The sequence below is a fragment of the Zootoca vivipara genome, chromosome 9 (genome assembly GCF_963506605.1).
Source record: "Zootoca vivipara chromosome 9, rZooViv1.1, whole genome shotgun sequence".
Lineage (NCBI taxonomy): Eukaryota > Metazoa > Chordata > Lepidosauria > Squamata > Lacertidae > Zootoca > Zootoca vivipara.
In genome coordinates this window covers 62,390,177-62,525,607 of record NC_083284.1, presented here as the reverse complement: position 1 = coordinate 62,525,607, position 135,431 = coordinate 62,390,177, and the positions used below count along the sequence as shown (strand labels likewise).

The 135,431-nt window shown below is 42.0% G+C and overlaps 2 protein-coding genes and 1 long non-coding RNA gene across 7 annotated transcripts; all 3 read left to right on the top strand.

Moving 5' to 3' along the window:
• The first annotated feature begins 3,207 nt into the window (after positions 1-3,207).
• Positions 3,208-33,278, top strand: FAM114A1 (family with sequence similarity 114 member A1). 4 transcript variants are annotated; one of them, XM_035112510.2, is made up of 14 exons: positions 3,208-3,312; positions 5,529-5,849; positions 8,505-8,592; positions 14,973-15,080; positions 15,225-15,334; positions 17,973-18,107; positions 19,936-20,088; positions 21,396-21,519; positions 22,415-22,497; positions 23,234-23,410; positions 24,065-24,204; positions 25,823-25,895; positions 29,307-29,360; positions 31,610-33,278. In XM_035112510.2, exons 2-14 carry the CDS (start codon positions 5,544-5,546, stop codon positions 31,709-31,711), a joined length of 1,653 nt encoding a protein of 550 aa, XP_034968401.2. In that variant the 5' UTR covers positions 3,208-3,312; positions 5,529-5,543; the 3' UTR covers positions 31,712-33,278. The 4 variants fall into 4 exon arrangements, with proteins under 4 accessions (XP_034968401.2, XP_034968400.2, XP_060134899.1 ...); XM_035112509.2 differs by having other exon boundaries at positions 22,412-22,497; XM_060278916.1 differs by lacking the exons at positions 3,208-3,312; positions 5,529-5,849 and having other exon boundaries at positions 8,534-8,588; positions 22,412-22,497.
• A 7,486-nt stretch (positions 33,279-40,764) lies between these two features.
• On the top strand, positions 40,765-76,320 carry LOC118083915 (uncharacterized). Its single transcript, XR_009558178.1, has 5 exons — positions 40,765-42,800; positions 44,499-44,569; positions 46,913-47,046; positions 53,816-53,926; positions 75,853-76,320. It is a non-coding gene; the product is annotated as an uncharacterized LOC118083915 (long non-coding RNA).
• Positions 76,321-77,061: 741 nt separating this feature from the next.
• Positions 77,062-127,257, top strand: KLHL5 (kelch like family member 5). 2 transcript variants are annotated; one of them, XM_035111896.2, is made up of 12 exons: positions 77,062-77,218; positions 82,590-82,661; positions 104,348-104,530; positions 106,982-107,118; positions 107,998-108,194; positions 115,052-115,264; positions 117,748-117,934; positions 119,267-119,491; positions 120,450-120,612; positions 121,702-121,914; positions 123,139-123,310; positions 125,917-127,257. In XM_035111896.2, the coding sequence occupies exons 3-12, from the start codon at positions 104,388-104,390 to the stop codon at positions 125,971-125,973; spliced, it is 1,707 nt and encodes a 568-aa protein (XP_034967787.1). In that variant the 5' UTR covers positions 77,062-77,218; positions 82,590-82,661; positions 104,348-104,387; the 3' UTR covers positions 125,974-127,257. The 2 variants fall into 2 exon arrangements, with proteins under 2 accessions (XP_034967787.1, XP_034967786.1); XM_035111895.2 differs by lacking the exons at positions 77,062-77,218; positions 82,590-82,661 and adding an exon at positions 99,530-99,966.
• Positions 127,258-135,431: the final 8,174 nt, after the last annotated feature.

The following is a 135,431-nucleotide window of genomic DNA, read 5'->3' as shown; positions in this document are numbered from 1 at the left end:
TTCCTCCTTCAACGCAATGTACTTTTCAAGGGAGTAAATGTGCATCTCCCACCTCTAAAACCCTGTTTCTAAACATTTAAGTGTACCAAGAAATCAAAGTCATCAGTTATACAGAACCAGGCAGGGCAGGGATGGAGAGTCACTGTGCAATCCTTATACTCAGCTAGGGCCGGTCCACCCATGAGGCAAGGAGAGGCCACCACCTCAGGCAACAGGATCCACAGAGACAGCAGATCCCGATGCAGATCTATCTTTATTCCCCCCTCATTCCTGATGTAGATCTTCCCTCACCCCTTCTTCCCTGGAGAAGAGGGGGATGCCATTTGGGGGTCTGCTACAGGTGCCGAAATATCTCTGGCCAGCACTCCACTCCGTGCCAAGTCCCATGAGGTATGCAGATACAGGTGAAACTTGGAAAATTAGAATATCGTTGAAAAGTGCATTTATTTCAGTAACACAACGTAAAAGGTGAAACCAATATGAGATGGATGCATGACATGCCAAGCAAGATATGTCAAGCCTTTATTTGTTGTAACTGAAATTATTTGTTGTTAGGCGGGTCAATTATAAATGGAATGTAATTAATGAAATGTAACAGTGATGTTTATTTTTGTATTATTTTTATTACTGTGGAATTTCCAAAAGAAAGCATCTGTAAAAATTAAAAGAAAAATAAAAAATAATAAGTTGCATTACTGAAATAAATTCACTTTTCGACGATACTCTAATTTTCTGAGTTTCACCTGTATCGGACTGAAGCCCAAGCCCCTCAAAACTTACGAGGAATTCACTTATTGAAGAAACATTCTTAGGGCAGCGCCATATGAGATGCTGAAAATATACCCCCTCACACCGCCATCCCTGCGCTGTCGCCAAAAGACCATCCAAGGGTCCCTATTTTCCAGGGACAGCCCCGGATTTACAAAAGCCGTCCCAGCAGTCCGTCTTTTTTTCAGGGGGTAGTCAAGGTTATGCAGTACCAGCACCTCTTTTTGTTGTTGTTAAAAAGTGTGGCACTTACTGTAACAACTGATGGGTGCTGGCACCTATTTGTCTAGAAAAAAAGCTCTGTGTCCCAGTTTCTGTTTTGATCCTGGAATGTCCCGCTTTTCCTTAATAAGACATCCCTATTTTCATTGGAAATTTTAAAAGATGATGCTGTTAAGGTGCTACACCCAATATGCCAGCAAGTTTGGAAAACTCAGCAATGGCCAGAGGATTGGAGAAGATCAGTCTACATCCCAATTCCAAAGAAGGGCAGCGCCAAAGAATGCTCCAACTACCGCACAATTGCGCTCATTTCACACGCTAGCAAGGTTATGCTTAAAATTCTACAAGGCAGGCTTAGGCAGTATGTGGATCGAGAACTCCCAGAAGTGCAAGCTGGATTTCGAAAGGGCAGAGGAACCAGAGACCAAATAGCAAACATGTGCTGGATTATGGAGAAAGCTAGAGAGTTCCAGAAAAACGTCTACTTCTGCTTCATTGACTATGCAAAAGCCTTTGAATGTGTCGACCACAGCAAACTATGGCAAGTTCTTAAAGAAATGGGAGTGCCTGATCACCTCATCTGTCTCCTGAGAAATCTCTATGTGGGACAAGAAGCTACAGTTAGAACTGGATATGGAACACTGATTGGTTCAAAATTGGGAAAGGAGTACGACAAGGTTGTATATTGTCTCCCTGCTTATTTAACTTATATGCAGAATTCATCATGCGAAAGGCTGGACTAGATGAATCCCAAGCCGGAATTAAGATTGCCGGAAGAAATATCAACAACCTCAGATATGCAGATGACACAACCTTGATGGCAGAAAGCGAGGAGGAATTAAAGAACCTTTTAATGAGGGTGAAAGAGGAGAGCGCAAAATATGGTCTGAAGCTCAACATCAAAAAAACCAAGATCATGGCCACTGGTCCCATCACCTCCTGGCAAATAGAAGGGGAAGAAATGGAGGCAGTGAGAGATTTTACTTTCTTGGGCTCCTTGATCACTGCAGATGGTGACAGCAGTCACGAAATTAAAAGACGCCTGCTTCTTGGGAGAAAAGCAATGACAAACCTAGACAGCATCTTAAAAAGCAGAGACATCACCTTGCCGACAAAGGTCCGTATAGTTAAAGCTATGGTTTTCCCAGTAGTGATGTATGGAAGTGAGAGCTGGACCATAAAGAAGGCTGATCGCCGAAGAATTGATGCTTTTGAATTATGGTGCTGGAGGAGACTCTTGAGAGTCCCATGGACTGCTAGAAGATCAAACCTATCCATTCTTAAGGAAATCAGCCCTGAGTGCTCCCTGGAAGGACAGATCGTGAAGCTGAGGCTCCAATACTTTGGCCACCTCATGAGAAGAGAAGAATCCTTGGAAAAGACCTTGATGTTGGGAAAGATTGAGGGCACTAGGAGAAGGGGACGACAGAGGACAAGATGGTTGGACAGTGTTCTCGAAGCTACGAACATGAGTTTGACCAAACTGCGGGAGGCAGTGCAAGACAGGAGTGCCTGGCGTGCTATGGTCCATGGGGTCACGAAGAGTCGGACACGACTAAACGACTAAACAACAACAACAATTTTCATTGGAAAAATGTTGGAGGGTATCATAGGATGTCCCTATTTTCATCAGAGAAATGTTTGAAGAGTATGGAATTAAGTGCCCGCGGAGCCAATGAGATAAATAAACTATACAAACTTTAGAGGGCATCTGAAGGCAGCCTTGTATAGGGAAGTTTTTAATAAATAAATAAAAATAAATAAATAATGTTTTGTTATGTTTTTATATCTGTTGGAAGTCGCCCAGACTGGCTGGGGCAACCTGGTCAGATGGGCGGGGTATAAATAATAACGATGATGATGGAATAGGAAGTCCCTGTTTTCATTTGAGAAATGCTGGGCGGACATATGCCAAGAGTTGCCCAGAGCTTCACAGCGAGCCTTGTTGCCGTTTGGACAAGGCAGAGTAGGGAAAGAAGCGAAAAGTTTGGAAACTGCACTGCCCCCAAACTGAGACGCCAGCGGGCAGCTTTCCCTAGCTGCTCCGTTCCTCGCGCCAGAGGGCATAGTCCGTGCTTCCCTTCCCTCTTCGCAGCAGGGCAAATTCCGTAACCCCCTCCGTGTCGCGCCGCCCTGCTCCTCCGGACGAGCCCCAAGCCTGGCGGTGGGAGGACCAGGCCGGCTGGCGCGGAGAAAGCTCTGCCCCCGGCCCGGCCCTCCGCTCCCGCCCCTCGGCTCCTCTCCCTTTCCCGGCCTGTGCCGACGTGGCCGGGCGGAGAGCGGAAGGCGCTCGGGGCGCGCCAAGCAAACAGCGGCTCAGCGGTAAGGGGCGACGCGGCTTCTCCTTGTCTTTTGCTCCCCTCGGCGACTTGGGGACTTTTGAAGCGCTCCTCGCGGCGAAAAGTTTGTTTCCTTTCCCTTGGCGATGGTTTTCAGTAATGATGGGCGAGGAAGAGCCCGGCGTAATCTTCTGCCTCCGAGAAGTTTGCAAGCGGGAGCAGTGACACTCGCCGCAACCATAACTCAGGGGGAGGGTGGGTACGGGTGGGGGGCTCTCTGTCGTCTCTGACCATGGGTTTATGTGGGCCCACTTACGGGAGAGTTCTCCAAAGGGCAGCAACAGTTGGATGGATGGAGGCATGAGAGGCTTCCCTTAAAGCGATTCGAGAACTGCTTGCAAATCGGTTTATTTTAAGGAAGGCAGACCCTGTGCCATACCGAGGACCCCTTTCGGTGGCGCCTCCCTAGGAAAATAGGTGTTGTGCGCACACAAAATGGTAACGGGCAAGAGGGGGGGCAGTCGCCCTCCCATCAAGTAAATAAATAAAAATACTTAACTAAAAGTATAAATTGTAGGAAGATTTTTTTTCCTGAGCATTTGGGGTCCAAATAAAGCAATTTAAAACAACTGTTCCGCAGGCAGTTCCTTCCAAATCTGCTATGCAGGTGACAGGTGGGTTTCCTGCTCCCACAGCATCCTGGCTGCCTACCCCTCCACTAAAATAAATCCTGGCTGCACCCATGAGAGGCAGAAAAGTGTGCTTCCTGCATTGCAAGGGGTTGTACTAGATGGCCCCCGGGGTCCCTTCTAACTCTACAATTTGATGAGTCTGTGTCCACCGACGTAAAAGGTGTGCATGTGGGTGTTTGTATGCACAACGAGGCACTGGTGATTGGCCTGTGCTCTCTGCCACATGTGCATGTCTGTAAAATGCACGCTTATTTCTTGTAACGTGTGAATCATCGGCCATTCCTTTTGAAGCGTGGATTAAGTATTGAAGAGCACTGCGTTAAGGCGTTAGCTCGCAGCAGATGTCAATCTAATCCAAGGCATAGGCTTGTTTAATTTATACCTGTTCATAGCATAAAGGTAAACTGGGCGGCAAACTAGACATAACATGAACAGCCATGTTTGTTTATTCGTGTGTCTATCCCATTCATGTATAACAGGGAAGGGATTTTCCATTTTTACAGCAGAAGCTGAATGGCTTCTGACACTTTCCCCCCAAAGACAGCTCACTTCTAGAATAGGTACAAGTAATTTGTAGTGTGGGAAGCTAAGTTGGACAGGAAGGAGGGTTCAGTTTGCATTACCTGCATACACTTTGTCATGTGAACCAACAAATGTAACTACCCATCACACATCTGGTTGGAACTAATTACCTGTAAAGATATTTTGTTTGTTATTTTGCTGTTTGCGTTATGGCATAAGATATTTCAGAGGGTTGCAAAAACTAAACAAAATAAAAAGTATTGTAGCACCTTAAAGACTTAAGAGATTTATTATGGCATAAACTTTCATGGACTCAAGTCTACGTGGGCAGGTGCATGATAAGATATGTAGCTTATTGATGTAACTTTAATTTATTATGTTGTGAGTGGCTCTTAGGGGCTGTCAGACCATACTGATGATAAAAGAAATCTTTTTAAAAAGTCTAATAAATCAAAAGTCAGACATTGCAATGTCAAAGAGTTCAACATTTTAGGTCAGTTTACTTGAATGAGCCAAATTCTGCCAAGTGGCTTTGTATTTTCCTTATTATGATAATACAGTAGCCTTACAGGGACAGTATATGGAATAAAAGATGGCTGGCCCTATAGGTAAATTAGGACAGCCATATTTTTTCTATACTATTATCCAGGAAGGAGTCACATATTATAATTATTAAAATTTGTACACTGCCCTATACCTGCACCTCTCAGGGCGGTTCACAGGATAAAATCACAGTATAAAATAAAAAATACATAATCAAAATAAAAACAAAAACAAGAACAACCCAATAACCCAATATGTACTGCTGCTTTCAAGGTCTCCCGCACCCATTCAAAATGTTTCAATGAGTGTAGCAAGCACCATGCTTCTAGCTGCTCCAAGCAGCTGCAAAGAGCTGTGGAAGCCTTTGCACCACCATGTAAGTGCTATATATTAAAAAAATACCGTACTTTTATGTTCAAATAGGAGAATATGTTTTCAAATAATAAAGATTTCAAATAATCACAACATTGTATTACAAACATGTTGATTTCTTTTCCTGCAGAATTTTCTTTTTAAAATGTCAGATGACGGAAGTGAAGTGTTAACTCAAGAGAAAATATTGGAACCTGGCAGCCATGTTTCAGCTTCTGAGAGAGCAATGCAGAATGAAAAGACAGAACAAATACTATTGCAAGATGATGAGAGGCAACGTTCTGAAAGCTCTAGCAACGAACAGGAAGGGGACCAAATGTCCTTAGGGCATCCTTCAAATGTGGAACATTCCAGTGGAGGCATAACTACGGATGTTCCTACCGACTGCAGTGAGTCTGTGAGCCTTGAACCAGAACCTGGATCTGAAGAACTGAACGAAAATAATGGCCCGGTAAGATTTTTTAAAATCTCTTATTTATTTTGTTCATGCAATATACAAAGATGTGTCATAATTAGAACAGTGATGCACAGTCCCTAGATGACACAGTTGCTGGTTACAGAGAGAGGTGGGAGACACTTGACTCAGGGCTGCCATTTTCAGCAACAGGGCAACACAAGTGGGGTTGCCTTGTAATCCTAGTAGTGCCAGTCCTTCATAATGTGCCTTGCCAGCCCTTCTTCCGGCTTTTTGTTAGTTGTGCACTCCCATATAGCACACTAAAGGAATGTGCATTGCCATCAATTACTGTGGTTGGCATTATATAAAAATCAGTTCAAACAGAAACAACAGACTATGCTTTTGTCCCTGTGATGTGTGTTTGCATAATATTCTTGCATTCTTCTAAGTGTGGGTTACTGTATGCCTTTGGTTTTTGTGAAGATACGTTTGGGAATGCACAATAGTTTCTGTCTTTGGTTATCAGCGTTCCAAGTCAGCAGCAGTTGGTGGGGCAGCAAAGGCAGAGTGCTGTTGTGCTCCTGGACCAAAACCATGTTGGCTTCCTTCCTGCCATGTTTCAGCATGTTTAGGGGCTATCTTGCCTGCAGTAAGAGATTCCAGAGAGGTAGTAATTAGGAATTTTTTCGGGAAGATAAAACATCCTAAGATTGCCCCTTCACAGCTAGCTTGCCTCTGGCAAACCAAGAATAAGCAATGCACACTACACTGAGAGCCCAGAATGGTCAAAAGCTGAAAGGTAAAAGCTAAACTTCATGTATGATTGAACTTTCCTTGGTCCTAAAGTTTCATGAAAGTTAAGAGTATGTCTGTAGATGGAAGCATAGAACTGGCAGCAACATCATTATTGCTTGTGTGCCTATAATAAATAATAAAACTATAGCAGCAATAGCTGCTTTTTCTCCAGTCAGCAGAATTTAATCAATTTTCAATCAGATTGCATTCAGCTAATTCTTCATATAAGCTGAAAAGATGCTTGATTGATTTCAGGTGAAAGGGATATAAACCAAAGCCTGCAAGAGGAGATTATTCATTCACTCCATCTGACAGTGAGAATCATACATATAAATAACTTCCCTTCCCACCTGCCACCCAGTATTCCAGTTTTGTTTCAGCCAAAGCACTTGGTCCCTGTTAAGGCTCGCATACTTAAAATGTGGGGAAAGATCTAAAAGCGTTCTAGGATTTTTAGCTTCCTTAATAAAAAGGTAAAGGTAAAGGGACCCCTGGGGTTGCGCGCTCATCTCGCATTATTGGCCAAGGGAGCCGGCGTATAGCTTCCAGGTCATGTGGCCAGCATGACAAAGCCACTTCTGGCGAACCAGAGCAGCACACGGAAACGCCGTTTACCTTCCCGCTGTAGCGGTTCCTATTTATCTACTTGCATTTTGACGTACTTTCGAACTGCTAGGTTGGCAGGAGCTGGGACCGAGCAACGGGAGCTCACCCCGTCGCGGGGATTCGAACCGCCGACCTTCTGATCAGCAAGCCCTAGGCTCAGTGGTTTAACCCACAGCGCCACCTGGGTCCCTAGCTTCCTTAATACTCTGTTGCAGTTACGCTTCCTAACGTCACGGTACCCTTTCTCTTTTGAACTGCTTAGAACCCCTGTGCGCTGCAGGGGATACTAAGGAATGTGTTGGGCATCACTTGTAGTTGCTGAAGAGGCCTGTTCAGCCACCATTCTATGTCAACAGAATTTATGCCTTACTCATAACTCACATTGGGACGTGGATGGCGCTGTGGGTTAAACCACAGAGCCTAGGGCTTGCCGATCAGAAGGTCGGCGGTTCAAATCCCCGCGATGGGGTGAGCTCCCATTGCTCAGTCCCAGCTCCTGCCAACCTAGCAGTTTGAAAGCACATCAAAGTGCAAGTAGATAAATAGGTACCGCTACAGCGGGAAGGTAAACAGCGTTTCCGTGTGCTGCTCTGGTTCGCCAGAAGCGGATTAGTCATGCTGGCCACATGACCTGGAAGCTGTACGCTGGCTCCCTCGGCCAATAGAGCGAGATGAGCGCCGCAACGCCAGAGTTGGTCACGACTGGACCTAATGGTCAGGGGTCCCTTTTTTACCTTTACATACCTCACACTCTTCTGCAGCTGTGCATTTTGGAGGCAAATGTTAATGGCACTGTCTGTCACTACTTATCCTGCCATTAGGAAACCCTCAAACTTCCAAGGAACCCCAACATTTTCTGGAACCCAATTTGAAAACCACTGTTCTAATGCAACCTTGGTTATTGAAGCAGTTAAAAGTCATTGTAGGCCAACATCCTAAAGCTGTTTTCCCCCCCAGAAGGACATGCTGCATTAAGCATGTGATAGTTCCATTAAAAAATGAAGAATAACTGTTTGTGGTTTGGGAGGAACAGACTAGGAGAGCTGGCTTGCACATAACACTAAGCCCTGCCTCTTGGTTTGTTTTCCCGGCACAGAGCAGAAGCAATTGAACAGTGTGCACCTGCATGCTGTTTGTTCATGGTAAGCCCTGGTTTATTTCTGTCTCTGGCCTAGCAACATGTGTGAACCAGCCTAATTAAGGTGAGTGGGGCACATATCACCCCCATTGTTCTTTTTCTAAAAATGGAAGTATCTATATTGGAAAAATACAAATTGCTGACAGTATCCTTAACATATCTTTCTGCAGGACATGGATTCATCTCCTAAAGGGAGTGGATGGACAACTTGGGGATCATGGGGCAAATCTCTGCTTTCAACAGCTTCTGCTACAGTTGTTAAGTATCCAAACCATGAATATATAAAATATTTTAAAGTAATTGATTTGATATCTAAAAGGTGTAAATAAGCCCTTGACATCAGCAGGTACTGTAACACACTTCTCCCCCTTCCTTTTTGGGACAAAGTACAAATGATAAACCACAGAGCCTAGGGCTTGCCGATCAGAAGGTCGGCGGCGTATCCCCGCAATGGGCTGAGCTCCCATTGCTCAGTCCCAGCTCCTGCCAATCTAGCAGTTCGAAAGCACGTCAAAGTGCAAGTAGATAAATAGGTACCACTACAGCGGGAAGGTAAACAGCGTTTCCGTATGCTGCTCTGGTTCGCCAGAAGCGGATTAGTCATGACCTGGAAGCTGTACGCTGGCTCCCTTGGCCAATAACGCGAGATGAGCGCTGCAACCCCAGAGTCAGTCACAACTGGACCTAATGGTCAGGGGTCCCTTTACCTTTACCTAAAAATGATAACTGAGATGAATATAACATCAGTCTGGCAACTGCTTAAGACTTCTTGCTAGCATGTTTCCCCTGAAACCTCTGCTCTCCCAGCCACTTTTCTTTCTGCAGGGATTCAGACCCCTGTTTGCAAATAAACACAGGGCTACCGGTAGAAAAAAATCATGGGAAAAGCTTTCAAATGAAATGTGTTGCCGGGAAATGAGCTAAGTACTCCCTTCCAAGCCATCCCTCTATTGCAAGTCACCCTTTTCCCCAAAGATCCTTGACGAGGAAAAATATGTCACTGGGCCAAAACTAGGGTTGGTTGTAATGCTTGGTTTGGCCCTAAAAGGATGGCAAGAGGAATATTTCCATCAAATATAGGCTGGTTCTCATAGGCCAATAAGACATATTATATGGTGGTTGGTTGCTTGGTGCTTCTCATCTGAAATGTGTGAACTGTCTGTATTAAAAAAGCATTATGTTTGTAAGGTAAAGGTAAAGGACCCCTGGATGGTTAAGTCCAGTCAAAGGCAACTATGGGGTTGCAGCGTTCATCTCGCTTTCAGGCCAAGGGAGCCGGTGTTTGTCCGCGGACAGCTTTCCGGGTCATGTGGCCAGCATGACTAAACTGCTTCTGGCGCAATGGAACACCATGACGGAAACCAGAGTGCATGGAAACACAGTGTTTGTACATGCTATACGGGATATGAAAAGTCTATCTGCAGTTCTTGATCTGTGATGGCTTATCAAGTCATCTCTTTAGGCCTCAGTTCCCCCCTGAGAGAGAGAAAGTGGATCAGGCTTCCCCATCCCAGGGAATCAAATATCACTGTTACCTTACAATTATTCTGTTGCAGCATTAATCTTGTGTGGCCTGCAAAATGTGGTTTCCTCTGCCACATTAGAGAAGTGGCGCCATAGCCATATGCTAGAATTAAACTCACCCCCTCACAGCTTGATCCATAAACCAGTTAAAGTATAAAGTATGTGGATTTAAATCCAAATGGTTTTGTGACTGATTCTCCCCATGATTCAGCAGTAATAGTCAAAGCACATCCACTAGAACAGGCAATAGAGTTTCAGTTCTGTTCCTTGTCCTATTACTTAGCAATCATTTTACCACCAGATTGCTGCTTGCCCACTCAAGCATGACAAATATTTGCTGCATCTTGCTTTATTTGTTAAAACTCCATGTCCTAGAAGAACTGCATTTGCAGCTATGCGCGATCAATCAGATTTAAAGTAATTCTTAAAAGGATTAAATTTCTTCAAGGTAAAACTGAAATGCTTGTTCAAAATTGATATTGCAATGCCCCATTTCTCTTTCAATCAGGTTATTTTTTATTCTAAGAATTTCTTTTCTTTTTCAACTGAGAAGCAATTTCATCTTCAATATTTTCAAGCAAGAATTTGTATTCATCTAATTATTATCCTCTGGTTAACAATCTTTATTATAAACCCAACAAATTAATCTTTCTCAGCAGAAGAGCAGGCAAAAATCCTAATATATTGTTTCATGCTTTTAAAAATGCTGAGGTGTCAGAAAGAATAAATGATTAGTAAAGTTATTGGCACATAGACTTTCTTGAAAATGAGAGCATGCATGGATTTTTTAAAAGAAAATAGCTAAGAAACAAGAGAACTTCAGTAACAGAAAGTAAGGGGTAGAGTGGGCTGTGTGGGAGAGACATTGTTCTCTCTGGAAAATCTTGTGGAAGAAGAATGGCCATGAAAAAAAGAAGCTGTGTTTTAAAACATATTTTATGGTTTTCTCTTGTTGCCATGAAACGCTATAACGCATTTCAGGCTATGGTATATTATATAGGAAATCCAGGATTTATATCAGTAATATGGGAGTTCATATATACACATACATTTGCGCACTCTCGCTTGCTTGCTCACTCGCTCTCTCTTGCTCTCTCTCTCTCTCGCTCACACACACACACACAAAACCAGTGTTGCAATTAGTTAAGAATTTGTGCTTCTATTAGATATCGATTTACTTGTAATATGTTGTCAGAATCTGAAAAGGTGCATCCCTGAGGAAATGAGTAATTGAAATTGCTATTAGATTATCTCTTCAAAGCATACTTAAGAATATTGGAATGTGAGGAATATGAAATTAGTTGGTGAGTTCAGAATTAAATGAAGCTCAGAAAGCGGGTCAGTACAAGCAATACAAATGTTTATGAATTTGCCGAAGTTAATTTGAAGTAATTAAATCCCCAGGAAGCCAGCCCAAAGACCTAGAGGAAGTGAATATTGAAGTGGTGATGTTTGTTGATGATTCAAAGCAATTTCTAGATGATTAAAATAGATTCTGAGGGAATCCAAACCGTTTTCATAACACCTGAGACAAGGCAGTTAAATTAAAAATAGAATTTAATGTCAATGACATGATACACATTAGAAAAGAAATCCAATCTGCTTTATCTTTTGGGGTGGGTTCTTAATTAGGTTCATGTACACACCAAAGAGGGACGTGGGTTAAACCACAGAGCCTAGGGCTTGCCGATCAGAAAGTCGGCGGTTTGAATCCTCGCGATTGGGTGAGCTCCCGTTGCTCGGTCCCAGCTCCTGCCAACCTAGAAGTTCGAAAGCACCTCAAAGTACATAAATAGGTACCGCTCCGGCGGGAAGGTAAACGGCGTTTCCGTGCACTGCTCTGGTTTGCCAGAAGCAGCTTAGTCATGCTGGCCACATGACGCGGAAGCTGTACGCTGGCTCCCTCGGCCAATAAAGCGAGATGAACACCGCAACCCCAGAGTCGGTCACGACTGGACCTAATGGTCAGGGGTCCCTTTACCTTTACCTTTTTTACACAGCAAAGATAACTTGGATTAGTAAGACTACTCCTCAGAAATAGCAGTATATTGCAGTATATTGCTTGGTTATTGAGTGGAAGAACTAAAGCTGAACAGGATTCACCTTCCAGAAAAGTCTCTAGAGGGTCAGTGGCCCCTTCTGAAGAACATGTGATGAGGAAGGATTGGCTGCGGTGGGAAGCGGGAATTGCGCAAAATCAGCTGTAGGCCAAGTTTGCATGTGATGCCGCACATCTGCGTTGCGGTGGTGGGCACCCACAATGCTTCTAGGAAGCTATAGTTTTCCAAACATGCCAGGATATTAAGCCAGCTTTAAGTCAAGGCTTCATATCCTAATTTGTTCAGAAACCATTATCCATCCAGTACAGACTCAAAAGGAAACTAGTTTACAGTGGTACCTCGGGTTAAGTACTCAATCCATTCCAGGGTGCCATTCACACCCCGAAAAGTACTTAACCTGAGCGGCTGTTTTAGCACATGCGCGCAAAACATGCAGAATGCTTCTGCGCATGCGCACATGGCGGAACCCGGAAGTAAACAGTTCTACGTCCGCCACGTTCTTATCCTGAAAGTACGCTACCCGCAGCATACTTAACTCGAGGTATGACTGTACTGAGACTTCCTGACTTATGTAAAGGGAGGACTGCAGCAGTTGCATGTGAGTTTATATCTTGGCTTATTAACGTGAAACATGATTATCCGAATGCATCCAGTGGCTTGCCTAAGGCCACCTTGTGAGTTCTTTTTAGAGAGCAGTTTTGAACTGTGGGCCTCTGCCTCCACAGTTTAATTACTTAGGCACTCCATCAGCCCTCAAGAGCTGTCCCACTAGTCGTCATGAAGCATGACATTATACTAGCACATAGGAAAACTGCAGATCTCATAAATTCTGCAACACAGACATTTAGGATTGCTGTGTGAGGCAAGCATCGTCTTTTAAACATAGAAACCTGAAGCACTGGGTTGCTCTGCTGGTGATCTAATGTACTTGTCATCTAAATATTTGGTCTTCAACTGGTGAATCATGACCCATTAGAGGGTTGCAACCTAGTCTTAAGGTGGATTGCATAGTCTGCTAACCAGCAGCATAGCAATTGCCATCAAGGTGTGCTGTAGCTTAAGATGGACCATGGAGGTGCTATGGTAAGATTAAAAAAAAGTTTTACTCTCCTTTATAAATTAGTAACATAGCTACCAAAATAAATACTTACAAAAATCTTAAAATTGCTTTGTTTGACTGGGAGAAGCAAGACAGAAGAGGCACTTTCAGTCACATTCTTGTGAGCAGACCAAAAATGCTTGCCTGCCGGGTATCATGGTTTCAGTGCATAACACCCAGCCCCATTGTAGATTATAAAGTGCTAAGCAACTTTCTGGTGCCAGTGTAACACAATGGCAATGATGGCGATACTCCCATAGTACCCATGCAAATAAGACATTGTCAGTTCCTAGCTACAAGGATGCTATTATTATGATGGAACTAATCCATACTTCCTCCAGCACATGAAGCATCCCTTGGTCCAGTTTAGGAGAACAGCAAGTGACCCATGATAGCCACAATTTTCAGAGCGTCCCTCTGACAATGGTTCAGATGTCTTCACATTTAAAACACAACCAGCTGCAGTTTGCAAACCTTTATTAAGCATCCTTGCTGAGGCTTCTATATTCCTCCAAATGCTCTGATTGGCTGCTCTGCATTAATGCCAGTGGGAGTTTTTAAAAGTATTTTGCTGGCAGAATGTGGCACTATGATTCGATGTGGGACCAAGTGAGCATAGTATCTGAGCTAAAGCCCTGCCCAGCATAGTGTAAAGCAAATTGGTAAACATGTTTATTTCAAGCAGTCAGCAAGATAAAATTCTGCTTCTAAACTGACTTCTCAGTTGGGCTCCTTTGAGTCATCATCCCCCCGCACCACCCCAATATATGTTTTTGCCCTTAGGTGCGATTTCTCAGCAGTTCTGTTTTGTAATGTTGCAATATCTTATGTCTTGGAATGATGTTTGGTGGATAGTTATTATTGAATTCATTGGTACATCTCATGAGTATTTTCGCTAGTGATCGCAAAATCTTGAAGCATTACCGGAACCTTTCTTCTCATCCATATTCCTAGCCCTTTATTGCATCTTGTTCTAATTGGATTTCGCTGAAGCGTAAAAATATAAATAGTTTGTTCCAAGCCAATAACAATCTATTTTGCCACCATGGCAGTTCCTCATAAAATGCTTGCTTATATTTTGATTTATAAACTCCACTCAATTAACCACATCTTGTTGATAGCAATAAAGGGAGTGAACTAGCGAAGTCAAACTTAACTCTCTCCAGTTAAAGACAATGAAGTGGGCAACACAATCCCATGTGTATTTACTCAGTTTACTTGCAAGTAAGTATTCTTAAATTTCCTAGAAAAGTGCTGAAATTTGGATGGATTGTGCCCCCAAGAAATCGTAGCATTGATTTATGTTCTTCTAGCTATATGTATGACTGGCCAAACAGGAATAATTCTATAACAGCATAACAACAACAAAAACAACAACAACAACAACAAAAACAACAACAACAAGTACTTTTATTATTTACATGCTGCCCATCTGACTGGGTTGCCCCAACCACTCTGGACAGTTACCAACAAAACATTAAAACCACAATAAAGCACCAACCGTTAAAAACTTCTCTGAACAGGGCTGCCTTCGCTGGTCTTCTAAAAGTCAACTAGTTGTTTCTCTGTTTGATATCTGATAGGAGAGTATTCCACAGGGCGGGTGCCACCACTGAGATGCCCCTCTGCTTGGTTCCCTGTAGTTTCACAGCTTGCAGTGAGGGAACCGTCAGAAGACCATCGGGGCTGGACCTCAGTGTCCAGGCTGAATGATGGAGGTGGAGATGCTTCCAAGGCCATTAGGGCTACAGAGGTCAACAGCAACACTTTGAATTTTGCTTAGAAATGTACTGGAAGCCACTGTAGATCCTTTAGGGCTGGTTTTATATGGTCCCAGCATCAATCTATCCTAAAAGGTTAGCCTTTTATTTACTTTAGTTAAAATTCTCCTTTTAACTGGGTTATTTAGCTCATTTCGCAGAACTGTTGTATATGAAATAATTGTGTCATTGCAGGCCACGGGCTAACAGCAGTTAAGGAAAAAGCAGCCACTCTCAGAATTCATGTCCCGGGAACGTCCGAAGATGTACATCCTACAGACCTAGCAGAAAGCTCCATCCCAGGTGATAAACATATCTTGCCTTGCCTTGGCAAAATATTCTTAATATGAACCCGATACTATTGTTTTAACCCAGTACAAATATGAAGTTTGGGGTCACATACCGGCATTATTTTCATTTGGCCTTTCTTCTTCTTCTTTCTTGAAGACATGGACGAGACCACACAGAACAGCTCTTCAGAGAACACACCTTTGCCTTCATCTCCTTCTGCATCACGTGGAATGTTTTCAACCATCAGTAGTGCCGTACAGAACACCGTAAGCAATTCTAGTTACAAAAAGAGGGGAAAGGGGTGTACTCGTTAAAGAAAGGGGTGTATGTGGAAACTACAATTAAGGAAGACCAAGAAAACACACCACTGAAAAAGTATGATCTATACAATAAATTTTTCAAAGTGATCCAGTATTTTAAAATTCTGCCCAAAAGAGTTACCTGCAAAACTCACAATTTAATGTTTTTCAGTATATGTTTTGGAGATAATACTTTTGGATTGGATTGCCTCTTTGGCAAATACAGTGGTACCTTGGGTTACAAACACCTTGGGTTACAAACACTTCGGGTTACAGAGTCCGCTAACCTGGTTACCTGGAAGTAGTACCTCGGGTTAAGAACTTTACCTCAGGATGAGAACAGAAATCGCGTGCCGGCGGCAGCAGCGGGAGGCCCCATTAGCTGAAGTAGTACCTCAGGTTAAGAACAGTTTCAGGTTAAGAACGGACCTCTGGAACAAATTAAGTTCGTAACCAGAGGTACCACTGTATAGGATTGTAGCTGAATCTAGGCCTACTCAGAGGAGATCTGTTGAAATGAACAGCCATAGCTAGATTAGGTCCATTAATTACTCTGAGTAGATCTTAGCTGGATCCAACTATAATTTATTTATTTGTTATAAGCTGCTCCATAATTACACCTCACATGTGTACTCCTATGGTATAACACTAGCAAAACATTAAGCTACTGTAATTTGCATTGTATTTGGTTTCAATACTGAGATATTTCCTGCTCTGCATCCAGAGTTCAGGTATTTGGAGGGAAATATTTTGATTCTACCATAGACAGTTACCCTGCTGTGGAATGATGATGCTGAACAATGTTCTATGTGTCAAGAGTTCAGAATATGATCTGCTTATTATTCCTTGGTCATCTTCCAATTATGCCACCCATTCTCTCTCTTTAAAAAATATACTGTGATGGAGAAGGAAAGATCTGAAGTAGAACTTGTTTATATCCTAAAAGAGCTGATACCATTTCAATGTAAGACAGCTTTTCTCATAAGGGTCTGTAGCATGATTTTATAAGTGAGAACCTGGTAGAAAATTTTAAGTTTCTGGAAACCTGACATACTATAATGGCATGAATGATTGTTGTACCCTAATGAAAATCCAATCTATTCCAAGTATCTCTTAATATCTTCAGGGATGGAATGGTCAGTCCAATACAGTACTTCATTCCTCACTACCCAAAAGTGTTGTGTACAGCCTTGAGAATCTGCGTGCCTAGAAATAGACTCTTCCTGCTTTTTTATTTTTAAAAATGTAACACCATGGGTTTTATTGGATATGCCAACTTCAAAGCAAAAAAAAAAATCCTGCTGGCAGTTCTCTCTCCCCCCCCCCCTTTGTGGGACACATCAAGCTCCCTAATCTACCCTGCGGACAACTTTGGAGTTTCATATCCAAAGCCAAAAGCAGCTGGACTCAGCCCGATCTGAGTCTCTTATCCAATGTAGCAGATGCTAGAGCTTTGTTCTGAGTGACTGTGTGTTATAAATGCTTCAGAGATTCATAAACTCCCAAACCATATTGATAGCAATAGAAGCTGTCAAATCTGTGAATAATGCAGATGTTTCTATAACACCTTGTCAGGCTATATGTATGCAAGGCATGGGATTGATCATCTCAGCTTCAAACAAAGACAGCCTTAGGGCAGTGCAAGCAATTTATTATACAAAGTCTGCTTGCTTGCAGAATTGGCCAAACAAAGGCTGGTTCTGTGTGAACAGACCAAACGCTTAGTGCTGCCAATCCGTCAAAATCAAAGATGGCATCCGTTGCCTCGTCCCTCTCAAGTGCTATGGATTTATTTATTTGCTTTGGAGATACCTTGCAGAATCTTGTGTGATCCACTGAATATTATTTAAAGATGGAAATTTGAATGCCTATATTTACTCCCCACTGCTTTCCCTAACACATTTTTCCTTCAGGGAATTTCTTTCCACATCATGTTTTCTGCCATGGAGCCTCACCACATCATGGCAGAGGATTCTCAGGAAGGGGGAAAGGTTCTAGGGCGTACCCTCTGTTCAAGTGAAACATTAGTCAGGTCTGATGGGTCTCACTATTGTCTCACGTGAGCTGAGATGGCACCCAATAAAATGGACAAAGCTCCCCTGTGCATTGCAAGAGATGATCAGTCATGGAAAGCATGCTGTCTTTCAAATAAGTTTATTTTCCATTACTGTTCTTCTCACCGAAGAACAAAAGAGCACTTTGACAAGCCGCTGCCTAAAACAAAAATGATATTAATAATTTTTAATGCCTGTGTTAGTGCTCCCTTGTTCTATTTTATTCAATAGAATGCTTTTCTTTTAATTAACTTAATGTGTTTAACCATGGTACTTTTTCACCTGGAATCCATATTCAATATGAGAGGTGACTAATGAAGTCATAAATCCTGCAATTTGCAAGGGGAGAAAAAGCAGAGGGTTGAGCAGTTATGAGCTGCAGATTCAGTGTTCCTATATAGCTTTATAGCTACATACTTTTAAAGTGTTTGGAACACAAAGCAAACTTATTTAGCAGCAAAAGCCGTTAAAATTAATGGGATTTGCTTACTTACATATAATTGTGTTTAAGGTGTCCATAAATAAGATTATTTCTTCTCTGTTTCGTGCAGGGCAAGAGCGTCTTAACTGGTGGCCTTGATGCTTTGGAGTTCATTGGCAAGAAAACTATGAACGTCCTTGCAGAAAGTGATCCTGGATTTAAAAAAACCAAAACATTGATGGAACGAACTGTTTCCTTATCCCAGGTAAAATAACTCAATTTTGATAATAATGCAGTGTTAGAAAGTGGCGTAACAATTACGACGACTGTATAAATGACTGTGATTTTGATTTTTAGAGGAAGGCTCTTGGAGTTTCGAAGAGCCACATAAAAACAAAGAATTGTAGAGTTGGAAGGGACCCTATCGGTGATCTAGTCCAACCCCCGCAATGCAGGAATCTCAACTAAAGCACCCATGACAGATGACCAGCCAACCTCTGCTTAAAAACGTCCAGAGGGTAACCACTTATTCACCATCAGTATGAATGAATGAGGGTTGCTTAATAGACTATCTTCTACGTGGCAAATTTTCACACAAGTTTCTCTTAGGGGGTTTGACTAGATGATCCTCAGGGTCCCTTCCAGCTCTACAATTCTATGATTCCATGGAGGTCAGCTAAACTATTGTTCATAAATTACGCAACAAGCCAGTGCAGCTACCTTTAAACTCTTAAGAAAAAAGAAACCTCCCATTTCAGGGGAGGGGGAATCTGCACTGGTTCTGTTGCCCTACCGGTATTTACACCTGTATATTTATGCATCGCCTAGAAGCTTTGGCTTGGGGCAACTAACAAATGTAATAAATAATACGTACCAAAGTATGCCAGGCAGGAATTCACCCAGAACAGTGTGCTCATGTTGAACACGCCATGTTTTCTTCATCATGCTGTCATCCAGCTTTGCTTTTATCTGAACCCCTCTCCCCCAGCAATAGCTCACTGTGTGGAAGCAAGGGGTTGCAATATGAAACTTGTAATATATATTACTATATGTCACATTTGAAGTTTGCATTTTTCACACCAGTGAAAGTGATAGGTGTCTCCTGTGATATCCAAAACTGACGTGGAAACCCACTATATGTTTTCAGGAGTTTGCATGTGATACACAGTTTCATGTCTTACTTCCTCAGTGGCATTAATTTGCTGTGTTCTTTGGTGAAGCATCTTTTTCAAGAACGACCATACAGCATGTTATAATCATGGTTCATTTAGTAATTCATGGTAGATTTGTTGCTTTGTTGCTGTTTTTTTAACTGTTTATTTGTGTTCTTATCTCATATTTTTATTTTGTGATATGCCCTTAAACCTTTTGAATAAATCTAATCAATAAAAATGAAATTAATAAATATTTGATTTGCATCCCTTTAAAATATGATGTTTTGTTTCAATGTCAAAATAGTTTTTTTAGCTATTCTAATAATGTTTCGTCATAAAATCAAGAGCTAACTAACTGCTGAAATAAACAGTTTTTCATTTGGAGGGTACCTGCTGCTGCTCCAAATCAATGTTACAAAATATGATCAAAGAATTTAGTTCCAAAGTGAAAACTTACTTCTGATGATGCAGTTGTGTATTATACTGAGAATGGGCTACAAAGAGAAACAGTGTAGTAAGCAGCTGTTAAGTTAGGGCAAGGGTTGGATTTTTTGTTCTCCAAAGTCAACTGTCCCAAGCAGACAGACCCTTAAAAAAAAGAACAAATACCAAAATCCACTAGAGAGACAGCTAGAATAATATCCAGTATAACTACCAGAAAGCAAAATCACAGACAAAAAAAGTGCAAGCCCCTTTAAAAAAAAGCAACAAGAAGAAGCAAGCTATAATCACCACTAATTGCAAAACTCGTACAGAGAATACTGTTTAAAATGTTTTATTAGACCTGTTGTAATACAATGAAGCATTTTACCTCTGCTGGTAAGATCTAACTCCAATTTATATTCTTATTGCCCAGAGGAGCTGGGACGGAAGGTGATAAAATTCGTCAAATCTGCCATGCAACCAATTAACCAGCAGCTATGATCTATATTTCCACAGCTGTTGCGAGAAGCCAAAGAGAAAGAGAAGCAAAGGCTGGCCCAGCAAGTGACATTTGAAAGGACGGCACATTATGGGCTGCTGTTTGATGAGTTTCAGGGTTTGTCTCATCTGGAAGCTCTAGAAATTCTGTCTAATCAAAGTGAAGCCAAGGTACTGTATATTGTACCAGTATATTGTCAATAAAGTATATTGACTTTGTAAATCAAGATAACAGGAATGCTTTCTTGGATATATTTCTCAAGAATATCTCCCATTAAGATTGAAACCCTATCTCTAGCAAGCTCCTTAGGAGCAACAGTTTGCACTTATTTATGTAGTCATTTGAATTTATACCCTGTCCTAGCCTGCTGGCTCAGAGTGCCTTACAATATTTGAAATTTCTACACCATCTCTGGTACATTGTGCCCCACAGCCACCAACACTGCATTCCCCCTATATTTCTAACAGCTTGTGCTTATTGCTTCCAATAAATAAGTAAAACATTTCTGGATGTAGATGTATGCAGCTTGTAGGCTTTTGCAGCTATAGATACATATAAGTACAAAGCATCTCTATTGCTCTAAATAAGTTCAGCAATTCAAGACACAACACTGGACCAGTAACACTGACTGGCTAACTGGCTAACAGACAGATAGAATATCTGCAGACAACTGAGCTGAAATGCGTTAATTACAGATATAGTCAGGGCACTAAGCCGTGTTACCATAATAACTGGTTTGGCGAACCTTGTACCTGTGATTAGCTCATCCATAGGTTAATTTACGCTCATGAAGGAAATTAACTCGTTCTCATGTTCCATTACTCCAGCACTATGCTATGTAATGCTACAGTCGGTATCACGTTGCCATTGAAGACAGTCCCACAGTGTTGTATTAGTACAGCAGCTTAGGTTGGCCAATGGTATGGATGATGTAGACGCAGTTGGATGTATGGTACAAATTGTTTTTCAGCGCAGAATAGGGCTGACAGGTGCAACAGGATACAGCACTTTACCTATGCAGTAGATTAAAGTGTCTTCTCCATCAATGCAGTTTCAGAGAACAACCAGAAGGAACGAAACATAGTACTGCTGCTAAAGCTAAGGAAGTGTGGCTCTATACGTTTTGTGGTTACGAGGCAGCTGGTGAACTATTTGTACACAGTTATGAACTCCAGATCTGTTCCAGAGGGCTCTCCAACAATCCATAGCAGAACTTGAGGGGCATTCAGGAAGCTGATAGGAAGCAGAATCCTTTCCACAAGCTCTGCCTGTTCCACTGACAGACAGACACCATTGGATTTCACCCAGTGATTGTAAGCTGTGTAGTCACTGGAAGAGTCTTGTTCCATTTTTCTTGCACATTATGTGCTGCAGATACACTGAAATGCTCAGGCCCGTGTGTGTGTGTGTGTGTGTGTGTGTGTGTGTGTGTGTGTGTGTGTTTATTCATTCATTCATTCATTCATTCTTCTTTTAGATACAATCATATTTAACATCCCTTGAAGGAGAGGAATTGGAAAAAACAAAAGATGCTTTAATTGCTATTAAAGCAATCTTTCTTCCAGAAGAGTCAGAAAATGAAGACAACGAAGGAAAGAAAGGTAGCTGCAGAATTGTCAGTGCAGTACATGTGTGATAGAGGAGTCTACATGTTTAATTAAAAACAAATCCGTTATGAATGACCTTATCCTCAAAGTGATGTTTCTGAAAAACCTTCCCACTGAAGATACTGGTGGCCAAGTCAATATTTGTTTGTTTGTTTGTTTGTTTGTTTCATAAAATCATATACCACCTAATTGTTTTAAAAAAAGACACTCAGAAAGGATAAAACATTGTCATAAAGAATATATGCGACACAAAATCAAAGAGACTTACACATGCATACCTTAGTAAAAGACTGTACCCACTGTTAGCAGTCTCTAGGGTTAGGAATAGCAAAACTAGGAATTATAAATCAGATCAGCAGCAACTCACTGATGGGTTAGATCTAGGCACATTCTGATGTTGCCCAACCCCCATGTCAGGCGCGAGGCAGTGCTTCTTAACTGGCAAGTGCTCCCCTCATTTGCTACTGAGAAGTCATCTCAAGGGCTTTCACATCATCTTGGGGGCCTTGGGGCAGCCATTTATTCCCCAGTGCGAGCAGCACCTGACAGTTAAGAAGCCAATGCCTCATGCTTATACGTAGCTGGGTTGGTGCCACTCTCTCTATATAAAGCTATATCAGAAATGTTGTAAGACAGGAAAATAGAAAAATGGTAACCAATCTATTACTTACGACAAGAACTGAAATTGCTTCCAAGTGGAAAGTGGAAACTAAATCTATTGAAGAATGGCTTAGAAGGTAGAATAATGTTATGAGGGAACTTACTTATTTGCTAAGATTTAAGGAAGAGAGAAATAAGAAATAGGATTCATGTTTTTTGGGAACAGAATATAACTATCAAAATATTTCAAGGGTCGTTTTTTCTTGTTTCCATTTTACTTTTGCAGCAGATGAGGGAGATGAATTTGTGACCATGCTTACAGAATTGCTCTTTGAATTACATGTAGCTGCCACTCCTGACAAACTTAACAAGGTGGGTGACTTTGTTTGCCTTTGGGGGGAAAGGATTCTGCCCTTCTTCACCAACTCAATGCAAAAGTTGGGAGCATACTGGTTTAAAATAGCTAGTGTAGCACACTAGGAGGCAGAGTAGTAGTGCAACTGCAACTTTGGTAAAGTGGTGGCTGTAAGCAGAGAGAGTTGTAATGAAGAATTACTGTATGAGTTAAAAAAGAGGTTCTCTGCCTGCACTGTAATTAATATGTCCACATATTGTTCACATCCAGAAAATAGGATTTCTTAGAAAAAGAGATGGTATTAATTGCACATTTCAAGTTTGTGAATCCTTATAGACTGTTTCTTCAAAATGTGACATCAAGCTGCTAATGTTTGAGGCCCAAAAAGTCTATGTCAAGAAAACCCAAATTCTTTATTCAAAATTAGGGAGGTCATAATGAGGGGTGAAATCGGGCAAGAATGGTGAGATGTGTGGGGATGTGAAAGACGTTCAAAACAGTGAAGGAAGGAAAATAGCCATTAGCATTGTTCTGCGAATGCTTGCACAAACACTTGCAGAAATATTCATGCACTGCTAAAACAGTGGATGCCGTAGGAGTTTTCATCCTTCCATGAGACAGTTTTGGCCAGTGAAAAATAATCAGGCAGCCTCTTTCATACAGTACTCAAAATATGTCATTCTAATGTATTTCATATTGAAAGAGCAAGTCATTCTTCATGCTAGATTCTCTTTTGTTCTGATTCTTTTGCAGGCTAGAAAGAAAGCTTATGATTACCTGGAAGAAGCTAGACTCCCTAAATCTATAGAAAAAATGGAAGAGAACAGAGAAGAGAAAACGAAAGTAGATGAAGCAAACCAAGAAGGTGAAGAAAAGCCTCAAACAGGTGAATCTGGAGACACAGAAGAAACAAAGAACAAAACTGTAGAGGTGAGAGATCAGATTTCAGTTTATCTGCCTATCATCGTATTTTGTTATTACACGTAAGTAACCATAGTACTGACTTGAGCTGATTAAGTTGTATCTGTGTGATATGTAGTTTGACTATTTCCAGGAATGAAAACTATCTCTGTCCCATCTGAATATGATTTCAAATCAGCTGGGTCACATCCATCATATTCAGCTTGAAATACTACATGCCTATTATGGACTTAAATAAGTTGGATTAAAATACATTTTCCACAAATCAGCAAGGAAGATCCATGCACATAGCAGACTTAATGCACATACAGATAAGAGTCTGGTGTGCATCCTGTGCACATTCACATTGCAAGGCACATGCAGATCCGTTTGAAATGTGCCTTCCATATGTTTTGGACTACAACTCCTACAGCTGTGCTGACTGGGGTCAATGGAGTAGTACCGGTAGTCCAAAACTTCTGGAGGGCACCAGGTTGGGGAAGGCTGCACCAAACAGTGGTAGTTGGACCTTTCTAAAATGCATACACATGGAAATCCTGAGAACCAAGGTAGGGCCTGACTTCCTTTTTCCTATGGTATTTCCCACCACTACCTTCTCTCCTCCTCCTTTTCTTCATTGAACAATGCAATTCATCATACTGAGCCTTTTGTTTTTCTTTCCAGGAAATTTATATGTTGTCTATTGAAAGCCTTGCCGAGGTAACAGCCCGTTGTATTGAACAGCTCCACAAATTAGCAGAATTAATCCTTCACGGGCAAGAAGTTGAGAAGCCTGCCTTGGATCAAGCAAAAGTTCTGACAAAGTGAATATATTGTCATTCTCATTCTTTCAATGGTTGTGCAGTGCTTATTGAATGCTTCTCCTTGCAGAAGATGACATTCAATAGTGCTTTGTCTTTCTGCTGCAATAATACTTCCACTACTGTATCATCAATGGAGGAGTTTTGCAGGTGCTGCAGATAGCAAGTCCTATTTTAAACACATTTCTGATGGTGTTGAATCACGTACCCAAGTCCTTGAATCAGCCAAGCTTACTTTGGTTTTATGTCAGGAATTCAGTCAATCAAGTGTTTGTTAGAAAGTAATAACTAATAGAAAGTAAAGGTAAAGGTAAAGGGACCCCTGACCATTAGGTCCAGTCGTGACCGACTCTGGGGTTGCGCGCTCATCTCGCATTATTGGCCGAGGGAGCCGGCGTATAGCTTCCAGGTCATGTGGCCAGCATGACAAAGCCGCTTCTGGCAAACCAGAGCAGCACATGGAAACGCCGTTTACCTTCCCGCTGTAGCGGTTCCTATTTATCTACTTGCATTTTGACGTGCTTTCGAACTGCTAGGTTGGCAGGAGCTGGGACCAAGCAACGGGAGCTCACCCCGTCACAGGGATTCGAACCGCCAACCTTCTGATCAGCAAGCCCTAGGCTCAATGGTTTAACTATAAAATACAAAATCACATCATGAAATGAATCAATTGTTAATTATTAACACTGACAATCTAGAAACTAACAATCATATCAGGACAGAGATGTGGCAACATTCAGCTGTTTTTGCCACCTGTTTGGTAATAGATTTATTAATCTCATCAAGGAAGATACTCAAAAGAGTATCTTTAGATTGACCAGGAAACCTAATAGAATCCTAGGAACTGAAATTGCTTAGATGCTCAAAATTCTGTTAAGAGGCTCTTCTAACCTCCTTCAAAGAGGTTCGCTTTTCAATGTACTGGATGGTTAAGTCCAGTCAAAGGTGACTATGGGGTGACGGAATCCAGAGCACACGAAAATGCTGTTTACATTTCCGCCGCAGTAGTATCTATCTACTTGCATTGTCATAGCAGTATGATAATGCCCCTAGAATGCCTTCTTACATAAGCTGCCATTCATTTCAAATCTAAGAACAAAGGAAACTGCCTTGTGCCAAGATAGACCATTGCTGGGTGTGTGTTTTCAGCTAAGTGTTGTCTAGAGCAGTGTTTCCCAAACTTGGGTCTCCAGCTGTTTTTGGACTACTGTTTCCATCATCCATGACCACTGGTCTTGCTAGCTAGGGGTGATGGGAGTTGTAGTCCAAAAACAGCTGGAGACCCAAGTTTGGAAAACCCTGGTCTAGAGTGACTGGCAATGGATCACCAGAGTTTTAGACGGGTGTTTCCCAGTCCTATCTGAAGAATGCAGGGATTGCATCTGGAAATTTCAAGACTTTTAGACTCAATATAACATTTCTCCTACTGCATAAATTAGGTTGCTGTTGCCACTATTGTTTCAGTAGCATTAAACATGTTTATGTTGGTATGCCCTTGACAGTACAATATTCTTATAGAGATGTAACATGGTGCATATATTGATTACAGCAGTAGCAGTTAATTCATCTGTGCTGTAGTGAAATAAATGTATTAATGATATTCCCTTTGTTTCTTTAACAGTTTAACAAGTACAATGTGTAATGAAGTTTCTTCCCTGTCGAAAATTTTTGCTGATTTCTTAACTTCAGTTGGGGTAAGTTATTATGCAGTTTTATTTATTTAAAAGTCTCTTTTTAATGTCTTGAAGTCTTACTCCTTGGCTGAGTGAGAGAACCAGAAAGTAGGTAAACAGAAATCCTATTTCCATTGATTATTTAATTTCACCACAGAGCCATAAGCATAAAAATGCTTGGAGATCTATTTTAACTATGTCCTCTACTATGCTTGCCCAAGTTCTAGGTCTTCATTTTCTGTGGTCTCTAGGTGCTGGGCGCAAGCGAAGTGTGAATGAGCCCTAGATTGTGATAGATATTATGGGACAAGACAAGAAGGTGAGCCCAGGAAATGGATTGAAAAAAGAGCAGGTTCCTCTGGAACGGGGTGGGGGAGCCCTGAGAAATGCAAGCATCCAAGACTGCAACTAAAGATAGATTAAGTCTGGACTATCAACATGATTTCGAACATATTAGTGCTTGAAAGGGACTATCTCTCAAAAAGATGAAAAGCAAAGCAGGCAAACTTACATTTAAAAAATAGTAATTCCAGAGCAGAATTTCAACATGCTTCATTCTTGTTTGATGGTGGAATTTTAAACAAGACTCCTGTGAGCCATTTTCATCTCCCTTGCATCAGCAAGCATCTTTTCAGAGTTTCTTTTAAAATAACATAATTTAATCATATTGCTTTCACTTTGAATAATTTATGCTGGTGGCAAGTTACAGGAATTTGTCTATTTCTGCATTTTCTCAGCCTGTTTTATCATATTTCTCTGAGGCAGTCTTGATAAATATTTATATCAAACCCAAAAATCCAGCGTGAAATATTAATCTGATCCAACTTCAGAACTAGGCATCTTACATGACTTTTAGTTTTGACCTTGGCGCCTCTGCACTTCAACAGTTTCCCTCGATTTAATCATATAATTTAAAAGAGATTCAGCTCTGACTTGCTATGTGTTCATAGCAAACAAGTCCATATATAGCTATGCTACCGGACTGGAAGTTGGTGCTGAGCAGCAAAAGCTTTAGCCCTGGAAGTTGTGCAACTTCTTTCTGATGTGACAGTGCCTTCTAATGTGAAATTTCCTCTCTAGTAAGAGCGTATGTTTACTAGCCCTCTGAAAGACACCAAGTGATGCACATTTTACAGGTGATGCACATTTTTGTACTGAGATATCAGTATCTGAATTTTAATGTAAAGTGAGAAGAGATCCACCTTGGTCACGTTGAAATTAATATCGTTTCCACATTCATAACCAGGCCTACAGCTGGGACTGCAAAGGACAGGATGCCATCCCTCCTATTCCTCCTATACCAGAATATTACTTCAACACTGGCAATGGGGCAGCAGCATTTACTGCATCTGGGGGCAGAAGGCTGGCTTGGAGGGGAGTGGGCAGTTCACGTGGCAAATACTCCTCTGTTCTTCAACATCTCACCACCACTCCCTGACCGCCACCATCTACTACTTGAGGTGGCCACCGCACACTGCCCAATGGTAGGGAAGGCCCTGTATACAAGTGAGGCCAAAACTGTTGGCGGTGGTTGTTTACAGATGTGACCTCTTTTGCTGAACTAATTTTAAGTCACAGGTAGGTAGCCGTGTTGGTCTGGCGTAGTCGAAACAAAATAAAAAAAATCCTTCCAGTAGCACCTTAGAGACCAACTAAGTTTGTCATTGGTGTGAGCTTTCGTGTGCATGCACACGAAAGCTCATACCAATGACAAACTTAGTTGGTCTCTAAGGTGCTACTGGAAGAAAAAAATATTATTTAATTTTAAGTCAGATTGCAAGGCCAAGGAATAGCTGCAAGAGGACCATATAAACCAGCCATTATGTATATTTAGAGCAGATGAGGCTCCCCAGATTAATAGCATCTCCACACAACTGCTAAACAATGCAGTCATTTAATAACCACATTGTAACTCTGTCCTTGTCACTACAAGACAGCAGTTATTGAGAAACAATAAATATTTTTATTCATTATCACTATAGATCTCCTTCACAGTGTTTGCACTAACTATTGATTAAATAAATCAATATTGTTTAACAGGCAATCATTTCTTTATGTTTCAGGGGCTTGTATATGCTGAAATAAACGAGGGGATGGGTATTGGATTTTTTTAATTACTGACTTTGAAACAGTATTGTTTTTATTATTTCAGGGCTCCCCCCCCCCATCTCTTTTTACAATCTCTTTGGGGCTGGCATTATTTTTAGTAATCATCATCATAACAGCAGCAGCAGCAGTAATGACAACAACAACAACAACAACAACAACAACATTTGCTTAACACTATTGCTGTGCATGGTGCTTTATAGAATAATGTTAAAAGGTAGATCTGAACCCTGAGGGGTTTAAAATCTGACTAGGGAAAACAATAAATAAAGGGGGAAAGAACTGATGGGAATGTAAATGAGAAGAATATATGTTCCATTCACACATATTTAGCCTTAGTTTCAGTAGGGGATGAAAAATAAGACTTTATAATAATATTATAATAATAATTTTATTATTTATACCCCGCCCATCTGGCTGGGTTCCCCCAGCCACTCTGGGCGGCTTCCAACACATATAAAAAATTAATATAACATCAAACATTAAAAACTTCCTGATACAGGACTGCCTTAAGATGTCTTCTAAGAGTTGTGTAGTTCTTTATCTGCTTGACATCTGATAGGATGGCATTCCACAGGGTGTTCCATCATGAACAAGGTAGATTTGAAGGGAGGCAGATGTCACCAGGTAGGTGTTCTGGAAGACAGTGCCCAGCACAAGAAGTAGCAACGGATGAGGCCACATCTTTTGAAAGTAAGGACGAGGAACTTGTGCTGGATCTGGGAGAAACCATTTTAGAGATTCAAACAGTGGTGGGTCGTGGTTTGGGGTAGCATGGGGTATGGATGAAGGGAAATGGAAGCGGTACTACCAGAGCTAATTCTACACTCATCTTGGTGTATTTTCATCACATCAACCTCCCTGCTGCTTTGCTTCTCTCCTTCCTGGTAAGCAGCAGCCACTCGGCTATCAGGAGGTCAGGTGAACACCATTGCCCCACTGCTGGATTTAAAAGAGGGAGACTACCAGCAGTGGCCAGAGAGGAAGAGTGGGAAAGAGATTGATGAAGCAATTTCTATCCACAACCTCACCATTGGAAAAATAAATACAGCTCACTTTCTGGGATCCAAAGAAAGTTGGTTGTGTTGAATATCTTTTTTAAAAAAATCTTTTTTAAAAAATCGTTCTTTCTGTATTTTTGCATCAATGAAAATGGTATTTTGTATTTGACACTGAACATGTGCATATTTTGTTTATACAGTAAGCCATCACCTTCGGAATCTCACTCTTCAAAACAAATGTATTAGTAAAGCAAAGAAATGTTTTATTACATTTTTATTGATGTGTCCCTAGCATTAAACCTTGCCTGTGTTTTCATTTGAGCAGAGTGACAAAAAAGCCGAAGTCCTTAACCCAATGGTCAACAGCGTATTATTAGAGGTAAGTGTGCCGCTATTTTACATAAGGAACCACTTTGCTGTATTTTTCAAATGAAGCTAGCATACATTTATGTCCCTATGAAGAACCATAAAATGTAATGGTTATGTCACTGTAATTCCATGCCATTTCATAAACAGTGTCATTTGGGCTTTAATCACTCATCTGTGAGAGCTTAGCCATAACAGTCGTGCTACGTTTTCTAGGAACATTTGTAAGATACAGGTGAAACGCTTCTTTCTACCTCTTATCATAATGCATTGGAAAGAGCTTGCTGGACAATTTACAGTTAGTTCAGTAAGGTAGCTTTGCTTTCCATTAAAAAAAAACAATGCCTAGAAATAGACTCTGAACCTGAATAAAATTTCTGCTGCTCATAAATCACTAAATATAATCTCTGAACTAAGATGAGTGCTGGAGGACATGCCATTCAGTTCAATGGAGCTTGCATAGGCAAGGTTCTCAGTAGGCTGCACCTATTTATTTATGTTAAAATTTATAAATCAATCTTCATCTAGAAATGAATTTCAGGGTGGTATGCAAAGGAATTTGAAATTCCATGTGAAACAATGGTTGCACTGTAAGAGCCTTTTGCATTATTTTGCCTCTAGAAATCTATGGTCCCTGCAAATGTTGGTACTCTCAGAATTCAGACAGCAGATAACTGGCATTTCCATTGCCAGAAGTTCCAAACGGAGCCAAACTAATGCTTCCATTTTATATAACATGTATTCCCCTGGCTGTAATTCACTATTGGTTGTTGCTAGGAAATGGCCCTCAGCCGGCTACTATGTCAACTGCAGGAGTGTCTACAATGTAGGACATGTATCTGCAAATTCTTGGGTAGGATTGGCTAATTTTCTTAAAGGTTTTTTTTTTATAGTAAGCAAGACAATCCTTTGTACCTACTTTCTGTGCCTGATCTTTTATTCCCCTTCTCTTCCCTCTTCCTCCTCTTTTTATGAAGATTACCCGCTCTGGGACCCCACAGCTAATTCTCCCCAGGCCTCCTCGCTGGCCCAAGTAGTATTAATTTAGCCAGATAGCCCTGGAGAGCATCTAATGTTTATTGGATGAGTTCCCCCAAATTGATTTTTGATTTTTATTTTTATTCATGCTTTCATACTGTATTTTATGCTGTTTTTATGTTGTGTCATAATTAAGTGTTTATATTTGTTGTTAGCTGCCCTGAGCCCGGTTTCTGAACCAGGAAGGGCGGAGTATAAATAAAAATATTATTATTATTATTATTATTATTATTATTATTATTATTATTATTTTGAAGGCTTTGTTATTTTGTCTGTCTGTGACTCAGGAGTTTATTATTCAGCTGGGCAGCATTCCCAGTAACTAAGTGTTACTCACAGTAGCCACACGTAAATTATTGAAACTTACTTTATCATGTTTATTAATTTCAGTAGATCAAGTCTGAGTAACAGTTAGTTCAGACATCCCCAAACTTCGGCCCTCCAGATGTTTTGGACTACAATTCCCATCTTCCCCAACCACTGGTCCTGTTAGCTAGGGATCATGGGAGTTGTAGGCCAAAACATCTGGAGGGCCACAGTTTGGGGGTGCCTGAGTTAGTTGAACAGCACCAACAGAATCCACGTGCAACCATGTACGGTTGCTGTGGTGTACTGACTAGTAGCACAGGATTGTAACTCTCTTCAAAATGCCCCTGCTGGTGTGGGGTGGGGATTTCTATCACAGCTGTGGCACGGGGGGGGGGAGGGATTAACCAGATTTACTTCTATGCCATTTCCCTAAAATGGACACAGGAGTGAGGAGTTGTGCCCACAAGTGTCCTCCTCCACGGATATTACTTGCTCTGGGAAAGGAATTTGGATTAGGACTGTGACATTGTGGAGAAATGGTTGAAATTTCCCAAGCCACTGACCACAGTCCTCATCCATATCATTTCCCTCACCCTGTTTTTTGAAGAAGAAAACCGACCCACTTATTTTGCAGCAAATGACAGTGTTCCTTAAGCAAATATGTAATGTCATACACATGTACACATGTTTGTGTGCATGTGCTTTGGAGCCTCATCCAGATTAGATTTCCCATGTAGACATGTTTATGGCATCATCATATAATGTGTTTCCTGTGGCAATGCATAATGTATGTATCTCCCCCCCCCAAAAAAAAAGCTGGAAGCAGGCTGCACTGATTTCAAGATAAGTGGGGTTGAAAGGCACCGCAAGATGAAATACACTGCAATATTAACATACATTCTCTTTCCTCATTAGGGTTGTAACAGCACCACTTACATCCAAGATGCTTTCCAGTTATTGCTTCCAGTTCTCCAGATCTCTCATATCCAGAATGACTGTTCAAAAACACTACAGTGACCACTTTGCATTTAAAGGAACCATCAGTCTAATAATCTCTTGGTTGTGTTTACAGTTCAAAAATATGTCTGATGCCTTTAAAAGACACTAAATGCAGTTTTGCACATGCAGAATGAGTAACACTCTTGTATTTAGGTAAACCTATTTAAACATACAGTTTTATAAAGGGGGGGAACTCTCATATTCCTTGTATTAATTTAAGGTAAAACGTGTTTATTTCTGTTTTATTGGTTGAACTTCATTTTGGGATATTGCTTTCCTAACTTGCATCCCATTTTGAAACATTTGCACTGGCCTATTTGTCCAGGGTGCCAGAATGAAGTCTCCTGATCCAAAATCAGTGTAAAGAGCTGGGGCACAGTTTGTTACACTCCAAACTACAGTAAGTAGTCTGGGGATTCAGCAGTTAGTAGGGTAGCTGTTCTCTGCATGTGGAAATGTATGCATGAAGGTGAGGCAGCATCTCCTTATTTAAGTTCAACTGCCCTTTTTCCATACCAATAGTTTCACGTAGCTTAAATGTAACAGACATTTTCTTGCCGTAACAGAATCATGAATTAATGACAGTGCTTCTTTCATAGATACAAAGTCACAACCTCGTCATTTAGATTGCTGATTCATTCAGAGGCCAGCATGAATCAATGATAGCATCCATTCATGCTTGTATGACAACCATTGTGCAGAATGCATCATGAGATTGTCTGCACTTCCTGGTCTGGTCCAAGCTTTCTACTGCTGCTTCTCCCCAGTGGCAATTTCCAATATGTAAGTGCTTTTTAGAAAGGTTGCCATGCTAGTTTGTTGCTGCAAAAATGACAGTGGCACTGTAAAGATAGACAAATTTATTGTGGCATAAGCTTTAATGGACTATATACTACTTCATCAAATGTGTGAAGGTATACACATGGTTTTTAGATGAGAGAAAATGTTGACAGTGGGGGCAAACAATAATGAAATGCAAAATGTGCTGTCTGAAAATTCAATTAAGGCATGAATGTGTGCAAACTAAGCACACTGACAATTCGCAATAGCAATAAGTGTTTGTGGCTGCCAAGCAGTGAAGTCCACCAATTTCCACGTGCTACTCTGCCATTACTATTGACTTCAGGGTCTTTGTGGAAAATTGTGATTTATCACTACTGTAGACACAGCGATAGTGTTTGCTGCCTCAAAGTGGAGTGCTGCTGTCATATGCCAAACCAGTGCATTATTTATGGTAGAGGTCCAGTCTCTGGTTTAGACGAGGCTATTCAGAAAACTAAACTTACGTGCAAGTATGGTGCCTTCCATTAAGGCCCAAGGGCAGATTGTTTGCTTGAGTCCTCACCTACCCAACTTATTGACAAATGTCATTTTCTCACCTGGAAAATATGTGCATATAATCGTTTTCTAAAAATTGATATTTTACATCAGAAGCAGTATGTTAAGATTTTATGTTGCTAAAATTCACAGACAATTTTTTTAAAAAATTCTCTTGTGATGTATAGCGCTTATTGCGTCCTGCATATGGGATTCTCCTTTCATGTTTTATCAACTAATATAAGCATCAATAAAGCTAAAGACAATGTTTGCATCCAGTGACTAACTACATTCAGATTATTGTTAAAGTTGTATCTGCTTTCTTCTCTACTTTTTTGCCAGCAAATTATGATAAGAGATTATCAGAAGACATTTCTCTTGTAACATCGCGTTCTCTACAGAGAACAGATACAGCATTGTTGACTGTAATTAAAGACAACTTAGAAAATCCTCTTTCTCCCTCACAATTTGAAATGGGCAGGGCTAGTTAGATAAAGGCAGAAAGCTTCCAGATCCGTACTGTAAATTATCTTCAAGCCAGCAGCTTCAGATCCTTAACATTCCTTGGCAGTATCTAAGAAGTGAGATAATTTCTTTTAGCTTAGTAGACAGAAAAAATGGAAGGACTCACAAAAGCTTCTGCATACAATGATTTTGGGGGGAAGAAAGGGCCAGCCTTGCCAGGAACCCAAATAAATTCACCACTTCAGTGTAAGCACAAAAGTACTTCTCCAGTTCTATCTGTCCCCGCTCCCATACTATCATATGTTTCCAAACTGAGTTTGCCTCTGCCATTAACTTCTAGTCACTTTTTCCATCTGAGAAACTAATTTGTGTCTCCATGCTGTTGGAACTTTCATCCAAATATGTGGCTTCAATACTCATTTCCTTTATGTCTTCAGTTTCTTGAAAGGCGATGAAGGAAGGAGAAGCATTTTTTCCCTGACATAGCAGGCACAGACAAATCTGTGAGGGATTTTTTGCCAGAGCGCTGCCATAAAAGAAATTTCAAATATGTGTTGTCTTAACCAAAGAGTTTGCTTCTAACTTAAGCACCACATCCTCTATGGAATCATCAATGATATTATGTAATAACAGAAGATAATGTTTGTGTGATATCTTTTCTGCAGGACCATATGGTTTGTGACCAGCTTTTCAAGATGATCCTTGGTTTAGTAGTAGTATTTTTTTTAAGCCAGTGATTAATATTGGCTCAAAGTGTTTTCCATCTGTGAGTAGGCTTGACTATGGTTGGATAGATAGACTATTGCTATTAGCATTGTCTGCAGCTGCAATAATCATCTGAGAGGTTGTGGACTCTGCTTCCTTGGAGGTTTTTAAGCTGAGCTTGGATGGCCATCTGTCATGGATGCTTTAATTGAGATTCCTGCATTGAAGGAGGTTAGACTATATGACCCTAGGAGTCCCATCCAACTCTATGATTTGCTCATGCTGACATGATAAACTTACACTGAAGCTTTTTTGCGATCTCTCTTCCCCCCCCCCCCAATAGATCTATGTAGCTCCTTAGTGGGATTCAAGAGTCGGGGGAGAGAAAGTTTGTTTATAACCTATTTCTCAGCTGGAGTTGCTCTCAGTACAGCTTTCAAATTAGCAAAAATAATACAATATCTGCCCACATGCTTACAGCCTTCAAGGCCATGGCACAAAAGACAAAAGGTGCAAGGAGGGAAGAGGAAAGCACGCTAAATCGGGTGCCAAATTCTTAATGTTGCAAGGTTCTAACAATGACGCAATTTGGGTGGAAATGGGCTGCTTGCAGTTCAAAAACGGGCCCTGGTAGTATCTGGGGAGCCAGCCTTCCTGGAAGTGGCCATTGCAGCCAAAAGTGGTTGACTTTGCAAGGTGGAACATTTGCCTTCAGGAGCCTAGCTGGAACTTGCTGGGTTTTTGCCATTCCCATCACAGCATGTAGAGTCATGGCTGCCCTGTTGATACCATCATGGCCAGCACAGATGATTCTGCAACTCTTACAGGGCAGATGGAAGAGCGGGCCTCTACTAGGGTATGGAGGGGCCCAGCCCAGCTGGTGAGATGTCAGTTCTATGTTGTCTGTTGCATCTAAAAACTCAACAACAATGCAGCAGTAGTAATATTAATGTGTCCGCTCCATGTGTGAATCTGGGGCAATTGCCACTAGTGCCTCCCCTTTAAAAGGCCCTGGTAGTGCACAAGTAGGGTTTTGCTCCAATATTAGTCATGTTAGCGATATGCTGGGAAAGAATCCTCTTTGGTTTCTATGAGCTCATTTGGCGTGGAATACTCTTGGAGTTGAGCTAATCCACGGAGGGAACGACCAAGAGAAGTGACGGAAATAGATTGCTTTAATAGAGGTGAACGTTTAACTAAAGGTTGTGCAGGAATATGTTGTAAGCCTTGGGGGACATTTTATAGAGATGGTAGGAGAATCGTTTAAAACTGTAGATCGCTAATTTGAAACAGGGCTTCCTGCAGGTTTTTCTGAAAAGGCTTAAATTATGCATGTAATGGGCTACAGCTTTGTCCATCGGGAAAATGAGTAATACACTACTGAATGAAATGCAGAACAAGCTGTCCCCATTTGATTCCTTAAGATGCATCTCTGATTACTCTTCATGCAGCTACTTGTGCTAGGCAGCATTTATGCACCTAAAATCAACTAGTTCATTTAAATGTAGTTTTCTCAGTGCATAGTTGTGTACAAAATAGCATAGTAACCCTATGAGGTCAAATAGAAAAATGTGGAGAGGCCATGCATGGAGCAAGTGGAAGATGCCAGCTGAGGCAGGGGGTGAAAGAGATCCATACAAACCTGTGCATGGCAAAATGCAGAAAAATAAGCCACAGGGAAAAGAAACTCAGGAACCAATATAAGTCAGAGGGCATTAACTAGTGCATCCGGATTCTTGCGGCTTCTAGGCAACTTCATCAGTTTCAGAAAGCTATTTGATAAGCCATACTTAGGTTCAGCATATGTGTAGCACAAATTTTGTAAAGAACCCAATGGAACTTACTTCTGAGTAGATATGTAGAGGGATTGCACTGCTCATTAGCTTTCCTCCCTTTCTTGATTGGTATAGTAAAACTCTCTTTTGTGCCAGCCATGCTATAGAATCACAGAGTTGGAAGGGTTCCCTGAGGATCATCTAGTCCAGCCCCCTGCAATGCAGGAATATGCAGCTGTCCTTTATGGGGATCGAACCTGCAACCTTGTCGTTATCAGCACCACGCTCTAACCCCCACAATTTATGGACAATGTTGAAAAGGAAATTCTTATTACGTATACAGTACTGGAGTCACCCACTGAAACGGGCGAGCTGTTTTTTTTAACTCAACTGTGAAACCTAACATTTCCTTTTCCAGTTGTAATGAATGATATTGGCAACAGTCCTGTCTGCGGTTTTTCTTCTTTACTTCATGTTGTTTTCCAAGCAAGGCTTCAGTAACAACAGTGAATCTGAATGGCATTAGAAGCTTTGGCACATTCTGGTACACACAGCTTGTGTGACTTATCAAGCGAAACATAACCTGAGCTCAATAAACCTATTTTATCATGAACGCAGCAAATTAGCTTTTCCTGCCTCCCAGGGGCTACAGAAACAAGCATGTGGCAGACCATACATAGAGGATAATGGCAAGTAGTAATGATGATTATGTTTCATCCAGTATCGGAGGCAGTACGTATGTTCTGAATCATTGCTATTTTTCTGGAAAAAAGAGGTACCAGACCTCACCATGAACACCTCCCTTGTTCTCTTATAATGGCAATAGCGCCCACCTGAGAGGTGCCACAACTGAGTTCCAGTGATTTCCAGCTGGGGAAAAAAGTTCTGCCCTGAATACCAGTTGCTGGGGTCATGAGCACAAGAGTGCTGTTGTGCTCATGTCCTGCTTGCTGACGATTATTCATCCATTCAGCTGTTTTGAAGATTCATACTCTGACTTTCGATCAAAATATCGTCAAGGTATTTCACAACAGATTGCAAAAATACAACTCCATCCATACAAAAATAACCCAGCAGCTCAAGTCTTTGAGCCATTGGATGAGGCCAGAGTAGATTTCTTGGTAAATATCTCCTCAAAATTCCACCACTTCCTTCTCATGTTCTTATCCCGTTTATACTGGCTCGGCTTATCCTACTCTGAACATGGCCACAGTTCATCATCATTGTCAGGGATGGAGTGACTACTCTTGAGTAACGACCTTCCACATGCTTGTCTTTCAGACGTTTTTATTGGTGCACATTATTTACAGTGTAACGAACTACTGATTCCATGTCTACTCGCTCGAGTCAGATTCCTGCACTGCCCCCCTCCACGTTCTGGACCAACATAAAAGCCTCGGAACTGAGAAGCGCCTCCCTTTCCTCCTCCTCCTCAATTCCAGCATGGGGGCGGGGGCGGGGGCGGGTCTTCTGTCTAACTCATTCCTGTCCTCTCTGTCCACCTCCCTCTCTTCCTGCCTATGGAGTCGGGGCTCTTGGATGCTGCCAGAGCCCTGGCCCTCCCTCTCCGTTCCCTAACTCCCTCCATCAGACCCTTCGCTCTCATGACTGCTGGGAGACGGACTGTTTCGGATGACAGGGGAGGGTTCTCTATAAGCCCTCCCCCTTACATCCATCATCATTAATAATAATAATAATAATTAAATGTATATACTGCCCTTAATTGTAATATCTCAAGGCGATCCACAGAACATGATCTCAGGTGATTCACAAAATATTCATTGGATGCCAGGACTGGACATCCACTCTCCCATAAGCTCTGAAGAGAGGAAAAGTGTAAATAATTTCTCTCTGGAAATGAGGGTAGCAGTGGCTGATGTAGATGTTTTTCCTTTCCATTCGTGGGAGCAGGGCTTTTTTTCAGCCAGAACTCACCTGACCTCAGTTCTGGCACCTCTCACGTGGACACCACTGCCATTACAAGAGAGCAAGGGAGTTCCAGCCCCTCTTTTTCTAGATAAATAGCACTGCGTGGGAGTGGCTGTGGGTGACCATAGGTGCCATCTTCCAGGGGCTGAGAACCTTTCAGCCCCCAGAATAAAATATTTGAACCAGCAGAGCCCTCCCCCCAAGTTAATGCATACCCCACAAGCCGAGTACCTCTTGTTGCTCTCTGCTTAGAGCAGCCAAGAGGTTCTTTCTGCAAGGGTTGACAGCAGCAATAGAGCAGTGAATTTGTAGAGTGGAAGGGAAGGCTGAGAAGAGTTTGTGGTCCGTCCGTCCCCCATACACACTTTCTAGCTCTGCCTCCCTTACTAGAAAAGAGAAATGGAAGTGAAATCAGAGAAGTCAAGGAGTCCGGGCTGAGGAGCACAGAACCATGAGCTCTTTGATGGAACACCAACAACCTGAGCAGTGTTGGGACAGCCACAGACCCGTCCACGGCAAAGGTAGGCAAAAAAGAGCAGCCCAGGTTCCATCAGATAATATTTTGTACCATTTGCGTGTGTTCCTATTTCCCTTGCAGGAAAGGGAGTCTAAAAATGCAATAGATAAAAAATAGATTAAGGAGGCCGGGGCAGCAGATTTTGGGGTATGTGTGTGTGATAAGGTCAGGGAGAAGAGAGTTTCAGTTTTATTCAAGTTGACGCCCTTTGTTGTTGATGACGTACCATGAATGCGCCATTTTGTGGTCCTGTCGCTTTTTCTGCTCCCTTAGGTGGGGCAGCTATTTTGTTCTATGCCACTCACCAACGGCAGCCATCTTGCAACTGGCGCTTTCTCAAAATTATAAATCACCTCACAAGCCCCAAACAGTGGGCACTCCCCATGGCATCCCAACAGCAACTGGAGGGTATCACTTTGATTAACCCTGTCTAAGACCTTCTTGGTGTTTAAAAAACATCCTTGGTGTTAAGGTTTGATGTGGGTTCTCCTCCTGTTGTTTTTACACACCGTGACTTGCTAGTAGGATTACCTGCCAAGCATTCCAATTTAATTCAGATAAGAGCTGCTGTCTGCTCTATCGGTCTCAAAAGGAATATCAAAGCTAGAAAGGGACTCAAGAGCTTTCTTAAAAAAATAATCTCTCAGCATGTCTTAATAGGACACTGTCAAAAAATTCAGGCTGCTTTGAAGTTGCTAGAATCTAACTGCAGCAATCTAATCTTACTTAGATGAAATAAGCAGGTAGTGGAGCACAGAGGTAGGGACAGGGAAGGGTTTTTGCTTTTTTTTACTACTGAGAATTTAAGAGAAAACAGCTCTTCTGAGCTATCAAAATATGCCATTTAATAACCATTGTATGGTCTTAAGCAGAACCTAGTTATATTGTGCACACTTTTACAACCCGGTGGGCAATCAAAAGTAGACGGAGCAACAAATTTCAAATTTATATATCATAGAATCATAGAGTTGGAAAAGACCACAAGGGCAGAGCCGGCTCTGGGTAGACTCCCGGTGGTGCAGTGTGCTAGGGAGCAAAGCCGCACGGAAACCATACTGGGCACCGGAGCAATCTCCGCCCCTCAGCGCCAGGGCGCCCAACCTGCTCGCGACTGCCCTGCACAAGGGCCATCCAGTGCAACTCCCTGCCAAGCAGGAAACACAATCAAAGCATTCCTGACAGATGGCTGTCAAGCCTCTGCTTAAAGACTTCCAAAGAAGGAGACTCCACCACACTCCTTGGGAGCAAATTCCACTGTCGAACAGCTCTTACTGTCAGGAAGTTCTTCCTAATGTTTAGGTGAAATCTTCATACTTGTAGTTTGAATCCATTGCTCCGTGTCCGCTTCTCTGGAGCAGCAGAAAACAACCTTTCTCCCTCCTCTATATAACATCCTTTTATATATTTGAACATGACTATCATATCATCCCTTAACCTTCTCTTCTCCAGGCTAAACATGCCCAGCTCCCTAAGCTGTTCCTCATAAGGCATCGTTTCCAGGCCTTTGACCATTTTGGTTGCCCTCCTCTGGACACGTTCCAGCTTGTCAGTATGCTCCTTGAACTGTGGTGCCCAGAACTGGACACAGTACTCCAGGTGAGGTCTGACCAGAGCAGAATACAGTGGTACTTATTATTTTTATATATAAAATCAGGAGCCAGAAAACCTTTTGAGCAGGGGGCCAGTCCACTGTCCCTCAGACCTTGTGGGGGGCTGGACTGTATTGGGGGGGGGATGAATTCCTATGCTCCACAAATAACCCAGAGATGCATTTTAAATAAAAGCATACATTCTACTCATGTAAAAACATGCTGATTCCCAGACCGTCCACAGGCCAGATTTAGAAGGCGAGTGGGCCGGATCTGGCCCCTGGGCCTTAGTTTGCCTACTGTGTGTGTGTGTGATCTGCAGTATGCTACCGTAGTTACACAGAGAGACACACCCTGCTCTGTGCTTCATCCTGGCAAACAAGAAGCAGAGTTCACAGACACACTCCAGCCACACAAAAGAGGGTGAGGAGAAAAGCAAGGAGGGGTGTGGCTTAGGACAGGGTGTAGCCAAAGAGAGAGGTCCAGAGGGCCATGCACTAGAGTAGAAATGTAAAAAGGAGGAGGAAGGGAAGCTAGTATATGGTGGGAAGGAGCAGCAAAAAAAGGGAAATCTATTCAGTCTTAGTGATGCTCTGAAGGGGACTGCATTAGTATTGATCAGAGCAACTGTTCTTGAAACCCAGTGTTTCTGGTGTAATATAATAATAATAATAATAATAATAATAATAATAATAATAATAATAATAATAATAAAAAATGTTATTATTTATACTCCACACATCTGGCTGGATAGCCCCAGCCACTCCAGCACATATAAAAACATAACAACAAACATTAAAAAATTATTTTAAAAAATGAAATCAACCCTGAGCATAAAAAGGGGGCAACATTTAGAATACTCATAGACCTATCCTATACATGTCTATTCTGTTCAATGAGACTTACTCCTTAGTGTGTGTAGCTAGGAATGCACCATATAAAAAATAAAACACAAGGACAGAGAAATTGTGCTTTTGTAGGTCTGACTAAATCTGCTCTAAGAAGTTACCTTTCGCTGCATTTCAAGAAGATCTTCTGAGCCGCAGCTCTTCAATGTACAATGTTCAGGGATTGTCCCAGCTTTTCAGGTCATCTTGGCAGCATTTATATACAATTTTAAAATAGTCTTTATCAAGGATTCCAGTGGTGGGGCAGAAATGGGGAGCAACACAATGTGAAGCCTGAGCCACTGACAGGCAGAGCCAACTATTTCTATATTTCTCCCCATCCCTTTCCTCCTCGCTGAGTTCTTCAAGGACAGCTATCTGAAGAAGTGCATGCACACAAAAGCTCATACCAATCACAAACTTACGGTAGTTGGTCTCTAAGGTGCTACTGGAATGATTTTTTATTTATTTTGTTTCAAATACAATTTGCACATCCTGCTTTTCCCAGGGCAATACCCTCCCTGCAAAACAGGCTTGCCAAAGTGTCTCCACAATCCTGAAGCCAGCACCGATTCACTGTGGAAGGATGTGTGGATCCAGAATTGGCCTCCAAGGTCACTTACGGACACACCGTTAAGACCGTGTTTATGGAAGACCATCTTACTCGGCTACAATTGATTGCCAGAGAAGAAAGATGATTTATTACCGGTATATGCCTTGCCACAGTGCTATTTTTCTAGATAAAGAGGTTATGGAACTCACTATGTACGCCTCCCTTGTTCTCTTAAAATGGCAATGGCATATACCTGAGAGGTGCCAGAAATGAGTTCCGGAGAGTTCTGGCTGGAAAACAAACTAGTCTGTTGTTCTAAGATAAACGCTCATCAAGGCCCTTAGATGGTACAAATGAAATAATGTCCAAAAATGTGTCCTATACCAAAATGTATGCAGCCCCTTCCAAGCATGTCTACTCCAAAGTAAATCCTATTGAGTTCAGTTGTGCTTACTTCTAGGTAAGTGGGTAAAGAATCATGTGAAGCAACATGTGAAGAACCAAATATGGATATGGGTGATCAGTGATTTCCCCCAGTGTTTTTGTAAGAAAAATGAAAATGCAGAAACAACCATTTCAAACTTGGCTGTGTAGATTTATTTTAATGACTATGTCCATTTCAGACTTAAGCATTCTTTAAAATATGTATTTGCCGCTCTTCTTATTAAATCTGAACTGCTAGGCATGGCATATAGCAATGAGAGAAGCAATTTCCAAATCTTCTGGAGGGAAAAGCCGTATAAATGGAAGGGATTGGCGTTATGAAGTATTAACGGGATGTTAAATTGCTGCATATCATATTTGCAATGGGCAGTTTACAATCTGTTCATCCTGATGGATTTAGCACTAGGGAGTCTGAAGCCCTGGCTCGGCAATTTCTGTCTGCTGTTGGTAATTTATGGCGAAACTGTACCCACAAATAATGTGTCAGCACAGAATGAATTTGGGACCCAGCTCTGCCCAAACGGCTCCATTATGTTCTCAGGGGCAGTAATGAATGGAAAGTAAGGAAAAGTTGCCATAGAGATAATGAATCTGAATACTAATGGCTTGTGCTTGTGCAAAAATAGGATTGCAATTTATCAGGAGTTACCAAATCCATTCGGTGCCTCAAATGAGGGTTTTTTTGGAGGAAAAAGATGCCAGTCATTTAAGACCAAGTTAGGTTTAGTTTTGCATTTTACTGTAACCCTTTAATGGCATGCGTGCAAAAACTCAAAATGGAAACACTGTCCCTCTGTCTCCAGATCCGCACATACACTTTGAAACTGCCTGCCTGCCTATGATCCGCCAGAGAATCCATTGTCTATAGAATGCAGGTGGGAATGCTGTTCTTTCCCCTCAAAGAGGCGACCAGGGTAATAAACAATGTAAGTCCCAACTCAATCCTTAAGGATCACCCTCTTGCAGACAAAACTTGGATGTTCATTACTAGATCAGTGCAACTCACTTTGTGCTGGATACCAAATCCAAGTCATGGTGAACCTATATTATTTCTTTCCCTGCTATGGAGGAATCTGCTTTATACCAGAGTACTGGGTCCATTTTGCCCCGTACAGGTATCTTGTCTACATTGACTAGCAAGAGAGAGCAGCTTTCCAGGGTTTCAGACAGGACTCTCCCATCTCTACCTAGAGATGGCAAGAATTGAATCCAGGCCATTTTGCATGCACAGCAAGTGCTGTATCACCTCTACAAATGCTAATCATTTTGACATTGTTGCATACGGTAAGTGATGGAGGGAGGACGTATAAATTGCAGGAACCAAGCACAGAAACACCGTTGGTCCATGATAGCTCAACCTTACACCAGGGCTATCTTTAAAGCTCCATTATCAATTCATTCACTTGCCAAAGCAAGGAGAGTCTGTCAGTTACCCTGGCGCTCTGGCAGATGATATTTTTGCTCCTGATCTGGAAAACTTCCTGCAGTTATGCTCATTCCTCTGCATCTCCACCACTGCTTTCAGCCCTACGTGGAGATTGCAGAGATTCAATCTGGGATCTCCAGACAAAGCATAGGCTCTACCATTGAGCAACAGCCATCTCAGAAAACTACCTCTGCAGTTTTAAAAACAATCAATCAGAATACACCAGTGAGAAAACTGGGCTTTTTTGTTCCTTTCAAAGTTTGATTTACAAACATGTAACGAAAGATATGAGAAGGTGAAAAAAAGAAGAAGTAGCATCTATCTGTCTATCTATCTATCATCTATCTATCTATCTCATAAAATAAATGGGGAAAATAAAATTGAGAATAGAACATAATTGAGAATTGAGAATAGAACATAAAATAGTACATAAAAATAGTACATAAAAAAACAGTAACTACTGTCATTGGGAAGATTATCTTTCTGCTTAACACAGCTTTTGCAAAACTGGAAAAGAATTGCTTTCTTCTCACTGTTAGGCATGAACCCTTTACATGTACTGCTTTTGAAGTGACTGGGTGATAAGAAAAGTTTGTATGAAGTGTTTGACCTGCAATGGCCCAATTACACATGCAAGCCATTACTCTCGGGCCACAGCCACACTTTTAAAGCACTATTATGCCACTTTAAACAGCTATGGTTTGCCCCAAAGAATCCTGTGAACTGTAGTTTTTTGGGGTGCTGAGAGTTGTTAAGAAATCACTATTCACTTCAGATCACAAAATGAGTTAACAACCCCCCTTTCCAGAGGCTGAGAATTGTAGAGGGCAATAGGGATTTCCTAACAACTGCCATCATCCCTTTTTTTTAAAAAACTACAGTTCCCATTGTTCTTTGGGGGAAGCCATGACAGTTAAAATGGTAGGATAATGCTTTAAATATATGGTGCAGATGAGGCCTATGTTGCAGTTATCATGAGATTAACATGTGTGTTTGAACTAGCTCTGTGACATTTCTGAATAATGCAGTATAGGTGGTTTTAAGAGGACCAAACAGAATAAGTGATCCAATGGCTGTGGCCCAGTGATCCAATGGTTGTGGCCCAATACAATATCATACCTATTTTCCATTTCCAGATATAGTATACATTCTTTTCTCATTAAAACTGCTTCACTTAAATTACTTTTTATCCAACCAGGGCATATTCCTTCAAAGCCTACAAATATGCTTCAGCACCGATATTTCCCTGCACGGCTAATGAAAAAAGAGGTATTACATTAAATAATTTGAATTAGAATATGTTTATAATTTCGCATGGCTGAATGTTACAGTATAAGGTTGATTTTGCCAACAGTCAAAAGTTGAAAGTGTAAACACCTCAATGGCTTCTGTAATTTCTAGCGTTAAGAAGTTGATGCTTGAGGTCTGGATGATTTCCCCCCTATAATATGTTTCAAGAATTCTTTTTGAAAGGAAAAAAATACGATCACTAATAAAATTGGGAGGAAAAAATTCTGTGTCCAGGGCAGCTGTCTACCAGCTCCATCTGGTACGCAGGCTGAGACCCTACCTGCCTGCAGACTGTCTCGCAAGAGTAGTGCATGCTCTAGGTATCTCCCGCTTGGACTACTGCAATGCGTTCTACGTGGGGCTACCTTTGAAGGTGACCCAGAAACTACAACTAATCCAGAATGCGGCAGCTAGACTGGTGACTGGGAGCGGCCGCCGAGACCACATAACACCGGTCTTGAAAGATCTACATTGGCTCCCAGTACGTTTCTGAGCACAATTCAAAGTGTTGGTGCTGACCTTTAAAGCCCCAAAAGACCTCAGTCCAGTATACCTGCTGACTGAGGTCCAGCACCGAGGGCCTTCTGGCGGTTCCCTCATTGCAAGAAGCCAAGTTGCAGGGAACCAGGCAGAGGGGCTTCTCGATAGTGGCACCCGCCCTGTGGAACTCCTTCTCATCAGATGTCAAAGAGAAAAACATTATTAATATTATTATTATTATTATTATTATTAGTGATTTCCTATTATATTAGGCTCTTCTATGTTTTCTTCCAGGGGTGCCAACTTCAATAAAATATTGTGGGGACCCAGGTAAGCCCCATCCCACATAACAGATCACATGATGCAGTACACACACACTATGTGAATAGGAATGCCCATCAACTTTGTGGGGGCCTGGTCCCCTCAAAATATTTTATTGTGGGGGCCGAAGCCTCCACGGCCTCTAGGAGTTGGCTCCTATGTTTTCTTCAGTTCTCATGTTTTTTGTACCTGGATGCACTAAACATTCCTTTTTATCGTAAAAATAAAGGGCAAATGATTTATATTGCCAAGTGAGGATCCAGAACAGAATCTATATTATCCCTCTGCCTTCAGGATGACTAGACATGTATAGAAACTTAAAGTGAGAGCATTTGTCATTGAGACAGCTACCAAATCAATTATCAGGAACTGATGAATGAAACCCCAAGAACCTATGCTTAAAGCAGTGGGTCACAAACATTTTCCCTCTGGGCCACACTTTCAGAATAAAAATTTACTCATGCCACTCCTTTTAAAAAAAGAAAGAAAGAACAACTAGCAGTGCTTGATTTGTAACATACAACACAACTACAGTGGTACCTCCAGTTGCGAACAGGATCTGTTCCGGAGGTCCGGCCGGATCCCAAAGTTTTCACAACTGGAGTCTGCGCATGTGCAAGCGGCGAAACACTTCCGGGTTTGCCGTTTCGCAACCCGAAGTTTACATTACCCAAGGGTAACGTAACCCAAGGTTCCACTGTACTTTATAATATGATCATGGGGCATCCAGAAATTATAAAACAATGTGGCTACATAAGAACATGAATCATTCCCAAAATACAATTGTTAAAGTGTACCTTATGTATATAAACTCAATGAGAGCTATGAGGTTGCTTTTGCTGGGTAACCTCGTTTATATTAGGTCTAATCTGAGCCAATCAAACTCTCATCTCATCAACACAAAGAAGCCTCTCTCTTTTCTAATCTTTCCTATTTGTCAGAGTTGAAGATCCCTGTTCACAACAATATGTCTGAAATATACTCGGTGTCACGTTGTGATTTCTTGCTCTTTATTGCAGCGCTTAAAACAGTGAATGAATTTCCCCTCTGGATTTATATACATTATTTACACAATGGGTCCCGTCTGATTGGCTGATTCTGCTTCCCTCCTGGAGCCTGATTGGGCTGCTCCCGCAGGCCAATCAGTTGTTGCATTCTAGGATCCTACCTGCCTAATAGGCTGATTAACTTCCTCCTGGGGCCTGATTGGGCTGCTCCTGCAGGCCAATCAGGTTGTTGGATTCTAGGACTCTACCTGCCTATTGCTCTAGGATCTAAGCTTAGTACATAACAATGTCTGTACAGCATATACTGTAGAAGAATAGCTAATGCTCTTGAAGAGAAGCGTGGATGCTGTTTCGTATATCCATACTACACTGAAATGTTTAAATGTTTCTTTGATTGCTCTTGAATTTTCCCGCCATGTGCCATCCTCTCCTGCCACACCCTTTGAGCACTGCTGGCTGAAAGCAACATGCTAATTTCCTGTTCTAAATTGCTGGTTCTTTACATTATCAATAGCATCTAAACTGGACCACATTCAGCCAGTATTGGGAAAGGAGCACAAAAAAGATTCATAGTCTGAAGAGGAAGTGAATCCTGGCTTCCTGCTAGAGAACCAACCACTTTAACAAATTGGGAACATAGCTAAAGAGGTAAGGGAAATGAAGAATTATGATAGCAAGGAAGACTAGGCAAAGCCCTTAATCCAGAAAAGATTAGTTAAATCTCATAGAAATCAATGGTACAGGTTAGCTGCAACTATGGCTGTCTACACACCATACATTTAAAGCACCTTTCCCCAAAGAATCCTGGGAACTGTAGTTTTCATCTCGCAGAGCCGCAATTCCCAGTACCCTTAGCAAAGGATTCTTTGTGCTTAAATGTGTACACAGCCATACGTTCTCAGGATTGGGGCCACTTCTCATGAAATTATACCACTGGTACATCCGGCCCTTTACTCTGGGTTTATTTCCTTTGCACAACCAGCTATCTTGAAGTTGCAATCAGGAATAGCTCAGTCAGCAGAGCATGAGACTCTTAATCTCAGAGTCATGGGTTCGAGCCCCATGTTGGGCAAAAAGATTCCTGCATTGCAAGGAGTTCGACTAGATGACCCTTGTGGTCCCTTCCAAATCTACAATTCTGTGAATAGTTGCAACACTATTGCTTGTGAACCGAACTAAGACAACGGATTTTTAGCACATGTCAGTTGGCTTACCAACGTCTGGGCGTCGTGTCATCAAGAAACCAGTGTTGTTTTTTGTGGTCTCTGCATTGCTAATCTCAAGGCTTGATTACTGTAACACACTTTATGTGGGGCCGCCCTTGCACCTGGTCTGGGAGTTGGAACTAGTACAGAATATACTGCGCACCAGGGCAGATTACTGGCAGTGTGTTACTCCATTGCTGACAGAGCTGATTTTCTACTGGGCCAGGCTCAAGGTTCTTGTGTTAATTCACAAAGCCCTAAACAACTTGGGACCATCTGATCTCTTATACTCCAGCTCAATCATGGAGATCCTTTAATGGGATTTAATCCTTAAATTCCATGCCTCTGCAGTTCAGTTGGCCTTCACTTAAGGACTGAGCCTTTAAGATGACAGGCACTGCCCTGCCTGTAGGGGTTTGGCAGAAACTACCACGCCTTCTTTCAGAGGGGTGACTGCACATGAGACGGTTTTCTTTGTGGTGGCCCTCCTAGGTTTTGGAATGTCTTCCCTCTGAGATGCATCTTGTACCAGCATTGTACAGTTTTCAGCATCACACCAAGTCACAGCTCTATATCCAAGCTTTTGGATGAGTGGATGTTTTCTCTCACGCATTAGTGCAACCCTATTTTGCTGCTCTTGTGACTTTGTTTAGCTTTGTGGTTTCCATAGCTGCCAAGTTATCCCTTTTTTTAAGGGATTTTCCCTTATGCTGAATAGGCTTCCTCGCGAGAAAAGGGAAAACTTGGCAGCTATGGTGGTTTCCCCTGAATGAATGGTATACTGTGATATTTTATGTAACCTGCCCTGGGAGTATTCAGGGAAGGACAGGCTATAAGTATAAGTTACCACATAAAATAAATGAATGCATAATCTGGACATAGCGGGCCTACCAAAACCCATGTGGAGGAAATCCGTCTTTTTGCACCAATTTGGCTGCTTATTTCAAGCTGCCCAAAGAAAGGTCACCATAAATTATTTTGCCTCCTTAAAACAAAGCCTGACAGGGGTTATCAAACATTCAGGAGGGCATTTGGCAATCTATGACTTTAAAAGCCAAATGGCGGTCTTAATACGTAATGCATTTATGACCTCCATTTATAATTATATCCAGCATCAAGCTGACAGGGCGCAACATGACTTTTCTAGTCTGACATTAAGAAAATAGCTGTGCAACTGGTTTTTCCCACGACATCATTGTTTTTATGGTCGATGGGACCATATGCAAACCTGAATCCGTGCCAAGCCTGTTATGCGTGGGGGCTTAAGGGCACTGTAAGGGTTTGAGGCTGGAGAGAGTAATGTGGCAAAACCAACTGACTGACACATCCAATTTTACATTGCTTGTAAAAGCAATGCTTCACCGCATGCAGCTATGACTATATATAACATGCAGCGCATTCCTAATCTTCCCCAGAGTCTGGAATCTTATATTTCCACCTCAAATATCACTCTCACTTCAAAAGCATATTTCTGAGTGTTTATTCCTCCTTATCATTGATACCTACTAAATTTAATTACATTGTAATACAGGTCACAGCAGGAACCTCTGCACTCTGACTTCCCTGAACTGGAATATATTGTCGCAGAGAATATCCTGCAAAGCCAGGGTGGGATGCTTGGGTGAGGCAGGGCAGAGGATAGACTTACAGCCCATACCTATGTATGTTCACTAGGAAACAAGCCTCACTGAGTTTAATGAGACTTACTTCCAAGTAACCTCGGTAAGGACCGAAAAAGCGGCAGGATGTAAAAGTGATAAAAGAAATACAGTGGTACCTCGGAAAGTCAAACGGAATCCGTTTGACTTCCAAAATGTTCGGAAACCAAGGCACAGCTTCCGATTGGTTGCAGGAACTGGCAAGAAATGAAGCTTTTGTCAACTTTGGGCTTGTGTTTGTCCTCCTCTGTCTGCTCTGTGGAATATGCATTTCCTTCTCGGCTTTTTGCAGGTGATCAATCTGTAGAATGGTGTATTATGCCTTCGGTTAATGGAGAAGGATTTCCTTCATTACCAATTAGGATTGTTCCCACATTAATATAACGGTTCAGTTCAGGCCCACTCTTACTAATAAAAAGGAATGCTTTTAGGGATATTTTTAAGAACCTGTGATAGTCAAAGAAGTAGTCAGGTGACACCCGAGGGCCAATCTGGTGTGGGTGTCTTATATAAGCTTCCAGATCTGTTGCCTACTGTCACTCTGGGCAAGTTTGATTTTCAGATTTCTGAGGGGTTGTCGTAGAGAAGATGGAGCAGACTTGTTCTCTCTTGCTTCAGAAAGCAGAACTGGAAGCAATGGGTGGCAATTGTGGGGAATCAGATTTTCTTTTCTTTTTTTAAGTAGGACAGTAAAATCTGTTCAGCAGTGGAACTTTATGCTTTGGGAAGCACTGGGTTTTTGTTTTGTTTTTGCTGAAAAGATTTAAGCAGAAACAGTCACCTGTCAGTGTGACTTGCACCCTGCTTTGCAGATCCTGCACTGAGCAGGAGGTTGGTCTAAATGACCTCCAGGACCCCTTCCAATTCTATAATTCTTCCTCGTGTCTGACTGCAACCTGACTCTATCCACCAAGGCATTTGGGCCCCCTTGGGCATTAAAATGTGTTAGCCCGATAAAAAGTACTATAATTCATGCAATAGAATCATCAGTGCCCTACAGCTAACAGTCTGTTGGATTTTCTTGCTGTATACATTACACCAGCAAATATGCATTTCAAAATAAGTCTCATTAGTGAGATCGTTAGGAGCTCCTACACAGTCTTGTGTGCCTCCTGGGGAGTTCATCTCCTGTCAAAAATAGTTGTCACTAAGATACTAAAATGCAGACCAGGCTACAATATTCTAGGGAAGAGGGAGTGCAAGGCTTTGCACTCAAGCGTTTCAGGGGCACAGAAGGTTTTACAGACTAAAAGATTAGCTTATTGATCAGTCCTACTGCCCCGGAACAATATTGATTTGTATTTTCTTCTCGTTTAACTGCTCCTGAAACATGTTTTCAAGTTAATTATCCTCACTGCCTTGCCTGGAAGGCAGATGCAATGTGCTTTGGATACATGGTGACACACAGGTTTAATCTGTATATTTTAATGATCAAAGCAGTGTCATCGGAGGACCTGAGCTTTAGTGTGCCTGCTTGGGCTGGGGTGATATTTCCACTACTTGTCTGAAAATGGCCACTTACCCAGTCCTGGGGAGGGTGATGGTTGAAGCCTTTCCTGGGTCTGGGGAAGCAACGCTGGACTAGGCGGCTAGCCATTGGGAAATCCCATTGGGTTGGCGGCTTTTTCCACCATCCTGAGTTTGAAACTGGCCAATCCTGCAGGTCCGGGTGGGCATGGCTTTGGGAGTGGACTGGAATAGACCACCATTTTCTTTTGATTTCCTGGGCATAAGAGAAATCAAAACGTTCAGCCAGACATGTGCATCAAGCTGATGTCTTATAACTTTGAAAGGCAATTTACAGCCGACCACGTGAACTACTTCAGTCAAACAGAAATGTGTTTTTTAGATGATACCAAGCGGTTGCTCTGTGATGGCTATAACACATGATGTGTAATAATCCCTTTATATTGCAACAATTGAGTGATGAGCATCTGTGTGTGGACTGCCCAAGAGAAAATGCAGGTGTCCAGAAGTGATGGCAGTAGGTTGGAAGGGTGATCGCTTGTGTGAAAATGATCCATGTCAACATATCCCCAGATTGGGGCACATGACATGCAGATCAGAGTGCAACCTCCCGGCAATCCTCAATCCTGCCACTGTCTTTTCAGAAAACTGACCACTATTTATTACACGGCATTTCTGTGGCACTTGTTTTTACATTCAGATAGTAGAATCAGGGGTGGGAGCTGTGCTGGACATGAGATTGTGGCAGAATGGGCTCCCAACTAAAGAGCAGGGAGAACTGCATGCCCGGAAGCCCTACACTCGATTCCATGTTTTACTGCTGCTACAGTGGGATAATGGAAGAAGAAACCTTTTAAAGAATTGTAGCCGAATTCTCACACCAGAGACTTTTATTAGAGTAATTTACCAATTCAGATGAAAATAAGACCAGACGTTTATGGGACTAAAGACATACTAAATCACCAGCTGCTTTGTCTTTATATACTGTCCAAGTCCAGGAGCATACATATTATAAATTATACTCAAAAGTATAAGACAGCTCCATTTTCTCATCCTAGATGAACTCAGAGGAACCTCTGCACTTCATTTCACAGATATGAGACCCTGTTGACTGCCTTCCTAAATGACTGTTTCGAATCAGTCAATTTAGTTGTCTCACACAGGAATGGGTTCCCTCCCCATACCAAGCTATATTCCAAAAGTAATACTGATTAAAGTATAAATATAAATATAAATTAGCTCCCCCCGCTTGAATAGTAGTTCAAGATTCATATTACATTTACTTAAAATGCAATATATTAATAATCTTCTATTTAACATAATGTTGTATCTACTATAATATAGCATACTATTTTTTCTTTTCATCATTAATTTTTTAATACCTATAATCAAAACAAATGACTTCATTAATTTGTTCACCATTTCATTTTTCTTAATTTATCTAAACCTCCTTCAATGGATCCTACTTTCCCTTTAAAAAAACCAAACCAATTTCCTGGCTATTTACAAAACCAGTCTGCCAAAATCTTGCCCATCGTTCTTTGACTTCCCATTACTTGATGTTTGTGAAACAGCTTTTCCAGGACAATGTTTTGCCAAACTTTACTGTACCAATATAAGAATGGAAGATAATCATCTTCTGAGTAACTCATTGTCTGCAACTGAATATTGGCTGAATAAGCTGAGATATGACCAAGTCGTTTGCTCCTCCCCCCAACAACCCCATGTCTTCTGGTAACCATAGTTTCCCATTTTTCCAGAGCTGAGAAACCATGGTTAGCACCAGCTTCAGAACAAGCCATTACAGTATTAGGGGAAATTGCTTGCAAAATGTGTACATTTGTCAAAACTGTAAACAAAAAATTGTTTATTTGGAGAAAAAGTAAGAAAAATGCTAAGGCATTTTCATGAGAATTGCAAATAAAAAAACCAAATTGCTGCAGAAATTTAAAGAACTGTATTTTATTTTGGAAAAATGAAAACCTGAAATAACTGAAATTGACAGATTGTTCCATCCCTAGTGAGTGCCCTGAATGAACAAAATAAATGTCCTAGTAGAGGTCCCCAAATCTTCTGGGATGAGTTGGGATTCTATCTCAGACACGAAGGGTTTTTCAGTACTAAGTCAACCCAAGGCAGAACACATTTTCTCATAGCCTACGGGCTATGCTAGTTGGGCTATGCTAGTTAGGTGCATTTGAACTGCTAGTTAGGTGCATGCATAGTGCAACACATCCTCATTGCATTTCTTCACCAAACAGGGACCCAGAATGTGTGCCTAAATGGTTACATTATTCCCAAACTAGCTATGAAACTGGAATGTGATATGCATGTAGTCGAAACTGCTGTATAAGTTTTTTAAGTGGACATTTGTACATATGCCAAGCAAAACATGGGTTATAAAATTTACCTTTATGCACTAGAACATAGGACAAGCCTAGCATGTGAGGTGAAATATTGGGGTGCGGGAATTCTGTTCCTGCTTCATTTCACACTTGAACCGGCCTTGGATTTGAAGGAATTGCACAATTTACACTTCATTTATTTGCTGTGTATCATGACAATTAAGGGTCCAAGATCTGGTGTTTGAGGGTAACAATTGCTTTCCTTCTCTGCACGCTCAGTTCAAGTTTCATTTACTCGCTGTGATGGCGTCAGACTAGTACAAGCAGGCCCATATTGTCTGAAGAAGCAGTTTTTATAAATAAGGAGCTTTTTAGTCAAATGAATAAACCCAAGCAGAAGGACCATAAATGTATAATGAACGGGTTGGCAATTTTCATCTTTTATTCCCAAAGCTTCTCTGTGGTTTTCATAAATCTCTACGATCAAAGGAGCCTTTAGACACACAATAGCAACCAGTGCTGTTATGGGCCGAGTGATAAAGCAAGGGCATTATTAGTTGGGGCTACTAAAGACAAAAGATTGCAGCGAGAGACAGATTCCTTCCTGGGGGATGAAAATAATGGTCTCATAAATACATCTTCCAATGTTAGCCACCACTTTAAAACTTGCAAGTATAAATTGTGTTCCCGGGAGTGCTCACCCAGACAAGAAGCTATTGACTCTTTTTTTTCTTTCCCCTAGCTAAGATTGAAATGCCACAAGTTACTCGGTTGTAGAGAGGAATTATTGAGAAGCTTGCAACTCCTGGAAAAATTGACAAGACAAGGCTATCGGTAATATAGTGAATGAACGGTGAGTTGCCCAAGCCTAGACAGGTTAAAAACTGCTTTCTCCATTTGCTGACTTTGTAATTGGTTTTTTGCCATTTTAAGCTATTGCTCAGACTTTCTGGCTCATGGTAATCTATAAAAAAAGATAAGGATTCTTCAGTGAAGCCACATTACGAAGGATTTATTAAAGGGTTTTCCTCTTGCTGTAATATCAATACTGTGCGGAGAGATGTGGGGGTAGGCTTTCCATTAGTATAGAGAGGGTTATTGAGCATCCTGGAAAGCCTTCTTGGTTGATCCCATTTGACAGTGCAGTAAGTTAAGCCCAGAAGGAAGGTCAGTGCTAACCTGGCATTTCCAAAGGTCATATCCTTGACCCCATTTTTATTCAATTTTAAAAAAACTGATTTCTGTTTGTTTGTTTGTTTTGGTGGCTATTTCATGGAACAGTCTTGCATAGGCTATGGGACTGTCATGTACTAAAGATGGCCTTCTAAACTTGTAATTGAATGCAGCTTAGATGTCATATGTCAAGGTTACCAAAACCTTCTGTTTTTGATGCCTACCTAGGACTACAAAAACAGAAAGTTGGCATAACAAGCAGCTGGTAGGCCGCAGTACCATATGGCGGGTGGGCTGTGCTCTGCTTAGTGGGTCACAAGTTGTACCCAATTTCACTAAAGGGAATCCAGGGTCACTAAATACGTATGAGGCATGAGTCAACCATCAGAAGTCAAGGACAGTGCATTCCAGTGGAGTCAGAAGCGTTCTACGTGGGGCCACCTCTGAAGGTGACCCGGAAACTGCAAATCTAGAATATGGCAGCTAGACTGGTGACTGGGAGCGGCCGCCGAGACCATATAACACTTGTTCGACCTACATTGGCTCCCAGTACATTTCCGAGCACAATTCAAAGTGTTGGTGCTGACCTTTAAATCCCTTTATAGCCCAGTATACCTGAAGGAGCATCTCCACCCCCATCGTTCTGCCTGAACACTGAGGTCCAGCGCCAAGGGCCTTCTGGCGGTTCCCTCACTACGAGAAGTGAGGTTACAGAGAACCAGGCAGAAGGCCTTCTGAGTAGTGGCGCCCGCCGTGTGGAACGCCCCCTCATCAGATGTCAAGGAAATAAGCAACTATCTGACTTTTAGAATAATAATAATAATAATAATAATAATTTATTATTTATACCCCGCCCATCTGGCCGGGTTCCCCCAGCCACTCTGGGCAGCTTCCAAAAAAACAGAAATTCTAAAATACAGAAATCCATCAAACATTAAAAGCTTCCCTAAACAGGGCTGCCTTGAGATGCCTTCTAAAGGTCTGGTAATTGTTCTCTTTGACCTCTAGTGGGAGGGCATTCCACAGGGTGGGTGCCACTACCGAGAAGGCCCTCTGCCTGGTTCCCTGTAACTTGGCTTCTCGTAATGAGGGAACCGCCAGAAGGCCCTCGGAGCTGGACCTCAGTGTCCGGGCAGAACAATGGGGGTGGAGACGCTCCTTCAGGTATACCGGACCGAGGCCGTTTAGGGCTTTAAAGGTCAACACCAACACTTTGAATTGTGCTCGGAAACGTACTGGGAGCCAATGTAGGTCTTTTAGGACCGGTGTTATGTGATCTCGGCGGCCGCTCCCAGTCACCAGTCTAGCTGCCGCATTCTGGATTAGTTGTAGTTTCCGGGTCACCTTCAAAGGTAGCCCCACGTAGAGCGCATTGCAGTAGTCCAAGCGAGAGATAACTAGAGCATGCACCACTCTGGAGAGACAGTCACTGGGCAGGTAAGGACTCAGCCTGCGTACCAGATGGAGCTGATAAACAGCTGCCCTGGACACGGAGTTGACCTGTGCCTCCATGGACAGCTGTGAGTCTAAAATGACTCCCAGGCTGCGCACCTGGTCTTTCAGGGGCACAGTTACCCCATTCAGGACCAGGGAGTCCTCCACACCCGCCCGCCTCCTGTCCCCCACAAACAGTACTTCTGTCTTGTCAGGATTCAATCTCAATCTGTTAGCCGCCATCCATCCTCCAACCGCCTCCAAGCACTCACACAGGACCTTCACCGCCTTCACTGGTTCTGATTTAAAAGAGAGGTAGAGCTGGGTATCATCCGCATACTGATGGACACCCAGCCCAAACCCCCTGATGATCTCTCCCAGCGGCTGCATATAGATGTTAAAAAGCATGGGGGAGAGGACAGAACCCTGTGGCACCCCACAAGTGAGCGCCCAGGGGTCTGAACACTCATCCCCCACCACCACTTTCTGAACACGGCCCAGGAGGAAGGAGCGGAACCACTGCATGACAGTGCCCCCAGCTCCCAAGCCCTCTAGACGGTCCAGAAGGATGTTATGGTTGATGGTGTCAAATGCCGCTGAGAGATCCAGCAGAACAAGGAAACAGCTCTTACCTTTGTCCCTAGCCCGCCGGAGATCATCGACCAGTGCGACCAAGGCAGTTTCAGTCCCATGATGAGGCCTGAATCCTGACTGGAAGGGATCCAAATGGTCCGCTTCTTCCAGGCGTGCCTGGAGTTGTTCCGCAACCACTCGCTCAATCACCTTGCCCAAGAATGGAAGATTTGAGACTGGGCGATAGTTGGCCATATTGGCCGGATCTAAAGATGGTTTTTTAAGAAGCGGTTTAATAACCGCCTCTTTCAGCGGGTCTGGGAAGGCTCCCTCATGGAGAGAAGCATTTACCAACCCGCGAAGCCCATCGCCCAGCCCTTCCTGGCTAGCTTTTATAAGCCAGGATGGGCAAGGATCAAGGAGACAGGTGGTTGGTTTCATTCGTCTAAGCAGCCTGTCCACATCCTCGGAGGTAACAGATTGAAATTGATCCCACAAAACTTGACTAGACAGGACTCTAGCACTCCCCCGCCCCGGCCCTGCTCCCACGGTGGAGTCTACCTCTTCCCGAATCTGAGCGACTTTATCTGCAAAAAACTTTGCAAAATCATTGCAGGAGATCATGTGGCCCGTACTGGGCCCGGATGGAGCAGGTGGTTCCGCTAAATTGCGAACCACCTGGAAGAGTCTCCTGCTGCTGTTTTCTGCAGATGCGATGGAGACGGTGAAGAAGGTCCTCTTCGCCGTCGCCATTGCCACTTGGTAGGCTCGAAGTTGAGCTCTAGCCCGTGTCCGGTCTGATTCAAAATGAGTTTTCCGCCACCGGCGCTCTAGCCGTCTCAACGACTGTTTCATTGCCCTCAGCGCCGGGGAAAACCACGGGGCTGTCCGGGCTCCATGCAATCTGAGAGGGCGCTTCGGAGCCAGACAGTCAATAGCGCTGGTTAACTCCACATTCCAGCGGGCCACCAGGGAATCAGCTGAAAGGCCATCGACATGGGATAAAACATCCCCTACCACTCTTTGGAAGCCAATTGGATCCATTAAGTAGCGGGGGCGGACCATCCGAATCGGTCCCACCTCCCTGCAGAGGGGAAGGGTTGCGGAGAAGTCCAGTTGCACCAGAAAGTGATCTGACCATGGCACTTCTTTTGTTTCGCTTTTACTTAATGTCAGATCACCAACATCCATAGAGGTAAACACCAAGTCCAAGGCATGTCCGCGGCTATGAGTTGGGCCAGACTTATTCAGGGACAGCCCCATGGTGGCCATGCTTTCCACGAAGTCCCGAGCGGCTCCTTGTAAGGTCGTGTCGGCATGGATGTTAAAATCCCCTAAGACAACCAAGCTAGGTGTCTCCAGGAGCACATCCGACACGACCTGAAGCAGCTCGGGCAGGGAATCCTTGGTGCAGCGGGGAGGTCGGTACACCAAAAGGAATCCTGTACTGCCTCTATTGCCCAACTTCCAGAACATGCACTCAGAGAACTGGGTCTTCCCAATAGGACGCCTGGTGCAAACTAATGACTTCCTAAAAATCACTGCAACCCCCCCTCCCCGCCCAGATGGCCTGGGTTGCTGTGCATAAGAGAAACCTGGTGGGCAAGCAGCGCCAAGAACGGGCCCATCGGCTTCCTCCAACCAGGTCTCTGTCACACATGCCAGGTCAAATCCTCCATCCACAATCAGGTCGTGAATGGCGGTGGTCTTATTCATCATCGACCTGGCATTGCACAGCAGCACCTTCAGGTCATGTGGGTATCCCTTGCCTATTCCAATATCCGTCCGGTCAGGACCAGACCTGGAGGCAGGGATAGTCCTCAGACAACGACTAAGTCTGCCTCCTCGGTAATGACATGGTCTGGTCTTAGCGTAACTCCTCCTCCTACCCGTGACCACTGAGATCGGTTGTTCCAGTGCACACACCCCTGTGGAATCTGCCCCAGCCATTTTGCTTGCTGGGACCCCCTCCCGGGCAGCCCTGACCCCTCCCCTTAAAAACAAAATAAAACCTCTGTAAAAAACAGCAAAGAACTCAACAAAAGAAGAGTACAAAAAAGACAATAAAACAATAAAACCAAAAACAATAAAAATTACAAATACACTAAAATTTAACAGATTCCCACACCCAACTAAAAATCCCTCCCACCTACCACCCCAAACACAATAAAACAATAAAACCAAAAACAATAAAAATTACAAATACACTAAAATTTAACAGATTCCCACACCCAACTAAAAATCCCTCCCACCTACCACCCCAAAGAAGATAAAAACATAAAAAATTCTTTAAAAAGCATTTTAAAAAGAACTCTGTGCTGTTTCAAGTTCCCCTGGGCAGCACCAGCAGCAGAGCGGCGGCAGCAGTCCTTTATGAGGCCTTCCAGGCCCCGCCCTAAACCAGGTGGAGAGAGGTAGGGACAGGGCCTGTGGGCACTCACAGCAGGAAGAGTCCTGGGCAGCACCAGCAGCAGAGCAGCGGCAGCAGTCCTTTATGAGGCCTTCCAGGCCCCGCCCTAGACCAGGTGGAGAGAGGTAGGGACAGGGCCTGTGGGCACTCACAGCAGGAAGAGTCCTGGGCAGCACATCTGAAGGCAGCTCTGTTTAGGGAAGTTTTTAATGTTTTATGTTTTATCATGTTTTTAATATTATGCTGAGAGCTGCCTAGAGTAGTTGGGAAACCCAGCCAGATGAGCGGGGTATAAATTGATTGATTGATTGATTGATGATTATTTATTTATTTATTGTTGCACTGAAAGCTGGCATAAAGAACAAGAGTGTATACATGAACCAGGGGGAATAATAATAATAAGCTGAGGGGGAGGTGGCGGGCACACTATTTGGGGCAGCATGGAGCCTGTGGGCACCCAAGCCACCACGTCACTCCCAGGAGTGATGCACAGCTTGGACGCGCTGCAGGCCCCGCAGTGAGTGCCACCCAGCATTTTGTCACCCCCCTCAGTGTTGACACCTGAGGCGGACCGCCCCCACCGCACCCCTTCCTCTGCCCCTGGGTTCAGTAGGGATTATTGCCAGGTTAGGACAGCAGCCTAAGTAAGCAATAGTACAATCCTGTGCATGTTTACTCATAAGTGTGTACAAGGAAGCCTACTGACAGTTTAAGTGTGCAGAGGATCTCAGTGTAAGTAAATAAATACTGGGTACATGTTCTTCCACATTTAAATAATGCTACAATCGTAAACATGCTTTATTTTCACACACACGGTGGAATCTCTATTAGTTACAAAAATGTTTTTTTTAATTTCAAAAAAGAAGAATACCCACTACTGCTAGCACACAAAAAGCCAAGAGATCTTCAATTCAGATAGCAGACCTGTTATTAAATGCAACACAGTTGTGATGAAGCAGGAAATGAATTTTCCCCTTTTCATCTGCCTGTCTGGCAATGCCGTTCTCATCTCCTGTGATATCTGAATGCTTTACACATTTTGAAGAATTGGTCTTCAAAAGACCCAGATGCTTTGCTGCTATTTTTTTCCTCCCTACCTCAGCCTTTCAGACAGAATCAAGGCTTGCTGGCAATTTAGTTTCATTGTGATCTGAAAGCTTGACACTCCAAACAGTACCGGCTTAGCAGGAAAGATGACAGAACAGCTCATGTGGTTATCCTCAACTCCCAGCTAAAAGTCCTTGATGAATTCTAAATGATCTACAAACCATGTTGGAAATTTTTTTAAAGCAGGGCTTAGGAGAGAGACCTGTTCATGTCCACAGTTACCCACCACACACTCATTCCTGAATGCTGCTTTAACATAAATGATTTTTTAAATGACAATATTCCCTGCTAAATGGAAAAGTTGGCTGTCATAAAATATCTGCTGTTGAGAATAATACAGGAGAGATATGTTTTGTTGCAGCTGAGGCAGATGAATGTGTCCAGTTGTGCTGTGGCAAATGCACCATGGCGTTTCTTCTCTCTGTGCTCCTCCCAGCAGCCATGCCTCCTCTGGTCACTGCTATGGATACACGACCTGCCTGTTTGTCTCCAGACACTGCAATCGCTTGCAAGGGATTCCCACATGGCAGGGTTGATGTTGCTGTAACGAACCTCTCCCACTCTCTATTACTAAAATGTGACACAGGAATCCAGAGGTGAAGACACCCACCCTCTTCTCCCGCCGCCTCCCAAATAAACCACTTTATTCTTGGTAGTTTATAAGTAAAGAGACTCTCCTTCCAGCTCATGTGGCCTGGTATCAAAAAAACCCTCTAGGCTGTTTGATAGAATAACCTCCTGTCACCAGTAAAGGGTCCCTCTCGGCCTGACTCCCCTTACAGTAAAAGTTTGCCCCTTTCCACGCTGGCAACTTGTTGACACCCCAGGTTATCTTTCTAAGCCTCCTCAGTATTACTCTAAGACACAAACTTTCGCCTCCTTTCCTGAGGTAAGTTTTGTCCTCTAATGAGTTAGCACTTCTGTGAGTCCCGATACCTTGCTGGAAAAATAATGACGATACCCGGTACTTCTTGGCACAAAAGAGAAGAATTTTATTAACCTTAGAACATATTTATTTAACGTTTCATATGTTTATAAGATACATTTCGGTTGTAGGTAATCTCTGTCAAATACTTAACATCGAGCCTTCCTGAACCTCATCTAGATTCCCACTATCCTGGCCTCTCAACTTTCTTCTTCACATCTCTCTACTCCCTCCCCCTCTCCTCAACTGACAAAACCGCTGCTCCCTCCTTTTAAACTGGGAACAGTCCCGCCCCCATCAGAATGTTATGTCAGTCAGGCTGGAGGTGGATTAACTCTTTTCCAGCCAGGTAGGGATAAATATTTCAAAACTGTGTCAATCTGTTACAGTTGCCAGCCTTCATGTCACGTTTGAGACATCTTTGTAACACAGACTTGGTCTGCCAACAGGCCTGATGCCTGAAGCCAGCTCCCTGTAAAACACTTCCTTGGGGATACTGCATCTTGCAGTGTAGATGTCGCTGAGACGGCAGTATGAACATGCTGGGAATGTGAGCTTTAGAAAGCAAATATTTGTTTGAGACTCTGTCCTTCCATGTGATGCCCAAAATCTTTCTGATGCAGTGCATCAGTGGCGATGGAACAAGTTGCTCGTTATAGTGGAACCCAGGTAGACAAAATTGTCTACCATTGTCTACTGCCGATGTAACAAAGATACAGCAACAATACACAAGGACATAATTAAAATCAATCTGTGCTATTTGTTTACTTACATTAATTATGTCATTCTATATTTTATTATTGTGGTATTGTGTTTTAACTGCATTGTAAACCGCCCTGGGATGATAAATAAACCAAAATGTATCAGTAGGTTGAGAACACAAAATGAGCAGCAAGGGGCTTTGTTACTCTCTCCCCCCCCCCCATTTGTTCCTGCAAAACATACAGGGGAAACTGTCTTTAAATTATTACCCAAGGAACTAAGAAACATCAGTTACCTGACAGCAATAGCATTACTCTGCAGCTTGATTGAAATTTTACCATATCCTTAGGGGATACTTTGAAATGGTTGCTTAAGGCAACAGATTCCTTGGTGTAAGTTTCACGTTATTTCCAAGTTTGATTTCCCTTCTGATTTCCCCTTTCATAACTTGCTTTCAGCTGCATGAGCCTGAAGTTGCTGTGGAATATTGATACAATTGTTTTGGTCTTCCATCATTGCTGCTATAAACAAGTGATTCATGTTTTCTTCTGCAAAGTTTTCTCTATGGGCTGCTGTTGAATTTCCACCGCATAGTTTCCTCAATCCTCGTTTTCTTCGTTTAGATTAGCTCCGCTGATATTGAAATGTTTATAGAACCAAACAAAACCCTTCCTTCTTCTTTCTAATGAACCTTTCAGTTCTGAACTGAAAGTGAACAAGAAGCCTTCAACACAGTCTCATCTTTTTTAAGAAACAAATAGACTATAATTCACTGTTTTATGCTTCCATTCATCCAAACAAACAGCAGGGAACCTAATAAAAAAGAAAGAAATCTGGGTCATGAATACTGGAGGGATCTGTGAATTGCTTTTTATGTATGAAATATGTTTTGTCCTGTATAAGAACCATGGTGAATTATTGTAGTCAGAATCCAAAAAGCTACTTTGGTTCACTTAAGGGGCTTCTGTTAGTCTAGTGCAATTAAAGCCCCATGAACATATTTTATTTTTAAGGTGACCTTCATGCCTGTTTACAACTGCTTTTGAAACTTCCCTGGTGACTGCAAGGCTAAAACCCTTTTTGGACTAATTAAAATGTAGAAGTTTGCTCAATAAGAGTCAGACCAGAAGTGCCTGTAGTCCAGCATCCTGTTTCAAACAATGGACAACCAAATGCCCCCAAACAGCATACAAAGAGAGGGCATGAAGCCAAATATTTGGTATTCACAGGTATGAGTGGACCTGACGACAAAATGTCACAATGTGAATCACACTCTGTTCAGATACAACCACTCCATTTTTCATTCCACCTGGCACCAGGCAGTCAAAATCCCATGGCTGCTGAACATGCTCAGTCCTCACTGAGCTGCCTTTGACGTCTCCTCTTCCCAAACCTAGACTTCCCACCCTGAAGACCCTTTTTTTTGTTGGTAGTTTCGCAAACCGGGGTTTCCCAATCTGCAAATCTGTGTGTCAATGGTGCTGTTTTGGTTGCATAGGGACCAACTTAATAGGCTCACCTCCTTCCCCAATAATTTGTAGTACTTCCCAAGGAGGGAATATACCAGGAAGATGCCTGCCTGGCTCATCCTCAGCAGCTAATGATGCATAGCAATCAAAGCTGGTCCAGGAGTGCTCTCTTCTGATCCTCAGAGAACATCTTCCAACCAACACAAAACCAAGTGTATCATAAGTTTTTATCTATAAATACAACCTTTAGTTATGAAGTGCCAGTTTTCAGAAAGGTAATGCACAAATGATCTCACACACACAAACACACAGAGGGAGAAACATCCAAACCTTCCTTCTCTGTGCTCTAAGGCAGTAAAATGCCCATGTCTGAGCTAGCTGCCAGCTTTAGGTCTGAGCTGTTTATTGCTGCAGCAGCAAATGATGGAATTCCTTAGTCTGTTTCTCTCTGATGCCTTCAGCGCTTACTTTTATTTCCCCACCAATCTATTAAGGAAGGTTTATTTTATTGGCGGGCAATCCTATGTTCAACCCCCACTAGCATGTTTTGAAAAGACAGTGAGATGCTGATGTCTTTTTGATTTTCGTATGTATGTATGTATTTATGTATTTATGTATGTGCCGTATGTATGTACCGTATGTATGTATTGAATGTTATTAATTCTGCCCTTCCTCCCAAAGGAGCCCAGGGGGGCAAATTTCCCCAGAAACATATTTCTGTTCCTTAATCATTGTTTGTCTCTGAGCCATTTCCTGACAAAGTTGGGCTACGCACTTGCAATTGTTCCATCATTTCAATATGTGTTGTCATTCCCATCCATTGACATGGAACAACTTTAAGTGCACAGTTAGCAGATTTGCTCAGCCTCGCAGGAATAAGGCCATGTTCTGCTTCCACCAAATTCCTTCTTATTCTCCAAACGTGATCCCATGGAATCCCCTAATAACAAGAACATGTTTTTGGGCCCCTTGGGGACTCTCTACTTTTCCCATCACGAACTTATATATTCACAACATTAGTGACTACCCTGATTGTCTCATATGTTTGCATGACTCAAATAATCATGAACCCCTTGCCACACATTTCCAGGCTACCTGATTTGGTTCCCACAGTCTCCCTCAGTTTTCCTCCAAGATACAGGGGCACCCAGATAGGCTGCAGAGTGCTGGAGAAGTGTTTACTGGAAAGTAAAATGAATTCACCGCTCCTGGCCACTTCACAATGATAAGGTAAGCTCAAAACCCTCATTTAGAATTTTCTAAAGAAATTCTCATTTGTCCTTGGAACAAGGTATAAAAATGGAAGCATAAAAATGGAAGCCTCTGTCTCAGAGGAAGGCAACTTTTGATAAACTGCAGACAGATTTTGGCCCAGTGCTAGTTGAACGAGTGGTCATAAGGGAAACATAGTAAATTCAAATCCCTATAGGCACAAAGATGTTCCCTAATCACTGACTCGTTGAAACAAAACTGCTTTTCTCCTCAGGTTTGGGATGAGCATAGAACCTTTCGTTCACTACGAATATAGTGTGGCTTATAGAATTCCCCTTCACATCTCACATTTTTATTGATTGGGCAATAAATAAATCATTTCTTACTACATTGTGTAATTCCTATCTGGACACATAAAGAAGATTATTCCCTTTAGGTTTCAAAACTCTGCATTGGCTCCAGCATTCAGTCAATGTGACATTTTGGAGAACAGCTGCTACCAAATATAAACCTGTCTCTGGTAATAATGCTGCTATAAAATGAAAAATTATATATAATCTGAACTCTTTCCACACTGCGGTAACTTTTATATGTTCCAAGACACATAAATATTATCCACCAACTTTTACATTCCCTTTCCCATAGCTACAGCTTCCTGGAACTGCCTCAACGCCTCCCCCACCCCCAATTTGCTTACACTTCCTGGCATTGGCCTAGTACAACTGAGGGCCAGACTAAATGTAACACAGAAGATCCATCATTAGGATTCCCAGTGAGTTATTTTTTGTTTTTAAAAGCAGTTGTGTGGCCACGGATCAGGACTGCTGTACTGCATGTGCAGTAACCTTTCCTCCTGGACCGACTTACCCCAACTGCTAATGGCGATGGGGAATACAGGCATGATGCTGATAGCTGAAAGCAATTTTAACTGAAAAAAATGACATGCTACTCCTCCAAGTGCCTACCCCTATCATGGTTATCCCCTCCTCTCCACGTGCCACAATCCTGATCTGATTTGAGACTCCTACACCCTACAGTGGTACCTTGGTTCTCAAATGCCTTGGTTCCCAAACACCTTGGTTCCCAAACACCAAAAACCTGGAAGTAAGTGTTCCATTTTTCAAACATTTTTCGGAAGCCGAACATCCGATGCGGCTGTCAGCTATTGTTTCCGGGGCGCCTGCACCAATCAAAAGCCACACCTTGGTTTTCGAACATTTCAGAAGTCAAACGGACTTCCAGAACGGATTAAGTTCGAACCAAAGTACCACTGTATTTGGCGCTTTTGGTTTTACTATTTATCTTGTGTTTTTGTTTTTGAGGCCTTTTCAGTTAATTTGTTTTTGTGACTGTGTGGAACCCAGTTCAGCTGATTGATTGATTGATTGATTGATTGTGTGACTGTGGAAATGGATAAAAGTCCCCACTCCAAACATTGACTATCATCAGAGCAAGTAAGAAAAAAAATAATTTTAATTTTCATAATCTACAATATTGTCTTAGTTATTTTATAGTACAGTGCATTGATTATTGATTACATTTTATGGATCAATGGAATCGTTAGAGAGTAAAATTCATGTTAAATTGCTGTTTTAGGGGTTGTTTTTAAAAGTCTGGAACGGATTAATCCATTTTGCATTACTTTCTATGGGAAAGTGCGCCTTGGCTTTGGAACACTTTGGTTTTGGAATGGGCTTCCAGAACGGATTAAGTTTGATAACTAAGGTACCACTGTATTACTCTTTCATATGCAGGAGATCCTAATCGTAGATATAGTTGTACCTTTAGGGGAGTAAAACAATGGCTAAAACAATGAAGAAGTGTGCATGCATACGAAAGCTCATACCTATGACAAACTTAGTTGGTCTCTAAGGTGCTACTGGAAGGCTTTTTCAAATTTTGTTTTGACTACGTCAGACGAACACGGCTACCTACCTGTAACTTTCTTATATTTGTTATCAATGATGAAGACATGTTGTCCTGCTTAATTTCCGAAATATTTTCCATTGCAACAAACTGATAGTTCCAGATCAACAATATTCAGACAAAACTATATAGAAGTATCCCAATTTCCAGAATGTTCATAGGTACTAATATCCCTCGCTCCTACTGACAAATAGTGCCAAGATAAACGCATACCACTTAGGGTGCAGGGTTGCCAACTTGAATAAAATATTGGTGGCCCCAGGTAAGCTCCACCCCCATAATCAATCACAAGGCACAGCACATACACACGCTTTGAATGACAATACTCATCATAGGGGGGGCCTGCCTGCCTAAAATATTTTATTGGAGGCCAAAGGGACTTTGGAGTTGGCTCCTATGTTAGGGTGCATCTGCAATTAACAATGTCATTAGTGGGGTTTTTTCTGGGCCCCAACAGCGTAAGAGGATAAGGCTTTAACTCTTTGTCTCCCACTGCAGTTTTTCCAGGACCTGCCTTCTGCCTAAAAGACCTGTCAGCCACACAAAAAGGCAATCCCTCTCTCTCTTGCCACCTTTCCCCACTCAACCAATGGCATTTCCAGGAAGCTTGCTTTTGCTTTTGGCACACACGCACAAAAAGGTCTGGTGTTTTTATTCCAGCCAAGTTAACAGCTTGGTTTTTGCTTTTTGCACACATACACCCAAATGTCTGCAGTGTTTTTATTCCATCCGAGTTGACAGAGCACCACAAGACTTTCAGGGAATCCCAAGATTCACTTGGAGACCTTGGAGCCAAGGGCCGCTCCCAATAAAATATTTGCAGGTGGGCCCCTGCAAAGTTGATGGGCATTGCCATTCAAATGGTGTGTGTGCGTGTGTGTGTGCGTGTGCGCACGCCACGTCATATGATTATGTGGGGCAGGGCTTACTTGCCCCCTCCCCTATTTTATTCAAGTTGGCACCCCTGCTTGGAGGGTCTTGTAGAAATTCCAGCTCAGCATGGACAAGGTCCAAAATACCCCAAATCTGGTTCAGGGTTCCTATGAAGCTACTTCATACTGCTAGTAGGTACACACTTTCTAATGCAAAAGACCTTTACTCTAAAAATGAAATGCTCATTTTATCTGATTCAATGCAGCTGCTCATCTTCATTTCTAGCAGACTACTGCCAGCTCCATAAATAGGAAAATATGGATGCAGCTCCCATTAGCACCAATGGGATGTAAATCCTCATTAAAAAAAGAAAAGAAATATATCCCTTAACAACTCTACCACTCCAACTTGCATCCTTACAGTTGCAATACGCCATCTGTGCTGGCATCCAGGAATCAGTCATATAGGAGAAAGTTATTTTTCCCCACACGCACTTTCCCCCGTGATAGCAGTAAGTTAAAAAATAATTGATATCCCATAAAACGCAGCAAATGAAGAGAGCATTACAACCATAAATGCACCAAAGAGATAAATTCATTCTGATCATTAATAATCCGAGAACATTAAAAGAAAAACAAAATGTAAACGCAAAAGAAAAGTCAGTCTCTCGTTGCATTATTACACTTTCCCCAAAACCACGAGCACTAAGACAATCTAGGGCACGGGTGTCAAACACAAGGCCCGGGGGCCAAATCTAGCCCGCCAGACCTCGCCATGTGGCCCGCCGAGCGCCCCAGCCAGCGGGACCTAGCAGCGGGACCTTGCTGCTCAAGCGCTGCGCCGACAAAGCGCCGACAAACAGCTGGGGCCGGGGGGGTAGAAAGGCGGCCGGAGCAGCGCCGCACGGAGAGTCCCGAGCCTCTGCGATGCAGAAGTGCTCTGTAGCACTTTGAATCCTCCTCCTCCTGCCACGGCTCGGCGCCTGGAAACGGCTGCTGCTGCTGAAGCACAGACAAAGCACCCAGCAGCGCCCCGTGGAGGAGGAGGAGGATTCAAAGTGCTACAGAGCACTGCTGCGTCCCAGAGGCTCGGGACTCTCCGCACGGCGCTGCCGGGCACCGACCTGGCAAGCTGCCTCCTCCTCCTCCTCTTGCCTCACCTCCTCCTCCTCCTGCCGCGGCTCAGCCTCATGAACGTGAGCTCAGCAGCGGCTCAGCCTCACGAACGTGCAACTCTGAGGCTTTACGCACTTCTCCTAAAATGGACACCCACTGCCTCACGCTGCACGGGAAATGCTTTTTGCCCCTGGGTCCCTTCGTGCTCTTTTCTGGCGCTGAATCAAGGTGGCGACCCCCCCTTCCCTTTCTTTCTTCCTCTCTCTCGTTCTTATTCTTTCTTTCCCTCTCCTTCCTTCCATCTTTATCTCTGTCTTCTCTCCCTCTTTCTTTTTCTTTCCTTCTTTATTCCTTCTTTCCTACTCTTCTTTCTCTCACCTCTTTCCTTCCTCTCTCCCTCCTGCTCCCTCTTTTCTTTCTTTCTTTCTTCCTTACTACCTTCCTTTCTTCCTTCTGTCCTTCCCATCTTTCTTCCTCTCCCTCATTCTTATTCTTTCTTTCCCTCTACTTCCTTCCTTCTTTCTCCCTTTCCGTCTTCTCTCCCTCTTTCTTTTTCTTTCCTTCTCTCCCCTCTTTCCTTCCTTCCTCTCTCCCTCCCACTCCCTCTTTCCTTCCTTCCTTCCTTCTTTCCTTCCTTCCTTCCTCCCTCCCTCTCCTCAGAAACATAGGATGCTGCTTTATACTTCTGGCCCTTAAACCCTGGAACCAGGAGAGCAGCTCCAGCGAGTCAACCTCAGCCAGTCCCTTTGGTGAAGGGTGGTGGCTCACTGGCAGAACATCTGTCCTGCATGCAGAAGGACCCCAGCATCTCCAGGTACTAGTAGCTCTGCAAAGCTCCTGCATGAAACCCTAGCGAGCCTCCACCACCCAGTGCAGTTAATAAAAATCATTTTTCAATAAATTGTACAATAATTGTACATTTGAATATCTACTTGCCATTATTCTGACTATGTTTCTGCTTTCAGAGCTAGTTATTACTTACATTATTACAAAAAGCAGTAATAATTGAATGCAGTGACAATAATTTATGATAATAAAGAGTGGACACATAGTCCTACAGATACAACCGGCCCTTTGAGGGTGACCAAACTGCTGATGCGGCCCCAGATGAATTTGAGTTTGGCACCCCTGATCTAGGGGCACACAGCACTTACCCAGGTTTGGTTTTATTTGGATTGAGAGATCACTTAAGGTGCTTTCAGTTTACTTACAAATATTCAGGTTCAACAGAGGTGGAGGTGGACACCTTAAACACCCCAAGAGCTGAAAAACTGTGCCCTACATCAGATCTTCCTGCACTCGGGAGGGGGGTGGGTGGGCATTAGGCTGATTCTTGCCAGGATATAGGATCCTCATATATAGGCTGAATCACTGTCTAAGATTGATTCCAGGTGGGACTTTATATTGAGAAGGCATTGTTCGTTCCTTGTTTTTCAGTGTGTGTGATTGGCATCTTAGATTCCACACATTTCATTCTTTCAGACATGGATATTCATTTCTATTCAGTCACTTGCCATCCACAACACTTTGGAGCTTGACAGAATAAATCTGGACTGTGTTTTTTGTCCCTCTCCTCACTCACTCTTGCTTCATCCTTCATTATCCTTTTCTGCTTCTGGACACGTGGTATTTCTTTACACATGTGTGTGTGGACAGATTTCTACCAGAAGTGCACAAGGAAATGTTACCAGCCCTTAGTTATTCTGTTGTTTTTCTATGGGCAAAATGGAGGCTTGTGCATTATGGGCAGAATAGGAACAATATACATTTTAATTTTGTTTTGTTTTGTTTGGTCTTGCGCAAGAATGTTATTTGGCTGTACTGATCTGCTATTTGATCTGTTGGGCTAGGGTAAGTGGCAATGACCCAGAAAATTAGGAATGCCACATAGTCCCTCATAACTGTTAATGGAACAACCATGTATTCTACCCTCTCCAAAACCTTCAGCAGCAACAAAACACCAAAATTATGATAAGTCTTGTGCAAGACCTCTGTGTTGTTGTTGTTGTTGTTGTTGTTGTTGTTGTTGTTGTTGTTGTTGTTGTTGTTGTTGTTGTTGTTGTTCTAGTGTATGGACTGTGGTTGCAGTCTCTGAGGTAATCTCTCACATTTACCATGCTGAAATCCTGAGATACAGGCACGGCGAAACTTGGCCTGCCAGCTGTTTTAGGACTACAACTCCCATCATCCCTAACTAACTGGACAAGTTGTCAGGGATGATGGGAATTGTAGTCCCAAAACAGCTTGAGGGTCAGGTTTGGCCATAGCTCCTATGAACCAGGTTGTTCAGGTACTCACCTATTTTTATTTTTATTTTAAATGCATTAATGAGCAGCCACATCAGTGGTGACTGCAGAAGTATAATGGGCTACTTTTACTCGCTGGATTGTCCACGGTAAGAATAAATTTATATTTAAGTGTGGAGGAAAGCACAGGCTGGCATTTTTATGGCCATGAATACACTCCAAAAATAAACCTCTATTTGGAAGCACCCCAATCCCACGGATTCTAGGCCTTGTGTCAGCTCAAATAACTTTAATTGTTAGTTATCTTACATTCAACTTCTTTTAAAGCTTCTTACATTGTCTTGATAATAGACGTGTGTTTTCATTTATTGAGCTGCAGATGATTTTAAAAAGGTAAACATTTGCCAATTATGGTATATGACAGCTCCATTAAAAGCCATGTAGCAATGCTCAAACATATAACTAGGACTGAAAAATATCCTAGCAATAGTCTACACAGAGACAAGGATTTAGATAAATGTATCCAAATATTGTATTCAGAATTAAACTATTACAAAAATAAAATCCAGGGGGGCTTAAAATGGGCTTTGAAAAATGTTTTCATTGCCAGTTATTATGTTTAAATATTTGCACAATGTGATATATTCAGTGTAGTACATTTATTCTCTGTATGCAGGCAGATTGCTATGAGCCATCATAACCAAAGGCAACAACCCAGAAATAGATGCTTGCAAAGAAAAATATAATAAAAAACACAAAATCACATTTAATAGCTTACATAATGTACGTCAATCAAGAACCTACAAGAATAACCACTGCTGCATCAATCAACCATATTGCAACATGATACTTTGATATTACCGTATTTTAAATCAAATTTCTACCTAGCCTGGAAAGTCACATATCCTTAAAACCCAGCAGTTTCTAACATGACCAGCCACTTTCAAATGCACCTACAAAACCATCAAATGAATAAATACATATTGTACTTTAAGTAACCCCTTCATGGATCACTTGCCTTGTTGTGGCAAAGGGGCTTGAATAACTCCAAGAAGCTATGAGCTATGCCGTGCAGGGCCACCCAAGACGGACAGGTCATAGCTGAGAGTTTAGACTAAATGTGATCCACCTGGAGAAGGAACTGGGAATCCACTCCAGTATTTTGCCAAGAAAACTCCATGGACATAAAAAAGGAGAAGCTTTGAAAAGAAAGTGAGAGTTTCCAAGGCATGCTCTGGTTCATAGGGTCACAGAGAGTCAAACATGACTAAGACGACTAAACAACAACAACAACTTTAAGTAAAGTGCTAAGAATCCGTCATACATTAACTCAGTTATTTCCACACTGGTAGCCATGGTGTGTGTTGCAGCAAAAAGAGTTGTTGTCTTGTGGTTCCTTAAAGACTCAAGAAATTTATTATGGGGAGAGTGTTGGCGGACTTCCTCATCTGGCAAAGTGGACTCAGATAGTCAACAAAAGTTTATGCCAGAAGACAGGAAGAATAAGACTCTTTGTTCTCTTGGTAACGTTTACATAAAAAAGCTATGACTGCAGGCAGAGTTGTCTCTACAGTTATCACACACATCATTTAATGGCAGCCTATGGCACCGACATGTGTGCATTAACGTGTTGCTAAGAATGATACACATACAGAGAGTTGACCTTGTAGCATAGCTGCCAAGTTTTCCCTTTTCTCGCGAGGAAGCCTATTCAGCATAAGGGAAAATCCCTGTAAAAAAGGGATAACTTGGCAGCTATGCCTTGTAGTACAAAGAAAGGTCATCTTAGATATCTTATGTCTGAATGTACGTCAGTATTTGATCTGTACACATGGATCCTATTTCAACAAAATAAAGAGCCCCTACATGTGTAGAGCCACCGTTGGCTACAGACCATTGTATTTGGTTCAGGAGTTTTTATTAGGCATTTACTCACTTCTGTAACTGGAAGAGACAATAGTTAACATATTGCATACATATTTCTTATTTTATTTATAATAAAAGAAAGATTTTTGAACTATTGAGTGCTTTTAAACAAACAAATAACTAAAATCCTCATATACGACAATTACATTTTTAAAAATGTCAAAGCAGTTTGCAACAATTAAAAGGTAAAGGTAAAGGACCCCTGACAGTTAAGTCCAGTCGCGAACAACACTGGGGTTGTGGCACTCATCTCGCTTTACAGGCCAAGAGAGCTGGCGTTTTCCCACAGAGTTTTTCCAGGTCATGTGGCCAGCATGACTAAGCCGCTTCTGGCGAAACCAGAGCGGCGCACAGATACCTACTGTATACCTATACTTAAATCGTGTTGAGATAATATTATTTCTAGATTTTCAATATAACAGGGGGTGGGGCGGGGGGAGAAAGGACCGTCATTCTGAAAAGTGCAATGCAATTAAATATTTACCTTTTGGAAAGATTTGCTTCCAAATTGCTCTAACTAATGAATATTTAAGTTTGACTTAACTTACATACTCTCAATAGCCTTAATTAACCTAGAAAGCTCTCTTCAGTACCGTTCTTCCAAAACCAATTAAATATTGAACATACACTGTCAAAGTGAAGCAATGTTATTGAACTCAGAACCACACAGAAATGTGGCCTTTTCATCCCCATTTAAGCAAAAGCAACAGTATAGTGGAGCCAGTTAATGTGTTTACTAAATTATTTAGCAACTTGCTTATTTATTTATTTTTGCATTTGAAACACAGTATTTCAAAAGCACCAATTTTTCTAATCGAAAGGATACAATGTTCAGCAAAGTTTGTGATAATTTAACAACACAAATACTTGACATAATTACCTGATCATTTACATCACATGCGCACTAACCCATGCAAAAGTGTCTGCTTCAAATCTGTTCTGTGCCACAGCAGCTCTATGGAGCACTGGATCAGTTATTTTTATGGTGCAGTCTGTTCATACAGATATGAAATGTAATTAGATTATGGATATGAAGCACCTGCCTATAAAAATCATGAAGACCCGCCAGGATCTGTGATTCAAAACTTTTGTTCTTGTGTTGTATTATTGTATTGTATTATTATTTTCAAAATGGATACAAATTAGACTGGACAATGGAATTTTGATGCCTTAAACACACATACAGAAACAGGTTCAGGTCTTGGATCTAAATTTCTGGATCGGAAAGGCTCCACAAAGGCCTGCACTATTTTACAGAAGTCATGGGTTGGGTGTGTTAAATAAAAAAGGGATCCTCAGGAACTCATATGAGTTTTACAAGAGATAAATCCCAAATAGTCATCAAGTTACAAGCACATTTGTTTCAATGGACTGAACTGTGAAAGGTGCACTTTCAGTGTTTTCTGATGCAATGGCTGGCTGGACCCTCATGATTTCTTCTCGTGATTTCTTTCTCATGATAAAAAGCACATGTCTGGCACTCGATGGCGCTGTCATAGTCCATACACAAGACTCGTCATCTGGATTTTTATATGGAGTGTCTCAAAAACCACAATTAACTTGTTGTTTAGTCATTTAGTCGTGTCCGACTCTTCGTGACCCCATGGACCAGAGCACGCCAGGCACTCCTGTCTTCCACTGCCTCCCGCAGTTTGGTCAAACTCATGTTCGTAGCTTTGAGAACACTGTCCAACCATCTCGTCCTCTGTCGTCCCCTTCTCCTTGGGCCCTCAATCTTTCCCAACATCAGGGTCTTTTCCAAGGATTCTTCTCTTCTCATGAGGTGGCCAAAGTATTGGAGCCTCAGCTTCACGATCTGTCCTTCCAGTGAGCACTCAGGGCTGATTTCCTTCAGAATGGAACAATTAACTTACAGAGATCATATTGATATCCACAGACTGACTGTGAAATAATTGATGGTAGTGCTTGTTGGCACTATCATGAGGCAAAACCATACATCTGGAGCTTGGATCCTGTGGATTTTTGCCAAATAACCGATTGTGTCTATATTCACAGATCATACTATTAAAATCATGGATCCAGTGTTTCACAGCACCTATGATGCAAAGTTTTGATACAAGACCAGTCAACTTAGATCACATCTGCACTTTCGTTCTACAATTTAGAATCATCACAGACCTGGGGTTTCAAGGTGTCACTACAGGGGGAAAAATGAGAAATGGATGCTCTGGATATTCACATGGGATGCCATCAAAACCACTATCAAAGCACAGATCACCTGTGTCCGCATATTGTACCCCCCCCCAACACCAGTCATTAATTCATGTTTTATGGCGATGAAGCACCAAATCCATTATTTTACTATGCATCCTGTGGCCATGGACATACTGTGTTCTGAAATTTCTTTTGTTTTGGTGGGGTGCTGTGTAAAAAAAGATCCACAGTGGATCCATCTTTTCTGCCATGGCAGTACTGTGAAGAGCAGGATTTGTGGTTTGTATAGTTTGTTCTGTGGGTATGGATGCAGCATTTGCTTTGGCACAGATTATGGAGAGCATATGTGCAAAATTAATGAGGATCCATGTCTTGGTTCCTTCTTTTTGCATCATGGCAGTGCCAGAAAGCACTGGCTCCACCATAGCCACAAATGTTCTCTTTCATAATGTTGTAATTTAAAAGCTGAAGTAATTTGTTATATTTAGAAAAATTATTATCCTACTTCAACCTTATGGTAAGCTAAGCATACAACTAGACTTTCATGAATAGGTCCATTAGAAGTAAACAAAATTAGTCTTCTACACACATCATAGTTTACAAAATGTATGGCCACAAATATTATCTGGGATTTGATAGTGGTTGGGGGGGTTGGTATCTTTTTGGGGGAGGATCATGCAAATTCAGATGAATCTATTTTAATTCTACTGGATTTTATTTTTGACCAGACTCCATGATTGTAAAGTTCAGTCTGTAAAGATATGTGTGTTTTGATACTGTTTCTTCTTTGATACTGTAATGTGTGTTTTGATACTGTTTTGGGGAGGATCCCATATTGAAAACAATCAGGATCTATTAGGCCCCATGATCTGATCAATGTTTTTCGCCATGGCAGCAGCAAATGGCAGTGTATTAATTATTTGTAAGGGTAATAAATTTACCCTTGGGGGTAAATTTTAGCTGTGGTTAGATATGGAGGAGGGGTAGAATTCTTTTTTTAAAAAAGCATATTGAAGAGGATCCGGTTTTGATTTTCTGCATGCTTCTTTTTACCACTTTCAACCAGGAAGTTCAGACCCACTATCTGAAGTGTACTGAGGCAGACAGAGAGAGAGAGAGAGAGAGAAGGCCGATTGTTCTGCACATGCTCAGGGGCACCTTTGTCATTTTGAACGGAAAATAATATACAGAAGTGCAACTGACTTTGGTGTGTTGTGCGACAAGCACACAGAGTGCAATGAGATGGAGTGTTTGTTCGGGGGGAGGGAGGCTCGGTTAATTTCATTGTACACAGGTTGTACATTGACAATAAAGATATTATTAATAATAATAATCAGAGATTGTGATACAGAATGAGGAGCGGCTTTGAAAACGGTTCTCGGAGCCGAGCCTTTCAGCAAAGGTGTAAATAAAAATATAATAACAACAACTGTAATAATTAAATATTAAATATAAATAAAATATAAAATAAACTTTGGCTGATTAACATTCTATGACCTTTTGGGAATTATAGGGACAGAACTACTGTACCTGTATAGCAACTACAACAACAAGAACAGAAAGAAGCAGAAGTCCCAGCAACGGAAGAATGGATACAAAAACTCATGGAATATGCAGAAATGGCAAAGCTTACCAGTAGAATAAGAAATCAAGATAAGAAACTTTTTCTAAACAAATGGAAATGGTTTATTGAATATTTACTGAACGTTGGCAGGATTATTGTAATAACCTGCAGTTTTATAAGTACCCGTGTTTCTCATATTATAAGACATGTCTTATATTTATTTTTTCCTCAAAAAAACACACTATGGCTTATTTTCAAGGGATGTCTTATTTTTTTCCTCCTCCTCCTGCCGCGGCCGGCATTGCTGCTGCGCCTATCATTATGTCTTATTTTCGGGGTATGGCTTATATTCCTTGAATGCTTAAAAATCCTGCTATGGCTTATTTTATGGGTATGTCTTAAAATATGAGAAACAGGGTATATAGTTAAAGATGAAGAATAAATGAGCAAGTTGATTTGGATAAGCAGAAGATATTAAAAATAAATTTAAGGAGCCGCAGAAAGAGGAAGCAAGTTTTGAAATGTTAAAATGATTGTGAAATGAGTGGGTTGTAGGTGCGGTTTTTCGTTTGTTGTGTCCATGTTTTTATGACGTGTTTTCGTACTTGTATTTTTATGCTGGGAGGCGCTCATTGGCCACAAATTTAATTAATAAATAGAACAAAAAATAACCCTCGCGGCTCCTTCCCTCAGGCGACGACAGAAAGCGGCCAGGCTCCTGCTTTGCATAAACCCGCCCTCCGGGCCATCATATCTCCATAGCTGTCAAGTTTTCCCTTTTCTCGCGAGGAAGCCTATTCAGCATAAGGGAATTTCCCTTTTAAAAAGGGAGAACTTGACAGCTATGCCATCTCCCGCCTCAGCTGCCTCTTCTTCCTCGGAGCTCGCGGAAGTAAACGCTCTGCTTCTTGCCCGCCCGCCGGCCGCGCTCTGCCGTGGCAAGCGCGAGACCAACGGTCGCCTCCTCAACTCCCACTTTCTTCGCCGAAGCAACGTTCGATGTGGCAGCGAAGGGGCGGGGAGGCGAAGGAACTGAGGCGAGTTGGTGGTTGGTCAGCCGAGGTTCGAGGAGGGGGCGTGGCCAACGCTCCTCCCTCGCCGAAGCTCCTCAACCGCCACAGCGGGTATCGCCCCGCCCACGGGGAGGGCGTGGCCCAACGTTCTCGAGGAGGGGGGGGCTTTGTTGTGAAGCTGGGAGTTGCCGCCGGCGGTCGGGGCCGGGAAGGGGGCGCTCTCTTCGCCTCAACTTGCCTTTTTCCTCCCCGAGCGGGACGGGGTCGGAGCCGCCTTTCCCTCCCTGGGGGACGGCAGCGAGGTGAGGAACGGGCTCGGGCAGGGAAGCCGCGGCAGGGAGCAGTCCCCCTCAGCTCCGGCGCTCGCGTGTAGCGTCCTGAGGGGGCGGCTGGCATCCTGTGCCTTCCTGCGGATTCTCAGGGGAGGCGGTTGGCGGCGGCGGTTTCTTCTCAAGGACGCAGGGGCGTAGCCAGGATCAAAACTAGGGGGGGCAAGCCATGGTTGTTCAGGGGCGGGGCCAAGGCACAGAAGGGGAGGGGCCACAAAGTGGGCGGGGCTAAAGGGCCAACGGGCCTGATGACATCGTGGCGGTGGCAGCAGCGGCCACCTTGTGCTTCTGGGGCTGGTAGCGTTGGCGGCTACCCTGCTTGGCTGGAGAGGACGGGAGGGTCGGGCAGGCGAGAGGGGGTGGCAGGGCGGGCGAGGGCGAGGCAAGACACGGCCGCAGCCACGACGGCTCCGAGGCGTTGCTGCATATCAGCATAATATTTCAACCATGGTTCAAGCCCCACCTTAGGAAAAAAATCCTGCATTGCAGGGGGTTGGACTAGATGACCCTTGTGGTCCCTTCCGACTACAATTCTATGATTCTATTGATATATTACCATAGCATATGCATCATTCTGCTTTCTTGAATTGTCCTACTCCTAGGCATAGCATCCAACTCCTAGAGGCCTAGGTGCCCCCCCCCCAAATTACTGGTAAATACCGTATTTGAAAGAGTCATCCCCCCATGTTGATGGGCTTTCTATGTGGGGCTTATCTGCCCCCCCCCCCGTATTTTATTAAGGATGGAAGAGGGAGGGAAGGAAGAAATAGAGAGAGGGATAACTCATATTTGTGGGTGCCTCTGGGTGACGCTGTGATGCTGGAACTCTGCATGTACAGGAGCCTTGTAAGCAGCTTTCTCTCTGCTTGATTTACAGCAGGCACGTCCAACAGGTAGATTGTGATCTACCATTAGATCACTGGATGTCTGTGGTAGATCACTGGTAGGTCACTGGCACCCCTAAAAAAAGCTCACCCAAAAAAATTGAACTATGACCTGAAGCCCTAAACAAAAATGGGCCTCCCTCCCTCCTAAAAGAAGCTCAACAAGTTTGACCTAAACCCCCCAAAACAGGGCTTCCCTTCCTTTTAAAAAAAACTCAACAGCTTTGACCTGAACCCCCCAAAAGGGGGTAGATCACCCCCAGTTTTAAACTCTGAGTAGATCAGAGTCTCTTGGGAGGTGGCCACCCCTGATTTACAGTATACAGATGCAGGAGGAGGGGCAGACTGGAACACCAATGCTTTTTATAAACATCACTGTGTCTGTCAAAGCTACAGCCCCCCCCCTTTCTTATTCACTTCCTTTTAGCCTTGCAGAGCCACCTTAGTCAAATTGAATCCTCTGAGTCTGCACCCTCATTAAATCGCCAATAGAACTCTTAATGCTCCTGAATGCTCATTAACAAGTCCCACTTAAGAACAATAGGGTGAAATGGTCAGCTATCAAATCTTGCCTGGGGATATATGCTCCATTGTCTTAACTGCTTAACTACTGGTAGCCACTTTGCTTTATTTATTTGATGTGTTTTTGTTACTGCTGTGTTCCCCCCCCCAGCAAGTGGAGACTTAGCTGCTCTTGCTAAAGCAAAGCCTTTTCCACTTCAGTTTTTGGAGGGGAAAAGTGCTGGTTATGGTCTGTAAAATACATTAATTTTTTTGCTTCTGGGGGGGGGGGGCAGCTGCCCCCTCCTGCCCCCCCTGCCTACGCCCATGCAAGGACGCGCGTCAGGCAGGGGCGGTTGGGTTCGAGCTCCGGAAGTTTCGCCTCCCCTGGAGTTGGCGCGAAGTCACCACAGAGGAGGAGCGAGCGCATGAACATGTGCAGAGCGCCTTTCCTCCATGGTCGCTCCAAAAGGTTAAAGTTAGTGTAGGATTGCCATCTTTGGACCACCCTCGACCTAACTGCAAACCGGCTACCCTTTCAGTGCATGCTTGTAGGTAAAGATTGGACTCTCATTGTTTGACAGTGGACTTCCTCTGGAAGTAATGGAGTCTCCTTCCTTGGAGGTTTTCAAGCAGATGTTGGCTTTCCGCTGTCTGTCCTCTAGTTGAGATTATTGCATTGTAGGGGGTTGGGCTAGATGACCCTTGGGATCCCTAACTGCTCTATGATTCTATTAAACTAGCCTGCTTTAAGCCGTGTCGGGGTTTTTTAGATTTGCTGCAGAGCAAAAGCTAATAGAACCCCATTAGAGAGTCCAAATCCTTTCTTCTGATTGGGAGTAGAGAATGATCAAAAGACAGTCGTTTTGAATTAACATTTGGAGCAAAATGTTGCATTCATGTGGTGTAATAGTCTTGAACTAAGAACTTGTGGATCTCTTACCCCGCCGCTCCCAGTCTGTTTTAGGAGAAAGGCAGCTGGTATTTTTGCCCCAAATCCTTACCCTTGTCCCTGCACTGGTAAATTTAAGGCTTTGGTGAACTTGGGAAGTATTAGCAAGTGTTGCTTACTTTTCTAGGAATGGGAGCCCTTGTACCACCATCTGTATCCCAAAGTACCGTGCTACTTATGGCTCAGTCAACACTTATGACATTGATAGGAGTTACACTTTTCAAATTCAAACTCAGTTATATTCCGTTGGCAATTTATTCTATTCCTTTGTGAGTGTGTAATATTTTGTAACCCGGGGCATCTCTCATTCAGGTGAATGAGTCATCTTATCTGGGGAAGCTAATGTAATGCAGCATTAAAAGTAATCAAAAATTAATTACCATGGACTTTGGTTCATGACCTGTGCAAAGATTAGATGGGTCTCCTTCCCTCCTTGCTTAATTTTGCTCTATTAAGAAAGATGGATTCAGACTGTGCGAGAGCTTGGGTGGTAGGGAGAAGTGTTTGTGTGAGTGACATCTGTCCTGTTGCATTTGAGCTGCCTTTTCTAGGCAATTTGGTTTTTATGGTGGAGTAAAGAAAAGTAGAATATCCATATACGGTAGTTAAAGTCATCTTACACTCCTAGTTTAGAAAACGTACAGTAAGCCTACAATTTGTGGGGGTTACATTCTGGTGATAGCACATAAAGCCAAAATCACTTATAGTCAAAACCCATTGGATTCAGTGGTGAGTGGGATTGCCAAAGTCATTTTCCCCAGAACCCTGGCCCCTTTCTTATTCTTTTTTAATTTTTACCATATGCATATAGCTGAAGGTCCACAGGTTAAATATGCACAAGTTGCAGGTTTGCTGTATAATGAAAACAACTCTGCAAGGAATGTTTTCTGTTGTACCCTTTTAAAACCAGGAGCCCTTTACACTTTGCTTGAGGTGTGTGGAAATGGCAAATATATGTGAGTATTGCACTGTTGGGATATTACATTAATATTCCTCCACCAGCAACATTTTCTCTAGGAAACACAACTCTTACTAGAAACAATAATTTTGTTACATCCTGAAAGTGTTTTTGTTTTATTTCTTTTTTTTTTTGTTTTGTTTCCTAGTTCTGTGTGGCTCTGTTTTGAATCTCCAGAGTCCCAACTAAAATGACTTCAGGCTTTGTAGTATTGAGATAGTAATATGTTGTTGTTGTTTAGTCGTTTAGTCGTGTCTGACTCTTCATGACCCCATGGACCAGAGCACGCCAGGCACTCCTGTCTTCCACTGCCTCCCGCAGTTTATGAAATATGTAGCTTGTCCCTTAAACATGATCTTGCATCCGGATATAGTTATGCTGTGGACAAGCCCAGACAGGATGCTGTGAGGGTTTTAGTGTCAAGCCCAGAGTTACATCTAAACTACAGGACGGTGCTTGATTTAGGGTTCATCCACTTAACTTATGCCCTGTGCTTTCTTGGCACAGGCCTGTGCTTTAAAGCTCCTTGGACAAGTACACTTTATTCCATCCCTCTGCTTTTCCCAGGAAACCCCGCTTTTTAACATTGAATCAGAACAAGTGGCAATTCAGGTTTTCAGTGGTGAAGAGCGGGTTTTCGCTGGAAAACAGCTAGGGGGGGAGTTTGGAAACAGCACTTTAAAGTGCAGACTTTGCCTAGAAACATTGCACTAAAGGAAGTCTGCATGAGCCCTTAGTCATAAGATTTTTCTCTTGAAGCTCCATGTTTCATCCTACATACACAAGGTCACACTCTAATGCTTTGTGTTACTCAAACTGGAAAGATTATCTTTGACACTCATGATTTCCCTTCAAGTAAATATGGTTTGCATCAGAGTAGTTAATGTTTTGTATCATGAAGTGTCAAATACAGTGGAACCTTGGTTCTCGAACGGCTTAGTTGACAAACAAATCGGCTCCCGAACGCCTAAAACCCAGAAGTGTTTTCGAATGTTTTTCGGAAGCCAAATGTCCGATGCGGTTGTTGGCTATTGTTTCCAGGGCGCCTGCACCAATCAGCCTTGGTTTTCAAACATTTCAGGAGTCTAATGGACTTCCGGAACGGATTAATTTTGAGAACGAAGTTTCCACTGTACACATATTTTTAGAATGCCTAACAATCAGCTTGAAGAGAGTTCAGTTTTGGGTTCATGTGAGTCTAAAATGGGGTATAAACGCCACAATTGGAAACTCCAAATAAAAAGGTTTAGGAGTTGGTTCTCCAATCCCCACCCATCCATGCAACATACAGGGGGGAAACCATAGGTCAGTAGAAGAACCTATGCAGAGAAGATTCCTGGTTCAAGGCCTGGGATTTTCCATTTGAAAGGGTCAACTGACAGGTGATGGGAAAGACCTCTGCCAGAGACCCTGAAGATCTGCTGCCTGTAAATACTGGACTAGAAGGACAAAAAAGTATAAACTAGCATAGGATCACAGGAAATTGCTCTGCCCCCCTCACCTCATGTGCCCTGTATTAAATCAGTCCTTACACTTTCATGAAGAAAAACATGGCAACCAGTCCTGGTTCGTAGGGATGGCACATTGGCACAACCAGTCTGGAGGGATCAGCAAACAGTGGTGTCATAAAAGTAGCTGATTTGAAATAGAGTATTTCAGGGCATAGCTGCCAAGTTTTCCCTTTTCTCGCGAGGAAGCCTATTCAGCATAATGGAAAATCCCTTTAAAAAAGGGATAACTTGGCAGCTATGTTTCAGGGGAGAGGGGGAGTAAGTAGTGCAGGTCTTTTTTTCTTTCTTTTTTTGTTATCTGGTGCTTCTTGAGAACCAGTTCAAAATGTCATGCCCTAAAATAAAATTTCACAAGAGCAACCAATTTTTGATATGTAGCTCCTTACAGGGACAGTATAAAGCAAAAAAAAAAAAAATTCAACAGGTTTATTATAAATTTGGCAACGCCTTATGTGTTCCTTATACATTGTTTACATTGACATATATTATGTATTTTTACTTTTTCTGAATAATCTTTTAATGTTTTTTCTCCCTTAAGATTCATCTGGTGGGCTGGAATGTCTTGAAGGAGATGAGGATGGAACTACATACCATCTAAACAAGAATATAGGTAACTTTTAAAATATTGTTACAAATTATGGACCCATCAAGCGAAAGTTTAATTCTTCAATCCCATTGATTTCATGCTAGAAGTCCACAGTGTTTTACACTAGATAGCAATTCAGTAATGGTTGAATTCAGAGGAATCATGCATAGGATAGAAACCATGCTTAGCATAGAGTTTCAAGTCTTTCATTGCAACAATAGGGATTTCCAAGTTCTTAATTTGGCAGAATTATGCCCTGTGGGTTTTTGTAAAGCAAGACAGTGACACCTATTTTTTGCATGTATGCTCAGAAGGATGACTCATTTAAAAATAGCTGTTTCAAACTGTTTTTATTGATAATTTTATTGTTCTATTCTTTTTGGAAACTCCTTTGAGGATTTAAAAACACACACAAATAAAATAATTTTAATTTAATCCAGGGAGATTCATTCCCTAATATATAAGTATAGAATTGCAGCATCATTTCAACTTACTTTTTCATTGAAATCAGTGGGTCTTCATCATGATTAACTTTTCATATGGGTTCTTTATAGTCCATGTTCAATTAAATCTGAATCCAACCTCTTGTGTGACTGTCTCAGAAAATGAGGGGTGTTTGGGCACATTTGAACTTGTATAAATTCCCAGACTTTTAAGTTACATCTAGAGGTTCATGATTTTCCAGAGGAAGGAGTCCTTCTATCAGATAAAAAGAATCAGAGAATTGTAGAGTTGGAAGGCACCACAAGGATCATCTAGATTCTAGTCCAGTCTTCTGCAATGCAGGAATCTGTCGGTAGTGGCGCCCTCCCTGTGGAAAGCCCTCCCTTCAGATGTCAAGGAGATAAAGAATTACATAACTTTTAGTAGACATCTGAAGGAAGCCCTGTATCCAGAAGTTTTAAATATTTGATATTTTACTATGTTTTATATATGCTGTAAGCCTCCCAAGGTGGCTAGGGAAACCCAGCCAGATGGGTGGGATATAAATATCATAGTCATCATCATCATCATCTTAACTAAAGCATCCATGGCAGATGGCCATCCAACCTCTGCTTAAAACCGCCAAGGAAGGAGAGTCCACAGCTTCTGGAGGTGACAATTCCACAGTTGAACAGCTCTTACTGTGAGAAAATTCTTTCTGATGTTTACTCAGAATCTCATTCTTTCCAGATTTGGAGGATGTGAAAGAGGAGTAGAGGGACAGGATGAAAATGGGATAGTGGGGGTCCCTAGTGGTTTTTGTACTTCTGCAAATGTTGTGGTTCCGCTTGTGCATTAGTTATGGTGTTTTGGCTACATGAGCATCAGCACTCACTCCATGAAGTTAGCAAATCCAAATCATGATTTCCTAACCTGATTCTGAATGGCACCACTATTTTCTTAATGCTTTTGGGATCAGCATCTTACCTGGTTCAGACTTGTGGTATGCATTCTTTCCACAAGGTTTAAGAAATGCCATAAATATTTTTGAATTTGGAGCAAATGTTAAATAGCTTAGCAGGCCCAGAGAACTTAATGAACTAATCTGGAAGAACTTTACATGCAGTTAGCGAGAAAACTTGTTGTAGTTTATATTGATTGTTCAGCACATTGACCAAACAGATTATTTGGCCTGATTCAGCATTATGGAAGAAAATGGTGCTGTGTGGTAATTAGACAGATGTTTCTTCAACCATTTTCAATGTTGGAGGGCATGGTTGTATTTTGTTTTAACAGTGTGCTATTAATGTTGGGTTAGGAAGCCTTTGGTTATCCTGGCGTGCTCTGGTCCATGGGGTTCAAAAGTATCTTTTTCATATTTATAATAAGACTAGATGCCTGCAGCCAACAACTCAGCTTGTTCTTTCAAACCAAATGTGAACTTCACCCTTTCAGTTCCCAGCCATCTGTGCTTCCTCTTTGCATATTTTTGACAGAAACAAAAAGGAAGATATTATTTGAGATAGAAATAGCATTATTGTATTAGCATTAGTATGCAGAAACAACAAATTAAAAATGCTTAGAAAATAATATTTGTATAGTGCCATCTAGGTATGTTAAAATGTATGAAAGGATCCCTTTCCCTCTGGGACTTATAATCTAGAAAGCAGGCACAACGAAGGAAGAGGAGTGAAATGGAGGCAGTGAAAAAGAATATGTAGTTGCTTCCATATGAGTGTTTGTTGAAGAGTGCAGTTTTTTGCAGCATCTGCACAATATTATCAAAAAGCCAATCTGTCTCACGTAGTTTGTTGCAACTTTATTGATTGCAGTACCACAAAAGACTATTATTGCAGACCACCATTCACTTACAGTTAATAGCGGAAGGATTCACTGGACTAATTCAATTCAGGTTATGAATTGGTAAGAGTGACTGTATTTTGTAAATGACAGTGTACATTGATTGTTCACTGGCTCCTCCTGCTAGGGCTTATTTTTGTTTTTTCTTATTTGTGTCATATTTCCACAAAAGAAAGCTGTTGGTTGGGGATTTTTGTTTGAAAAAGCTAGTTTGTATATTCTCTCCCTATTTAATCTGAATTAACTATAATGGGGTTGTGCCAAAGGCTTCATGGAAAAGGTGGATATTGTTATAGCTGTATTAGGGGCCACAAATTCTTAAACATTTACAGTACTAAGATCAGAATGTCTTCTGGGTGGTGGGTCTTTCTTCTGATGGTAATGTCAAGCTTCCCCAAATTTGTGCTGCAATGATAATGCCAGTAATTAGGAAAAACTGCATTGCAGCCAAATTGCAAAAAAAGAAAGCTCGTTAAGAGTACATCTCCTGAGTATTTATTATAAAGGACTTGACAAAGCTGAGCTATTAATAATTAGTATGGAAACAAAGTTTCTGAAAAAAGGGTGCATGTGTAATTGTTTGGTATACAGTCATACTTTGGGTTACAGACGCTTCAGGTTGTGCATTTTCGGGTTGCACACTGCACTGAACCCGGAAGTACTGGAACGGGTTGCTTCCAGGTTTCGGCGCTTGCGCAGAAGCGCTAAATCGCACTTTGCGCATGTGCAGAAGCGCCAAATTGCGACCCACGCGTGCACAGACGCAGCGCTGTGGGTTGCGTCCACTGTATATAGATCATAATTTTAGATTGTTTTCTCAAATGTACTTAATAACCAAAAACATTCTGATACCTTGTATTACACACGAATTTTTCAATATTAATGAACTTTTATTAGCTGTCCATGCATTTCTTTGTCATATTGTCAACAAAAACAAAAAAACATTCCAGATTAATGTTATATTATTTATTACCATTATTATGCAGAACGTGTTCTGAACTAAGTGGCTTACAGCCCAATCCAGTGCATGTTTAATCAATAGGAAGCCTCACTGTTTTGTAATAATAATCCTGTGAAATAGGTTAATATCATACTTTACATATCTTAAGTTGAGAGATGACAATATTCCGGCCCATCTAGTAAGGTTGTCTGAATGGATGAAGAAGGTGTTGAATTTTGATTCCTCGATCCATAAAACTGTCTTCAAGCTCATAGAGGCTATTTTTTCCAATAATGAAATAACATCTCTGGTGTAGAGCTCTTTCTTTCTTTCTTTGGCCAGGATCGAAAGAGCTACTTTATGGCTCAGTCTAGCAATAATGCTGAACCATGGTTGGCGCTTGGACTGTGAAGCTAGAAGAGGCCACATGCCTGTACACTCCCTCCTCCTCTACTGTACTTAAGGGAATGAGTTATTTTCTGGCTTGTAGCAAACCATTACACCCAACCTGTCAAACTATGGGTTTGTGCTTGCCATGCAGACCAAGATCCAAATCTGATTTCTAGGACAAGTTCAAATTAACAAGTTTAGATATCATGCCCAATGTATGCTTTGCCAAAATCGCTGAAGGAACTAATTATGCCAACTGTTTTAAAAAGCAAAAGATCACTGCCCCCTTCTCCTCACCCCTCTTTTTTGGCCTCAGTTTTTCTGAGAAAGTCAAGTCCAAAGCTCCCTTGTTGCGAGATTATGTGGATCCAGTTCTTGGCTTGAAACTGTTAATGTCATTCATGAATTAATGAGATAGGCATGTGATATTTAGCAGTGTTTTACAACTTAATGGCCCGATTTTCAAACTTGTTGAGTCAGTAAATGAATGTTTAAGATGGATCTTACGACTGCTGCACTAATGTGCTGTCACAAGTTATGACATTATATTGGAGTTGCAAGGATGCTTAGGCAGATGTGCATTCTCATCAGGAAGTTCACATTACAAATGTGCGTTGTGTTGTATGCATTACGTTTTAAAGCTGTAGAGGAGTGTTCTCTGTCAGCTTTCCTACAACAGGAAATCCTTTTTATTTTATTTTTTTATAATATTTTTTATTGAACATTTTTTCAACAAACATACACCAAACATACAAAATACAAAATACAAAAACATATCAAAAACATCAAAATACAAAATACAAAAATATAACAAAAAAATATATCATTTCTCATCCATTATAATACTCATTGTCTTCAGGCTTCCCCAATTCCCTACTATCTGGTTTTCATTTTTTTTAAACTTCTATAGCAGTTTCTAAATCATCTTCTTTCCCATCATGCAATCCCTTTAAAACTTCCAAGTTAATTCATCTTCATATCATTTACCCTAATTTCAAACTTTAAATCTTCTATTGTTTCCCTAATGCCTTAACCTCTTTACTTTCCTGGATTTTCAAACTCTAATTATCGAATACATTCCCTATATACATTTTAAATTTCTTCCAGTCCTTTGAAACTTTGTCATTTGTCTGGTCCCGGAGTCTTCCTGTCAATTCTGCCAATTCCATATAGTCCATCATTTTCATTTGCCATTCCTGCTTCGAAGGCAATTCTTCTTTTTTCCAATATTTTGCTAATAAAATCCTAGCGGCTGTGGTGGCATACATAAACAGATTAACATCATCCTTGGGGATTTCTTCCCCAATTATTCCAAGCAAAAAGGCTTCCGGTTTTTTCGAAAATGTGTTCTTAAACATCTTTTTCAATTCATTGTAAATCATTTCCCAGAAGCCTTTTATCTTAGGGCATGTCCACCACATATGGTAGAATGAGCCAACATCCTGTTTACATTTCCAACATTTATTGTCGCTTTTGTGGTACATTTTAGCTAGCTTGACCGGTGTCAGATACCATCTATACATCATTTTCATCAAATTTTCCTTCAACACCGTACAAGCCGTAAATTTCATACCTTTCTTCCACAATTTTTCCCACTCCGACATCATCACATTATGACCCAGATCCTTGGCCCATTCAATCATAACTGATTTTGTTTGCTCATCTTTCAAATGCCATTCTAACAACAAATTATACATTCTGGACAAATTCTTGTGATCTGTCTCTAATAACTCCGTCTCTAATTTCGATTTTTCTGATTGGAATCCTAATTTTTTGTCTAACTTGAATACCTCATTTATCTGCACATACTGAAACCAGTCACTCAACCTATCTTTCAATTGTTCGTATGGTCTTAACTTAAAGTGGTTTCCCACTTCCATCAAGATATCTTTATATTTCAACCTATTCTCATCCATATTTGTCCTTTTAGGTTTCTTTGCCTCAAGAGGTGAGATCCACCTAGGAGTTCTCCTTTCCAACAAATCCTTATATCTCATCCAGACATTAAACAATGATTTCCTGATTATATGGTTTTTAAAACCTTTATGCAATTTCACTTTATCATACCATAAATATGCATGCCAACCAAATGCGTTATCATGACCCTCTAAATCCAACAAATCATCATTATCTAACAAAAACCAATCTTTCAACCAACAAAAGGCAGCAGCTTCAAAATAAATCTTTAAGTCCGGCAGGGAAAATCCTCCTCTTTCTTTAACATCAGTCAGAAGTTTATATTTAATTCTTGGTTTCTTCCCCTGCCAGACAAATTTAGACAATATCTTCTGCCATTCTTGAAAGCATTTCATTTTATCGACTATCGGTAGGGCCTGAAATAAAAACAACATTCTCGGCAAAACATTCATTTTAACAGTTGCTATTCTACCCATTAAAGACAATTTTAACCTCGTCCATACTTCCAAATCTCTCTGGATTTCTTTCCATAATTTCTCATAATTGTCTTTATACAAATTCAAATTTTTTGACGTCATATTAACTCCTAGATATTTCACCTTTTTTACACACTTCAGTCCTGTGCATTCCTCTATATTCTGTCTCTCTTGTAATGTCAGATTTTTATCCAATACTTTAGTTTTCCCTTTATTCAGCTTAAAACCCGCCACACTGCCAAACTCTTGAATTATCTGTAGTGCTCTCACTGCACTCTGTTCGGGATTCTGCAAAGTCAATACTAAATCATCTGCAAAGGCCTTTAACTTATATTGTTTCGAACCCACTGTAATCCCTTTGACACCTTCATCGCTCCTTATCATATTCAACAAAACCTCTAGTACAGAAATAAATAACAGGGGGGAGAGTGGGCACCCTTGTCTTGTTCCTTTCTCAATTCTTATCTCATCTGATACCACATTATTTACAATAATCTTCGCTCTTTGCTCAGAATAGATACCATTAAGCCCATTAATAAAATTTTGGCCAACCTCCATTTTTTCAAAATTACTTTTCATAAAATTCCAAGAAATATTATCAAAGGCTTTTTCGGCGTCCACAAAAATTAACATTGCTTTGGTGTTTATTTTCACTTCCAGTCTCTCCAAAATGTCTATTATAAATCTTACATTGTCCTTCATATGTCTTCCAGGCAGGAATCCTGCCTGGTCTTTATGAATTAAGTCTTTCAACACCCTTTTCAATCTTAACGCCAAGATACTAGCAAATATCTTGTAGTCCACATTTAATAAGGAGATTGGTCTATAATTCTTAACCTGAGTCTTATCCACATCCGGTTTTGGTATCAGAGAAATAAAAGCTTCTTTCCAAGTCTCTGGTGCTTTGCCCCCCCCTAAAATCTCATTTGCTACCTCCATTAATGGTTGTATCAACCAGTTTTTTAATGTTTTGTAGTACTTTGAGGTAAGTCCATCCGGCCCTGGGGCTTTGTCACTTTTCAGTTCTTGAATCGCCATTTCGATCTCTTGTCTTGTAATCGGTCCATTCAGTAGGTTCTTTTGTTGTACTGGAATTTTCTGCAGCCCATTTTCTTTTATAAATTTCTCTATCCCATCTAAATCTTCTTTTTCCCTTTTATATAGCTGTTTATAATATTTTGTAAAACATTTCCTTATCTCTGCAGGGTTCTCAATAGATTTTCCTTCTTCCATAATCTTTATGATGGTATTCTCTTTTTGTCTTCTTTTCAATTGCCATGCCAACAATTTCCCACACTTATTAGCCGATTCGAAGGATCTTTGCTTCATTCTTCTAATTTTCCATTCTATTTTCAGGAAATCCTTTTTAAGGAGACTTGCCTTAGCCAGAAAATCTTTTAGAAGAATCTTAAAAAACGTCTATTTCATCTGCCTTCTGGTAGTGTGTGTGTTTTGGTGTGTGTAAAATAATTTTCATATTATATCTTATATCATTTTACACATTTTTATCATTATCTCTCTAATATTTTTATTCTAAAGACATCAACCATCCTAAACCTAGAATTCATCGATTACCATAATCTAAATCTAACTTTATTTTCCCAACCATCTATCTTCTAGTTCTCCCCTTAGCCTAAAATTTATTCCCATAAATTCCCCATAAATTCAAATATTACTTCTTCTATCCTGATAACAATTAAACACTTAAATCTAATTCAGCCCCCCCCCCTGGACTCAGGGTCTCCCAGATGAATCTGCCAGCTCTGTAAATCGTTCCAGTTTCAGACCATCTTAATCAGTGAAAAAATAACATCCATTATTACTTCTCACCCCACTCCCACTCTAGCACAACCTATCCACCACTCTTCCTTCTTCGTCCCCTGCTGCCTCCCCAATTCTCTAGCTGATACACAATACTATCCAGCTACGTCTCCACTATTCAGTCCTTTCACAATTTTTAGTCCCCTTGAATTCTGGTCCTAGTGTGGATCCTGCCCTCCCTCTCTCACTGGGGGGGGGGGCATTATTCCACACTGGTTCTTCTTTGAAAAACCTCCGGATCAATCATGGGTCTTGTTCCCCCCCTCTCACTGAAGGAACAATATTCCATGCTCCTTCCTCTTCTTCTTTAGGTTCAATTGCATTGTCCAGGACTGATGGTTGTTGGTCTTTCTTCTCTGCAGTCTCTGTTAAAATTAGTCCTTTTTCTGTTTCCACACAGTTCTGGTTTATTTTTCCAATCTGTACAGTGGTACCTTGACTTACGAATAACTCGACTAACGAATGTTTCGAGTTACGAACGGAGCTCCGTCCACCATTTTGGATGTGGTTTAGATAGGATTTTTTCTACTTACGAATTTTTAGATAGGATTTTTTCGATTTACGACTTCCCTCCCATAGGCTTCTACTTACGATTTTTTTGACTTACGAAGGTCCGTTCGGAACGGATTGAATTCATAAGTCGAGGGACCACTGTATAGTGTTCTGGTGCACATCACTTTTTAAATCCAAAATCAATCTCAGAAGTTCCTCTTGAAAGTCTGAGAAGTCAGATGATATTATGTCTACTGACATCTTGCTCATCTCAGGTTTCATGGGAACAGCACCGATTGCAAGGCAGGAAATGGCGCAGTTCATATTTTCCAACTTCCACAACAGAAATTTTATCTGAACTGGTTGCAAACTCGCATTTTCAATTCTTCTTCATGCCTTAAAACTCTTATGTCCATTTATGAAAAGAGCATTATCAAACTTATTTTTCACAGCCATGTATTTTGCGCTTTCTTCAATGCTGACAGTTCACGACCTCAAAGAGGTAAACAAATTCCTTCCTATTGTGATGTCATAATGGCGGCTCGCTGATCCCTCCAGGGACCCAACACCAGCTTCTAGGGGGACTTTCCCAGTCCAAAATGAATATTTTTACAGGGATTTTTCTGAGTTCAACCGTTCTCCCCTTTACCCTGCCTTAGAAGGAAGGTTTTAAATCCAATTTTTGGAAATTGAAAGCTTCCTGTCAACCTTTCTGGCTTTGGTCAAATTAACTGCGTCACAGTTCTCTCAATGGGGGAGATCAACTTCTTTTTTTAATCTCCTCCCGTGGCCAATTCTTTCCAATTAAAGATTTTTAAAAATTCTTTTCCTTTACTCACGGTGTCCAATGTCTTCAAATCCTTTGAATTTAGAAGAATCCACCGCTCCACAGGCTGCCGGCATGGAGCTTCGCGCTGCGAGGGTAGCAGTTTAACTCAAGGCACCACGTCTCCACTACGCTCACTCCCGGCTCCCTTAATAGGGCTTACCGGGGAGCAGAGGAGACAGAAAAAGGTGCAGCTGAGTCCCCACGTCCCCAGAATGCTCGATCTGGGGCTCTTTTGGGGGTCCGCGGCACTCTCGCGGCTCCCCCCTCCCTCACAGCACCAGGGAATCTCGGAGCTCGAGATTCTCTTTGCCGATCAGCAATGGCGGTAGACCAGAAGTCTTTTTTAATGTTGATTTTTGTACTCACTGTTAATGGTGCCTTGACGTTTTCATAATTCATCTCTTGAAGATGTACGTATTTGGGCAAGCATTCCAGAACTTGAACTTTCTGATCACATTTTTAATTGCTTTTATAAAACTGATTTAATTGCTATGTTCGCAACAGCCTCGTTTCATAGTTTTAATTGTGGATGTCTCTATAATGTTCTGATGGAATTTAAATGTAATTTAATTCGAATTGAAATGTGGGATTGTATTTTGTGTTTGGATTTTATAATTGATTTTGTACTTGAATATATTTGGCATGTAAGCAGTATATAAATTAATATAAATATAATACCAATTATAAATTTATAAATACTACTACTATTAGGTAGTATATTAATATTTCAAATCAACAAATGCCAAATAGTAGAAAATGCTGGTATAGTTGTCTAAGGCATCGAGTTCCATTTTGTTTTAGGAATAAATGCCTCAGAGCAAATTATTCCTCTGAAGATTGCCTCTTACGGTGTCTGTAGTGTAACCTCTGTGCAACTTTGCACAGCTAGGTATGCAGATAAACAGATCAAGCATCTGAGTGATAAAAATGGGAGCAAGGAATAAGCATAGAGGTTGTTCAAAGTGAGCCTTTTTAAATGGGTGAGCAGTTTTCAATTTGCATTTCAATTATTGGTGTAGAAAAGTTTAATATAATTTGCATAAATGTAATTCTAAGGATTGTTGCTTCCCCAATCCAAGTGAATAATGCATGCCACAGTAGATGCACTTTTGCATCCAGTCAGTAATAGGCTTCGGATCTTTTTTCAGTGTTGCAGTGCAACATGGAAGGTGTTTTCTGTGACCTTATCCTACAGACCCAGGCCTAGTACAATATGGATGGGGCCAGCTAGAAAGGTTCTACTCACCTGATCATTTCTCAAAACCAAGCTGGAGGCTGTTGTGTAGGAAAGTCCCTTGTGATTGGCTCCATCCATGTGATGCAAGCCCTTGAAACATCATAGCACCAGCAGAGGTTAAAGCCATAACAAAACTTCCACACCACGTGACTCCCACTCTAAACATTGGTAGAAAAACTTTTGACAAAAGAATTTACATGCTGGGGGGAAAACTGTTGTCAGCTTACGATATGTTATCTTATGCACTGACTGATTTGGTCACAGTTAACAAATGAAATGAATGAAATCATGTAAAGTTCTGTCTTGATACAGTATAGTCAAACTACCTTGTTTCATTTCCCCCTTAATTTCCAAATCTTTTTTTAAAAAAATAACAACCCCCCCCCTGAATAGCTGTCAAGTTTTCCCTTTTCTTGCGAGGAAGCCTATTCAGAATAAGCGAATTTCCCTTAAAAAAAGGGAGAACTTGACAGCTATGGCAATGCCTTGAAATTTCATTTGATAGAAAGTATATTATGTTTCTAAAGCAGAGTGGCATACAGTTTAGAAGGGTCAATTGACTGTTTTGATTGTTAACTAGAATGTCATTTGCTTGTTTTTTAAAAGAAAGAATTGCTTTTAGGGTTTGAAATCCATTTGTTGATGGCTTTAAGAAAAATAGATGCCAATTTTGTTAATATTTAAAAATGTGTAAGATCTTCGGAAGTGTTAGACATTATAACACTTGTATATACAGTATATTTCAATCATTGTGTTTGTATGGTAAATTGGTGTTGTAGTGTTAATCACCACGAATGCAATTCAATCCAAAAGTAGCACTGGTACCAGAGCCTGCAATAAACCCAGATGCCAACTTTGCTGCCACATACACCCGGACAACACCATTACTGGCCCCAACAACATCCAACATACCATCTCAGGACTATTTAATTGCTCATCTTCTAACATTGTGTATGCCATCAAATGCCAACAGTGCCCTTCAGCTCTCTATATTGGACAAACAGGCCAAACCCTACGCCAAAGGATAAATGGACACAAATCTGACACCAGGAACCACAAGACAGAGAAACCAGTAGGAGAACACTTCAATATCCCATGACATTCTATACAAGATCTCAAAGCAGCTGTTTTATTACAGAAAAATTTCAGAAACAGACTGGAAAGAGAAGTTGCTGAATTGTAACTCATTAGCAAGCTTAAAACCATGGAGCCACCTGGAATGAACAAAGACATAGGATTTTTATCTCATTATACATGATCAAGCTTTCCTTAGCACCTCAGCCCTTGCTCCCCCCCCCCGCAAGAGCAATTGCAGTCATTAACAGTCGTTAACAGTCATCAACAGGTTTACCACTCCTATCAGCCCATCACCCATTCCCATCACCCCACCCCACCCCACCCTCTGAATATACATAAGGGTCTGGTGGATTCTGTTTCAGTGTATCTGACGAAGTGTGCATGCACACGAAAGCTCATACCAAAATAAAAACTTAGTTGGTCTTTAAGGTGTTACTGAAGGATTTTTTTTAGATCTCTTTGTGTTTCTGAAAAGCACAAATTGCATAATTTCTCCCTCTGCCATGATTGGTATGTTATGAATTTGTGGGTTCTAGGCACCCTAAATTCCTGGATTCAGTGCAGTAACTGTTAAAATTGGGGTGGTGTGCAACAGTATCACTGCTATGCTACTTTCTTGCATAGTGAGGCTGTTGTACAAAGTAGCTGGGAAGAGGACAGACACTGGGGTGGTTTGTCTCAAGCTAGTAGGGGAGGGAAGAAACCAGGGGTCAAGCAAACTTTTCAGCAGGGGCCCAGTCAACTGTCCCTCAGACCTTGTGGGGGGCCAGACTATATTTTTTGGGGGGAGGGGGAATGAATGAATTTCTATGGCCCACAAATAACCCAAAGATGCATTTTAAATAAAAGGAACATTCTATTCATGTAAAAACACGCTGATTCCCGGACCAACCACAGGCCGGATTTAGAAGGCAATTGGGCTGGATCCGGCCACCAGGCCTTAGTTTGCCTACCCATGGAAGAAACAGTTGCACGTGTGGGAAGGAGGGAGGGATACCAAACCACAGTTTGGCATAACCTATGACCTGTCAAAGTGAAACTCTTATTTTAATTCAACTTTTTGGAGAGTTGGAGCTTGAGCCCAGAATGCATATGTTTTTGTGAGAAGCATCCCAAGCACCCAAAGCTTTTGGAATTTCATTTCAGTGGTCAAAGTTGCCATGGATTGACAGTCAGATTCAGAAGTGGCTGTGTAGATTAGCTCTCAACGCTAGTTATTTTGCATGGGGGGTGGTTGGCTTCTTGAAGAAGAATGCCAGTATTTTACAAGTGTGTCAACAAACCTGTTTGTTGGGGAAACTTTACTGGATACACAAGCATAACTGCATTGAACCTGATTATTCCTAGAAATGTCAGTCTAACCTTTCTTAATTAGGGGAATTAGTGAGATTCACATGAACTTGCTTGCAGTTAGTGAGGAAAGACTTAACAGGTGACCCGCTCAGCCAAACCTAAGCTTAGGTACTGGTAAGTGTGCTGCAAGAGTAAAAAAGATTGGGAAGGGCAAAGTGTCTGTGCATTCCTCTCCAGGATCCCGCACATTTACACAGTCCTGGTAAGCCATTGTTTGGCTTGCTGTGCTATGTGAATGGGCCATCATGTGTTAAATTGTATTTTACCATGTAAAGACACTCCCAAAACAGTGCTACGAGTAATTTTATATAAACATATTAAGTAGAATAAATGAGGGGGTGGGGAAATCAAAGGCTCAATTGAAAATACTGATTTTAAACTTGCAGTGATGCTAGGGACTACAGATAACTAGTATTTTGTAGAGCAGGTAGGGCTTATATAGGTAGGTAAAGGTAAAAGGTAAAGGACCCCTGGATGGTTAAGTCCAGTCAAAGGCGACTATGGGGTTGCGGCGCTCATGTCGCTTTCAGGCCAAGGGAGCCAGTGTTTTCCGGGTCATGTGGCCAGCATGACTAAACAGCTTCTGGCGCAACAGAACACTGTGATGGAAACCAGAGTGCATGGAAACGCCATTTACCTTCCTACCACAGTGGTACCTATTTATCTACTTGAACTAGCGTGTTTTCAAACTGCTAGGTAGGCAGGAGCTGGGACAGAGCAACAGGAACTCACCCCTTTGTGCGGATTCGAACTGGCAACCTTCTGATTTGCAAGACAAAGAGGCTTAGTGGTATAGACCACAGTGCCACCCTCATCCCTTCTTATATAGGTAACCACTGTTGGGGATATGAGGTTTTGTGAATATGTTCTCATCTGTTCACCATGAGTTGGATGGTACTGGCATATCTGAATAAACCTTCATCAGCCTTTAATCCTTCTATCCATCCATCTCGCACAACTTGTGCTAGATTTTTAACAACAGCTCATGATGATAATATGAGGGCAGTTTTGCACATCATTTGGTTGCATGACTCGGGCATCAGACTCTTAAAATACGTTGCATTGACTATGTGAGTTTTTATCATTAAATTCCATACCTTCTGTCAAATTTAGGATTCTGCTTTGATGCAAAGCCTTTTTTCAGTCTGCTTATTATTCAGGAGCCGCATATGTTGAGAAATGATGATTAATTACATTGCAAGTTGTTCTGCTGTCTTATCTTTTAAAACAGCATGTGCTGAGCAAAAGTAGAGCACTTGGTTGGCAGCTCTAATTTAATCACTTTAGAAACCCAGTGCAATATGGAAAATCTCTGCTTTTTTAGCCCATGCAAATTTAATGTTAATAGAAGTCAATATTCTGTTTCAACAATTTTTCATGTTTGGAAACAATTAGAGGGGGTATAAATTCTTCAGAAAAATCAACCAATCAACTTGAATCTAGCCAAAGCATACCTGGGGTTGCTGAATCTCTAATTGGTTATCTTTTCTATTTTTTAGTGCAATTGCATGTTCTAAAAATTTGTAAATGACAGTTCTTACAGAAGGTTCAGACAATGTAAATAATGTTTCAGAGCTGTTATGCCTGCATAATGGTCTAGGTTTCTTGAATGCTAGTAAATATGTATTAGCTGCGGTATCACAAGAATTCAGACAGTATCAGTTGAAGGGGACCAGCTGACCCACAGGCTGAGCGTAGCATATACTGATTAAGGCTGCTTATGTGATGCAGGACTGCTGAAGGGACTGGAAGCCCTTAGCCTGAGATTAGCTGAATTGTCTGCCATGTGTGAAATGATTCTGTCACTGAAGTAAAAATGTAATGGTACCTGCCATAGTTTGGTGGAGAGAAGTCTGCAGTGACCTTCCTCTGAAAGGCAGTGCTTGTGGAGTTGTACTTTCACAAGTATATGATTCAAGCTGAAATAAGCACAAACAAAATATGAGCCATTTTTCTGCACCCTATTCATAAAAGGGCAAATCCTCATGGCTTGTAGTAGTCAGAAAAGTTTTTGTTGTTGTTCGTGTTTTATTATATTAGCTTTTCTTTTCTTTTTCTTCTTTTAGACAACAAGGAAGAAACCAAGGGAGGGGGGAGGTGAAGCAGGAGCCACATTGAATTACATTGCTGATAAAAAGCACTGTTGGGCCACATCCATATTGATTAATTACTCTGAAAATGATAGACTATGCATATATATGCTAGCATACTCTGTCCAAATAAGTGTTTGAAAGTTGCTGTCTATAGTAAGCTGTACACTCAAATACGAAAGGGATTAGTCCAGGAACCTGGTACTTGCTAGTTCCGAGACACCAGTGATGTGGGGTGGGAAATTGTCCACAGAGGCATACCTATGGGTTGACTAGGTTGACCCCCACCAAGTGGGGGTGCAAAAATCGTGCCTCTCCACTCACATTTGTTTTGTCAGATTTGTGTTCCTTTTTGTTCATGTCATGGGGGGGGGGGAAGCTTCTCCCTTCTAAAGGAAGCCTTCTTGTGTGCTTAAAATAACTGATGGGAGAAAGCCTGCAATTCATTAGCCATCTATTCTCTTTGTTAAAAAGTTGCATCAGTATTTCATAACAGAGAAAGACACAATAGAAACCAAAATTGGAATTGTTCTATGTTCAGTTTACCGTATCTTCTGGCATATAAGACAACTTTTTAACCCCGGAAAATCGTCTCAAAAGTCGGGGGTTGTCTTATACGCCGGGTATAAGAATCTGCGTGTGAGAGACAGAAGTTGCCAGGTGCGTAAAAAGGGCTGTGCGCGCAGCCTCCGCGCTGGTTTACGCCCGATGGAGGGGTAGCGGCTTAGCAAGGTGGCTCTCAGCTCCCACGCACCTGCTCCCCGTCGCCTTTTCCTCACCTACCCTCCGTGTCTCCTCCACCGTGGAGGGTGGTGGGTGGGCTCGCCTGCAGGGATGGGGGTAGTGCGGCTCTGCCAAGCGGCTGGGCTCAGGCTTGGAGCGAGTTGGCGCCTCCCATATGCTGCTGCTGCTCCTCCTCCTCCTCCATGGCTGCAGAAATAAGCACTGCACCTCCTTCTCCTTTCCCCCGCGCTGGGCTCACTCCGCTCAGCCGAGCTTTGCCACCAGCGCACGCACAGCTGCCTCCGTTTAAAAAAGCCACCCTTCCAGCTCTTCCCCCCTGCGAAGAATAAGCGCGGCACGGGGACTTACTGAGCAGCACCAGAAATCACATCTGCGCAGCTGCAGCTGCAATTTCTGGTGCTGCAGACATTTAGACATGGGCAGTGCGGCGCCAGAAATCGCTTCTGCGCATGTCCAGAAGCCGAAAATCGCATCTGGGCATGCGCAGAAGCGATTTCTGGCACCGCACTGCCCATGTCCAAAATGTCCACAGCCAGAAATCGCTTCTGTGGCTGCGCAGACGTGATTTATGGCGCAGCTCGCCGAGTCTATATTTTTAGTGAATGTCTATATTTTTGCTTTAAAATTAGGGGGCCATCTTATACGCCCAGTCACCTAATATGCCGGAATATACGGTACCCTGTATTGGAATTACTCTTATATATGTGTGGTCATTAACTGAAGCAGAATATTTCAGTGGGTTTTGAAATCATGGTGGTGATTCAGTTCTTTCTCCCACTTCTCTCCCCCCCAACCCAATATTTGTAAAGGAAAGGGTTAACAGGATAAGTAACAGAGCCTCTGAGAGAGCATAGGAATTGTGTTCTTTGTCATTTGTAGTTTAGGGAAAAGAGCTTGTGGACAGTCTCTGAAAGTGCTTTTATACAAGCTGTTAGTGCTGGCAGGAGTTAATGGTAAGAGGATGAGGAGACAAGCAAGAGAAAATGCAGTGGATGCTTTAATGAAGCTGATTAGTGTCCTTCCTGATGAAAGTAGCAATTCAGCCTTCTCTGTTCATTTTCTTTTTAATTATCCCTTCTAATTATCTAGATAAGAGGGCTTCCTACGAAATCCTGTGCTCCATATTTGAATGTAATAATATTCTCTCAAAAGAAAGAAAAAAAGGGGGGTAGCGACACCCATCTACTCATAAACAGGCAGACCATGTGTGTCTCTTGTCCTGGTTGGATGAACAAATCTTCTTTATGTGCATTGCTGCTTGCCCTGTTGCCTAGACGATAACTTGCTCTCGCTGAAGATGTCTGGCTTTCGTAAAGAGTTCGACGTGAAGCAGATTTTAAAAATCAGATGGAGGTGGTTTGGGCACCAGCAATCTACTCCTAAACCTAGCATCGACTGCCAGCCAGGAGACTTCTGGGACAGAGGACATAATGCAACTACTGGTGGGATAAAGTTCCTGAATCCAGACACCCTACCACTGCCTTTTACATCAGTTGGTTTTCCGAAGTCCAACCAACAGGCTTTCCAGAATTCACCTTCTTGGCCAATGGCATCCAGCTCTGAAGTGCCTACATTTGAGTTCACCGCAGAGGACTGTGAAGGTGCACATTGGCTTGAAAGACCATATGCTGAAGACGGAGCTAGTGAAGAAGAAAATGTATCTGACAGCAGTTCATGCAGGTTGTTACTTCCTTATTGTGAGAAATTAGTTGTGCCCTATATTTATATGCATAAAATTGGGGGGGGGGGCACCCCATCCATTGTGGTGCTGTGAAAATTCTTAACCTTGGTGCAGCCAAGGCACTGGAATTCTAATTATCTTGCAGTGTATATATAATGTTTCTTTCACTGGCATTGCAAACCTGTATCAAAAGTATTTCTAAAGAGGCTGGAGATGGAATTTGCATTCTGTAGCAGCTACATTTTCAAGGCTTTGTGAAGAAGGGTTGATGGAACTAGGAGAGATATATTTTAGCTATAATCTCTAGGTATGTTCTGCATTCTAATGTGTTACCTTGACCTATTTTTTTCTGGAAATTACTACTTGTGTTCTGAACATGAGGCAAAAACAGAGTAATATTTAAGGTTAGTTTTTGAGGCTCTTTGAACCAATCTAGCTGAAAAAAGGTTGGGTGCCATACTCTGGAGAATATATGACTGGGGTTGCATTTATAGTAAAATTAAAACAATATTTTGCCATAACATTATGCTAGCTGAACATTTAAGGTATTTTGTGGTATTTGAGACAGCAATCCTATATACACTTACCTGAGAGTAAATCCAATTGAACTTAATAGGGTGCACTGAGAAGACATATACTTGTTTGCTCTGTAAGAACTTACTCTACTGTGTTTATTTTCCTATAGAATTTTTTTAATTGCAATTTTATTTTGGGGGGAGGTGTCAAGATTTCTTTTATCTTATTTAATTTATTCAGCTGTATACTACAGACATGGTACTTTTAAAATGTATTTTGCACTTTGTAATGTTGTGTACTGATGAAGCTGGTTGCTGAGTGATCCCTCCAGTCAAAGTGTATTTGAGTATTTTTATTTGATTTTTTGCACTGGGAAGAAATCATATTTCAAAAGGGTAGGAGAGTTGGAAGGAAAAACACAAATTTGGCTTACAGTATATTTCAATGCATTTTTTTAAGTGCCATGTGGAAAAATTGTATGGAAGCTGAAGGTTTAAATCCAAAATGTTTGAAAAAGTAACTAGGTGTGTGTATGTATATGTGTATGGATTTTAGTGTTTTTAAAAACATCTGTTCAATGTTTGTACAAAGACATTACTGTTAGTACACAAATTATTTGCAAGGTGTCAAATGAATTCTGTAAAAGAAAGGTCCAATTCTTCCAGAGATGTTTCTCTGGAGTACAAAGTAGCACAGAACAGCAATTCTGGTTTCTTGGTGGTCATCATTAAAGTGGTGTGGGGGCTGGTTAAATACTATAGTATTTAAAATAAATGTGGAAGAAAACATTAGCATCTCTCCAGATACAGCATCCCCAGATAATAGAGTAACTGTATCCCCACCACTACCTCAATTTGCACTTGCAAACATGCTAATGTATATGCAGGTTAATGGGCATTATCCAATCCCATGTTTGCATGCAATGGAAGATGACTGTAGAGAAGTGCAAAGTCTGGAGGTCAAGTGTGTTGTTGTTTAGTCGTTTAGTCGTGTCCGACTCTTCGTGACCCCATGGACCAGAGCACGCCAGGCACTCCTGTCTTCCACTGCCTCCCACAGTTTGGTCAGACTCAAGTTCGTAGCTTCGAGAACACTGTCCAACTTCTGGAGTTGAATTGCAGAATTTCTGTAGTATACTATCGACAGCAGAGATGCTTGCAATTCAGAAACAGCTAAAGCTGGTAGCTGAAGCATTCATGTAAATAAAAGTTGTGATGATGGTGTCAATGTGCACTATTATTTGTTCTGGGGATAATTAAATTACCTACTATGTTGCTGGAAATAGAACCTAACCTTGGCATAGAAGATTGTCTTTAGCAACCTCTCCTGGGTGCTGTCTCTTTAAAAACGTAAAATTATGGATTTAAAATTTAGCCAAAGGTGTTGTCTACACTTTGTTGTTCAGTTGTAGTTTATGCACATACTTGAAAATGGTTGAAATGATTTAGTAGCTTTATAATGATGTGTTTTCTGTTTGTTTGTTTGTTTGCTTGCTTGCTTGCTTGCTTTTTTTAAAAAAAAAAATGAGTTGCTCTAAATTATCTTATAGATAATTGCAAAAGCCTAAGAACAAAGTTAGGATTGGTCTATTCTATCTTGTTTCTGCATTAATCTCATGCACAAAATTGCACCTTGAAGCACATTTCTACATTAATTTTCTCCCAAAATATGTATTTTTTTAATCTCTTCTGATTTTCTTTCAGCTGAGAACTGTACTAGAACATTTGGGAAGTGGGAAATACAGTGGTACCTCGACTTACGAAGGCTATCTGTTTCGCGGCGCTCTTCGTAAGTCGAAACCTTCAGATGTTTTGGGACTACAATTCCCATCATCCCTGACCATTGGTCCTGTTAGCTAGGGATGATGAGAGTTGTAGTCCCAAAACATCTGGAGGGCTGAGTTTGGGGGTGCTTGCCTTATTCAAATGTCAACAAAATTTGAGTATCCTGATGTGAACCATAAAAGCTTATAATACCATGTTCCTAATTATGGTTGCCAGACTAACTATAGCCAAGCACTGGAGAACATTAGCAGGCAATTTAATCACAAGTCAAATCAGTTATCCCATATACAGGCAATTTAATGAGGGAATGGACTACCCAGATATGGAACTTGGCCTTGATAGAAAGTATAACACACACAAAATGGTGCTCTGAGGACTGGGCAAGTTTATTCAACTTGGTGAAGCTTGATCGCTTATGTGGCTATGAAGAAATATGATTTTTGTCTGCCTGGCTCCCATGGTTGCATGTGGAGAAGTACTCTGGGTTGATTTTTAATCTTTTATTTCATTGATGGCTGACCTGTCCAGGGGGCGGGGTAGAGGTTGTGCAGAGGGGGTTTGTTTCCTTCTTCTTGCTTATTTACCTTGTGTTCTATGAAACAATAAAACAATTTTAAAATTTAGTTTGTGCCTGCAAAGATTCAGTGTGGACATGCTGCTTCATCAGTGCATGTCCCATAATGTCCTGCTGAAATCCACAAATGTTCTCTCTGTGTCTTTCCTGCTTTTGTTGTGTTTTAGTGCTTCTCCAGACGCCAATGATGTGATAACACTGGGGATGCATTGCCTAACAAATAATAAAACTAAATGATGTGTAGGTAGTCCTGTATAACTCCACCACGGATGCACTGTTATTGTGTGAATGACAAGTTGCAGAATAAACCCACAAAAAACCCACAAAATAAACCCACACTAGTTGGGGGAGGGACGTGACTCTTTTCTATTGTGGACTGTTAGAAGTGGATGATGGCCCTTCTCTCAAGCATGTATATAGTCATTACTCATTTGAAGGCATAGGTGGGATGGCATCGACCCTTAGCTTCTTCCAGTCAGCAATGTGTGTGGGTTTTTTTATGCCATGGAAGGAGGCAAAGATGCCCTGCTTTCACAAACATACTGCCTGCAACCTTGGCTGTAGCTGAGCCTCCTGCTGCTCTGCTTCTCGCTGGAGTGGGAAGATATGTTAGAGGTCACTGCTGCTTTCTTTCTACCATCCACCTATATATCTTCTTAATAGGCTGTTAATTTTGAAACCTAATTATGATCACATAATTGCCAGTGGCATTAATTGCATATTTGCTGAACAATTAACCACTTTTCCTGGCATAAGATGTTCATTAGCATGGTGCTCCAGTTGACTTCAGAGAGATGGCTGGAGCTCATAAAACGATGCTTGGACTTCAGTATCCCTTTGGATGTATGTGCAGGAGAGTGTTTTTGTTTTGCATACTCCTAGCAGCAAAACTAAATAAAATATACTGCACTGTAAAGAAGTCTTTGTTAGCTAGTCTGACTTCTTCGGTATACTGTTCTATAAAAATACTGTCATGTAATTTTAAACCATTTCCACAGATACAGCTAGTTTTATATTGACATAGAGAAAAAAGTTCAATGGGAAAACAAAATTGCATTGGAAGTGCAAGAGGGGAGTGCAAGAGGCATTAAAATATATGTGCATTTTGTTGACCTGTTACTTAGTTCATGAATTGTGGTTATTTTACATTGTATGGTTGCTTTAACTGAGTAGCACTTGAAAGTGGAAACTGAATAATACAAATGGAGTACAAAGGCAGTTTGCAGTGTAGAACAAACTGGCATGCCTTTGTTGGTGGGAATGCAATGATAAAATGCTGTAAGAATTATAACTTTAAAAAAAAAATTCTCGTGATATGTGCCATTAGTATCCAATCTTTTGTCAGTCACAGCAAGTCTTATATGGAAGAAGCTGTTAGAGATTCTGTACTTTGTCAAAAATGCCTACAAATGAATTAGTCTATTATTTTCTGAAATGCATAATACAAACATCTTTTATCTCAGGCTGTGAATATGAGTTTAAAATATACATCTTTTGTGCTTCCAGGACTTCTAGTAGCAGCCAGACTCTGTCACTGTGTCATACGATGGAGCCTTGTACATCCGATGAATTTTTCCAGGCTCTCAACCATGCAGAGCAGACTTTTAAAAAGATGGAAAACTACCTGAGACACAAACAGTTGTGTGATGTAGTATTAGTTGCTGGTGACCGTCGGATTCCAGCACACAGGTAAATATGCAATTCGACTTTTCTTAAGTTACAACAAACTTCCCAAATTGACTGTTTGAAAAAGTTCCATAACTAGTCCACTTGCAATATTTTTTTCTAACAGCTGTCTTTGCAAAAGCCTTGTCCAAAAGAAATATTTGCAGTAATTTGAAAACCATAGAAAAATGAAGCACATGGGTAGTTTTTACATAAACATTTCACTGCTTGTGAAAAAGGAGCTGCTGGTGCATACTGGTGCATATTTGTCTGTAGGTAAGGTAGTAATTTTATTCATTTAGCTAAAAGCCATAACAAAGCACTTGTTTGTAAACACCTGATTACTCTTACAGCCCTTAGCTGTTGTTGTTTAGTCGTTTAGTCGTGTCCGACTCTTCGTGACCCCATGGACCATAGCACGCCAGGCACTCCTGTTTTCCACTGCCTCCCACAGTTTGGTCAAACTCATGTTCGTAGCTTCGAGAACACTGTCCAACCATCTCGTCCTCTGTCATCCCCTTCTCCTAGTGCCCTCCATCTTTCCCAACATCAGGGTCTTTTCCAGGGAGTCTTCTCTTCTCATGAGGTGGCCAAAGTATTGCCCTTAGCTGACTTTGCTTATAATGGCAAATGGGATCTACATGGCAAAAAAAATGTATTGAATTGTTGCTAGCCTTTTGTGTTTTTTTTATTCATGAACTTCCCCATACAATTTAGTTGTCTATTATTACTAATAGGAAGTAGATGCTTTCACCCATTAGGGCTGGGCGATAACTGGTTTTCAATATCACGATATATCACCAGCTAAACGTCTCAATATATCACGATATCTGAAATAAGGAAGGAACTACGCAGAGGCGAACTGCTACTACATAAGGGTCTAAAACTGATAAATGATGATATTATCAATCAGCTCATGGTCACTTTCAGCAGCAGGCAAGCCAAAATGCATCCAAATGTGACATTTGGTTTTGGGCTTGTCTACCAAATGGTGATATTCAGGGCAATCCAAAGTACGGTAATGAGTGAATACAAATAATCTGGGAATGCCAGCAGGCCTACTAGGCAGCAGCAGCCTAGCAGCGGCAGAATCAACGTGGGGGGGGGAGGGCAGAAGCAGCGGCAGCCTGGCAGTAGTGGCACAATAATCAGCAGCCTGTTAAGCTTTGCCTTGGCAATGGGTGGGGTTGGCAGAAGTGGCAGCAGCCTGCAAGGTCTTGACGTGGTGGCAGCAGTAGTGGTGGTCTTGCAAGGCATTGCGGCAGTGGCAAAAGCAGCAACAGCCTGCAAGGCCTTGTCATGGCTGTGGCAGTAGCAGTAGTGGCGGCCTGTGAGGCCTTGCGGTGGTGGCAGGAGACAAGGGCAGAAGCAGAGGTGACCTGCAAGGCCTTGCTGAGGCAGGCTGCCACGGCTTCTGCCACTGCCTCCCACTACCGCCAGGAGGACCTCTTGCCACCATGGTGAGGCCTCGCAAGCTCCACTGCTTGTGTCGCCACAAGGCCTCACAGTCTGCCGCTACTATTGCTGCCATCTCCCATTTTCGCTGTAAGGCCTCGCAGGCTGCCACTACTGCTGTCACCTCCAGACACAGTCATGAGTCCCTGCAGGCCTCTGCTGCCAGTCCGTGCAGGCTACCACTGCTTCTGCTGCGACTTTGCATTGCCGCAGCGAGGCCTTGCAGTCCGCTGTTGTTGCTGTCATTCCCTGTCACTGCCATGAGGCCTTGCAGTCCCAGATTATTTGTATTCACTATGTCTCATTGCCGTACTTTGGATTGTCCTGAATACCACCATTTGGTAGCCAAGCCCAAAACCAAAAGTCCTGTTGGGTTGCATTTTGGCTTGCCTGCTGATGAAACTTTTTGTGATTATTGATAATATTGTCATTTATCTGTTTTAGTCCCCTAAGTACTAGCAGTTGCCAGGACATTTCACCTCTGTATAGTTCCATCCTTATTTCTGACATTATGGTAGGTTGCAATGTTTAGCTGGTGATATTGTGAGGTTTAGCTGCTGATAACATTGCAGTTTTTAGCTGATGAGTTATCACGATGTTTAGCTGGTGAGTTATCGCGATGTTGAAAACCTGATGTTGCCTAGCCCCCTTACACACATTGTAATTCACGATATATTGCCAGCTCAAATATTATGAAACAGTTATCATGATGTGAACTTCAACCTTGTTTTGGATGATATATTTATATATTGCCCGGTCCTAGCACCCATTGAACTGCATTTCGTCAAAAAGTTCTCATTTTTGTCTCAAAATTCAGATTAGCTTTAAGTGGTATTTCTTATTGGGCAGTGAAGTTGTAAAGCACCAAAGAGGTAGATTAAGAAACATATTGATAAGTGGATGATATCATAGTTTGTCAAGTTCAAAATGATTTCAAAAATATTCTTCTTTCAAGGGGGTGAATAATGAAGCCATTAATATGAATGTCATTTTCACTTCCTTTGTTTCATATGGTTACAGATTAGTGCTGTCTTCTGTCTCGGACTACTTTGCCGCCATGTTTACTAATGATGTAAGAGAGGCAAGACAAGAAGAAATCAAAATGGAAGGTGTTGAGCCAAATGCACTATGGGCTTTGGTGCAATATGCATATACAGGTAATGAAAGTGGCTGGTAAAGTTGTCTAATGTATGTACGTTTGTTTATTTTATTAGCTTTCTCACCTGCTGTGAAGGGAAGGGGCTATTTACTCAAATAGCAACAAAACCCAACTCCTGATACAATGGTTCCTCCAAATCTGTGCTGTCTCATTTATTCCCTCTTAACTTACCAATAACCTGGTAACTGTGGGGTACAGGCCACAAAGCCAACCAAATATAGATGTTTATTCTGTTTTGTGGTATTGGTGTTTATTGTTAACCATGCTGATAACTTCAATTATTAGCAGTGTGGAAGTATAAGTAAAGTAAATATATAAATAGGGAAGGCTGCAAAAACTCCTTTTTATGGCCTAGGAAAGGATTTGAGTGAAAAAGTCTTCTTTTGGCCTGAGCCAGCCTCATCCCTTTACCAGCCAGGGACACATCTCAGACCTGTAGTGGGTGTAGCTGGAAACCAGGCAGCTAAAGTGGCAGCACAGCTTCTTCCCTCTATGCGCTTCCAACCTCATGAACACAAAGTTGTCCTTGCTGGAGGCTAGGAGTCTAGCTTATAAGAAAAGACTAGTGCATTTGGGGTTTCTTCATTTAGAAAAAAAATGACTTAGGGGGACATAATAGATAGAGGTTTGTTAAATTTTGAATGATGTGGAGAGAGTGGGTTGGATGCAGACTAATTAATTTCCCATTGAAATCAATATAACTGGTCATGACTAACTTTTCCCATTGATTTCACTGGGACCCAAGTTCCACTAACTTAGTCTGAGTCTACTCCAGAGAGTTTTCTCTCCCCTCCCTTAGATTGGTCTGATATAGCAGAGTTGCTCTTGTAATAGTATTATTTCCTAAATACCTTAAACTTCTTTCTGACTCTTCTAGGTCGCCTTGAATTAAAAGAAGATAATATTGAGTGCCTGTTATCTACAGCCTGTATTCTTCAGCTCTCTCAGGTTGTAGAAGCTTGCTGTAAATTTTTAATGAAGCAGCTTCATCCATCAAATTGCCTTGGAATCCGGTCCTTTGCGGATGCACAGGGTTGCACGGATTTGCACAAAGTAGCCCACAATTACACCATGGTAAGTTGACCCAGGTGGCGCTGTGGGCTAAACCACTGAGCCTAGGGCTTGCTGATCAGAAGGTCGGTGGTTCGAATCCCTGTGACGGGGTGAGCTCCCGTTGCTCGGTCCCAGCTCCTGCCAACCTAGCAGTTCGAAAGCACGTCAAAGTGCAAGTAGATAAATAGGAACCGCTACAGCGGGAAGGTAAACGGCGTTTCCGTGTGCTGCTCTGGTTTGCCAGAAGCGGCTTTGTCATGCTGGCCACATGACCTGGAAGCTATACGCCGGCTCCCTCGGCCAATAATGCGAGATGAGCGCGCAACCCCAGAGTCGGTCACGACTGGACCTAATGGTCAGGGGTCCCTTTACCTTTTTAAGTTGTTTATATGTGCATCTACAGTCAGTTTATTAAAGCAGTGTGTTAAGGCGATCATTCTATCAGAGCAAGCATTTTGGCTTGCCAGACCGAATGATCCCCCCTCTCCCCCCCCCCCCCCGCTGTTCTGCAAGATCTCTGACTCAGAAAAACCAATTTCAGTGGTTGTAGGGGGAGGAAAGGAACAGAAAGTCCCACTGCTCAAGCAGAAGCTCTTACACAGGGCTTCCACTGGTGAGACCCATTGAATTCTGCCCTCTGGATTTATTTTATTTTGTAGGGATAATAATAATGTTTTGGGTACTGCAGAATATGTCCCCTGAATAGCTGGCATGGCTTATGGATAAGATAGTGGGCTGGAAACTCCCAGTTCACATAATCTCTGCTGTCAACTGATTTGCTTTGGGCAAGCTGCTCCATGTCTGACATGAAAAAGAAATTTGCCTACCCTAAGGGACTGATGATTGCTGGGATAATGATATTTGTGGTGATGATATCTGAAGTGCTTTTAGCACTTAGAAAGAGCACTCTTTATATACACACACACTTGGGATGGGTCAGTCGGTTCTGACATTCGTTTGGTATTTTCTGTTCCACTTTCATTTGGTATTTTCCTTTCTGATGCAATTGGTTTAGCACACTCACCTACTGGCAAAACAATCCAAAGTTTCAGTTGCTGTCACTGAGGCTTTCTGGAGCTGAGTTGCTCATTGCAGCAGCAGTGGAAGGTGGGCAAAGGGGACAGGCAAATCAGGCACGATCCTTGCACCAGCAGTTGGTCTCACGATGAGCCTGTGCCAGGTGTGAGAGCAGCTCAGATCAAGTGGATTCAAGGCCATCTCAGTTCTACCTTCAGATTGCCCCATTTTGGGACTTTCTGTCAGCAGGTGGCAGGCCTTCCACCTTCCTGCACTTTCAGGCAGAAGGGAGAGGTCTGGGCCAGTGGAGTGCTGCTTGCTTGCATCATTCTGCTGGTAGGAGGCTGGCAGAAGCAAGCAGAGGAATGCCACTGCTCAGTCCAACCCTCCCCCCCCCAGCCTGATGTGTGTATGGGGGTTTGATTGTAATCTAAATAATAAATTTTTTCAGTTGATTTAATGATACAGTATATAAATTTTTGATGTTCTTATTTTTAAAATGTTTCAAATACGCTATCTTTTATTTTTATTGTATTTTTTAAAACTAGTTCTCTGTTTTCCATCCTGCGCTCCTTTAGGATGAAGGGCAAGTTATGTATTTAATAAATTATATCAGTATATTCAGAACAACTTGGCAGATGTGTGGTACGGAGATAAACTGATCTCTGTGTTCTACCACTCACCTGCCATCTTGTTCTCAAGTTGGGTTACTTTTGCAAAATATGAAATTGGTCCTCAGTGCTTCCACAGATTCGTAGATATATGATGAACCTGTTGTAATGTGTAAAGTACATGCTCTGAGCATCTATACAAGAGAGCTTAGTGGTGCCTGGTATTCAGAAGTGTGTATTCTATTTGGCTATAATAACTAGTTGCCATTGGTAGACCCTTTCTTCATGAATGTCTCTAATCCCTTTTGAAACCAGCAGCCGTGCTTGCATCTTCTGGCAGGGAATTCCATAAATCAATCATCTTATGCAAGTAAGTACTATCCTTTGTCTGCCCTGACATGTTGCCAGTCAATTTCATTGGGGTAATCCAATGCAGGTCTAGTACTTTGCACTTGATCCTTCACCTTTACTTGCCCACATAATAGCAAGTAGGTTTGGACAGTTCTCCAGTAGCACACTTTAGCATAATGTACTCTAGCACAGTTTCAGAGTACAAATAACTAACATTGAGCTGATAAGGTTGGGGGGGCACCCTGCTACACTTCCTGTGCATGTGTGCATAGGCCGAGACAGTATTCTATGAGAGTAATCCATGCACAGATTCAGTATCCGCAGTAGACTAGTTTCTTTCCTTTCCATCTGTCTGAGTTCTGCCTAGAGTAATGTTAGACCCAAACTGTTAAAGAATTGTTCCTACTTTTGCTAAAGATTTCACCTCAAGAATTCAGTCAGGCAAGGTATATCCTTTCTGTTTTTCCCAGTGGTTTGTGATCATTTGCCTTTTTACCTTTTGTATGCTTTTGATGCACCATTTCCTCCTCTGTTAAGAAGCTTTGGAGACGTTTAATAAAGCTGTGGCCATTGAAATAGCTACCTTGAAGCTATTGACACTGCAATAAACAGTGGCACAATTATAACCTTTAATAGTTTGATAGGAATGAAATTTAAATTAGTTGGATTTTAGAAAGCTATTTTCCAGAGTAATTAGTTGTGCTAGATGAACCCTTCCAAGGGCCTTTTTAAATGTTGTTTAGTTCCAACAGAGATGTGAAATTCAATTTTAGTAATAATGGTTTGAAATGAATGTTGCCATGGAAACAGAATAGAAATGTGTAGTTCAATTGAATGTTCATGTAGAATAAATCCCCTACTAATTTCATTTGCTTAAAAACTGCTTGAAAGCAAGGAAATGTTGGCACTAAAAACAGCAACCATTTTATGTTTATTTTTAAAAGTATTATATAAGTGTGCAATGTACCTATACCAATGCTAAAACACTGTACCTTATGAAAAGCAGTTTATTGTGCATTGCACTTCAAATGATGGTAAATAGCAGAAAAGCCAAAGTAGGGAGCATTTGTGCATGCTTGCTTCATTTGTTTATTTAAAATATTTATACTCTGCCTTTCCTCAGTGTCCTTTAAGGAGGTTAATTAGTAAAATACAACACAATATAAACAGTACAAAGCTGTGTTTTCAGAGAAATGCTACCCCATGCAGCACAGGTTGAACTCCTATTTCTAGATCCCCTATTCTATTAACCAAGAGCATGTTGTCTTGTCTGGATTAAGTTGTAGTTTTCTAGCTATCATTCAGTCTATTACCAACTTCATACACTGGTTCAGCACTTCCACAGCTTCCCTGGAATTTGATGGAAAGCAGGGAAGGAGGGAGAGATGAGTGTCATCCATACATTGGTGGCACAGATTCCAAACATCTTTACGACATCCCAGCATGGCAGACAAACAAAAACCCAAGGGGGTGAGCAGGAGTCCTGCCCCCCCCCCGGAGCCTTTTTCTGTTGCATCTCCACACTGTTTTGCTTTTTATGATGACTTAAAAAATATTAATGTATAAAAAGGTAAAGGGGACGCAGGTGGCACTGTGGTCTAAACCACTGAGCCTAGGGCTTGCCAATCGGAAGGTCTGTGGTTCACATCCCCATGACGGGGTGTGCTCCTGTTGCTCAGTCCCAGCTCCTGCCAACCTAGCAGTTTGAAAGCACATCAAAGTGCAAGTAGATAAATAGGTACCACACTGGCAGGAAGGTAAACGGTGTTTCCATGCACTGCTCTGGTTTCGCCAGAAGCGGCTTAGTCATGCTGGCCACATGACCCAGAAAAACTGTCTGCAGACAAACGTCTGCTTCCTTGGCCAGTAAAGTGAGAGGAGCGCCGCAATTCCAGAGTCGTTCACAATGAATGTGAAATATTTATAGTTCCATTTAAACCTGTTTTGGCATTCCAGTTGGCCCTGTTCATATGTAGCCTTATCTAAGGAGCTGTTTACTCCATGTAGGATGTATATATAAGCAATTAACGCATCCAATCTCATAAAAAGCTATTTTGTAAGGCTTTTATATGAAACTATGAGTTGTTCAATAATGCAACTTCACAACTAATTTTAAATGAAAACAACTGTGTGTGGGCCTGCCAAAGATTCAGTTGAAGTATTTCTTGGTTTAAGAGATCTTCGAGCAAGTAATCTCTAGAGGACTGTTCTAAACTAATAGGCTTTCATTAATGGAACAATGCATTTAGTGTTTCTTGAAAAGGTTGGCATGGTTTTGTTTCATGTACCTTGACATATAAATAAGTAAGACAGATTTCAGTTCTGTGTCACTTCAGTTTACAAGAGGGTGTTGCTCCTGTATTAAAATAATATAATGTTCCTCAATATTTATACTCTGTTCACTGCACTGTTCATTTTAAGCAATAAGATTTATATCTTTATTATATTTTTAGAAGCCCAAGTGCAGAATGTGATGTGTTGTACAAAATTCAGTGTTCCACATTTTAGCTCTTATGGTGGCCAATAGGAGCTTGAAATATATGAGATAGTTGATTTTACTTGCAATGTTTTTGCAAATTTTCTGCAGGTGTGTTGGGAAATGGAGCTTGGGCTGAAGTCATCTATCTAAACTCACTTGCTAGGGAGTAACCCCATTGAACATAATAGGAATTGACTTTTAAGTAAATATGCATAGATTGCTTTGCAAGAGGGAAATTGATAACAGTAAATGGGAGGCATGAATTCATTCAAACCAAGTGCAGTCACTAAGTACTAGGGTGTAGGAGCTGATCTGCAAAACCTAATCCTAGTACCTCACATTTCCCTTCGAAGCTCAGCGTATTCTCTGCTTGTCTTCAGGCAGATCAGGGTTATGGTCTGCCTTAGCTTAGTAGATGTGGATCTGGTTTATGATGCATGCTGGCACGAGTATTTGAGGGCTGTCTCCGTCGATACCTTCTGACTCATGTTTTAAGTTCTGCACATGTGGTCCTACTAGTTCTGTCATTAGTGGACAAAAGCCCATGGCCTTTCTTCTGACAACAACCCATCTATGAAACTCCCTCCTGCTCAAGATCCAATTTCTCCCCACATTGGTGACATTAGGAATCGACTCAAAACATATTTGTTTTGCTAGACTTTTGATGGTTATGTGGAAATTGTAATAGAAATGTTTTGACTTTGTTCTGTTGTTGTTGATTTGTTCATGAATTTTAATTTCTCTGTGTGTGTTTGATTTGAGCGCAAGGAAGCAGTACCACACAAGGGCCTTACCTCTCATCCAGTGACAGCAGCTAGGATAGAAATTGCAGTGCAATGGAAAGAAGATCCCAATCTCCAGTGACATTGTGATTTTATACAGACAGACCTGAGGCATAGAAAGCTGCCCTATATCAAGATTATTTGCCCATGTAGCCATCTACTCTGACTGGCAAAGGCTTTCTAAGGTTTCAGATGGAAAAGTTTTTTCACCATCCACATAACCTGCTACCTGATCCTTTTCCTTTTCTGTTCTGTCTTTTCTATTGTAACTCTTTGGGTAGAGACTGTCTTGTATTTTTAATCTGTGCACTGCAGTTTATAAATGATTAATAATAATATAGTTTAGCTTCTCTTTATGTCAGTTTGTGAACCCTATATATATTATGGGAGTTTTGTCCCCAGTTTATAATTTTGTTCTTTACTCTTTCTCCTTTCTTTTTCTATTTTGTTCTATGTAGTAAATGTATCTTTCATTATTTGATGTAATATTGAAAACACCAAATAAAAATTAAAGATATGAAAAGAAAATTCATGGGCCATATCTCATGACTCTTAGAACTCTTAAGTAATGACTGAATAAGATTTCCAAGAAGTGTGTGGTGCCCTGCAGACTATTACTATTAACCCTAGAATAGTGGGCATCTGTCTGTCTCAAGAGACAATGGAGTGTGCCTCCGGGGGTGAAGTTAAACTGCTGTGTTAGCAGCACCAAAATGACCTGCCCATGGCACAAGCCTGGGCAGTATGTATGGAGGTCCGGGGCTACCCATGTCCCAAGAAGATTGTTGTTATGTCCCAAGGTTATCAGTCAGAGGGAATGCTTATTCTCTGGACCTGCTCCTTAAAACATAGTGCCTTCATTTATCTTTCTTCTTGCCACAAATTCCAAATTTTGCACAAGCCTTAAACACACTGATTCAGGGTTGAAAATGCAAATCCCTGTACAACATTTTTTTAAAAATCCACAAAGTAACGTAGCTTGTGCTACTTTCTGCAGACAAATAATTTATCTGGGTAGCTTTTGAGTGCTGAACGAAGCTTCCTCTGTTTGTTTTCTTTATATACTGTACTTCCTTTCTCCCACGCCACCCAAGGCAGTTTACATTTTTAAAGATACATAAATGCTACAGATGTTACAAAATAAAGAACAGGGTTCTCTCAGGAGCTGACAGCATGAGATTGCTAGCCTACGTCTCCTTGCTTCTGCTTTCCTTCAAGGACACAGAGCCCTTAAGTACCTCCAGAGAAAGGGGAGGCTACCCCAACTTATCTTAAGCAACTCTTTAGGAGTTGCTGTTATGTGCATCCTGACATGGACTTCTCCCCTTCTGCCTTTCTTCAAGGCACACAGGTCTTCACAAATTTAAGCTGGGGTTGTATGCTTGTTGTCTAGCCCACCACTGTTTCCATCACTGCAATGCCATACCTACCAGCACTCACTCCAGAGCCACAGTGGCAGCAGTTTCCTGCCGCAAGGTACTGAGACTGAAAAGAGGTAAAACTTCTTCGCAAAACTGGAGTGGGAAGTTACATAACAAGCAGTTCTTATTTTTCAGCATACATATCCACCTGCAGTTATACTTTACAAGGTCTCTGTCCCCATTAATATCAAGATGTTTTGTTTGTTAAACTTTGTAGGATCATTTCATGGAAGTAATTAGAAACCAAGAATTTTTATTGTTACCAGCCACTGAAATTGCAAAGCTTTTAGCAAGTGATGATATGAATATTCCAAATGAAGAGACCATCCTCAATGCATTGCTTACATGGGTGAGACATGATTTGGAACAAAGAAAGAAGGATCTCAGCAACCTCCTGGCATACATCAGGCTGCCATTACTTGCACCACAGGTAAATAAATGGCTGCAATCTGTATAGCTGTTCTTTCATCTTTCACCAATTGATACCAGTAAATTAAGGTGATATGGTTTGGTTGCCTCCCACTTGGAAACCTCTGCGTTCATGCAGGGAATCAGCTTACCATTAATACAGTGCCACCAGTAACACACTGTGGTAATGTAAGCTTTTAACAATTAGGGACTGGTTGCCCAGAGGACTATAGCTGAATTGGTTCTTTTATAAATAAATGTTTGTTTTGAACATCTTTCATATTTTACGTTTACTCAAGGTTCTTAAGACAAAGATTTTGTATATGGGTCTTGTGTAGGAAAAGAAACTACAGTGGTAGTTATGAACTTAATTCATTCTGGAGGTCCGTTCTTAATCTGAATCTGTTCTTAACTAGAGGCGTGCTTTCGCTAATGGGGCCTCTTGCTGCCGCTGTGCCACCAGCACACGATTTCCGTTCTAGGGCAAAGTTCTCAACTTGAGGTAACTCTTCCAGGTTAGCGGAGTTTGTAACCTGAAGAGTTTGTAACCTGAAGCGTTTGTAACTCGAGATACCACTGTAATTGCATCCATGGTTATTGTAGAGCAGGCACCCCCAAACTTCGGCTCTCCAGATGTTTTGGACTACAGTTCCCATCTTCCCCGACTACTGGTCCCGTTAGCTAGGGATCATGGGAGTTGTAGGTCAAAAAATCTGGAGGGCCGCAGTTTGGGGGTGCCTGTTCTAGAGCAGCGGTAGGGAAATTTTGGTTCTGTGGGGCAGATCTGTTTCAGGATTGACATCAAGGGGGGGAATTTGACATGTGGGCAGCCCCAGCTGTCAGATCACCTGATGTCACAATGTTGTCAGATGATTTGGCACTTTGAAGTTCTGATATCTGGACCTCCAAGCACTGTGCAGACAGCAAGGTGCATCTGCCGCCATCTCCAATCAGAAAGCAGATTTGCTTTCCTGTCCATCCTTGTTCCAGGAGTGATTTCCACTGAAACCACAGCTAAAATTGAGTGTGTGTGCCCCCCCCCCAATATTTTAGCAGGGGTTTCAATTATCAGGAAGCTGTTTGCACCAACTGATGCCTGGGGAGTTCAGTCCTGCTTTCTTCAGGAAAAGCCAAAGCTGGCCTGTATGCTGGAATTTCTCCATCCCTGTTACAGGGCAAGCCAGAGCACATTGTTTTCTCTTTACCCTGGCCTTCAAAACCAATTCCCAGGACAGCTTGCAAAAGAAAACCAAAATTTAGTAAAAAAAATTAAAGCTAATGAAGCAGCATATTCAAACATGATCCACCAAGATGAAGGTCACCTGCCATGAACATCTTTCTAAAAGTATGCCTTGTAGCATGTGATAATAAATAACAAGATGAAAGATGAAAAAATCTTTTTTAATAATTCCAGAAGCACCTTTAAGGTCAACTAAATATAAGCTTTCAAGGTATGAGCTTTTTGTGTAATACACACTTCATCAGATACTCATTACCAAACTAAAAACTATGGAGAGACCTGGTCTGAATAGAGATATTGGATTCATGTCCCATTATACATACTAAAGCTAATTTTGGTCATCTATCCCTTTAAAAATCCCTTGCCCTTCCCTATGGAATCAACTGCCATAACAGTCATCAACAGTTATAAGGTTGAAGTGACCTCTGCTTCAGAGTATCTGAAGATGATTTTTTCATCTTTCATCTTGTTATTTATTATGACTATGACAGATCAACATGGCTATCCACCTGAATTTGGAGCATGTGGTTGACAGTGACCAAGATCAAAACTAAGATAGGCACTATTCTGAATTATTAATGGTTTGCATACAGCAAATGTTACACACAACAAACTGAAGCAAGATTCACTAAATCAAGAATCACAATAATTTATTCAAAGGAGCCATAACATTATGAGAGAAGTGTTATGTTGCAGCCAGTACAGGTACGTTAGGAACAAAGCATGCCAAGTCAACCCTGACCAAGGTTTATTGGTCTTTGTTGAAGACTGACACAGTACAATGTGATTTCATTCTGTATTCTGTTCCATTCATTATAAAGTGTTATGGAGGATGGCAGTGGTTGGAGTCTAGCAACTAAATAGCAGTACTGTATAAAATTATCAGTGTATGTTTGAAATATTATAACAGGAAGAAAGACTTAAATGCTGTTCCAAATGTGCATGCACACATGAAAACCTGCGCACATGTAATTTCCTGTAACAGAACAAATAGAAGACTGGGTGTGTGTGTAAATTTTAATCAGGAAAACAGCCTTAGTACTGCAGTACTGATCCAAATGCCCACCCAGGGAAGGTATTGGCTAAACTTTAAAGAGACAGAAGTTGTGCTCATTTATCTCTGTAATCTTCTCTATCAAAGTGCCTGCATTTACGCAAACATTTTACTCTCTGTATTGATTGTAGTTGTGTTATTTTGGCATTTTATGTTCAGAATTTTCCTGTTGATTTATTCAAGTTCAGCACATCGTCTTCTTTTTTTCTAGTTTTTAGCAGATATGGAAAACAATGCACTCTTCAGAGATGACATTGAATGTCAAAAACTCATTATGGAAGCAATGAAATACCATCTGTTGCCAGAGAGGCGGCCCATGTTGCAAAGTCCTCGTACAAAACCTAGAAAATCTACAGTTGGTGTGTTGTTTGCAGTTGGAGGCATGGATGCGACTAAAGGTATGGATTATAGGATGTCTGTACTACAGATGAAAACACACATATCACTTCAAGAGTAGAAAGGCTAATTTGTGATAGGACTTACTTTCAGCTAGATAAAAGCCGGCTGTGACGATGCCTATTAGTTAGCATTTTGTAACTACCACCCTGTTCTATTCTCCCCCCTCACCTCCCCACAAAGGAAAATCTGTGAAGTGGCTATGCAACTGTGTTTAAAATATTTGTGGCTTATAGTAATAAGATTAAGTATGAACATATAAATGTATATGAACTACATAACCCCCCCTTCCTGTAAACCCACCTGAAATATATGGGGGTGGGGTTTGGGTGGGTGGAACTGAAGGGTTCAGCTTGCTGGTATGGATGTGTTCCATGAAAATTGCACACCTAGGCTTACAATATGGATGCAGAACTTCTGATTGCTCTTACAATCTCCTACCTTCCTTAACCTATTAAATGATCCTTGGAAACATAACCACATGGTGGCTGTTATGTTATTGGTGAAAGTATACCAGCCTTACCTTAATCAAGTTCAACAAGTTTGCCTGTTTTGATTAAGAAAAAATCCAAGTGAAAAAGAAGTTATTGTAAACTATTATATGATATGATTTCACCTCTGTGCACACAAATACTGTATTCAATGAAATAAGACAAAAAAATAATCCTAGAAATTAATGCTGTCAATAAAGGTGTATACATACAATGCTGTGTATTCGTAGTTTTAAAAAATCTGAAGCTATCTTAGTATATTTAAATAATTACTAGTTACTAAAGTATTTTATTAAAAAAATTATTGTAATGATTGCTTAAGTGACTTCTCATGCTGTGTTGAATATGGATTCTGAATATACAGCTGAACTTGCAGCACATTTTCTTTCTAGCTTCAGTTAGTATTTCATATTGCATGCATGAAGAAATTATATTAGACACATTGAGGAGAGAGCAAATATAAATTCCAGGAAAGTGAGACAGATCATTTGATACTAGATAGCTAAGTTCTACAAACTAGTTGATTTTATATCTGTCCATAAATTGTTAACATTCCGTTCAGATTTGGTAAGACAAAATATTTAGCAAATTATTATTTGAAACCTTTTTTATGTAATCGCTATTGACATCACATTTCAAGTACAGTATGCACTTTGAAACTACATGAGAACTAATGTAGTGTGTGTGTGTGTGTGTGTGTGTGTGTGTGTGTTTGGCAATAATTCTTTTTTAAAAGACATAATCAGATTGTTTATCATTATCTGAACCAAATCTATTGTATTTTTGTGGAAAGTGATCACAAAGATTTGAGTTTTTAAATTAATATTTTATATTACTGCTAAGGAGCAACAAGCATTGAAAAGTATGATCTCCGTACCAATATGTGGACTCCTGTAGCAAATATGAATGGAAGAAGACTACAATTTGGAGTAGCAGTATTAGATGATAAGTTGTATGTTGTTGGTGGTAGAGATGGACTGAAAACACTGAATACAGTGGAGTGTTACAACCCAAAAACAAAAACTTGGAGTGTGATGCCACCTATGTCCACACACCGACATGGTCTGGGTATGTATCTTTTTTTTATAACTAAAAGCAAGATATGTGGTGTGATCATCTCATTTCAATGAAATGCTTCCTTGAAAGTGCTACTTGGGCTTCTTTGATACACTCTATCAGTAGTAGGCAATTTGTAAGAGACAAAAATCAGGGGGGAACTTTAGGTTTTAATTTAATTTTCATCTCGAGCATTATGATTTCTTATTGCATGTAGGTATGTGCAGTTCTCTGAGACACTTTTTATACAGCATATTAGCTCCCCCCCCCCAAAAAAAATAATAATATTGAGATTGACTTTCCTTTGAAGAGTGGGAGAAAGTCACTGGACCTTCTTTTGACAGGAAGAAGACTAGAAACATTATAGCAGTCAAAACCTAATGCCTCCAAAACCAAGAGACCATCTCCCCCCCCCCCCATTTTCCCGTTTCATTAATTTTGAGTGAGGGACTGAAGAGTTTTCATATTTTTAATTTGCAGTTGCCGAATGGGGATATTATAGAAATATTGTGATATGTCTGCTTGTCAAGGCTCAAGTGTTTCTCTGTTCCTGTACAACTGTGGGGCGAAATTATCAGGATTCTTAGATGAGGTGATCAATTACAGTAGGCAGGCATTCCCGAGAGGCAGTTTATCCATCCCCATAAACACTGCAGCCTTGGCTCCTTTGGCAGAAAATAAATGAATTAATTACTAAAGGAATGGATGTTCCTTTGAAAATATGTTGTAATGTGGTTGGAGAGTGGATGGGCAAGATGTTGAATGTATTGTAGGATGCCTTTCAATAGTTTGGCCAGTGTTCCATCCGAGTCTCAAAATACTCTGTAGAATCCCTAGTTCTGATTTCCTCATCAGAAAAATAGATGAGGAAATCATTTTTGAAAATGTGACCGTTTGAAACCACTGCAGTATGTCATATACAATTGGGCCATTTCACATTTTGAAATAATAGTGTTTTCTTTACTCGAAGGGGTGGCAGTACTGGAAGGTCCTATGTATGCTGTAGGGGGACATGATGGCTGGAGCTATCTGAATACTGTCGAAAGATGGGATCCACAGGCACGTCAGTGGAACTTTGTGGCTAGCATGTCAACCCCAAGGAGCACAGTGGGTGTAGCAGTATTAAGTGGAAAGTAAGTAAGACTAAAGACAGAAATAAGGGCAAATATTCCATAACATTATACTGTACTCAAAACTCATTTATAAAGGAAATTTAGTAACATTGGAATGATGTCATCTACCAGAAGGACAGAGTGTTAGGCTTTTGAATGATGCTGTGTATGCATGTTTTTGTCCTATCCACTTCTTGTTAACATATTCATTGCGTATCAGGAAACAACCAGTGCTCATTATATTCTTCCTCTTGGATGTTGAATAGTTTCAGGACTGCAGTCAGGACTTCTTTTGTCCTAGAAATGGTTCCAGTAATTTGACTTAGTCAAATCTAGCAATGTATTTTTAATAACAAATTGATAATGCTGTATAAAATCTTAACTCAAACAATGGTAACATAAGCAATTGTCTTTAGCAGTAAGATGGCTGAAGAGAAACTGACAATTTTATTCATTTTAGGAAAGAAAATCAACAAGTATCTGTTATTGTTTTTTTCTGAGAAATATTACTCCTTCCTTGACGTGTTGGAATAGCTATTATTGTCGGAAACCCTCTTACTATGTATTTTTTTATATGCTGCACTTTTTCCTAAATTACTGTATATGCTTCCTTTTTTGATATTTTTTAATTGTTTTGCATCTTTGTTTATTTAGAAATAGAAAAGGACCACACAAGTAATGGGATGAAAAATGTAACATATATAAAACTTTCAAATCTGTTGTATAAATTAGCCCATAAATGTGGTTAGAATTACAGTATTACTTTCAGATTTAAATGCAACATCAAAGGACAAGCAGCAGCACCTAATGAGGTGGAAATGAATTGAGACAAAGCTGTTGTTTAAAACTGCTACTTTGTTACCAAGAAATTATAGGTAGGTTTTAAGAGAAGCATCAGAAAATGGGTGAGACTTACTCTTTCAGAAATAGGATCCCAAGAGAGTTCTCTTTGAAACAAAGGCAGCAGCAGATTTTGTTGCCCCTGAGGAAGATTGTAAAGTGTTAGACTTAATGCTATTTTTATTCTGCAGTAAGCCATCTAATTCAATGCCTGCTTGAATCTTTTGTGTGTGTGTTTAGTTTTTCTAGCATGTATTTGTATGCTTACAGACTATATGCAGTTGGTGGTCGAGATGGAAGTTCTTGTCTCAAATCTGTAGAATGCTTTGATCCTCATACTAACAAGTGGACACTCTGTGCTCAGATGTCAAAACGAAGAGGTGGCGTTGGGGTAACCACCTGGAATGGGTTTCTCTATGCTATTGGAGGCCATGATGCACCAGCTTCTAACTTGACATCCAGGCTGTCTGACTGTGTGGAAAGGTATTAACACAATAAAGTGTTGCTATGAAGATACTTAAGGTTCTTGCTGTCATCCTAAAATTATCTGCATTTAACACTTGAGCATATACCGGTAGTGCAGGAGGATGCAGAAGAGGTGGTAAAAAGTAAAAGATACAGCTTATTTAGAAGCAATTGATTTGGAGTATTTCTGCAATGTTAGCACTTTTTATAGAACAGTAGCAAAAGCCCCCATTTAGAGAGATTTGGCATGGGCCAGGGTTTGTGTTTTACCACAACTGGAGATTTGAAGTGTAGCTTTGGGCAACATGCTGTTAACCAAAATGATAGTAGTAAAAATCCACCAACTTGGATCAGAATGTCAGTAAATAAAGATATTAGTTAACCAAAACAGAAGTGCAAATTCTATGGAGAATATTAATTTTAAAAATAAAGCAGCAAATAAGAAAATACATGAGAGATGTCAAATTCTATAATTTGTTTTCAGAAGCAGTCTGCAACAAGAGAATCTATCATAGTTCTCACCCAGCTCAGATGTAGATTCCTGGCTTGCTAAGTCACAGTATAGTAAGCTAGCAATGAGCACCAGGCCTGTGCTTTCATTCCTCTGCTCTCCTGTTTGTATTTACCGTATATTCCGGCGTATAAGACGACTGGGCGTATAAGACGACCCCCAACTTTTCCAGTTAAAATATAGAGTTTGGGATATACTCACTGTATAAGAAATACGACCCGGCGTATAAGACGACCCCTGACTTTTGAGAAGATTTTCCTGGGTTAAAAAGTAGTCTTATACGCAGGAATATACTGTATATCTTGGTTAGCTTAGAACTACAGTTCTCCATTATGTCCAAAATGGGGAGACGCGACTCAATGTCTGAAAACATTATGTTGTGCCATGACATTAAACCACAGATCTTCATTTTGGACAAAATGGGGAAATGTGGATTAAGCTGATTCGGATAAATGTGTTAAGAAGGGGTAGGATGAACATGTTCTCAATTTGAGAAATAGCTTGCCCGGGAATGCGCTTCCAAACAGGGTCTGTGTATGTGTAAAAAGGGTACCAACAGTGATAGAAAGCAAAAGATATAGGTGAAGTTGCAATGAATCTGTCAGAAGAAGTTCTGAAATACTATAATGGCGTGTGGAGTAACAGGAAAAATTAGAATAGCATATATAATACTCTCTTGGCAGAACTTCACACATATGGAATTAACCCTTACACTGTTGTTTTTAATTTAGGTATGATCCCAAAACTGATATGTGGACTGCCGTAGCTTCCATGAGCATCAGTAGAGATGCAGTGGGAGTCTGCCTTCTTGGAGACAGATTGTATGCTGTTGGGGGATATGATGGTCAGACCTACCTTAACACAGTGGAGTCTTATGACCCCCAGACAAATGAGTGGACACAGGTATTGATTAAGGTTTGGAGGGTTCATACAACCATGGTGGGTTGAATTTCTGGCATCTTCTGTTCAAGGTGCTCCCATAGCAAGTCTGGCTGGCGGAGCTCTCTGTGACCTTGGGAGGGCCACTCCAAGTCATAGTAGACAATAGCAGGCAGTTGGCTCCATCACCTCAGTTAATAGAAGGCAACATCAGTGTTCAAATGTTGACGTTTTTAAGAGTAATCTCAGCCTTTTTTGGAAGCCTGCCTTCAGCTCAAATTCAGTCATTCCAGGTGACTTTATATGAGTGAGTGAAACCATGTGTAAATAAGAATCACAGAACTGCAGAGCCGAAAGGTACCTTGAGGGTCATCTAGTCCAAACCCCTGCAATGCAGGAATCTTTTGCCCAATGTGGGGCTTGAACCTATGACCCAGAAATTAAGAGTTTCATGCTCTACTGACTGAACCACCCATCATGAACAAACAGACGTCTGATTGTTCTGCTACTTCCTGTTCCCCTCTACATATGATTAAGCAGCATGTCAAACATCTTCTTTTCCTGATGCAACCAAGTCTCTGTCCTTTCCTAGATGCTTTCTGAAAGGTGGAAGAAAAGGGAAATACAATTATTTAAATTGGGAAGTACTGGAACTCAAGCCTACCAAAAAACTGATTCCATATCTCAAATATTCATAATCTGTATGTGACATAGATATGTGGTGAAAGCATTCTACATATATGCCGAATCGCTTGCATTTTTATCCAGCAAACCTTACCATCTGCTACAGGATAGGTAGCCACTTCATACCCAGTGGCTACCACTGGAAAGTGCAAATGAAATCTAAACTTAGAAGTTGCTCTTTTTGTTCTAGCTAAGTAATCAAGTTTTTCTCTGTAAACCCAGCAGAATAATTCTAATGTGGGGGGACCTCACGCCAAGGGGCTAAATGCAGTTGTCCAAGCCTCTCTCTGGCCACAGCTCCTCCTTGGCCATGCATCCTCCATGTTTTTGCCTGGATGGAATATGTCCTTGAACTCTGTTAATGCCTCTTTCTTGCCTGAATTGAACAACAGAGTTGCTCTGTTTTACCTCTGGAAAGAATAACTTTCTAACAGTAAGAGCTGTTAGTGGAACAGACTCCCTTGGGAAGTGGTAGAGTCTCTCCTTCCTTGGAGGTTTTTAAACAGGTTGAATGGCCACCTGCCACATATGCTTTAGCTGAGAGTCCTGCATTGCAGGGGGTTGGACTAGTTGACCGCTGGGGTCCCTTCCAACTCTATGATTCTGTGATCCTAACCATGGCTGGAATATGGCCCCTGAAATCCTAGAAGGTAGTGTACCCTTGACCTGATGTATGCAAAAGGTGACATAAAAAGTATAATCTTCCTGTCCCTGCTGACAGGAAACCTATGCACTGTATTAATATCCTGCTCCATCATATATATATATGATGCCCACTCTCCATCGACCCCCACCACCCCGGAGATCCCGCCCACCCCGGAGATCCCGCCGCTACCACAGAGCAGGCCGCACCAAGACCAGCCCCATCCCCATCCCGCGCATGCCCTGGAGATCACCACCATCCAGGGAGCAGGCCGCACACGCCCCGGAGATCGTGCCACCGCCAGGGAGCAGGCTGCCCCCACAGCAGGCCACTCCCTGCCCCAGGAGACCACCACCGTCCAGGGAGCAGGCCGCTCCACAGTCCTCGCCCGCCTCGGAGATCGTGCCTCCTCCAGGGAGCAGGCCGCCCCCAGAGCAGGCCGCTCCCCATCCCTCGCTGCCCCAGGAACCACCTCTGTCCAGGGAGCCAGGCCACTCCACTGCCACATGAGACCTAGACCTCCCAGGGAGGCAGGCTTCTCTGTACCCCTCACCACCACACCAAATCCTCCTCAAAGTGAGGGACAGACCGGACGAACCTGGCCCACACCTCCGCCGTACCCGCCCCGTGAGCCAGGCCAGGCCAGACCCCGACACCACCGCCTCCACAACAGAGGCCGGAATACCCGCCTCCTCCCCTACCACCAAACAGACCAGACCACACCGACAACCCCACCCCATCAGAGGTAGACCAGACCCCGCCGGGAGTCACAGGGATGAACCGGGGGGATGCAGGGTGGGGGGTGAGGGGAGTCACAGGCATGAACTGAGGGGTGGGGGGAGGAGGGGGTACAGGCCAGACCACACTGACAACCCCACCGCATCAGAGGTAGACCAGACCCCGGCGGGAGTCACAGGGATGAACCGGGGGGATGGGGGGTGGGGGGGAGTCACAGGCATGAACTGAGGGGTGGGGGGAGGAGGGGGTACAGGAAGGGGGATCAAAACAGTCACAGGCATATGCCGGCCGATTGGGGGAAGGAGGGACCACTGCAACGCGTGGCAGGGTACAGCTAGTAATTTATATAATTGAGCTTCGACATTATATTTAAAAAATGATGGGGTTGAGTGCAGGTGACCTCTGCCTCAAATTAAGCGCTGATTGAGAAATAGGTAGCAAGTGATTTGTTCTCTTGCTCAACATTCATATTACTGAGGCTCTATATTTTTGAAATAAGATATTTGTGACTCTGGCAAGCGTGCTTTGTCACTGACCTTTTTCTACCTTCTTCTCACCATTACAGGTTGCACCATTGTGCCTCGGAAGAGCTGGGGCATGTGTCGTGACTGTAAAGCTCTAATTACAAATATATCCTTCTTTTCTATAGACTTGGGGGGGGTGCCCCCAAGTTACTAAATTATAATCATATAAGGTACTTTGTTAGCTAAAATGTTTTTAATTAAAAACGGACCAACATTATGCACTTTAAAAAAAATGAGTAATGCAATTTATGTACATTTATTTGTCATGGAATACTCTGCAGCCAGCTGGCAGGATGCATTAGAATGCAGCAACTGAAAAATAATTGGCGCTTAGAAATTTTGGTTCTTGCTCTAGGAGGCCCTGAGCTCTTTGCTGTAATAAGCCTGGGCACAGTACCACTTCCTTTCCATTTCCATATATGTTTTTGGCATGTTCAGGATGCAGGTAGTGGCATTGCTTTCATTCCAAATAATTTGTCTTGTCTATTGGAATATTATTATTACTATTTTTACATGGTACAAAGACAAACCAAATGCAGACGGAATCAGAGTATCAAGGGTACCTCTTGCGTGGGAAATGCTATACATTTGATGCTTGAACTCTTCTCACCACAGCTGACATTTTGCAGCCTTTGTTTTTTAACCAAAGCCTCACTTTAATTATTGTCTTAGTATGCTATGGAAGTGTTTGTTCTATAGGATACTTTCTTGAAGAGCTTTTCAGTATCCATCACACTTACTGGATTTTCTAATATTTTATGGAACTTTCTCTATTCTATAAATATTTATATATAATTTCATCTTTCTGAGCTTGATTGCAGTTTCACTGAGTGGATCTCTTCCTGAAAGTAATTCAGAAGTTGGAGTTGGGGGGTGCATTCTAATGCATCGATAAAAGTGACTTTCATTTGTGGTTTCTGAAGCATTCCATGATCTGAAATTATATGTAGCTAAGTTTAATTTACTTTGAAAGAGGAGTTTGCACAAATCTTAATACACTTTTATAAGGTGAAAACTCGTGCCATTTTTAGCAAGTGTTCCTTTAGCAAAAAGTGGGCATTACCCTACAACTGGTGCATCCTTTCAGGGTGCTCAGCTACTTCCACAAAGACTTTCCAAGGATCAGACTTGCGTAACTAAATTATTTAATACTGTAATAGATTTTCTTTAGTATTTGCCTTATGTTGACTTGTTACACTACTCAGAATTACTTGGGTGTTCCAAGTGGTAAATGAAACTTTTATATTTTCTTTTGTGCCTTGTTTCTTACGTGTTCAAATATGTTTATGTAACATTCTGTTATCCTTTATCTTGAAAAAATCTGAATATGTAAACTCGAGGATTTCTTTTTTCCTGAAAGTAAATGGAATGTGTCTGATGAATAGTCTTTGCACACTTGTAATTTTTTAATACAGTTCTGAACTTTGAAGTTCACAATTAACTATTAGTTTAAAGGGGAAGTGGCATTCTACTTCAGTGTATAAGTCCTGTCCTGTTTGTTATAATTTTACAAATGATTTTGTGATGCCTTATTCATATAAGTAATCAATTACACACACACAAATGATAATAACCAATACCCAAATTTAGCAAGGGGTGAGTTGGCATGAGGTAATTAAGTGTTATGACTGTCTTACATTAAACATGTTTGGTAAAAAAATGCATTGGCATAAATATACACGTATAAGGTTAGTTGTCCAAAACCAGATGTTTGCAGAATCCAATGTATACATGTGGAAAAGGTTCCCCAAAACACTGCTCTAAATTATATAGGGTCATCTACTTTATCAAAACAGAAGGGTGGCACCTGTGATGGAGCAGCTGCAAAAAAACACACTATTGGCACTGCAGAAGCATGTCACTTGGGCTAAATTCTCCTGCCATCTATTAATGGCAGAAGGCCAAGTCTTCAAGCAGTGGTCACTACTCCGGTTACACATTCTGGGTTGTGACTGCACCCAGGTTTTGATATCTAGATAACTTCTTATGTAGTTTTACCTTCAGCAATCTTAGCCACAATTTTTTTTAATGCATTGAAAACAACATTGATCTAAGGGTTCATCTACACTGGAGTTTAATGTGGATTTGAAGCTGCTTTTATGTCTTCCCTCTTCCACCACAGCAACCACATGACATAGGTCTAATCCAAGTGGCAGCCCATACCCTCCCTCCAGGACATTTGGATTTTCCAGATCTATGGATAATTCATTAAGGGAAGAAAATATATCACAAAACTAGTCTCATTCAGCCCGTTTAGAAAATGGGCGCTAGAGGTGCGACGGGGCCGCGGCCTTCCCTCCCTTTCTGCGCTCGGCCGCGGGGCGCGCTGGAAATGCAATTAAACAAAATCGCTCTCCCGCCGTGTCCCGCGGCCAAGCGCAGGGAGGGAGGGAAGGCCCCGTCCCCGTCGCTCCTCCCACGGGCCAGGTAGGGTTGTCAGGAGGAGGAGGAGGCGGACCAAGATGGTGGCATTGGGTCGGGGTCCGGGGCCGCCACCGCGGCGGGAGCCGGACTGGGCTGCCGCCGCGGCAGCCCCAGAGCCCGGTGCCGCCATCTTGGTCCGCCGCCGCAGGGAAAGGGAGGCAGAGGGTTGAGGGGGGGGAGAGAGCACGTGTGTGTACGTCCCTCCTCTTCGTCCAGTCCCTGTGTCCGTGGGGCACATGCGCATTAGTGCGGACACAGGGACTGGACGCAGAGACACGGGGACTTTATTATATAGGATTCAGGCTGCTTACTCTTTAGTCAGGACAGTGTAGCTTAACTCTTTTTTTATACTGGCGGCCGCAGGGAAACGGTAGGCGGGAACATTCATAGAGGCATCTTTGGGGCCTGATCCGGAGGCTAGGGCATTGACTGGCTTCCCCCGCGGACTGAAGGGCGTGTTGTGGCGACACCGCTGCCTCCCCCGGGGGCCGCGGAAGGACCCTGCACCCGGCGTCCCCTGCCAGTGCCCTCCCGTTCACCCCCGCTAGCTCTGCCCTGGAGGCCTGTCGGTGGGGCAGCTGGTGACCTTCCCTCCCTGCCCCTGCCCCCGTCTCTGCCTGTCTCCCTCGCTCTGTCCCTCCATGGGCGCGGTGAGCAGGGGGAGACCGAGCCCCGTTGCCAGCTGCGCTCACTCCGCACAGCCCCAGCCCAGCAGCTGCTTTGCCACCGCCACCCGGGCGCCCATCATGGAGGTGGCCATGATCCACCTCCTCCCTCAGGCCTGGCCTCGCCAGCAGTGCGCTTGCGTGGCGGGGAGCACAGACGCGCTGGGCCCGGCGGGCCGCTTCTCTCCTCACTGCAGCCCAGCTGAGGCAGGCAAACAGGAGGGACGCGGCTGACAATGTTCGGTGCCCCTTCTGGGCCCATGCTGGGCGAGCGCCGGAAGCCGGGCTCGTGTCGGAGCGGAGGGCAGCTTGGCGTTGCCAGGGGCCGGGTCGTGGCGGGCCAGGAGCGCGTCCTGCTCGGCTTGGGCGGCTGCGGCAGCACCTGGCTGGAGAAGGCACGAGGAGGGGCCATACAGGGGAAAGGAGGGGGGAGGGAGGGGAAAAACCCGGACGGACGGCAGAGACGGATGGCTAGAGCGGCCGTCTTCGTCTGGGCGAGGCCTCTCTGCGCAACTCAGGCTTCAGGGCTCTGTGGTTTAGCTGCAGCGGTTGGTCGGCTGGGAGAAGCCTGGCAAGCGGGGTTGTTATGGCGGGCAAGGAAGAGGCTGGGGACGCGGAGAAGGTAAATGAGCTGGGAGCGGAGGCAAGGTGCCGTCGGCAAGCTCCGTGGCGGCTGCTTATGGCCTCCCTCGTGTTCGTTGGCTGTGTGGGCGGAGGAAGGGGCTGCGGCTTCTCTAACGGGAGCGGCTTTTGTGCTGTCAGCAGCTTTGAGCCGAGTGGCGATGCGAGAGGGGAGTGCGTGAGCGAGCGCTGGCGAGCGCTCTGCGTCCAATCCCTGTGTCCATGGGGCTCATGCGCAGTAGCGCGGACACAGGGACACAGGGACTGGACGCAGAGACACTTGCACTTTATTATATAGGATTGCATGTTGCTCAACTGTGGATTCACTGTGTGGCTGGGGTGCTTAAAAAAACCAAACATTTCAGGTACCATGTATTGCTGCACCCCCTACTTACATTTTGTTTCCATCAGCTCAAAGGATAGTATAGTTGTTACTAAAGACACATTTGCAGTATTTTTTAAAAATAAATAAATAAAAACAGCTCTTTTGCACAAACTGCTCTTGCACTGATAAGTTGCATTAAAAATAAAATTAGCCCTTGCTGGTACAGGAAGCAGAAAAGGAAAAGGCAGTCTTTCATAGAAGCAACTCCAAATCCTTCCCTGGCCTGAAGCAACACACACATTTATTTATTATTTCTCTTTTGTGCAAATCTGTTAGTATTTCAAAAATTAAATAAGTTCAAAAGGTGTGCTTGCATAGGTAAACATATACCGTGTTTCTCATATTATAAGACACGTCTTATATTTATTTTTTCCTCAAAAAAACACACTATGGCTTATTTTCAAGGGATGTCTTATTTTTTTCCTCCTCCTCCTGCCGCAGCCGGCATTGCTACTGCGCCTATCACTATGTCTTATTTTCGGGGTATGGCTTATATTCCTTGAATGCTTAAAAATCCTGTATGGCTTATTTTATGGGTATGTCTTAAAATATGAGAAACAGGGTACCCACGTGCATGCCAAAATGGACCTCCGGTTTTAAAATTTTATGGTGGGTTGGGTACTGATTGAAGGGAGTAGACAGCAACACTTAGCATTAATACATACAATTTTTAAACAGGTATACACTCACCCACCTTGCTTCTGTCCCTTTAAATACCAACAGTTTATTTTGCACCTTTTCTAAACCCACATTAGTGGCTTGAGATGCAGTAAGGTGGTCTCTATTCACATTTTTATGTTACTTTACACCAGGGAGGGAGCAGGGATATCTTCACCCCCTATGTGTACTGCCTGTTTGGTTTCCCTGTACCTGCAACCCCCACCGCACACTCCTCCCCATGAAGCTGTCATATGCAATGGCTGTCTCAAATATACACCTCTCAGCTTAACCACAGCGTGGCTTACGTTTCTAAATCAGATACAGTAGAAGCTGGTTTGAGGGAAAACACTTGGATAGGTATGGATTGTGGCTAACATCACGAGTACTCATCTTCCAACACCAGTTGTAGAAATGCACTGGAGCCGGAATAAATAGTCAGGTGCAATTGGCCCAGGACACTTTCAGGAAGCAAGTTACTGTAGTTACTCTGTTAAGACACTCTTGCAGATTGTACTAGATGAGAACCTTCTAACTCTACAATTCTATGATTCTAACCCAGTTAAGCCTCACAAACACTAACTGAGGAAATTGGTGAAGCTTCTGTTTCACCCCTACTGACCTAGTGAACCACAAACCTACTTTTCCTGTACTGTACCTCTCCTAGAATCATCCTTTGGCTGTCCTACAAGGCATTAGAACAGAGGTCAGCAACCTAAGGCCCATGGGCCAGAAGCGGCCCGCAGAGTTTGTTTGACCAGCCCCCAAGCTGCCTCCGAACCGAGGTGCCCTGCCCGCTTGTGCTCTGCACTAAACCAGTGCGGTGCAGGGACTCGCTTCCATGGCGCCCAAAATCGCATCTGCAGACGCACAGACGCCGATAATCGCGGGCGGACACGGTCCGGCCCATGGAGAGATCTCCGCGGGACCGATCCAGCCCAGGCAAGATAAACCTTGCTGACCCCTGCATTAGAACCTTGCATTCAAAACTGTTTCTCGCTGCTTCACTCTCAGCACTGTAGACAGGTTCCCCCATGTCTCCTCAGCTAGGGTTGCCGTACTGTATTCCCAAAAGTGAAAATCCAGACAACATAGTTGAGCTTTCTTTCTTAGGGGGGGAGGGGGTCAAGTTGTGCTCCCTCCAACCCCAACCCCATTTTTGGGCTTTTCTAGATTTTTAAAGCTTTTTTTATAAAATAAAATAAATCACCCTACTTGCCACATTTTCAGATTTTCCTGGACATTTTGCCAATTCTGCGAAAATCCCCCCAGATGCCATTTTCAAGTACAATTCCCAGATGTGTACGAGAAAACCAGGATGTATGGCAGCCCTACCTCAGCCTAAACCAAGCGAATCAGCGTTCTACCCTGAAACCACTCTGCCTTCCTCTCAGGTCTTTTTTCTTGGTCCTTCTCTTCTGGATGTCCACCAAGCACCAACAAACAGGGACTGACTGACTGACTGACTAGCAGCACCCAGCCATATATTCCCTTTTTCACGCCAGGGCAACCAATCACATAATATAACCAAGAATTCTAAACCTGCAACTACCAATCAGAATGTGCATACTGAGAGTTCTACCTCCAACCGCTCCTCAGTTGTCAGTTAACATCTGCCATGGCAGTTAAATCAACTTTCACCTGGCCGAACAGAAAACCTCACTAATCAAACACACTCCGCACTCACATTACAATACAACAGAATGCATTGCACAATGCCCATTAAAGCACAATTTAAACAGACAGGATTCCTTCTCAACTATACACACACTTTTCTGAAAGCAATCTGGTTTAGGTAAAAGTACCATGAAATATTTGTTTTTAAGTGGCTCTTCAAATGGAAGGAAAATAATCTCAAATACATGGGGATTCCCCCTCACTAGTAACTTCTGTGACATGGTTAATAGAACATGGCTATTATGATGCTTTTGTAAACCATTTTGAAACATTGCTGAAGGGCATATAAATCTTAAATAAAAGTGGATGTTTATAAAATGATACTGATACTGTAACTTTTAAACAAATGGCACATGCTGATTCTTAGGGGGAACGTTTAGGAACTTAAAATGAATACATAACTCGACTAATGTATATAATTCATAGGATTCCAATTCATATTCTCTGATCAATTTTTTAACATAGAATATATTTTTAGAAAAATTAATGTGGGTGCCTTTCAGGCAGATCACACACAGTCTAAACCAGATGTATCTAATCAAAAATAATGTATCTTAAAACACACGATTTAAGTGGAGGAGGGAGACCATCCTAATCTGTACTAGGTTTACTTTCTCTCTACTGAAAGGACTATACAGTACTCTGGCATCCACGTTTAGAAAGAAGTCAGATATTTTATCTCCTATAATACAGATTGCAAGTAATCTGTGGTTATTCAAAAAGGTACTAGGCTTTCTCCAATAATTTACACTTGTCAATGTAGCATAATCTGAGTGAAAAATGGGGGAGGGTATTTATTTGGAGTTGAAATCACCGTGAAACGAAAAGTACATTGATAAAAACTACAATATGTAGCAAGTCATTCAAACCAAATACTAAATATTACTTACTTAATTTATGAATTGCTTCCTATGAAGCATCCTGAAACGATTTCACAGGACAATATAAGCATATATTAAAACAACTGCATCTATAAAAGCAATTTCAAATCCAACACAGATACCAACTGGCGTATCTGAGAACTCCCAGAAGTGCAAGCTGGATTTCGAAAGGGCAGAGGAACCAGAGACCAAATAGCAAACATGCGCTGGATTATGGAGAAAGCTAGAGAGTTCCAGAAAAACGTCTACTTCTGCTTCATTGACTATGCAAAAGCCTTTGACTGTGTCGACCACAGCAAACTATGGCAAGTTCTTAAAGAAATGGGAGTGCCTGATCACCTCATCTGTCTCCTGAGAAATCTCTATGTGGGACAAGAAGCTACAGTTAGAACTGGATATGGAACAACTGATTGGTTCAAAATTGGGAAAGGAGTACGACAAGGTTGTATATTGTCTCCCTGCTTATTTAACTTATATGCAGAATTCATCATGCGAAAGGCTGGACTAGATGAATCCCAAGCAGGAATTAAGATTGCCGGAAGAAATATCAACAACCTCAGATATGCAGATGACACAACCTTGATGGCAGAAAGTGAGGAGGAATTAAAGAACCTTTTAATGAGGGTGAAAGAGGAGAGCGCAAAATATGGTCTGAAGCTCAACATCAAAAAAACCAAGATCATGGCCACTGGTCCCATCACCTCCTGGCAAATAGAAGGGGAAGAAATTGAGGCAGTGAGAGATTTTACTTTCTTGGGCTCCTTGATCACTGCAGATGGTGACAGCAGTCACGAAATTAAAAGACGCCTGCTTCTTGGGAGAAAAGCAATGACAAACCTAGACAGCATCTTAAAAAGCAGAGACATCACCTTGCCGACAAAGGTCCGTATAGTTAAAGCTATGGTTTTCCCAGTAGTGATGTATGGAAGTGAGAGCTGGACCATAAAGAAGGCTGATCGCCGAAGAATTGATGCTTTTGAATTATGGTGCTGGAGGAGACTCTTGAGAGTCCCATGGACTGCTAGAAGATCAAACCTATCAATTCTTAAGGAAATCAGCCCTGAGTGCTCCCTGGAAGGACAGATCGTGAAGCTGAGGCTCCAATACTTTGGCCACCTCATGAGAAGAGAAGAATCCTTGGAAAAGACCCTGATGTTGGGAAAGATTGAGGGCACTAGGAGAAGGGGACGACAGAGGACAAGATGGTTGGACAGTGTTCTCGAAGCTACGAACATGAGTTTGACCAAACTACGGGAGGCAGTGCAAGACAGGAGTGCCTGGCATGCTATGGTCCATGGGGTCACGAAGAGTCGGACACGACTAAACGACTAAACAACAACATCTGCCTGTATGGTGCCCATCCAACTTGAACACTGTAATTCAATCTAGCCAGTTTGGGATAAACAAGGCTTCTGCATGAACCTGAGCAATGGATTTGCAGCGATATGAGGAAGTGTTTTGTAAGGAGGAGTTTTGGGTGGGAATCCAAACTGGTCCCAGCCCCCACAACCTTTATAGTGGGCGCAGTGTGACAGCCCCCCCTAAACAAAGCTCTCCAGGGTGCAACTTGGGGGTTATAATACTGCCAAATTCTGCATGCCATTCACTGGGACGGCTCAGTCATTAGAACGACTCTTAACCTCAGGGTCGTGGGTTCAAGCTCCACACTGGACAAAGAAATTCCTGCATTGCAAGGAGTTGGAATAGATGTCCCTTGTAGTCCCTTCTAACTCTACAATTCTATGATTCCATGCTCCTCTGGACCTACATTACAGAGTTGTTGGACCACATCAACCATCAGTACTACCACAAGACTACATTGCAGGGTTGTGGTAAGGTGGTTTCTTTCAGCTGGACCGGTACTGGCTGCCAGGCAGTGCTGGAATTACATATAAATTAAACAAGCTATAGTTTAGGGCACCACGCTTTGGGGGGGCCAAAAAAATCCACTATTAATATGCTTAATTGTATTGCAGTTCAACAATTACTTTGATAAAATACATATTTTGTTATGTGCAAATGGCCTTAGATATTTATTACGTCCATAAATTACCATACAGCATATATTCCACACAAGAAACAGTGACAATTTGTTGTTGACAAAGGACAGCTGGACATAGAAAGGGCCCTATTACTTTCAGTAGCTTAGGGCCTCATCAAACCTAAATCCGGCCCTGCTGCCAGGAATGCCAACTTGGCCCCACGATCGTGGGTGCCATGCAGCGTGCATGGCCCGGGAGCACAGA

Bases quoted from the DNA above. Each gene is read 5' to 3' on its own strand.
- KLHL5 (XM_035111895.2), top strand. From the start codon at position 99,584: ATGTCTGGCTTTCGTAAAGAGTTCGACGTGAAGCAGATTTTAAAAATC. The intron at 107,119-107,997 runs GTAATGAAAGTG...TGACTCTTCTAG, and splicing joins GGTGCAATATGCATATACAG to GTCGCCTTGAATTAAAAGAA. The intron at 119,492-120,449 runs GTATGTATCTTT...CTTTACTCGAAG, and splicing joins CACACACCGACATGGTCTGG to GGGTGGCAGTACTGGAAGGT.
- FAM114A1 (XM_035112509.2), top strand. From the start codon at position 5,544: ATGTCAGATGACGGAAGTGAAGTGTTAACTCAAGAGAAAATATTGGAA. The intron at 15,335-17,972 runs GTAAGCAATTCT...TGTTTCGTGCAG, and splicing joins GTAGTGCCGTACAGAACACC to GGCAAGAGCGTCTTAACTGG. The intron at 20,089-21,395 runs GTACTGTATATT...TTCTTCTTTTAG, and splicing joins CTAATCAAAGTGAAGCCAAG to ATACAATCATATTTAACATC.